Source organism: Anopheles cruzii, chromosome 2, assembly GCF_943734635.1.
Source record: "Anopheles cruzii chromosome 2, idAnoCruzAS_RS32_06, whole genome shotgun sequence".
Lineage (NCBI taxonomy): Eukaryota > Metazoa > Arthropoda > Insecta > Diptera > Culicidae > Anopheles > Anopheles cruzii.
In genome coordinates this window covers 59,389,507-59,529,340 of record NC_069144.1, presented here as the reverse complement: position 1 = coordinate 59,529,340, position 139,834 = coordinate 59,389,507, and the positions used below count along the sequence as shown (strand labels likewise).

At 52.6% G+C, this 139,834-nt stretch overlaps 10 protein-coding genes and 5 non-coding genes across 17 annotated transcripts in view; 5 read left to right on the top strand and 10 right to left on the bottom strand.

Moving 5' to 3' along the window:
* Window positions 1-827, top strand: part of LOC128277687 (CCAAT/enhancer-binding protein zeta) — a 3,189-nt gene extending 2,362 nt beyond the window's left edge. The window contains exon 3 of the mRNA XM_053016184.1: window positions 1-827. This exon is cut by the window's left edge and continues 124 nt beyond it. Coding sequence (XP_052872144.1) covers window positions 1-771 — 771 coding nt within the window. The 3' untranslated portion in view covers window positions 772-827.
* Window positions 828-1,200: 373 nt separating this feature from the next.
* Trnag-gcc (transfer RNA glycine (anticodon GCC)) lies at window positions 1,201-1,271 on the bottom strand. Its single transcript has one exon. It is a non-coding gene; the product is annotated as a tRNA-Gly (tRNA).
* Window positions 1,272-1,647: 376 nt separating this feature from the next.
* Trnag-gcc (transfer RNA glycine (anticodon GCC)) lies at window positions 1,648-1,718 on the bottom strand. Its single transcript has one exon. It is a non-coding gene; the product is annotated as a tRNA-Gly (tRNA).
* A 2,639-nt stretch (window positions 1,719-4,357) lies between these two features.
* LOC128267857 (hormone receptor 4) lies at window positions 4,358-7,870 on the bottom strand. The gene is given in 4 exon segments (XM_053004803.1): window positions 4,358-6,137; window positions 6,178-6,787; window positions 7,247-7,742; window positions 7,817-7,870. Coding segments are annotated over 4 exon segments (2,916 nt in total). The 3' UTR covers window positions 4,358-4,381.
* Window positions 6,845-6,915, bottom strand: Trnag-gcc (transfer RNA glycine (anticodon GCC)). Its single transcript has one exon. It is a non-coding gene; the product is annotated as a tRNA-Gly (tRNA).
* On the top strand, window positions 7,118-7,190 carry Trnav-aac (transfer RNA valine (anticodon AAC)). Its single transcript has one exon. It is a non-coding gene; the product is annotated as a tRNA-Val (tRNA).
* A 323-nt stretch (window positions 7,871-8,193) lies between the features above and the next one.
* On the bottom strand, window positions 8,194-8,264 carry Trnag-ccc (transfer RNA glycine (anticodon CCC)). The gene has a single exon. It is a non-coding gene; the product is annotated as a tRNA-Gly (tRNA).
* Window positions 8,265-38,760: 30,496 nt separating this feature from the next.
* Window positions 38,761-47,404, bottom strand: LOC128268787 (ras-related protein Rac1-like). 2 transcript variants are annotated; one of them, XM_053006006.1, is made up of 3 exons: window positions 47,294-47,404; window positions 43,304-44,072; window positions 38,761-38,831 (listed from the first exon to the last, which is right to left on the bottom strand). In XM_053006006.1, the coding sequence occupies exons 2-3, from the start codon at window positions 43,866-43,868 to the stop codon at window positions 38,800-38,802; spliced, it is 597 nt and encodes a 198-aa protein (XP_052861966.1). In that variant the 5' UTR covers window positions 43,869-44,072; window positions 47,294-47,404; the 3' UTR covers window positions 38,761-38,799. The 2 variants fall into 2 exon arrangements, 1 of the variants encoding a protein (XP_052861966.1); XR_008269171.1 differs by lacking the exon at window positions 38,761-38,831 and adding an exon at window positions 39,375-42,180 and having other exon boundaries at window positions 42,390-44,072.
* A 553-nt stretch (window positions 47,405-47,957) lies between these two features.
* LOC128278329 (uncharacterized) lies at window positions 47,958-50,502 on the top strand. Its single transcript, XM_053017039.1, has 4 exons — window positions 47,958-48,339; window positions 48,376-49,005; window positions 49,255-49,479; window positions 49,550-50,502. Exons 1-4 carry the CDS (start codon window positions 47,958-47,960, stop codon window positions 50,473-50,475), a joined length of 2,163 nt encoding a protein of 720 aa, XP_052872999.1. The 3' UTR covers window positions 50,476-50,502.
* Window positions 50,503-50,628: 126 nt separating this feature from the next.
* LOC128267132 (tectonic) lies at window positions 50,629-52,818 on the bottom strand (the record flags this gene model as incomplete). Its single annotated transcript, XM_053003919.1, has 4 exons — window positions 50,629-51,941; window positions 52,003-52,165; window positions 52,225-52,413; window positions 52,471-52,818. Coding segments are annotated over 4 exons (2,013 nt in total), but the record flags the coding sequence as incomplete, so codon positions are not given.
* A 64-nt stretch (window positions 52,819-52,882) lies between these two features.
* LOC128268431 (B9 domain-containing protein 2) lies at window positions 52,883-53,416 on the bottom strand. Its single transcript, XM_053005521.1, has one exon. The coding sequence runs from the start codon at window positions 53,414-53,416 to the stop codon at window positions 52,883-52,885; it is 534 nt and encodes a 177-aa protein (XP_052861481.1).
* Window positions 53,417-53,679: 263 nt separating this feature from the next.
* LOC128277713 (E3 ubiquitin-protein ligase CBL) lies at window positions 53,680-94,481 on the bottom strand. 2 transcript variants are annotated; one of them, XM_053016216.1, is made up of 9 exons: window positions 93,937-94,481; window positions 63,505-63,651; window positions 63,292-63,435; window positions 63,084-63,200; window positions 62,885-63,009; window positions 62,688-62,809; window positions 62,367-62,507; window positions 56,089-58,292; window positions 53,680-56,040 (listed from the first exon to the last, which is right to left on the bottom strand). In XM_053016216.1, the coding sequence occupies exons 1-9, from the start codon at window positions 94,479-94,481 to the stop codon at window positions 55,827-55,829; spliced, it is 3,759 nt and encodes a 1,252-aa protein (XP_052872176.1). In that variant the 3' UTR covers window positions 53,680-55,826. The 2 variants fall into 2 exon arrangements, with proteins under 2 accessions (XP_052872176.1, XP_052872175.1); XM_053016215.1 differs by having other exon boundaries at window positions 53,680-58,292.
* Window positions 94,482-97,810: 3,329 nt separating this feature from the next.
* LOC128267359 (negative elongation factor B) lies at window positions 97,811-99,730 on the top strand. Its single transcript, XM_053004177.1, has 2 exons — window positions 97,811-97,943; window positions 98,008-99,730. Exons 1-2 carry the CDS (start codon window positions 97,867-97,869, stop codon window positions 99,695-99,697), a joined length of 1,767 nt encoding a protein of 588 aa, XP_052860137.1. The 5' UTR covers window positions 97,811-97,866; the 3' UTR covers window positions 99,698-99,730.
* A 964-nt stretch (window positions 99,731-100,694) lies between these two features.
* Window positions 100,695-109,558, bottom strand: LOC128267130 (agrin). Its single transcript, XM_053003918.1, has 5 exons — window positions 109,534-109,558; window positions 102,036-102,550; window positions 101,642-101,964; window positions 101,359-101,550; window positions 100,695-101,281 (listed from the first exon to the last, which is right to left on the bottom strand). Exons 1-5 carry the CDS (start codon window positions 109,556-109,558, stop codon window positions 100,735-100,737), a joined length of 1,602 nt encoding a protein of 533 aa, XP_052859878.1. The 3' UTR covers window positions 100,695-100,734.
* Window positions 109,559-110,873: 1,315 nt separating this feature from the next.
* On the top strand, window positions 110,874-113,126 carry LOC128267129 (platelet glycoprotein Ib alpha chain-like). Its single transcript, XM_053003917.1, has 2 exons — window positions 110,874-111,432; window positions 112,741-113,126. Exons 1-2 carry the CDS (start codon window positions 110,874-110,876, stop codon window positions 113,124-113,126), a joined length of 945 nt encoding a protein of 314 aa, XP_052859877.1.
* Window positions 113,127-139,834: the final 26,708 nt, after the last annotated feature.

Sequence of the window (139,834 nt, the reverse complement as noted above, 5' to 3'; positions counted from 1 at the left end):
GACGACTTCGATGCCTATCTCGATCGGTTGGGTGTTCCGGGCGGTCGCGACGATAGTGCAAACGTCGACAAGTCCGAGCTGGACTTTATGACCGAGCTCGAGCAGGACCGGGAACAGAAGGCTAACCGGCGCAAACGGGGTAAGAAGGACGATCCGGAGGACGACGACGACGACGGCGATGACGTGGCCCTGGACGATTGGGTGGATGTGGAGGGCGATGAGGATGATGAGGGTGGAGAGGAGAGCGGAGAGGAATATTCCGGCGGCGAGGATGGCGCGGATGATGGTGAATTTAGTGACGGTGGCAGCATTTCACTGGACGAAGACGAGGACTTCGCTGACGGCGATGACGACGAGGAGAGCGAGGAGGAGGGTGAGCAGGAAATGTCCGAGGACGAAGAAGAACCGGTGGCGAAGAAGAAAAAGAGAGCCCCCAAAGCACTTAGCGATCGTGACTTTGCGCGCAAACTCAAGTCGACCGACATGAACTCACTGTTTGCGGCGGCGGACGACTTTTCGGAGCTTCTCGAGGGCAACGTTGGGCTGGCGGAGGGCAAAGGATCCGGCAAGAAGGGTGGCGGCGGCAAGCAACGCAAGCAGGATCAGTTCGTTCACGGAACGGACATGGAAGTGTTCAATCAGGACGGCTCGTCGGTCAAACAGTTGGCATGGGAACAGTCGCGGCTTAGCGATCAGAGGGCTCACGGGCCGGACAAGTTCCGGAAGCGAATGGGACCGGGCAAGAGTTTCGGTGGCAAAAAACGAAAGTAGAATTGTTGTGGAAAGTATATTTTGTTGTTGCGTAAAACAAAAATGCGAAAAACCTAAATAAAATAATCAGAAGCAATTAATTTGTGGTGCCTTTTGTCAAGGGTTGCTGTGAAGGGTTTAAATGCATGTATGTTTGCAGCAGCTGCCGACAGATGTCGCACGAGCGTTCGCGGCCTCTGGTGGCCGGGGCGTGTACCACAGCCGTTCGATCGAGCTACCTTCTCTGATTTCTCCGATCATGCTCGCCTATTACTATTTGCCGACTTGTGCGACACAGGTTGTGACGGCTCTTTTTCGGTCAATTTGTTTCGTTTCTTTGACGGAAATAGTTATTTGTTTTTGATGGCCACAATAATGAAAAAACAACCCTTTAGTGATGATGGCATCTTCCGAGCAGTGTCGTAGTGGTTAGCAAAAAGAAGTTGCCATTGCATCGGCCGGGAATCGAACCCGGGCCGCCCGCGTGGCAGGCGAGCATTCTACCACTGAACCACCGATGCGTGTTCTGTGTGGCACATCCTATAACACTTTTGTTGTTTGAGACCAAAACATAGGATCTCTTTCGTGTAGAATTGCTCTCTGTTTGATAATTTCTGCAGGTTTCTTTCTTTTCGGTAAATCAAATCTAAACCACAGCGACAGCTGACCGATCGAGCTACCTTCGCCGATCATGCTCGCCTATTACTATTTGCCGTTTGTCTGACTCAGTTTGTGACGAATTGTTTCGCTCCCGCACACATTTTTTCAGTCAAGTACTTTCGTTTCTATGACGGGGATAGTTATTTGTATTTGAAGGTCACAATAATGAAAAAACATCCCTTTAGAGATGATTTTCCAGGCAGTGTTGTAGTTGTTAAGCAAAAAAAGAAATTCGATTGCATCGGCCGGGAATCGAACCCGGGCCGCCCGCGTGGCAGGCGAGCATTCTACCACTGAACCACCGATGCGTGTTGTGCATAGTACATCCTATTACACTTTTGATCCTTGAGACCCAAACTAAGGATCGCTCTCATGCAAAATTGCTCTCCGTTCATCAGTTTTCAGTTTCAGTTTTCTTTCTTTTCGGCGAATAAAATCTAAACCACACAGCCGCCATTCATTAATATGTGTCTTCATGCTTTCATTTATTGATTGATGCCTATAAGAAATGGTTAAGTAATCGATCGATCGATCATGCCGGATCATCCGTGCGCGAATACACTTTTTCCGCCAGTCAGTTTTGCGCCGCTTTTGCACACACACGTTAGGCATACACACACTCCTCTTGTCGCCTGTTGCCGTCGGTTTTTTTCTGTTTGTTTCCTACGCGAATCAAATCCCGATTGTTTCGTTTCGGTGTCCGTTTATATCTGGATACTTGTTTTAAATTTTACTCCCTTTTGGTTGTTAGTCTGTTGTTTTCCGCGTTTTGTTTGTTCCCCGTTTCCGTTTCCGGCGCACACCGACCGCAGCTACAAACCCTGTTTGGTCTCGCACCTTGCGCCTGCGGCTTCCCTCCCGAAAATGCTGAGAGCGCGTCGTTCGTGTGGATTCTAAATCGAAATCGAACAGCGGCTAAACCACCAGCGCTGGCTGGCCGGCCACTGTCGTGTGTTTTGTTGCTGTATATTTACGTTAATGTCTAGTTTTGATTGAAATATTATTGTTTGAATGAGATTTACCGTGTTGTTCGTTCGCGTGCGCCGTTTCATTCACCTTTAAGTTTAAGGAGCTAAAGTGTGGGGACTATTTCAAAGAATGTTACGGGGTTGCGTTGCTATCGTTGTACCACTACACTCGGTGCCCGATCTTGGCCCGGCCGCCGGCCGGCCGTGTTTGTAATATTTTGATTCCAAGTGGCGCGCAGAGGTTGTAATTGAAGTTTTGCTCATTTTGAATAGTTTGCCCGTTTGCTCGACAGCTAGTGAGTGTTTTCCTGCTCTAAATATATTTTAGTCGTTAGTTGTGTGTAAGTATAGTAGTTGCTGTGTGTGTTTGTTGCGTTAGAGAGAGGTTGATTCACTTATCGGTATCGGCATATATAGCGTGAGGGTGACGCATGGGGAAAAAGGCCAAATTGTAAGGAAGAGTTTCGTAGGATCCGAGATTTTTACGACTTCGCGCGCTTATGTCCTTCGCAACCCTCTTCGGCGTATCCTGTGTTTTAAGCTGCGGCTAAACTTGAAGCTTTTCAACTCGAGAAAAGTGCGGATTGTTCTATTGCTTCTACGCATACGATGGCGCATATTGAGGGTTACCGTTTTCGTGATTCGTGTGCTCCCTCTGTCTCTGCCGTTGGGTGTCAGTAATCGTTAAGATCAAAATGAATAGTATAGCTGTATAGTAAATCGCCTTTTACGCCTTTCGGTTGTGTGTCTGCCCGTGGATTACGTGAATATTTAGTGAACAGCGGCGCGCTCGCGTGCGTGAGAAAAGTTCGATTATTCTCGGACCCTATATTCGTTTTCCGCCCCCTTCCTGCTCTATTCTACATTAGACTAGAAAATAGTGTTTCGTTTAGGCCACCTGCTAGAGCTAGAGCCTGCCACTGCCACCGTCAGCGATCGCGGCGCAGCGATCATCAGTACTGAGGGAACCTACGTTAGTTTCGAGTTAAAGAAAGAGACGATCGGCTAAAAGGGCGACTTGACTTGAGAACCGATTTCTTATCGGACACACGCGCAAGTAGTTAAAGATCAAGTTTTAGTTGAATTATTCTACACGCCACGGAACGTGATCGCCCCTCGCCCCACCAGTGGATTGATTGTTTTGTGAATCAGCCAAAGAAAAACGTTGTAAACACGTCAGCTTGAGTGAACGTTACTCGGAGCGCAAGAAGTCGGACCGATCGTGTCTCAGTTCCCAATGCGTCCCTACCCTGCTGCTTCAATATCATTATTCCAATCGCTACCATAGAGTATACATTTCACTACGTCCTTATTCGCCCCGGAACGATGAAGACTAAAATTTATGTTTCAGGCATTCAACCTGAGGCTGAGAATTCTAAACTTAAAAGTCCAGAAAAGGTGCCACTGTGTCTCCCGCTTCTTAAGTCACTTCCTTACACGTTCCTTACGAGCCGAACGCCGCTGCTCTGTCCCTGTTATCTAATCCTTGTCCACAGCAAACACTAGCGTCCACCCTGCGTGAACCGCGCCCGTCCGCTGCTTATCTTAATCGTTGCATTATCGTAAAATACGTCTACGAATTGGGTTGATTATAATAATGATTCCGAATAACAAATTCACTCCGAATTGATTCACACACACACACGCTGTACCGAAAAAAGGGTGTGTTTTGCTACATTTAACTACCGACCGATTATTGATTATTTGGGACCCTCTGCGGTCGCACTTCAATCACCTGTTCCCGAGTGCGCCTTTCGCCTTCCTGGGGGGTGATCGTTTTACTACCTTTGCCTGCTCTAAGTACGTGCCCGTTTGGGGAGAGAGTAGTGCCTTTGCCCGTTTCGTCCGATCGTGTCTTTGGCTTTGGATGGTGGGCGCCGCTCGTAATCCTCGGTGGCGCCCGGGATGTTCGTCACAGCACGGGCTCAATTCCGTCGCCGGTACCGCCGTCGGCTACTGGTGCCGTACGGATTGGTAGCTTCCGGTGACCAGCGGGCCCGACCCTAGGCGAGCTGCATTTTCTTGCAGTTGCACAGCCACTTGATGATGCGGGCATTGCGCTCGATGATCGACGGCGGTTCGCTGGTGCGGTACAGGGCACCCCCGGGCCCCGTTCCCGCACCCGGTGCCACTGCTCCGTTCGCTCCGGGCGCTCCGACCAGCATTCCGCCGACGTCGATGGGCTGTCCGGGAGGAGCACCGACCGCCGGTCCGCCTGCTCCGGTCACGCCCACCACCGTTGTTTGGTCCGTAGTGCTGTCGGGCAGTTTGGTCGAATCGATCGTCGACACGTCCGAAAAGAAGACCGCACTCGATTCGTCCGAATCGGCTCCCTGGCCGCCGCTGGTACAGTCATCCGACAGTCGGTGGCTATCGGACGAAGCGGAAGTGCTATGATGGTAGCTACCCGACGAACGGCGGTGATGCTGCTGCTGCCCCTGGCCCTTGGGGACCAAGCCCGGCGCAATGTAGCGATCGTACGTTTCCTCGTCCAGACCCAACCGATCGAAGAAACGCTCGAGCTGCGTTAGGCTGTCAGAGCGCGATCGTTGCTTTTCCAACTGCTTGCTGTGCTGCTCCCGATCACGATCACGCTCACGGTCGCGTCTTTCGGTGCGGTGACCGTCTCCGATCAAGGTGCCGCCGCCGCCGCCGCTTCCGTCGCGTTCCTGCGGTGGCTGACTGCGGTTCCAGTAGCGATCGCTAATGTCACTCTTCGAGCGCAGAATCGGCCGACGGTCGTCGTCTTCCACTTGGCCTCCGCCCGCGCTGGCACTGCCACCACCACCAGGCCCACATCGGCGATCACCGGAAGCGGATGGGTTGCTGACGGCCGACTGTCGCCCGCTGCGGTTCTTGAAGCGCAAACATTTTTGCCGCTTAAACGTTCCCAGCGGAGGGCTCAGATCGAGCTGCGGCTGGTCGGGCGGAGAAAGTGGGGCCACCGGCGACAGGGGCGACATCGGCGGACCGGGACTTTTGTAGTACTTTCGGCTACCACCGCCGCCGTTGCCGGAACGATCGTCGTACGAGTACTTTTGATGGTGCTTTTGCTGCTGCAGCTGCTGCTGTTTCTCGCTGTAGCCATCCTGGAACGCTTCCGGCACCTCGGGCGTCGGGAAGTTCAGCAAACAGTCCGCTTCCTCGCGTATCTTGGCACGGCACTCGATGCAGTCGTACCGCAGCGGAGGAATACCGTACGCGTAGTACGAGTTGCCACTGTGCTGCGTCGAGGAGCCACTGTCCCGCCGATAGTCGCCCAGCATCATCATGCACGACGGATCGTTTGGCTGTTGCGAGCCCGGTTGCGAGTGGTGTTGTTGCTGTTGCTGTTGCTGCTGCTGCTGCGGGTGATAGTGCTGCTGATGTTGCAGCAAGTGTTGCTGGTGCTGCATCATCATCATCTGTTGCTGTTGGTGTTGCTGCTGTTGCTGCTGGTGTTGTTGCTGTTGCTGCTGCTGCGCCAGCTGCTGCTTGCAGCACGGTTCACTGTGGTGCGTGTAATGGCCAGAGGAACCCCCGGAGTCACGGTTGAACGAGCTGCCGGAGCGGTTCGAGCGATTGCCGCGGCTGCAGCAGCTGAGGGCTTCGGAGTGCGGCGAGTGGCGACTGCTCTGCGAGTGCAGATCCGGCAGCGATTTGTGGCTGTTGATATTGTACGATTGCGTCGGCGAGTAGTCGGACTCGTCGGTCGGATGGTGGCCGGACGAGGTGACCACCGCCTGCGAGTGCGAGTACGATCGTTGATAATTGTAGCGGCTGCAAAGGAAAAATGTCACATTAAAAGGCTTCTGCTGACGACGATCGGTCACAGGACACTTACCCATGGCCACCGCCGCCGCCGCCACCGGAGTGTTTGTTTTCGGGTGAACCACCGTGGCCACCGTGCTCGGCGTACTCCGCCGGTGGACTGATGGCACGGTAATCGTCGGTCAGCACCAGACTGTCGTGCAACCCGCCGTACAGATAGAGATCGTCATCTCCGCCAGGATGCGGCGGGAGCGACTGGGGCGACAGAAACGCACTCGGGAAGAACACGGATACGTCGCTCGGCTGCTCCGGATGAACGGTCAGCTGCTGCTGGTAGTTCTTCGGCGGCTGAATGTACCCGATGTCATCGAGGCCGCCGCCGCCGACCATCCCCGTTCCGATGTAGCTCGTTTCGAGCGGTTGGCCGTATTTAGAATTGATTATTCCCACGTCCGTGGGCGACATTATTGTCTCTTTGCTGTCGGAGGCGTTGAGCAGCTTGCGGAGCTTGGTTTGCAGCAGATCGGACCCGGACGAGGCGCTACGGCGGCTCGCGGGTCGTTGCTGTTGCTGCTGTTGTTGCTGCTGTACATGTTGCTGCAGTTGCAGCGATTGACTGACCGTGGACGATGGCAGCGTTCTTGAGGGTGATACCATATCTGTAGGGAAATAAAAATGTATTTACATTAAAAAGTTAATGAAAAGAAAAGTTGGGTTGCATCGGCCGGGAATCGAACCCGGGCCGCCCGCGTGGCAGGCGAGCATTCTACCACTGAACCACCGATGCTTCGTGCGGGGAGTGCTCCAAGAGGCCATCGGACGACTGGGCTGCTGCTAGGAGTGCAACGAACCGTATCGATCTTCAAATGCCTCATCCACAATCTAATTCAAGCTCATTTGAATCAGTTCTTTGATGAAACGCACAGAGTCACGGTTATCCAATTCTCCCCCATGTTCTTATACGTTAATAGAGCACCTCCCTGCCGACTGTTTCCGTGGTGTAGTGGTTATCACATCCGCCTAACACGCGGAAGGCCCCCGGTTCGATCCCGGGCGGAAACAGATGAATTTTTTTGCGCGTTTTTACGCAATATTTGGCGCGCTGCTCCTGTACTTACACGATCCACTTAACGTAGCAGATCCTCCACCATCTCCACCGCCACTAACCGTTCCCGCGGTACCACCGCCGGCGCCGCGCTTGTTCATTAGCTGCTGCTGTCGATCGAGAACCGTTTCCGATTTCACGTAGAATGGTTTACTTTCGGCCAGCAGCTCGACGGCCGACTTCCGCTTCGAGCTGCGCAGCTGATGGTAGCTGCTGAGCGTTTGCGAGTGCTGCGGCGGAAGCGACGCGGACTGTGCGTGGTGGTAGTACAGTGAGACGGGAGATGCTTGTTGCTGCTGCTGTTGTTGTTGCTGCTGTTGCTGTTGCTGCTGTTGCGATGAAATGGCGGTGGTGGCCGACGAGAGGTACGAGGTCGGCGGAGTGATGATTTGGGACGGTGGAGACGAATGATGATGGACTGGAGGTGGTGGCAGTGAGTGATGCTGCGACACTGTCTGCTGCACCGAAGACTGCGAATGGTACGGCGAGTGCTGCGACAGGAGGTGACCCTAGGACAACGGGAAAGGATATCGGTGTGAGCCGAATGGGTCCGAAGCCCGAGTGGCCGCTTGTCGCTCCCTACCTGATGGTGCCGGCTGCTGTGCCGAGGACTGTTCCCATATACTACGGCCGCCATGATGCGATCAGTTGACGAACGAGGACACTTTGCAATTTGAAGTTTTACTGTTTATCACACACGCACCCACGGGTGCAATCTAGACTATCTACGATTTTTTCTTTCTCTTTCTAGCAATTGTTTCGCGAAACGATCACGTCCGCCATACTAAATTCCTTTGGATCAGTGCACCGTTTATGACGATGTTACCAGAGGCGCATCCAACCAATGGGCTACTCGCTTAGTTATGGTTCTGCAAATAAAAAGGAAAAGTAAACGATTATTAGGAACAGTTACGGGTAAAAAATATAATAGAAAAGAATAAAAAGTTAAAAAAACTTCTTTGCATCGGCCGGGAATCGAACCCGGGCCGCCCGCGTGGGAGGCGAGCATTCTACCACTAAACCACCGATGCTTAACAAGAGAAGCGCTGCCAAAGCGTACCGATCGAATGATCACCGCACGAGTTTCACTGACCGGCGATTGGTTGCCAACAGAACCGGAGGAAATCCTGCCCAAATATGGGGCATTCTGACGCACTTTAACGTAGTAAAACGAACGGTCAACAACACCGCTGGGGTTTACAGTGGAGGGTGTGCGAATTAGTAGTCCTTCGGCTTCACCTTGGCGCCATGATGCTACTGCAGGAACCGTGCGTACGTCGTCGTGGGTCGCCCTCCGAAGAAGGTTTGACAGCGAACGCGACAAGAAACATTTCGGTAACATTATCACACTTAAGGCTATCGTTCTGTGTGCGTTGAAAACAATAAAACAAAACCGCTGTTTTTTGCCGCACGGCGTCTTGTGTTCCATCGTACGATTCCGGCTGGCGTGCGCCTATTGGTCACATTACAATGTGGGGGTTTTGTGTTTTTCAATAAGCGTTGTCGTCAGCACAAAGCACGTTTTTTTTGGCTGGGCGAAGTATGCCCCACCAACCCACTTCTTCCGCGCGGGCTGGTCAACGGACTGGCGGCTAGAGAGGATCGGAAGGACGCTGGCCAACGGGGCTACGGGGGCTTGGCTTGTGGGGGGCCAAAAAGCGGTGACAAATATGTTTTTTTCTTTCTATTTGGATAAGAACCCGTTGGCAACTGGCCCCCCCCAGGGCTAGAGCAAAAATGGTGGTCAAGCATTTTTGGCAAGAAAAAAGAAACTTCACCAAATATGATGTCACGGCGGCACGACCGGCCAACCGTATTTGGTCGACTGTCACAGTTCGAGAGCCTGTGTTTTTTCGCTTGCCTAAATAATCGTACGATCGGTACGGTTGACGAATTAAAAAGCAGGATTGCCACATCGATTAATTGACCCCGCGGTGTTGACAGAAATTATTTTACTCCAAGCGACCAAAATGCCCTCACCCCCCGGAGAGTCGGACAAATGGTCACCCGCAAGATGCAATCACAGAGCAGCGCAAGATGAAGAAAGAGGCGCGCACCAGGGTGTAACCGACGGACAGGGCAGTTGCAAGAAACAAAGTGAAGGTTGTAAGACGATAACGATTAGCGACCCATTGCGCCACGATTTGTCATCGTTTAAATTATCGCCTTTTGCTATCTAAAAGAGATATTTTTAAATGTTTTATGAACTAATTATGGATTCGTTTCGACCAACCCGACCAAGCGTCAAATCGATTGAGCTAATAGTGAAAATAAGAGCAGCCAACCAACACAATGTAGCGTGTGTGCTCGCTGGTTATGCAATTGGCGGCGGCCCCCGATGCAGTCAGCTGTGAAAATGGTCCCCGGTGGCGCCGATGCTATTATGTTCGGATTCCGTATCCACCGCTCGCAACGGTTGCGGCGCAGCGAAGATCGATCAAGAAATTGGGGACATCAAGCGGCATCGAATCGGTTCGGTTCCAGTTGGGCTACGACGACGACGCACGACGCTCTCATACACGGATGTTTACACGGGCATTCGGGCTCATTGTTGGGCCACCGACCAGTAACGCCAGAAGTTCCGGAAGTGCGTCAGGTGTGGCGCCATTTTCAATTGGAACGTCTCGTCGGCATGACGCGAAGTATGTCACCGCGAAAATTGCGTGTGACAACTGTGTACCGATACGATCAACAGTGATCGCACCGCCGATAATGTGCCATGGCGTCGTGATTTGCACAATTCGTTCGCGTCGATGAGCAACAACAAAAGTGAAAAGGCACCCGCCGACGGGGAGGAAAACAACGGAAAAAAACTCACCCAATTGTTTCCAGTTGGGGAGCCGCCTTCACATAATTCGACAAATCTATGACCTCTATTGGTGTCATGACACTCACTGTCTGTCTGTGTCCAATGGTAAAATCGGCAGTTGTTTGGCGAGGGGCTGGAGATGATGAAGCCACTTCCGGTTGGGCAGCAAACGGCGTTAAGGGGGGTGAACTTGACCACAACCCGAGGTCTGACACGCAAAAAATGCAGAACCCCCCTCTTTTTACACAGATTTTCATGCAAAATACGCCACAACTGAAATGGAAAACCAAAATTTGACACCAACACATCACCACTAACTCGGTGTGGCCGACGCTAAAAGCGAAAACAATCCGAACATTACACGGACCGTGGCGGGCCCTTTAATTTTTTGAGGTTAGAATGCACTCTCTTACATGCGAATTCGGCGTTGAAGGCATCACTTCCGCTTTCTGCTTAGTGGCACAATAACGCGAGACACGATTGTTTTTCTATCAGGTATGCCACTAACTTTCAAAATGGACAAAGGAACTTCCTCTGACTGCTTTGGGTTAGAACGAGGAACCGCGCTTCAATGGCATCAATGAGTACTTGATCCGTTATCTCGCTCGTCTCATGTGTTTCACCGCCATCTACGATTTTCACTTACAGTCCTTTCCAAGTAGAAACTGTCAAAATTTAGTTCCTATCCGAAGATGGTTCCCGAGTTCTAGGAGACTTTAAAGAGACTTTAAACAACGCGCTTAGAAGAGACACCCGTACTCGGAGTCACAACATGCAACCGTTGGGTGGCATTCTTCGTGTGTCATTCTACACCGATCGCTGCACCGGTTCTCGGCGGGACAGAAGACAGGAAGACACACGGCGTAGTTTGCAGCAGCACCCCGTTCTGGGTACCGTTGCACGCGCCGAGTATCTCACCCGATGGTGGAAGGGCCCCCGTAGCCCTTCAGCTATGTCCCTCCAACCCGAACACTATACTTCCGAGAGCGCACGGGAGACCTAAAGGGTCCGTTTTTGCACCGGTACCGGATCGACAGGCGGCGGTTCTGAGGCCAGACGGCCTCTGGTGTGGTGGTGTGAGGCTCATTAAAGTTTAAGTTATGAAAAAACGAGTCATCGAACGGAGGCGCACCAACACACACACATGGCCGCAAATGTGTGTCTACGCGTCATGAATTATTAATCGGTTCACTTGTGGTTTTTATTGCGTCACCCACATTTGGCGACACTGCCCATAATATCATCTTACCGCCCCATGAGTCGTAACCAACCGTGGGCATCTTTGGCTAAATTTGGAACTTGGCCGATGGAGAACTTTCCACTTGGCCATTCGAGGCCGATCCGAGAGGGCCAGTAACAATGGCGTCGTATTGGCACGTATTTTGGGTGGTCGTTCTGAAGTGGCCCTACGGTGAGGGCTCCTTTCGCTTATGGAAAGACAGGAACCGCAAGACAACCCGGCCGAAAGGCCGCCGCGCTACTTGGGGAGTGATAGATGTTCCGGTTGTCCGGTTCCGCGAGGGGAACAACCGGTGCTGCACAGCGTTTAATTCAATTTAACCAAGGGACCCCCGCCTGGGGACGATCAGAGGGTCGATTGCTGTAGGTCACGGGGCAGCCGGTTGGTGTTAATTTTGCCATGTTCCCTCAGCATTGGGACGATATGGTTGAAAGCGAAATAGGAACAGAGAAGAGCGGCCATGCAAATGCCGGAAGTTTGGCAGGCCGCGCCCCCGGAAAAAGGGTCTCTTTCCCCAAAACACAGACACATGTCAAGAACTAGGTCACAGTCAATGTTACTAGACTATCGTTTGGGCTGACCCCGTTCCTAGGGTGTTCCATTTCTTTTGGGGTTGTTTGAAAACTAGATTTGCCATTTCGCGCACCTGAATTTCGGCACGTTCGGCACGCACGCTCAAAGAGTGTGTCCACAAAAAGCCACGCAGAATGTGTGTGTAAAAAACAAAAATACCGAACACAGGCCACCGGGCATGGCTACGTGTCAAGTCGAGAACCATTCGAAGCGACCACAACTTCAACCAAGCTGTTCCGTACGTGGCGAACGAAGATGTCCGCCGCTCCCCGTAGGGAAATATTGTGGTTTTCTATTCCCATAACCGGATCATGTTACAAAGAATTAATCGAAGACTGTGGTCTCCCTCTCCGCGGATCCGATCGATTCGATGCAGCTAACTTTGTAAGGGATGCGGCACCCTTTTTGGCCAACGAGAGACTCCAGAACCAATCTCAAGTCACACCGCACCGCCATTTGTGGTTTACGCCTCGAGTTCTAGTTCTTCTTGCGTGCACGGTAGTAAATAAAATCACCCCGCAGAGCGCGAAACAGACAACAAATCAGTAATAAGCGATAATTCGTGCGATTACTTTCCTTTGCCGCCGAACCGCCCGATACGATCCGGTAGTCGGTAGTCGGCGGCCGTGTCGGGGCCACCGCATCGTGTGCCATTGGTTATTTATTTAAACACTCGTACTGGAGCCGGCAGATCTGCGACCCTGGGGGGGAGGGCCACCGCTGCAACGCGACACGCGATGCTGTTTACGCAGGCTGTGGGCCGATGCCGGGACGCTGATAAGCCCAGCCCAGACCTTACGACGGAATCAGGCCTCCAGGAGGTAACAATTGCATCCCGGAGATTCTCTTAAGAGCATCCGTTAACTCACGGTCACGAATGGTGCTTCCGGTTCTGCGCCGGTTCGGAGATCGGAACGTGAGATGTCACCCGGTGTAACTGTATAATCCTTTTCGTTCGTTGCCCTCGTCCCTTTCGCTCTGTGTTGACACACGCGCCAAAAGTGATATCCGCCGTGCCGGCGGCCGTGAAGATATGATGTTCTCCGGTCAATAATTACCAGCCCTAGCCGAGGGCAACCGCGTCCTTCAAGCGTTCCGATGACCCGCGCGTGTGTGGTGAACGGATCCAGCCAAGGGACTTTCAACTTCAACGCCACAAGATACTTGGCCGCTTCTCGATATATTGATTGTGCTGCGACTGGACATTATGTTCATAAAAGGACCCACCCAAGGTGGAGGTCACCGGTGGGTTAACGCCTTCATAAGGGCCTTCTGATGTGAGTCTATGCTCAGTATGGCGCTCTCGATGATAGATTAATAGGAATGTCAAATAATCACCATAGCGCATAGTGAACTCATAATGGCCACCGAATGCTGGTCGCCCCACGTAACACCGGGTGGAGGAAACAAAACAACCGAACGACCGAGCGATTGGGCACGATCTTGCCTAATGAACCGCCAGCAGCATAATGCTTCGCGTGTTGAGTGTGGTGATGACCGTTGACCCAAACTCCGAACGTCCCCCTAAATTAAGTGGTTCTCTGCGGCCGATGAGTTCTTATGTTTATCAATAAACTGTTAAAACACTTCAAAAACATGCCTCTAAGAGAGCAATAATTCTGATTTTTTTGAGTTAAGACGGATGCGTTGGTGTTCCTGCTTTCATTCCCGGAGACCGAAGCTTGGACAGCCGAAGCAGCCGAAGGCATGACGTCAAATCAACGTTCTGAAGTCGCGCTTTTTCCTGATTTCATTCTCCTTACTGCCTCTCCGCTTTTGGGGCCAACCTGTGGGTGGTTTTGCTGGACGACTTCCACTTCTAACCGGGACACACCCCCGGATTGATAACCCACCGATAGATCCCGTCGGATAGAAGAACCCTGCCGTAAGTGTTTGTTTTTACGAACGATCTTCGGCCGATCCTCAGAAGAGAAATTGGAAAGTTGTGTTCAAACCGGCGGCGCACCGGGCAACCTATAAACTGTCGCATGATGCGCTCCGGACCTCCGGATCTCATTCACGCGAGCCGCGAGATGGCAAGTTGTTGGGGAAGAATTCACAGAACTCGGCTTCACGGCGAATTCACGGCGGACGAATCTCGGCGATAAACAAGCTGCCAGCCAGCGAAACAAGCTGCCAAACGGCACTCTACACCACACCGTGGTGGTGCATGTTCACATGTCAGCCCCATTCACCAGCAGCAGCCGAAGGAAGGTGTCTCCGAGCGAGCTGGCCCAAACAGGTTTCGTGGCGCAGGTTCCCTCCTACGGCCAGCCAGGAGGTCAGACCTGGAGATTGTGCGTCACGGAGCTCTGCAGCGTCCCGTTAGTCCCCATCGTGCTCTCTCTATCTCTCTGTCTCTATAGCTGGGGCACAACTTCAACAAACATTAGGGGGGGCACTTAGGATCGGGGAGGACTTAGGACGCTCTCTCGCTCTGTCTGTCTCGGGCGGGGATCTACGGGATCTCGGGGGGGCGCTCCTTTTCATTCATTAAACGAGAAAAAAGAGTCAGAGTGAAGTCAAGCTAAAACTTCACCACCACAACACAGAACGAACGCCGTCTCGCCGATCGCGCAGCGTTGGCAGCGCGCGGATCGAAGCGTAACCACTTTCAAGCCCCGTGTCCGAAACGGTCGACCGACGCGGGGATCGGTTCTTTTGAAGATCTTCTCAGCGTCTCAGCGTACGAGGCACCCCACACTCCGCCGGTGGTCAGTGCAAACAGTGCGCCATTCGGCTGGTGGCGGTGGTCCAGCCTGGTCCCGGGGCGGCTCTCCCGGATACGGGCTCCAATAAGGGCTGGTTGATCAATGGTTCCTCCCCTCTGGGCTCGTTCCGAATGACGGATCGGCTGTGTCGGAGGCGATTTACCGATGGCGGTTAGATTATGACGATGATGCACGGCTTTCATTAGTGTACTCCTGTGCTGCCTGGGTCCTCCGACACCTGAACCGATTGAAATCGGTTTGATCTCTGCTTGTGAAACGAAATAAGAGGCACTCTCGGAGCTAAGAGGGCACACCAAAAACCGCGGTGATCGCTAGAGTTGAGAGTGTAAGATCGGTGCGATCAGTTTTATGACGCACTCTGTGTGAGAGCGTGAGATCGCCGACCGAAGTTTGCAAAAACGGCCTCCCAAACCGCAAACTGCTCTGGGTAAGTCGGAAAAACGGTCCCGAATGTGCGCTTTCCCAGCACCGGCTGTAAGAAATAAAATTAAAACTTTCACTGCTCCGTTGGGCTAAATGTCTTCCCGAGCCACCTGTTCCGAACGGGGGTCCAAGCAAGACATTACTCTCGTCTCTTGATCGGGTGCCCTTTACCAAGTAAGAAGAGGTACAATATTTGTCCAACAATGTATTACACCACCGCCCCGAGGGGGCGCTCTCGGGACGATAAAACACACCGATACTGATCGATGAGTGGGTTTTCTCGAGCTGCTGCATCGCGTAAGCCGTTCACATGGCCCCACGGTCCACCGAAAGGAGTTCTGCAGTTCTTCGGGGCTGCTTTGTGCTGTGTGTATCACAGTGATTTAACTATTGTGCGCCGCGCGCCGGTTGCGAATATGAGCGCGAATAGGGGAACTATAATCACCCGCCAGTCAGGCAGCCAGCGTGGCCTGTTAGGCCGAACAAGCGCGCGTAATGTGAGGAGGTCATCTTCCGTAACAAGATAATGAGGCACGTGGGGCACACCGTCCGCCGGCGCATAGATTATATGCGTTTGGTGGACCCTTGGACCCGTGCGTGCTGGACTATAATGATTGGAGCAAAATTGAGCTTCGTTCTTCTTGTTGTGTACTCTCTCTCCCGCAGCATTATCGTCATTTGCAGACACCGAGGGGCATGCGATGCAAATTTCTGCTGCTGCTGCAGGTCGACATAATCATAAAGCAAGTGTCGGCGCCCCAATCGTTGACTGCCCTCCTGACACGGCGATCGATTGAATAACACAATGCGTTGAATTACAACTACCTTACGCGGGTTAAGTGATGAGTCTCAGGACGGTCAACAGGACTCGCCGCTATCGTTGAAGCAATCGAAATCATCGAAAAGCTCATCCTTGTTGAGCAGACTTTCTGCAAAACTTTGTGTGCACAAAAATTACCACCAAACTGGAAGCCGGATCGCGCTAGGATTGCTGATAATGAAAGTGAAACTTGACTTCGTGCAGTTTCTGCGCCCCAAGAAACGGCACCTTGGCGTGGCGTGTGCGTAGATTGGCAGAGTTGGCAAAAATGTGCGTGCTTGCGCGCGTGGTGGCCACACGAAGGCCGTTCAATCAACCGCAGCAGCACCAGTCGACGAACCGCGGGCACACCCGCGGGAAGGATACTCGACGCGGCGACGCCGTCGGTGAAATGAAATTTACCAAAAAGAAAGTGAACATGGTCGCCCGCACGCGGCCAGACGCGCGCGAAACGGCCGCCGCCGCAGAGCAAAATCTGTGTTATGTAAAACATTAAATTGAAGCCAAATGGCCGAACCGCAATCGGGATTGATCGATTTTGATCGATTTCGATGGCGCGATGGCGATCGGGCGCCAAATCGATTGAAGACCGAGGCGAGGTCGGCGCGATAAAAAATGAGCCTGTGGTGGCGCGTGCGAGACTCTCGGCCGGAAAATGAGTGAAAAATTGTCCATAATTTTTTTTCTCACTCGTCTGGCCGTAACAGGGAGGGTGAACTTTCAATTATCGCTGATTTACTAGCGCCAGCGTCGCGGACCGCACGAACGATTCGGGCATGTAACGCACCGGACGATGCGGTGCGATGATTTTCTTTTTTATGTTTGTTTGCGGCTCCGCATAACGAGAGTGCGGCCACGGAGCGAGTTTTCCGACACGTACCATTTATTGACTTCATTCTCCGATTAGCGGCTTCCCGTGGGTCATAAGCGGCCACCATTCTCATCAATCCGAACGAAGGTGTCGGCTGCCTGTCTATTCCGGATCCCGGACTGCTTTTTACATAACACGGACGCGATCGCACCTGGCGAGAGGCCCATGAGATGCAGACGACCTTTTGCTAACCGATCGACCGAGAACACCCAGACAGAACGACGGTTCGGTCACGATTTGAACCTTCACCACCCAAATTGATCCGCCAGCCAGCCGGTCCCTAATCGTGGATATCGAACCGAAAGGGGGCGTAATGTTGCACAAATCGATCTACAGACCCTCCTTCGCATAATGGCGGCAATTTATTGCAAACGAAGCGCTTTTCGGGAACGGCTTACGACACGAAAACGACTGTGGAACAAACAGTAGCAGTAAATGCGGATGATGCGTACTGATCGCGACCGATCGGTTAACTCTAGTTCGGGCTGAAGTCGTTCTGATTGAGCGATGTCTGGCGCACCGTGCAACGGACCAGCGTTCTCTTGATGGACAGAAGCGGACGAAAACGAGTAGGATGTGTGCGGCCAGATCTTGTGGTGGGGTCCGTCGACAGTAACAGAAACACTTCTGCAACGCCCACCACCAGCCAGGTGGAAGGCTTCAACCGACGCGAAGGCGATCGCCGCCGACGAGCGACTTCCTTTCATTTCTCGTTCTCGTCGATCAACCTGCGCGCCCTGGCGGTGCGGGGGGGCAGAGAGGGAGCGCAGAACCAGCTCCAAAAACCGGACCGTGAGAAAAGAAGTTGTGAGTCGCAATTTCATAATATGGGACCCGTCGTCGCCCGCCCGGGTGGGACCGGCCACACCGCAGCATCTTTCTCTCTGTGTCTCAGAGACGAGGATCTCCAGGAGGATGGTCTCGTCCGCGCTTTGCGTGTTGTTTTTACCAATGTCCCACCATACCCCGGCCCGGGCGTTGTAGTTTTCTTGGAACCACGTCCAACAGCCAGAGCCAGGGCCAAGCATTGGAGTTCTCGAAGATTCGCGACTCGGTGAGAAGCTCACAAGAAGAGCGTGGAACGCTTCTTGGGCTTCTCGAGGCTCCGGGGGTATTGTTTCGAGGGCCGGCACTCCTTATAAAGTCAGACACAGAGTCAAACTGGCACCGCGCCAGGTAGAGGAGTTGTGGGGATTCGCCTGACCTCAATTCTGTGCGGCGCGATCCTAATGAGTTTGGTGTGCCTTTCGGAACACACCAAATGAAATTAATGTTTCCACTAATAAAGTTAGCTGGATCGTTACCTTGCGGGAAGCTGCGATCACGTAACACACACACACACGGAGCGTAGGGACAGGTCACCTGCCTGTCCGACGACGGGGGTAAAGAAGCTTAAAATTCAATTAGGAGCCTGCAGCCTTTTATCACTTCGGCAAACAGGTCACGATCGTCACCAGCGCACTAGACACGACCTGCGCCAGGTAACACACGCGGCACCTGGTACGATCCTTCGAGAAGATCGGCATCACTTCTGGCCACGCCGAGATACCTTCGGTAGGGTGCTGCACCCCGACACACCAGGTGTCACGATCGGCCACACCGAAACCGAAGTTTCCCTTTCGTTGCCCGGGACACAAACACACGCACGGCACGGCACGGCACTTGGCATTTGGCACACTTTGGCACCGGGCTGCAGATTTAAGATAGCGGAGCCCCCACCGCGGCACGGAGCCCTCAGAAGCGCGGCTGGGACAGAGCCCCCGAGCGCGGGGTGTCCTGTCACTTTCCCGAAAACCCCATCCAAGCAACCAGCCACAGCATCAGATCCAATGATCCTACAGATCCACAGAGGGAAATCTCGACGACGACAATCCGCGCGATCCTGTTCGATCGACAACCGCTGAACAACTAAAAGCCAAGAGAGAGAGAGAACGAGCCACAACAAACCACCCTTCACCGAGTGCTGTAGTGGTGTTGGTGCTTGTGGCCTCAACACCTCTCTGTCTGTCTCGTGTGCGCCGTCCCACTCTCTCCCGCAACAACATTTATTCTGTGTGTGTGCTGTCTCCTGCATGCACACCCACACACACCGAGATCCGTGGTTATGCTAATTCCCTCACTCTATGCTGTTTTTATGCTGCCTCTATGCTGTTATCTTCCTTCGCACGCTTCGGCCGCTAAGCGCCACACACATCGACGGGCGGGCGCCGGTGATCCATAACACACGCCAATTCCTCTTCATTTCTGCAAACGGAAAACACATTTTTAATAATTTATCGATCAAAAACACCAGAGTGTGTGTGTGTGCGGCCGCCAGTTATTGCAGATTTTTTATGCGCAGGAAACTTATGAGAAGCTGGCTGGCTCCCCCGACTGGGGCAGGTTGTTGGGCAGTGGTCAGTGTCCGCGCCTGCCTCTGGTGTTTACCACCCCGTGACCGGGCCCTGTGTGTGTGTGTGCTGCTGCTGAACGCTTCGCTAGGCACCGCGGAGGGGCACCGCTTACCGTGTTATTATTGTTATTGTGCCCCGCGTGGCCGCCGCGGATTACCTCCGAACGAACGCAGGGCGGATGCTGCCTCCTTTTGCGACCGTTCGCTTCTATTCTTGATCGCAGCACCCCGCGCATCTATTTCATATGCGCTCATTTTAACCCATCTTCTGCTTGCCGTTCCGGTAAAGCACACCTCTCTTTATGGGTTGCCCGCCGTGTTGCCCCTTTATGGTGCGGTGTTTCTCCCTCTGCCGGTTTCTTCGGGACTAGAGAACCGCCGTCTTCGGTTCCAGTAACTCGCTGCCACATCCAGGATCTTACGTATTTGCCTTTCTCCTTACGATGATGGCTTCTTTCTGCTCACCGTACCTGCGTGATTGCTCTCTTTGTCGACGGGGGGCCTCCATATGCCGTGTCTCGTCCGTGGTCCGTGAGGTCAGAGCAAACAAGAACATTTGAGACACACACGACACCACCACACCGGACAGCAATGGAACTTGCCAATGCTGCAAATGGGAGCAAAAAAACAGACGGATCTACGCATCTGTCCACTTCCAGCCGGGCGATGGGTGCTGAGGATGGTGCTTTGTTGTGGCAGCATATTCTCGTTACAAATATGGCAGAAAGAATGACGAGCAGCTGGCTGGCTTTGCCTTCGGTTTCCTTGGTTACCCCTTGATGAAAGTGTTGGGTTCGCTTATGAACCCCGACATGGCGGCTCTAAATTTGAACAACAAATACCACTCCAAGATCTATTTCGTGTCGCTGATTTATGTTATTTTTTTCCGAGGGGAATTTGTTGTGAAAATCGTAAGCATGGATGATCGAATCAATGGAAGTTTTAATTAATGGTGCACCTTTGCTGGAGACAGCCCGCACGGACTCATATTCCACGCGGTTCCTTAACGACTCCCGAGATTGCTTCCGTGGCGCAAGTGTCGCAACAAGACGGCGGGTGTGATCTACTTCGGTTCGGGGTGACGCGTTTCCTAACCGATGACAAACTAGAAGCGGACTAGAAAATGAAATTATTCTTTACCGCCGCGTTAAAGTCACGCGGCATCGACACGTGTGTAAGGCAGGCAGAGGCGAACTGCAACATGTCACCCGCTTGGCGCATGTGATTGATTTACGCATCCCGACGACGCCGACCGGACAGGCAATAGATCTGCCTTATTCGACACGCTCTCGTCGCCCGGTCGAAGTTCGAATCAGGTCACACAAACACACATTCGGTCTAGGAGTTTCTTCGATTGAGTGGCCACGACAAGCGGAACGCAGGCGGAAACAGTTACAAAACACAGTTGTGTTTGCGCGTTCTGCTCCACGGCGGCGGGTGAGTGTGGTGATGGGTTTTTAAGTCGCCAAATTTGGGGATGTTCGTCCGTTACGCCCAGCTGCAGCTTGGTAAGTGATTTGTGTCGGGTGCATTTGGAAGTCGAGTTCCGAGCGCGCATTTTAACCCGGGAGAGACGCTTCAGAGCACACACACGCGCTTAGTGGTTGTACGGAATCGGGTCAACCGAATCATAATTTCTAAGATGGGCGACTAACTGGACGGACGGAACCGGTGCGAATGAATTAGTTAATTACTAGTTATCTTTTCGCACACCCAAATCTTAAGCACCCCATGTGGAAGGAGACCATTCAATCCAGGAGTTATCCAATAACTGTGGAACCCGGCACGACCTTTGGACAAACCCACCACCCAAACATAATGGCTAATGTTTTGCCAGCTTGAACATAAGGTTAATTGTGCGGCGATCGGTGAGAAAATTTGCTGCAACAAGAAGGGGTTTGGCCGCCGGTTTATGGCGTATCGACACGAATATAGGTGTGCTAAAGACGATTATGAGGAGGGAACCCCCAAGAACGGCTAACGGCCAAGAAATTATAGCGCACGGCAGGAGACCCGTCCGCCAGGCGACGGTACCTTCGACAAATAGGTCAGCAAAATCAGCGAGAATGGTCTTAAGGAAACCGCTCAGCCACGCTGAAGTACACATAGTTTGGCGGAGTCGTTACAACGGACACCACCACATGACTTCGGTTGGTGTAAATTGGTGTCCTCAATCGGATGGGAACCATTTTTCACTTGACAGCAGGGCGTGGAACGGGCCGGGCCACGCATTAGGATGGAAGGAAGCCACAGTGACACAGTTCTTTTTGCCAACGAATCGATGCCCTACATTGCGGCGCGTAAATATGATAAACTGGCAAAACAAATACGGCAAGAGCAGATAGTTCGGAAGCTACGACGACGATCGTTGCAGCAGCGGAATAAACACCCTCCCGAAAGAGGTCGCGGTGAACCAGATTGCGATGCAGCGAGCAGTTTATTTAGACAGAACTCAGCTACGGCCGTCCGGCCACCGGAGTCGCGGGCTGCATATGCAATATTTGCATACCCCGTGACCGTGTGGTGCTCCCACTCTGACCGTACAGTTGAACAAATAAAGATCGAACGGCCGGGAGCGAGCTTCTTCGGGCGGCGGCCGTTCTTCTGGAGCTCGAGAGACAGTTTCACCATCGAAATCATACGATACTTTGTTTATTTTATCCCCAGGCCGGCCCAGCTCATATTACGTCCCAAATTTCGGAGGGCCAGCTCTGCCTTTGGCCTTGTGTTTGGCCTTTGGCCGAGCAGCCAGAGTGTCCCTACGTGTGTCGTTTTGCAGCGTCGTCGTGCTGTGATCCTTGAACGCAGGGCCCATTTTTGTATACATTCGGTGTGTATGTGTTCTCGATCGATTCTGACGAGTTAAACACAGACCGATCCGGACTGTCTGCACAGCCGGCAGACATATGCGGAGCAGCAGTTGCCCTCCCGGGGCGACATCGGTGACACTCCGCCGGGGGGCATGCTAATCTTGCAGCATAAAGGACAATCGCAGACGATCGCAGACGATCGTTACGCAAAGAGGACGGACGGATGACATAATTTACGATCACGCCGAAGAGCCCTCAGCTAGAGCCGATTGCCAGTGCGCAGTGAGAAAACAGAAAACCAGACAAAAAAGAGCAGCATTTGGTTGCTTTCGGTGGTCCGTTATCAAATTCTAAGCCCAGGATTGCCCCTGATTGGTTTGCTACATGCAATTTATAGTGCAATTCCCGTCAATCGATCGCCTAGTTTCATCACCGATAATCCAACAGCGATCGAATTATCTAAGAACCGATTGACCCACCGATCGCGCCGGATGGCAAGTAAAATTGCTCGAAGGAGGTCGAAGGGTCCGCTCTGCAGCTCTCCTTTCGTACCGACCGATTTAAGAAGCGCATCGACGGACGGGGCCACTATCAAACTCGAAAGCGTGGTGTGGTGTAATAGCCGGTGATCGACGACGACGACGACAGCGAGACGTCTTAAGCTTAAACGTGGGGCGCCGCCGATGATACGGCCCAGGCTCAAGAGAAGGCAGCGTCAGACCCTAAACCGGGCAAAAGCGGGTGAAAGTGTTTGGAGCTGCCTTTAAACCCTTCCTGGTGGGGTTTGCCCATTTCCGAGGCTGGTGCGCCAACACCTTGGCCGTGATGCCGGTGGCCAGCCAACCGACCCGCCAAACCGGCCAAGCATGGCCTACCGGGTGGGCTGGAAGAGCGTCCACCGGCGTTCCGTGCCACTGAAGGTCTCCACGACGGCGGCGAGAAACACTCAAACCGAGCGAGTGAGCCACCGGACTATTAACCTGTTCCGTCGATGACTTTCTTTCGTGCGCCCCTCACACGCTAATCGCAATTCCGTACCCGACCGAAGGGGCGCAGCCCTCAATCTAGAGGGGGCCAACCCTTGCGGTCTGATAGCGAAAGCGACCGAAAGCGTATTGCGTAAGACCTTCCACCGTCATTGGCGTGTCATTGGCAGGACACGCGGACTAGTTAAAAACCGCGGTAAGGAAGTCCGGTGGTAATGGAAGGAAATGCAAAGGAATCACTTCCACTGGACTTCCGCTTCATTTCCTTCCAATGGCGCAGACACAGACAACCAGGCGCATGTCCCGTTAGTGTATGGGGATTAAAATGGACACACTCTGCCCGAAAGGTCACAGTTCACTGGAAATGGCTGACCATATTGGTCGTGATAAAAGCAACGACAGACGACAGGCATCGACGTCGATAACGCCGACACAAAGGACCCGAGTCCGAGACGAGCGAGTTCTTCCGACAAGGCCACCGGAGCGAAACCTCCCCCCCTATGAAGGTCACCACCACCGGCAGCAGCGGCAAAGGAGCACACTGATGAAAATTCCGATCCGTGCCGACGACGTCGGCGGGTGCTGCAGGACGCGTTGCATACCTTTCAGGCGGCAACACAGAACAGCTGCTGGCCTTTGGACGGTAACCTGTGACCTTTCGCGAGCGCGTACGACCGTGCCGAAGGCGCGCACCAGATGAAGTTTCACTGTTAAATGATAATTTGTGGCACACTTTTAATGACAATCGCCGTCGCCTGTGTCGTTTTTTTGCGCGCCTTTTATTAATGCAATGCTCCTGTTTTTAGGCTCCAGGACGTTACACACCACACCCGGGGGGCAAAGTTTTCCCGGGGCTAGCGAGGCGGCGGCGGCCGTAGTACTTTCCGGGTTGGCCCATTTCGGGGTGGCTTTTATGATTTATTGCAACCGGAAAGTTTGTGGGGTTTGCTCTCTCGTGGTCCGACGCCACGCTGCGTGGACGACGGTGCCATTTGGGTCCTGGTGTCTCGAATTGGAGAAAAGCTGGCAAAGGTGTACCGGTCCGGTAGCGAGGCGCGATTAGTGTTTTACGATTTCCATAACAAAACAGACCGCATGGTTCGCATGCCACACGAGTTCAAGGACACACACCGCATATTACGGGGCCAGGACGTGCACGCCAGCTAACGAAGATTTGTGAAGGCTCAGACCTCTGCCAGTAGGCTGCGAGTGGAAACTGTCAAAAAAGGAAAAGCCTCAAAAACAAACCACAAACACCACACACTCTGGGCGGCGGCCATCTTCGATTCGCTTCCTGCGAGCGGTTGACAACTGTATACGACGCCGCCTGCTATGGATGGGAAAACACATTCGCTTCTTTTGATTAAACTCCACCATATTGGGCCGGCGGCGGTCGCAGTTGGAAGTAAATTGATTATTCTATTTTTGGCCCCCGCCAATCGAACAGCTCTCGCACCCCCCATTGCCCTGCGTTTGCCCTCTGCTATCTGGTTTCCGGTACGCGTTGGTGGCCATTTTATTTCGCGCTACACGCCACAATTCGGGCCCCGATACGCGGTTTGTTTGCACAGGCTTTGATCGATGGCGTGCGACGATGACGTACCATCGCAACGAATCCTTCGTGTGGTGTTTAATGGACGGGATTCTCTTTTCTTTTACGTTCGTCCGTGGCCTTTGACCGAAACAGTCGTCCTGGTATCGATCGGGTTCATTAAGACACACATCCGGAGAGCGGCGTGCGTCCGAATTTTATGCAAATTATGGCACAATAAATCAAATTTATGTCGCGCGTCGGCGACACCGCAATTAGAGTTACCCGAACTCCCCGAAGGCTTCTCGTAGCACCCGCCGCGCTCGTATTGACACACAAATTAATGGCCACCATGGGTCCCCCGGCAACTTAATTGAAGCTGTGGGGTACGAGATGTGGTCGGGTTATTGAACGCCCGCGGGCACGCGATGTGACCCTTCCGCCGCCGTAGCGGCGGAACGGATTCGATTTTCAGTTCGAAAGCACAGGTGCACTTACATGCAATTTTCTACACGCCAACCGGGGCCGCTTCCGGGGAGTTCCACTGTTGCCTGTTGAAGCACCGGCCGCCCGCGAGCGTTGTTCTATGCGCGAGAGTTCCCTGTGTGCTTTATGCTGTGGCTTCGGGGCTTTCGCCGGTTGATTGCATGACTGACGGGTTGCACCGGAAGGAACCTGCAACGAGCCGGGGAGTAGATGTGTGGACAAAACTAAATTACCGTAACACGCGAACGGAAATTGATTCGAGGGGCGTTCTCTGCCGGTGGAGGTGGACCCCAAAAGACCAGGTTCGAAGTCTTGCAAGTTCTCGGAAGCATACAGCACCGCCAAGAAGGTAGCTCGGATAGTAATCCCTCAATGCGCCATCCTTGGCACGTAAGGGACGGACCACCAGCGCCAGCTGAAACAATCAACAGGACCGGGCAATGGGGCAAAGAAAAGGCTTAAAAAGCCGAAGGCCGCCCCATTCGAGGGCAATATGTTTGCGATTTACGAAACGGCATCACGCAACAACAGGAAGCGGAGGTCAGGGCGTTCCGGGACCGAGTGCGCGCGTGGTTGGGCATTACGTTGTGGAACGGAACGTGTTATCCACTCTCAAGGATTGTGTGAGGTGGTCCGGTTCTCGTTCCTGCGCGAGTTGCAAAAAGGGATCCACGGACATAGTGGCGCAAAGTATTAGAAATGCAGGGGGGTTTGCATAATGTGGAACACGTTGTGAGAAGAGTTGGTTATTTTTAAACACGTTTTTAATGCACTTTGGAAAGGCGCCAACAAGTCAAGCCCGGCGTTGGCTGAAGGGAGGTGTCTGCTGATGCGTTGTGACGTGTCGCTTTCTGTTGCTGCTGCTATGGCTCGGTTCAGCCCGTCAGCGACCCCAAAATCAATCTTCACCACGACGGCGCAAAGGTTGAGTGTATCATGTTTAACGTTTCGACACACGAGCGCACCGGGGTGTGACGACGGAAGGTATGCACAACCCATCGCAAGATCTTCCACTGTGATCCACCGTGCGCAGAACCTCGTGTAAACAATTCTGCAACGATCGCCCCTTGGCGAGGGAACCGATCGGAGAGGCTGCGATCTAATGATGTTTACTTTCACTGCGCCGAGGGACCACCAGAGCACCACCTTTCTGGATAACATCGAACCACTCTAATGCATATTTCAACGCGTGGTGTGGTCGGGATAGGGAACTAGGGGTAAAACACAACCTCCACCACGACAGGGCCGAGGCCCAGAGGGAGATTAGGGCAATCTCGGAAATTCGATACTCTCGCCCTGCTGGTGGCTTCGAGAGCCCGATTCGAGACCCGGGGAAAGGTTACTCGGTGATGGGAGTTTTCGTTTCGTTTTTTGGGAAGATTAGTCCCGACGACAAGGGCGGATCCACCGAACCGAGGGGGGGCGACCCGAGAGAAAGGAGAGATAGTCGGCTTCATTGCACGGGGAGGACAGTTGGTTCTAATCTTAAGAGCGTGCGCGTTCGAAAGTGTGGCCCTCGCGTTTCTCGGTGATTTATTTTGGGAGACGCTGCTCCATTCATTCCCCCGCGTTCCCACAGACCATCACGGAGGGAGGGACGCTAGATGCCCGTGCCTGTTTTTATTTCATTCAAGCGGTCACATGATGATCTTTCTTCGCGGAGCGCGATCCGTGTGCGATCGCGCCCCGGGCCGAAGACCGATGTTTAATGAGCGCATTTATGTTGCGCTTGATTGCACGGGCAACATAACCGACCGATGGATGGCTCTCTTGGGAGGGAAGTTTCGTTTTTTTCGGCCCGTCCCCGACGATCGTTAAGCCCGTGACCACCGATTGCGGGGATCACTTCCTAACGCGGGCGGATGTTGAGCCGGAATGTGTCAACTAATTTCGTATCGCACTCGGCTAGATCGGTTCTCTAGAGACCGTATGGCGCCGCCGGGCCGGCCGTTTGGTGCGGTGGTGATTGAAAAAAAAGGTAAACCACTTACCGACAAACGGTGCAACGGTGGCAAAATAATGATAGTAATTACAGCAAACGGTAGAAACGATCGTGGACGACCGGACCGACCGACCGACGGACACATCGGTGATCGATCGGTGAAGAGTCGTGACTAGCCGGGCCCCGGGCTGCCAGTTTCAGCATCGCAGCCTGCCGTCGGAGGGTTTTCTTATCCTTTCGACGGTGCCTCCGATCCGAAACCGAAGAGCGGCACCGAGTGTGGTGCAACACATGTTCCGAAAAACACACTTCAATGTCACTGGCAATAAGTGAGCGGCGGCGCGACGCTGGTGGCAATGATATTTAAAACGTCGCCAATGATGGTGATGATGATGCGAAGGCAAGCGCATTCGAAAGAAGCGGTAATTACGGGCCCTGTGTGACGGCGACGGTCCGACGGCGCGGGTAATGGGCACGTTTCGGAACCGTTTTTCAAGTTTTATCTCGCAGGAAGTGCACGATTGTGGATCGGCACATGTGTGTGCCGCCGCGATGCGAGTCTGGCCACGGCCGACCCGCTTCACTTCTGGGTCGTCACCTACGGGCCCGTGAGCCATGGGTAATTGTGTTTTCTGTGCTGCTGGCCTCCGGTGCTCCAGTTCTCGTGCTCCGGGGGCCTCCGAGATTTTCGGGGGCCTCCGCGTCAGCATGTGTGTGTGGCAGAAGAAGATCGCTCCGAGACGCGTTGCGCCGACACAATTATCTTTGCTCGGGTCGGTGGGAAAGCGACCGCGGTGCGTTTAGCAACGGTTTTCCGACGACACCACCACGGCGTGTGAAAGAGAGAGTGTGCCGTGCGTGCGTGTTTTTGCGCATTTGCCATATGCCTCCCTCAACTCAATTACACACACACACACACGCTGCATAAAACCGACAGCCCCTAAGGAGCGGCAAGTAAATAAAAGTTACTAAACGAAACGGCAGGAAACAATAGTGAACTTTCTAATGCGTTTTGGGCGGCCCGGTTCGTCTTCTTTTCGGTGATCAAATGTGATCAATTGCAAGCGAATTATGCTGGTGTCGGCGAGTCTCGTACATTCACCTGGCGCAGTAAACCGCTCGACTTGACGTGCGACCCCGATTTAGGGGTCGGAAGACGTGCGTGATTCGTGCGACGGGCCTATCGTGGTTGGATGAGGGTCATGCAACCCGTAGTAGAGAAAGCAAAACTGCATGCAAAGCGACCTTTCACCCGCCGTTTCGCTGATATTCTTTCAAAAATCCAGCCACTGAATTCACTAAACGCTGTCCCATTCGGTGGCAACATTCACTTCGGAGAAGCATAAGTTTCCACGCGATGCACTTCCACGCGGAAGCTAGGGCGCTCTCGCTCTCTCTCTCTCTCTCAGCGATGGGATTGCGTTTATGTTTTATGCAAATTTATTGGCACCGCTCTCAGCATCTCCCGGCCAGCAGAAGCACCGGTCGGCGGGAGGGGAATGCACCCGCCGCTGATGATGACGTTAGCGCCTTGCACCGCCGCCCGCGACACGGTGCTCGTTAGAGAGTATACCGGAAGTGCACCTGCTGCAGTTGGCACGTAAAGAGATGCGATTCGAAAGCGAAAAAGCGATTCGCGAGCCACGCGAAGAAAGTGAACGAGCCGCGTGAGAAAGGAGCGAGAGCAAACGTCAGAGTCAGTGAGAGCTGCAGCGCATGAGATGTTGTGAGTCGTGAGAGTATCGAGAGATGATCAGCTGTGTGTAACGAGGAAAGCTTCTCACCGCACATGGAGAGGAAAAACTCACCACCTCCTTTCGAGCTGGGCGAGCCCGTCGCCACCGCCTGCTGCGACGACGAGATGACACTCCAGCCGTCTCAGTGTGTGTGTGTGTGTGTGTGTGTGTGTGTGGGGAGAAAACTTCCCGTGACGGAGCAAGCGCTGCGCATTCCAGCGAAGTCGCCCTTCGCCGTTTCGAGGGGCGAACGACGAAAAACGCGTCCCTTCCAGACAGGAGCGGAAAGCGGGGTGCTCCACCAGCTAGACGGAAAAGTGAGTGACGGACGGGACGGACCGAGGACCGATAACACCCACCCATCATCTCCCGTGACCTGATTTCGACCGCCGCCCGAAGAGGTTCTTGGGCGCTATGACGTCATTGGCGACTGGGACGCTGCTAGTCAGACTGGCGACTATGGCGGAAGCCCCTCCACCGTCGCCGCGCACTGCACCGCAGATGCAGCGTGCAGCGTTATGCAACTCACACCGAACGCCAATCCTTCCAATCGTTTGGCGCGGATGCCGTGCCGATTGGCGTCATCGTTATGTTGGTGGCGCAAAAAAACAAACAAAACGAGGCCACCGTCATCATCGACCGCCGCCATTATAGAGGTGGCCGCCGGGGCGTGTTGCGTTGTAAAAATACCTTCAGTTTAATCCAATTATCGGCCGGCCGATTGGGGTGAGGTAACTTTCTCCGACACTTCCACACGCGGCCGGTCGGTCAGCTATTGGAGGTGCTTCTATATTTAGATTGCGCCAAAATGCATTCCGCCCTGGTGGGCGGAATTCTGATGGGTCTTGCGGGTCGGTCTTAGTGCGCGAAACCTGGGGATTGCCAGACAGACGGGGAGGCCATCGAATGGGTTGTGCGAAATGTGAGATCCAGAGGACCCCTTCAATCGCTGTGTTCGATCCCCGGGGCCTCCCGATTCAGATACGGTAGCAAAAAGCGAAAAAAGGCGCTCAGTCGCGCAGGAAATTGGATCCCGAATGATCCGGTGTGTGACACACGATGCAAGTGGTGCACTTTTTCCCGCCCCTCTACGGCAATTGCAGCCGGCGTGCAAAAATCGTATTGACGTGCCCGCCGAACACTAAAACACCAACCCAACACCCCCTTGGGGTTGTGGCGAAAAAATGCATCGACCACGTGAACTCGAGATCCGTTATGGAAATGTGCACCGAAAGCGGTGTGTGACGTGATCCGTGGGAGTGAAGCTTCATTTACCGCCGCCGCCGACCTGCCGGGGGTGTGTAATGGCTACACCGCGCGGTAACCACAAGGGAACGTGATCGTCAGGACGGTCGAACACCTTCTCGGCACCTCCGGGCGGCGGTTCGACACGTGATGGACAGTGTGCGCTAGGCTGGGCGAAATTGAGAAGTTGACGCGAATGCCGTTAGATGGGAAAACTATGGCCACAGACCTGTGTGCAGCAACTCTGCAGTCCTCTGCAGGCCACAAAAACACACCAACGCTGACGTCAGATCGTCTGGCGTTTCGGTGTGTCCGAAACTCCGGAGAGTCCGGAACCGTAAAAAATCCCGATGTGACACGATGGTGTTAATTAGAGCGACGTCCGACCCGTCTGTGGCCTGGCGCAATGAAGGCAAATTAGTTGAGTCGTATGTGCAAAAACAAGACCCAGATTGGCCGGAGCCGGAGAACCGGAAAGGCTCACTCAACGTCGGACGTCGGCCTAGTGAAGCCGATTGGTCTCATAAACCGGATGGCGTTGGCGGATGAGATAATAAATTGAAACACTTCGGGGGACCAGCAGCGCCGGTCAGGACGAAAGAAGAAGGCCCTCCGCTATTGCCGATGATGGCGACGGTGGCCTCTCAAAATGCCAAACCGCACACATTAACACCCCTCGGGGCTCGGAAGATCATGTCCAAAGAGGCGCTCTATGGATGAGCCGACGTCACACGTCTTGCGCTTGGAGTTTGTCTTTATTTTGCAGACCACCAGACGTTTGCCAGATTATCCTGGATCCTCATTGGAAGCGACGTAATAGAAAAAGCCACACATTTCTAGAGGGAAGCCAGATTGTTAAAACGGGCCAGTCTTTATTGAGCGCTCCCGTCTGTTTATACGACAACAGAGTGCTGAAAAGAAAGCTAGCTCCTGAATGGGGCCGAGCCGATTTGTAGAGCAGCTACTCCACGACAACTTGGCACCGGCGCCACCAGACCCTTAGGCAAAGCGGCGGCGAACTCCGCCATCATTAGCACACTTTGGCCGCGAACCGAGAAAGGAGCAACCGGGGACAGACCGTTTGAGTTCGTCCCCGGTCGTCGTCGTCGTCGCTCTCTCTCGAGACTGAAGAGTAGTAGTAATTGAGGTTCCCCTTTTTTCGCTTCGTCCTTTCGTGCGGACCACAAACTCAGGGCGCGGCATTCGAAGCCGCGGCCTCGGATGATTGGGACACGGCAACCAACCAACACCCAGCCCATGGTGTCACTGCCCTGAAACTGGAACGCATTTGCGCCGTGATGAAGAAGGCGCTCGTTTGTCATTCGACGACGAGGACGACGACGAACGGCGATGTCCTGGGTGCGACATCACATGTGACACCCTCTGCGCGGAGTGGGAGGCTAAGAAAGGGTTGCCGGCTCACATAATGATCGCCCGGCCGTCTGACCTAACGCACAAATTCTTGGCTTTTAAAAGGGACATACTGCAGCGCGCTTATCGCATTAGAGCGAAAGATGGCCGGTTGCTGGTGTCGTTGATCTTTGAAGTGAGTAATTTATGGACCAATGGGAGGGTCGCTTGACGGGTGCCCGGTTCCAAATTCTCTTTTCGTCTTGTGCAGCCGTTGCTCCAGCATCCCATCACTCGCATGAGTCACGACCTCTCGGGAAGGAAAGCGGAAAGCGAGCAGGTCAACAATTACATCCTGATCCTTCTTCCTATGCTCGATTCGGGTCATTCATCGGATGATTAAGCGCTCCGTCGGTTGGGTTATGTAACATAGACCACTAGAGAGCACGGACATAGCGTAGTTTTACTGATTATAGGCAATAACAAACCCAGGCTGGCGTTAGAAATGGCGGCCTGATGAATCGATTTAGTAACAGCCATTCAAAGCACACAAAACGAAGGAACGAAGTGGAAGAGCATACAATGCATGGCGCTCTATGATTGCCCGCGATCCACAACACTCATCACGTTTCGAATCGGGACCAATTGTGCGCGGTCAATGCATTAGTTGACCGGACGACCGTTGGCCTCCGTCCCGATGCGACGATGACGATGGTTGCAAGTTGCATTTGAAAAATAAAAAAAAGGTTGGCCCGTTGTCTCAATCAAGCACAAAGTGTATGAGGAGTGTTCCCATAAAAAAAACCCAGTATTTCAGGCGCTATTGGCGTCTGTCAGTTGCCATTCACAACATTGTCGAGTGCGCGGCCTGCTGGGCCTATACACACAAACGGTATGTTTTATTCATGGCGCATCCGCCACCAAAGCGAAAACTGCTTTTCACATTTTCACCCGGCACAGGATTTGAAACAGCAATTAAAAAGGACGCAAACGGATGCACACGGATTTCGAAACACAAATTTTCCCTCCTTTATCGTGCAAAAACATTAATGGCGCACCCGCGGCGGCTTTGTTTTAATTTGTTGGCTCTCTCTGGCCGCTAGAGACCGCTCGATCGTTGATTTAGGATCCTGGTCCGGGCCCCCAGACGATGATTTTTCAGCTCGGCCGCTGATTAATCGCGCCCAGTTCGCCCTCACTGCAAGTGCACTCGAGGCGGATGCACACCGATGCACGGACGATGCAAATGCAACGTTCATTCACTTTTGGTTCAGAGGGCCTACGGGGCCACGTTAGGGTGGCATCCCTCCGCTAAACGGTGCATAGCTCTTCGCTAGAGAGCACACACAGAGAGATTACACACGGTCTGGTGCATCTTTTCGGTCACCCCTTTCGATGGTCGATGACGAAAGGGTCCCCCCGGGGCACGGGGGTTTGTCTGGAGTCCCGTGGCCCGTCTGACGGGATCGACCATCGAACGGATGTTGGCAGCGCCTGGCAGACGCGAAAGAAGTGCAAAATAAATTTGCCTTTGCCGTCAGCGTAACTCCCGGTGCCAGCGGAGCAAAACTAACACAAGAAGAAATTATGCAAACCCGTCCCGGCTACACGGACACGGTGTCGTCAAACTGACGAAAAGTATCGATTCGGTGCCCGGCCGGTGGTGTGTTCATTTTATGCCCACACTTTTATGCATTTCAACGCGGCCCATCACGGCGTGGCCCATGATGCGGCAGCATCATTCGTTTCATACCGGTTTAACTTCATTCTGTCGGATTGCCACCAGCACACGCAGCCGCTCGCCCGGCGATTCCCTTTTTAAATTAAAAGCCAAAGCACCGTCGAGATCTGGTTGCCTGCCGCGCCACTTCAAGCCAGACACACACAGACGCGCTGTGTCGCGCTCCTTTCGGCCTTTGTGGTATCCTTTTTCCCGGGCGTAATTCAAACTTCCGCCCGACTGCTCCGGCCGACGGGGTGACTCACACAAAGGCGCTCTCAACCAGACAGAAAGGGGGGTAGTACCGGGCCCGAAAACCCGAAGCCCTGGCAACATCATGTGATGGATGAAGCATGCAAAACGCTTCACCGGCCGGCCGGAGAGCTGAAGAGCGATCGATAGAACGCTTTGCTGCGTGTGTGTGTCGACGCGCACCGTCGGAGAATCGGATTTCTACGGCCCGAGACGAGACGCTGAGAAGATGCTGCAACGCAAATTGGACCTCAGAATTGGGCTTCTTATTTCCTGCGACCGCACCCCGGGCGAAATTGGAATTAAAAAGGCACAAGAGAAAGACCAGAGATGGGCGAGAATAATCGACTCAGCGCGGGCGCATTAGAGTTCGTGAATAGTGTGTAAACAATTTGCGTGTGGAACCGAATCCCACCCGATCCAGAGTTCTCCCCCCGATAGGGCAGGAAGCGACTTAAAGATAATGTGGTGGTGGCTGGCAGCACAGATAATAAAACCATCCCCTGGATTTGGAAGGAACTGGATTAATGGCTGATTTGGGCTACGGACCCTGGGCTATCGAATCTATTACGCCGACCGACCGGAACGGAAGCAGCGTTCGATTCTGGTAATGGACTCCCCGCTCGGTGCGATCGGCTACTTCAGACGGCCAGGCCGGCCAGGCAGCAACCCCGCGGGTGGGATTTCCTTTCTCCCAAAAACCTATTATTTTGCGTGTTTTCACTTTTATCGTTTCCACGGCCGCGGATCGCTCCCGCGGGTGGCCGTTCACCGGCAGCATAGAATATGCGCTCGGCGGCGGACGAACCATTCGGAGGATATCAATTTGCCTAATATCACTTCCCATTGGATAGTGAAAGAATCCAATTCTTCGTTTTTAATGTTTCCACCAAAAGGCGCAAAATGTCGTCGAAAGTTAATTGAGAACCCCAAAGAGCCGAGCGGATCGGTAGGTCACCAACAACTATTCATCACCATTTTGTGCTGCGGTGCTTTTCCCCACAAGAGGACGGTGCATTCATCGAAAAGGCCGCCCCGAGACCCATAAAAATGCAATTTAAAACAAAACTTACCGAGCAGCGCAGATAGAGCAGCGCCGCCCGCAATCAGGTCCTCGGTCGCCCTCCATTAAGCGATCGACCACCGGGACCGCAAAAGACCATTTCCTTAAGTCGGTCGCAGCACTATCAGCCGCCGGGGAAGCAACATAACCGCCGACGCCGCCGTGCCGGAGTGTCCATAAACGCCAGCACAACTAGGGTGTGACGCGGCGGACTGATGGCCACGGCAAGAAGGTTGGAGCAAGTGACGAAAGTGAGAGCTACGCGGAAGATAGTTCCCAGTTTTGAAAGGGAGAACGGTTTACGATCATTCTTATTGATCTCTCCATTGACCGGAAACCGGATGAGAGCAGAGCAACAGACCCGGTCCAGTGAAAACAAACTAAATCCACAACATCCGGAGCGAGCGATTGGAATACCCTTTCGTCATAACGCATCAATAAATATTTAGAACCGCACACATCAACAATGGCCAGCATTATTGCGTTCGTACGAATCGAAAGTAAATGCTCTTCTCTCTTGAACGGGCGAGAATTGAATGGAAAAGAAACCAAATTACTTGCGCCCCTCGAAGTGGTGATTGTTCCGCGGCACCAGCGTCTAGACTAGGGCGCAATTATGTCGCCCCCCGAGGAAAAACTTTGGTGGGGCATGAAAATTGTGCTCCATATTCGATCAGTCGGAGCATACGAGAGCTATGCACGCCGCGCACGTTGTTGTTGGCCAATTTATGGCTCCGAAAGCATAATTTTCCAACGTACCTGCCGCCACGATAGCTGGACGATAAATTGGTCCGATAGAAAAAGGTAAAACTGGGAATGTAAATGGAATGGATTGAATAAAAAAGGGAACAACAAATTGCATTAGTTCGACACCTTCTGAGTCTGAGAGTGATGTAATTGTATCCCATCATCGAACGACTTTGCCAGCGGAGGGCCCCACCGTCGGGAGAATACTTCTTACGACCCCATTTTTGCTGCGCAGAAACAAGAGAAATGTCTAACATTCTTCCTGCCTTTGTAAGTCGCAACACACGCACCGTCAGTTGAACCAGAACCGTTGTTTGTTGCCGTTTCGAAATGTGGATGGCATTACGAGGCCGGCGTCACAAATAATTAAACTAATTCCGAACCGAAGAAAATCAGCAGCCTGCCACCGTCGTGTTCTCATGATCATTATCGCGAGCGCGATCCTCACGGGCGATCTTCTCACTCATCGTAATCACTTCTCACCACTCGTCGGCGCGCCCTGGGTTCTCTTCATCGACACACGTGTGTGGCCCCGTTCGCGCGGGTCATAATGCCAATTATATAAAACAATCCATTAAAGTGCACTCGCTCCATTGGCCTGTGTTATGGGGGGGCGGCGGTATTGCTATTTCTGACGCACTACCCCCCTTTGGACCGGGTCAGTCTTTTCCCAACAACAGATCAGATGGCGGCAGCGGCGGTGGTTCATGTATCATCTGTTACGCCGCATGTGATCTTCTGCGGCTGCCGCCGTTTGGTTACGCTCGTGTGTCGTGGGCGCGGTCTATGAGATCACCGGATTTCGGCCACCGGCAGCGAGGTCAGACAGATTTTCTGGCCAAACTAATGGAACACAAGCGGCGAGTGTGTTTGCCAAAAAACGTACGAAGAATATTGAAATAATTAAAATAATGGCACACACAGTGAGAAAGAGACCCCGGGGGGGTGCGGCCTCATAATATGCTCCACTCTACGTCTTTTTTATGCAATTGCCCGCCGCTAGGCGTGCCAAATTGCCCCGTGAGCTCCAGAACGGGGTTCGGGGTTTGTTGTAGCGGAAAACGAAGTAGATTTAATTTGCTGCGAGGTCACTGGCCACCTATCCTGGCACATCCTGGTCATGGCGGAGGGGGGCGGACAAACGTGTGTGTGTGTGACCTCCGGCACGTGGAATATCATACCCGAGATGCAACGGACCCGACCCACGGTGCAGCAACTTCTGGATTCAAGAAAAAGGCGATAAATCCTTAAGCCCCTAAAAGTGCCCTCCCCGGTAACCCAAATCGTGCCAACCGATCCATCAGGCTCTGTGCCGTGCCGTGTGGATTTCATTTCCGGCGACACAAAATGGATTCAGAGTCATCATTTTCTCGTCCTTCCGATCGTTCGATTTACGTCGAATAGTAGAACCCCCGGCCGTTAACAGAACCGGAGGATAACATATTGTAAATCCGAATCCGAGGGAGAAGAAAAACGCCACCAACCAAAAGCTGCATTGAAAGAGTTGAAATAAATGTCTGCGTCACAAACTGGTTGGTCCGAACCCTCGCCGGGAAGGGTCTTGGTGCCCGGTGCCAAAGTGCCAAAGGAAACGATGAATGATTGGAGGGATTGGAGCAGGACATTGATTTATGGGTCTTCGCCGGTCGCCACCGCCGTCGTCGCTTTGGGTCACGCGGCACAAAGTTGCTGAATGAAGATATTAATCTAATTACCGGAATGACTCGATGATTCGCCAGCGCTCGCCGTCAGCGTCAGCAGTCGTCAAGTTAGTTTAAGTTTCCCCACTTGTTTCGTTGTTCTTGCTGTTGCCGCTGGCGGGCCAGAAGGATAACGATCCGGGAAATTCAGTTTCAGCCGGAGGCGAGAGAAGCGGACAACCGCCACCGCTTTCGGTGCGTATCCTTGAACTACTTTCAACCGAGCCACACGCGGCTCGGTGAGGTGTTGCTTTTCCTGTTTTCGTGTTTTTTTTATCAACTTCTCTTGGGGAAATTTTTACCCCGAAAAAGTGGCCGGCCAGAGTCGCGAGAGAGCCCAGGCGAGAGAGCCCCGCAGAACGTGTCACCAGTTTTAAAGTTCTATAAAACACAAGCGAAATGGAGTTGCCAAACTCTTACCTGTTTTGTGGGACAGCCCACAGCTGGTCAATTTGCTGGCCGAGTATCCGGTTGTTGCGCGGTCTCCTGGTCTTGTTGTTTACTTAGAATTTAATTTAGAATTTCAAAACGTTCGCAAGCAAAGTTGCACCGCGTCGAGCGGATTTTGGCAGTATTTGTAGGGAGGAAATAATGAATTTCTTTCGCAGCTCCTCGCTGCTGGCGCGTCGTGGAATTCTTTTTCGGACAACACACACGCACGCACACGCACACACGCAGACACCAACTTCACGCACCACACCAGCGCACCGCACCAGAGCACGCCAGAGCCCCGTGTGTCTCGAACTAAACACACCCACTATGGGGCGACCAATTTTCCGCGGCGGTCGTGATGACGCTCTCACCACGCGCTACGTAGTCTCAGGACTTTCCGCCAGCCGGGTGGGAAAATCGGAAAAGCTCGCATACACTCTCCGAGCATTCTCTCCGAGCTATAGTGACACTCTCACTCACGCTCACTCACTGAGTCGAACTTTTCTCACTCGCAGGAGCACGCCGCGAGGAAGCTCATCTCGCGCGCTTGCGGACGCCTCTCTCAGAGGATGGGGCTGCTGCGTGTGGGGACCGTCGAGAAAAGGGATCAAGTTGAAAACGGTGGTGGAACGGACACGAGGGCGAAGAACGTCTTCAAGCCGTCCCTAGCAACTAACAAAGGCCTATGGACCGCGATGCGAAGACAGCTGTCACATTGGTCAAGGGCTGCAAAAAACGCTCCCGACTTTAATGTGTGTGGGCTTTGGGCTTCTTTTGCTAGTGGCCAGCGCTATCAGCGCTCGCTGTGGTAACGGATTTTTTACCTTTTCAACGCTCCAACACGGCCATAGGTTTGCCACACCGAAGCGAAAAAGACGTTACCATCAACGGTAAGCGCACAAAAGAGGTGCCAGCACGCACGCAAATATTCTATTGTCCAACTCGGACACCCGGGAGGGCTAGCTTCCTGTCGGCACCTGTCGTAGAGGGCGAATGGGAAAGATTTTCAACCTATCGACTGGAGCACCAACCGCGCCTGTAACGTTCAGCACACACGCAAGCTCACGTCCCCACGTTGCTGTTACTGTGCGCCACCACCGAAAGCGGAGCAATTTGCAGGAGGTCCCACCAGCCACTACACACTCTACTACCACAAGCAACCGACACGGGGACCCGTACGGGTTAAGACCGCATCCTACCGACACGACGATCACGACGAAACTGAATTCACGCTCACGGAATCGAGCATCAAAGCTTGAGACTTTGTGGCGTGCGATAATGTGAAATGTGCTCACTCTCTTACCGGGCAGCAGCAGCAAGTTTGCTCACTTCGTGTGCGGTTTTGTCAAAAGCGTTCGCCACAGAGCTTTCGCGTCGCTAGAGTCCGACTGGCCAGCAGGGTCACCATTGCGGGAGGGCTTGAATTGAATATTAAATTGAATAATTCGCTACGAGGTTTTTGTTGAACAATATATATTATTAGAAGAATGTTTCGCATCGTGCCACCATAGCTTACTGAGATGCCTTCAACAGAAACAATTAAAGACTAACTGTACGGCGTAACGTTAACGTTATATATTTGAATTTGGCTCTAAACACGAATACATTGAACGGGCCTATTGGTTCTAGGTTGTGTCGCGAAACGGCTGTGCCATCGTAATCCGGTCCGGTGATCGCCTCCATTGTCCATCCGGCCGACGGGGGGCTTAGTAGGAACACAGACGCCACAACGGATGGGCTGCGGAATCGAGCGGAACGGCCAGGTTGAAACGAAAGGAAAGAAGTTACACATTTTAGTTTTGAGAACATATGCGAATGAAAGGGTCGCTTTAATACGGATTCGGAAGGTTCATAGGTTCGAGGAGTGAGGGACAAAGTTGAAGCGCGTTATTACACTCACAAAACGGTGGGGGCCGAGCGGTGATCAAGGACGACCGACATAAGAGGGACCCGTCAGGATCGTTGCGCAATCAACGCGTACCGAAACCGAATTCCGTAATGGAATTGTGTGATGATGATGAAAATGAACTGGTGGTGGTCGCTCGAAAGAAAGTGCAAATCATCAAATAATGATTACGTGAGGGGTTTGCGATTTCCCTTTCCTTGGTCTGCCCCTTGGTGGGCATTCCGAACTGACTGAAGTACTGAAAACCGAAAATAAATAAAAACTATTTTAACATAACTAACCAAACAGAACTGAATGCGGAAGATGTCCTTCAATCCCGGATCAATCCCGACGAATACAGAAAGCGCCAAGAAGCTGTGTTTACCGTTTGTTTTAGTATTTTACCTCTGTTTTATTAATTACTCAATAATAATAATAATAATCGTAATCATAATAATCCATTACTTATTAAAAAGTGTTATATCAATCATCATCATATCATATTCTTTCATCTCTAGTTGCATTCTCGCGCCCTGTCTCTCTCGCACTTCATCGTCTAACGGATCCCTTTTCTGATCAAAAGCTTCCGGGTTTTTTTGTTTCACGATTAAAGAAGGTCCAACGACGCACTTTCTTAGTGTCCTTCCTTTTCCCCGATAGAATGTCTGCCCATATATATATGTTTTTGGAGGGAAACAGGAACAGATGAACAGATGGGCTATATAATGATTCAACATTGCCAATTTTCGTTCTGCTTCTCTCTGTCATCACCGTCATCGTGTTTGTCGTTTTGCTATAGTCTCTACTCCCTACCAGCATTTGGGGTCACTATTTAAAATACAATTTCGAAAGCACACCGCGCATTCACCAGGACGCACTCCGACGTGACTCTTGTTTGATTGTGTGTGGCAGCCAGTGTCGCGTGTGTGACGTTTGGAATACCTCCTTGCGCCACCTTTGCTTGTGGGTGTGTGGGCGCTTTTGGGGTCACTACTAGGGCCGTTGCCACCGATGTGCGTTTGATGTGTATCTCTTTTTGAGGGGAGTCGCCGCTGGTCGTCTCTGATATTCTCGTGTATCCTTCTTGTTCTTCTGGAGAAAGGTTTAGGGCGCGCGCATCGGAATCAAGTTATTGTTTCTCGGGTTTCTCTCTTTCTCTTTCCCATCGGTTAGTTTTTTGAAAACAAAAACGCAGGAAAAGCGCACGCATGTCTCGCAGGCCTACCTAATATTAATATGCATTACACTTTGTTATAAAGTTTCTATTTTTTTTAAAGTTCCACCACATACCTTTCCTCGATAAGGATGATGTGTGTTAGCTATAATGCACATTGCAAACATCCCTACCGAAAAGATACGATCATTTATTTAGGTTTTCGATTCCTATATTTCTTTCTCTCTCACTGTTACATCTATTTGGTTACGGATTTTTTCGCCTTTTTTACGAGTTAGAGCGATTCTCTGTGTTTTCCGTTGCGTTCCGCTCGTGCACAAACGGTCATCGCAACGCTTCCACGCGTAGCCGCGCAAAGCTAACGGAAAGGGCCTCCCCGCCAGAGGCCGTGCTTTCTTAGCCGGAACGTAACGAAATGCACACATTTACAGAAAAAGCGCATTTTCTCAGAGACAACAAAACATCTATACACTTTTACACAGCGACAAAAAAAACAGATGAATAATAGTTATTACGAACGGGGGACGATCTGTTTGTAACACTCTCCCCTACGCGTTCTCTCTTATTGCTCAAACGGAAGCCAACTGAATGTAGTTTATCGATTCTAAACCAGCGTTTGTTTATGCTCAGGTGAGGGGTGATGCCGGAAAACGTAAACGTATGGAACAACGGAACGGAACCGCGTGCGTAAGTTTGTCGCGGGACGAGGCACAACAAATCAGTGTGATTGCAGCATGATAACTAACGCAGGGATAGGTGCCGAGCGCGCGCACAGCGAAGCAATAGCTATCGTTTCGTGTGTGTAAATTAGAAAAAAAACGACCACAAATTGGTGGCACTTTTACCGCAAAAAAAGCAAAGCGCGAGTGGTTCATATTCGCAATAAATGGCACACAGCCCTGCTACCTCCTTTCCCAGCCACACACACACACAGGCAGCACGATTGGCCAAGCACTTCTGCACCCTGCACCGTGGTCCCGTTGTTCCACGTGTCCGCGTTTCTCCCATTATCGACGTATCGAGTTCGAGCGGTTCGAGTTCGAGTTGACTGACGATATTTCGTGTACTTCTGCCTCGCTACACACCTATCTTACATAGTTTGTTTGATTTTGGGTTTGTTTTGTATATTCTCCTCATTTCGCGCTTGCTTTCATTCCGTTTGTTGCAAAGAGCCGGGCCTTGACACTAAGAACTATTACCTTTTTTTCTCTACTCCCGCCAATCGGTCTCCTGGTTTTTTGTTTTTATGTGATCCCCCTCGATCCCGCTCCCGTTTCTTCTCCCTGTTAATCGCAGCCTTATATAGCGGAAGAAACCTACCCTCCCTCTGTGTCGTCCTCCCCGTGTGCGACCTTTTATCTTCTTTGAGAAGAATTCTGCAAGGCTCTCCTCGACTCCCAACTTCTCCCAACGACTCCGTATGTTTTGGAATTTTTGTGCAACCAATTGCCGGCATAGATTTGACAATATTAGAAATATAAAGAAAGAAAAGCATAGAAGAATAGTAATGAATAAAAAAGCGCTCGGCGCCGGATGATAGTTCCTTCAAATCTCCAATAACTTAAGATGTATTAACGAGTAAGAAAAAAAAAACAGTTCCCTCATGACTTCCTTTGTCGGGGGGCTCATTACTGACATTGTGATTCCAAATTGCATTTCATACCCTTGAGAAACGACAGGGACATTTCATGACAAAAATGATATGCCTAACTTTCACCTAGTTTGAACGGAGATGTAAAAGAATATTGAATGAAACTTTGGGACATTGCGCAACGAAACATGGTTACCGGTTCGCTAATGTGTATGTGCGTGCATGATGTGTAGATGTGGTGGGACAATTCTTCGCTTAAGTCTACGCCAATTCTTTGAGGAGCTGAAATGCAGTGTGATCGATACAAATGTTTCCGATCGCCGTGACGTAGCCATCATCCTTTCCCGGTGGTCATCATCATCTTCAACATGGCAACATTTTGGGCCAATTTTGGTGGAGGTTTGCCAATCTTTAGGTTGATTTTGATGAACGCAAATCTGAAAAGGAGAAACAGAGAAACAAAACATAAGTTCCGATTCAATTGATTCAAAGCAATGAGAGACAGTGTACAGATTAACGTTCCGCCTGCAGCGAAACATTCAACAAATTGTTAGTTAATAAAGACGAACTTGAATTTATCAAATTTAGTTAAGAAAGAGCAAATTCAGTGAACCGGTTGAAGGTTGGTTGTTGAGATCGTAGTTACCTTTGTGAATGAATCAATCGCGTGTTGCTGGGTCCGACTGTGCGTGAGAGATGATAAACGCACACTCGTCGATAGTGTCGGGTTAAAACTAGAGCGCCTTTCTCTCTGTAGCTGTTTGTCTGTTCACGTTGAAGATGATGATGTTCCAAAGGAATTCGGAAGATATTTCAATTCTAATATCTACACAAACACAAACACAAGCACACACCCACACACACACACTCATTGCGCAATCCGTACCATCAAAACAAGAAACGACGGTGGTAAGGCACCGGACAATTCCGATCCGTTAAATCCGGTGACCGTGCGGATTGGTCGCTCGTTCATTAACGAGACTTATGTTTGAAAAAACAACCCATAGGAGCATGCGCCTGTGGGTCTGGAAAAAAAAGGACAGCAAGCCCAACCATTCCCCGATCGGTTCACATCCATCCGGCGCCGATTGTGGATCCCAAAAGGGTGAAAACAAAACGTCATGGAAATGTGATGGTCACGGCGTTGATGATTGATAACGATGCGTGGAGAATTTTGCCAAATTTTTTAATATGCGTTTTGCGTCGTCATTTCCTGGAGTGTCGTTTCGTGTCCCTTTCGACCGATCGTTTCTCGCGCCCTTGTCCTTCTGCTCCACTCTGGTTGGTTGCGCGCGAGCAGAAGGAGCAATCCGCGCGCTTTTTGGGCGCGTTATGTCGTCGTCGTTTGTGCACACCGGTAGGAAAGGGTCACTCCAAATCGGTCACTTTCGTGGGGAGAAGTTTTCAAGGGAGGGAGAGTTGCAGACAGGCAGGCGGCAGTAAGGTTCAGAGAGAGAGAGAGTCAGAGAGTGAGCGAGAGAGAGAGGTTGTGGTGTAGGTTTGGTGGCTACACGCGCGGCTTAAACGAAAGGAAGAAGGACGATCTTTAGAGGATGTTACACTTGGGTTTTTTCTTGGGTGGTATCATCGGACACAGCACCGCCCGGATCGCCTCATCGAACACCGTCTTGAGGCCCTTCTGCGTGAGGGCTGAGCACTCGAGGTACTTGACCGCTCCGATCTCCTTCGCCATGGCCAACCCCTGCGGGTAGGTGATTGGCGACAGCTTCTTGTCGCGCAGCTTGTCCACCGTGCCCTTGTCGTCCCGTAGATCGAGCTTGGTGCCGACCAATATGATTGGTATGTTGGGGCAGTGGTGGCGCACCTCCGGATACCACTTCGCCCGCACGTTCTCGAACGAGGCCGGATTGACGAGCGAGAAGCAGATGAGAAAGACGTCCGTCTGCGGGTAGGACAGGGGCCGTAGCCGATCGTAATCCTCCTGGCCGGCCGTGTCCCACAGCCCGAGATTGATCGGTTTGCTGTCGACCATCACGTTTGCCGAGTAGTTGTCGAACACGGTCGGTATGTATTCGCCCGGGAACGCGTTCGTGGTGTAGCTGATCAGCAGACACGTCTTACCGACCGCACCGTCACCGACGACGACACATTTGATGGCTTGCATGGTATTGCGTTCGGGCTGGCGAAACGGCGATCACGGCGTGGCAAGCTCACTTCTCACGCACCGGAAACCGGAGCACCACCTGTTATCAAGGTTCCGTGTCGCACTGAGCGCGCGTTTGTCTTGCGATTACTGTTGCTGTCGCTGCCTCGCTTGGCCAACAGGGGCAGGGGTGCCGTTTTTGGAAAAAAGTGGCAGTAGAATAATCTGGAAAGAGTGAAAAGATATTACATTAGCAATGGGCTAATAATTTTCATTTCGACAGCGCAACAAAGTATGCAATGAACACTTGGATGAGTTACGGGAAGGAAGGACCAACGAAAGCGGCGTTTTGTATCATTGTATTCGCTCTATCAGCGAATGCGTGCGTGACTTTCGAGAACCACCGTCGAAGTTGGCGACGCACACAAAGATTTGCACTATCTGCGCCGCGTTCCTTTGATTTAGCTGCATGTCACACATTCATTTTTATCCACAACAAAACATACGAAACTGGCCACGGAACCATGTTTTGGGTCGTCATTTATCCGTCCGCACTGCACCTCGAGAACCTTATCGGTAGCGATACCCACAGCGAAACGGGGGCTAGAAAATAAAACGGATCGCTTACCAAAAAAGGTCAGCCCGCGGCGCACACATACACCACAGTCTGAGTCTTTCCGTAAATTTTGCAACCAGATAACAAGCATCTTGTTTTTTCTCCGATTTCACCGTATTCTGGCCCGGTTATCAGATAGCCCATATCGACAGATAAGCATATACGGGGTGGGGGGGAGGAGAGGGAGAACTTGATATTAACGGGAACACGGACCGAACCGAAGCCAAGGGAAGCAAATGACTTGCACTCCCATGTGACGCGCGCGGTCCTGGGATAGTTTTCCGATTTTCTACTGTGAGACCGACCAAAATTCTCTCCACCGAGCGTCCTCCAAAAATAGGCCAGCCCGAGCTAAAGTAAACACAAATCGCACGCACGGTGCACGTTTAGTGCGCGCAGGTGGTGGCCGAAGCAAACCATACTCCGAAACTGGATCTGGCATCATTGTTAAGATGGTCCTATTCCGGACGGATACGACGCGATTGCGTGTGTTCGTTGATCAATTGACGAAAATTAGCTTCCCCTTTAGTGTCGGCTTCGTTCCGCCGTATTCGTCTTTGACCTCCGGAAGGTACTTTGAACCTTCTGTTGAACGGGCGATCATGTTTAATCAACGTTTTTTTTATGTTATGTTATAATCAATCCGTCCCCGAAGCACGTTCCTGAGTGCATCTGAATGTGGACGGATCAACAATATGATTCAACGGCACACACAACCGATTTTGATGATGAATCATTACTTCCAACCCGTCGATGATGGTGGTGGTGGTGCTGGCGGCGGCCACCGTTATTGTCGCGCCAGCCAGCTAGCTCTCGCGAGGGTCCTGGGAGCGTGCACAACCCACATCGTAATCCTCGCACACGCGGACCGGGGCCACGCACAAAATGGGGTTCGGCCGTGGCGCTCTTCGCTGCATCTAATCAGAGCGGATAGAAATCATCCGCCGGTGGGGCGGAAGTGAAAGTGCGGCGGGGATTTCAAGCATCGTCCCGCATCGTCTCCCCGCGTTTGCCGTTTGAATGTCGCTTTCACACCATCAGGCAGTCGATTTTGTGTCTGCTCGCTGGCAAAGGGTGCGTTGAGTTGGCGCGCGGATATGCGTGTGCTACCCACCACCGAGAGAGGTGCCCACCATCGTGCAAATTATGGACGTTGTTTCCCTTTTCCCTCTTATCCCCATCAAAGCAACCTTCGCTTCGTGACGGTCGTCGTCCCACTTGAAACCATGCCACGGATGCTTCAAATCCCGTGTGTTGTTGCTCCGTCCTAGTCCAACCTCGGAGGTTCGATGGATTTGCTGCTGACTCAACTGACCCATTAGCATCATAAAACACATCCAAACACACACGCACACACAGGCAGTCGCGGTGCACACGCATATGCTGCTCACTGGGCATGCAAACTGGATGAGTTGCATTTCGCGTTGGCGATCGTCTTCTTAATGCGAGCGCTCATGGTGAACTAGATTCGTGGTGGTGCAAAATCCCAACACGCTGGATCACGTCACACATCGACACTCAAGGATTGACGGCGATCATCGCACGCGGAGCAAAAAATAAATCTTTGATTTTTTTTTATCAAGAACAAAACACCCACACAAACGCTCTCTGGTCTCTGGTCGCCCGTCTGATTGAATGTGAACGACGCCCGCGTTTTTCCGACCAACCAACAACAACAGCAGCATCCACAGCATCAGCACAAACACACACAAATACACGCACGCACGGTTCTGGCGCTCTGTCCGCGTGGTTTTGGTATTCCGTCATCGGCCATATACGGGGGCGCCCTCGCCAATGCCTCGCCTCCGGACCGACGTAAACTGATCGCCAGCTGCCAGAACGAGACCTTGAAAGACCGGAACTGCGGCGGAATGTGTTGGATGGCGGTGGCGGGCGCTCGGGTGTTGTAGAATGGAACAGGTCAGGATCGTGCGCGATCGGAACCGCGGGCAGCCGCCACCCTCCAACCCACCGTGCGTGACTCCACCGAGCGATTCACAGCCATCTCTGACAGCGGACGTGCACAAATACCAGCGCAGCGCAACCGTCATCATCATCATCATCAGAGTCACGAGTACGTAGAAGGCGAAATCTCAATTGCCAAATGGTCCGCGGCGCTGTTACTACACCCCCTCGGCGCGGCAGCACCCCCTGGTTCTGTTCCGGAACGCGAAAACCTTGGGGACCGCTCGCGCGCTCCGGCCGCCGCCGCCGCGTTCGTGCGTGCGTGTGCGTTTGCGAGTGTATGGGTTATTGGATGGCCAGCAACAGCGGCGGCGGCGGCGGCAAACCTTGCGTTGTGTTTCACTTCCACCGTGGCCGTTTGTCACCGCACCACCGCACCCCCCGCGCACTTGGCCGTGATGCTTTCATCAATCGGACGAAGAAAAGAGGCAAGAAAAAAAACACTCACTCACTTTGCTTCTTTCTTCGCTGCGGTGGTTGCTACGATTACACACTCGCTCTCTCGCTCTCGCGCTTTCGCGGTGGTTCTTCTTTTTTCCTATCGCGATACTGGTGCACCACAATAAAAGTGCCACACCGTGGTGCTGCACGGGACCCCCCGCGTCTTGGCCCACGACCGATTTTAACGCACCCCGCACCGACGGATTATGATGACGACGATGATGAATGTGTGTTGATTTGTGTTCCGTTCCGACGGATCCGACCGAAAATAGCAAAACGCGCACCGCCGGAGAGAGAGAGATCGGGCGTGCCTTATCTTGCGGGGGGAAGAGGGTGCGCTTTTGACGCACCGTTCTGGCGACGGACGAATGGGCGCACCGCGTTAATGGTGGCCCCGAAACTCACAACTCGTCGCGTTACTCACAATTTGTCGGATACAGGATATCGCAGCAGCCGCCCGTTTTCCCGTTTCCGTCCCAGCGTGCACAGACTGGCCACACTCTACACACACGGGTTCAGGGAGCTCCTCTTCTTCTTGGCTTCTTCTTCTTTTGAACACGGCAAAATGACTGACAATCGGCGAAACCCGTGAGGCGTAAGTCTTTCGCCGGGTGCGAAAGAGCCGGCGCGCTCCATTGCTGCGCTGTGCGCCCGAGCAGGATGGGAGACAGGAAAAAGACTATGGCTTTCAGTTGACACTTCGCCAGCTCGATTCCTCGACGACGCAACGAAGTGCGAATGCTCGATCAAGTATCGAGCAGCAACCCTTCGCTCCGAAAAACCATTCACAGCCCGAAGTGTTTTTTAAAGCTATACAACAACAACAACAAAATTCATGTTTGTGTTTAGGTAAATGAAAGAAGCCCAAAAGATGTACAATTTATCGGGAGAAACGATGGGATTTGAAATTTCGAAGGGCGACAGCACTGACAGCAATCGATTCAGATTTGAATGTTGCTCTGACAATCGAACAACTGACAGCACCTCTCGTTGACGAAGAGAATTCTCGCGCTAAGAGAATCAACAACAAACATTGTTAGGATACAAACATTGAATGAAATTTTTAATGTTTCATGTTTTAATTTAGAATGAAGAAAGCCAGGCCTTGCTGTGTTCCGTTGTGCAAAGGGGAGAAGTTCCCGCTGGTCCACAAGTTCCCGGCGGACAACGATCGCGCCGAGCAGTGGAAAAAGGTGTTGAACTTGTCCGAATTTATAGCCGTACCGCTCGATATCATCCGAAAACGATACTTTGTGTGTTCGCGACATTTTCGTGATTCGGATTACAAAAACAAGGCCTCCAGGAGCATCAACATGACTGCAATTCCATCGTTGAATCTACACGCCCTGACCGATGCTGAAGGTTTGACGCGAATCATACCGCCGGCGATGCAACCACCCGATGCGCCGCCGCCAGTCCGAGCCACCCTTGCGCCGCAGCCGCTCCTGGATGAGCCCCTGTCGAAGTCGGGTGACGAGATGATACCGATCGTTCAAATTCCGCTAGCCGTGGATCCGATGGCCGATAAGGCGGACTCTACCAAGTACCAGCTAATCGATTTTATCGAAGAAACGTTCGCCAGCAAATCTCCGCCGAGGATGGACACGACGCCCGCCACGGTTACGGTCGTTAGCAAGCCGAGAGGGAGCAGCAGCTTGCTGGTTCCATGTTCGCCCAACGTCCAACCGATCGAGCTGGCGGCGTCTGACATACGGAGAGTGTTAGTCCAGAAACGCCGTGAAACGGTTAACGCCTCGCAGGCCCCGGTTATGCCCGCGGAGAAAATTCGCAAACTCTCGACGACGGTGGCCAGGGAACCGATCGTGCTGCAAAGGGTTAAATCATTGCCGCCGCTGGCGATACGAAAGTGTTCCACCAGCACGGCGATGACGCAAACGGAGTCGGAGGACGATCGGCTACTAGCTGCTGATAAGCAAATCGACCAGGATGAAACGGGCGACGGCGACGAGCCGACGAGCGGCAGTGGGACGACCAAAGTGTTGGCGCTTCTCGAATGCACCTCGGAGAACCTGCAGCGATTGCAGCGCAAGCTTCAGGAGCAAGGAGGTGTCTTCTCGCTCGACGAGCGATTGCTGCGGCTGGACGACGAACCGGACAAGGCCGGCGATGATAATGGTCAGTTCTGCGAAAGCGACGATGAGTCGTGCGTTCCCCCCGTGACCCGACAGTATCTCGTGCTTTCCGCTTATCAATCATTAAATAATTTCCATGACATACTGCGAGGGGGGCTAATATTAGCTCCGCTTCAATTGGCAAGCTTTACGATCCGGTTAAAGTCCGTGCCCCTTTTCTGCCTTCGCTCAGATTCTTCTCGGTCGATCGGGGTGTCGACATAATCTGTTTTCCACTTGTGACCACTTACAGACATGGGCTTGACTAAGGCGGACGATTCGAGCAAATTTCTGACGATCCGGAACTCGGACACGCAGGAAACGGTGCGGGTTAGCTACGTATGGTTGCGCGATCATTGCCGCTGCCCGGAGTGCTACAATGGAACCACCTTTCAGCGATCGTACTCCATTCTCGATCTGCCGGTGGACATTGAACCCCTTAGCAGTGACATCAACGATAACCAGGTCGAAGTTACGTGTAAGTAACGCTGAAGAGGGGGGAAAAGGCCTGTCTTATCGCAAAACGGTTTCCATTTCCTCATCGCCAGGGTCCGATGGCCATCACTCGTCGTACGATTTGACGGAAGTGTTCGACAATCAACTCGAGGTCTACCGCAGGCAGCTTAACGAGCGACGGTCACAGCTGGTTCTGTGGGATCGAGCGCTGATCGAGAATCGATGCTCGCAGGGCAGCGACGGGTATGCTCGCGTTGCTCTGAACGATCTGCTCTGCGAAGACGGGGTCATGCACCAGATCGTGCGCAGCTTGGTGACGTACGGGTTTGCCTTCATCACCAGGGTGCCACCGAATCAGCAGAGCACGGAGATGGCCATTAAGCGGCTTTTCCCGGTGCAGAAAACACTGTTCGGTGAAATGTGGACGTTCAGCGAGAGCAAAATGGACCACAGTGATACGGCTTACACAAACGAGTTCCTGGGACCGCACACGGACAACACGTACTTTAACGATGCGGCCGGTCTGCAGGTACTGCACTGCATCCAGTTCAACGGCACCGGAGCGGAAACGATTCTGGTTGATGGTTTTCGGGCCACCGAAAAGCTACGCGAAGCGGACGAGCCTGCATTCGATCGGCTGTGCGAGTATCCGCTCGAGGCGGAGTACATCGAGGAGGATAAACACCATCGCTACTTGGCGCCCGTCATCAAGCGGCACTGCTTGACGCGTTCGGTCGAACAGATACGCTTCAATCCGTCCGATCGTGCTGCACTGAAAACGCTGCCGACGGACATGGTGCCCCAATTCTACGAAGATTACCAGCGGCTGGCTCAGGTGCTGTACAGCAAGGAGATGCAGTGGCAGTTCCAGCTTACGCCTGGGACCGTGCTGATCTTTGACAATTGGCGCGTTCTTCACGGCAGGATGGCGTACACCGGGAAGCGTGTGATGACCGGATGCTATGTGGCACGCACCGAATATCAGAGCGTCGCTCGCACGATGGGTCTTATCGCTTGATCGAGTCTACGGGCCCGGAAGGGAAGAAACACACGGCGGAGTACAAATGGGCTCACAATGAGGGACACAGTTTTGCATGGAAATAAAATTAATACAAAAAATAGCACTTTCTTTATTTCCCCACACAGACACACTCACGCTCGCACACGATGTTTAGAATAAACCTGCGCTCCAACAGAAGCCAGCAACCACCACCACCATTATGCCGGATTTTAACGCGGAAGATGAAGAGGTAAGATCGAAGAACTGTACCTGAACGAAGATCGGCACCCGTATATCCTCCTCCTGACGGAATCGTAAATTTACGCGTGGTCCAAACACGATCTCCGCCTCGTGTACGATCGCCTGGAAGCGTACTTTTCGCACCCGCTCTACGGCATAGTAGATCCGATAGTCCACGTTGATGTGCATGTTGCTGCAGCTGAAAAACTCATCCGATGATTGTGTTGTTTCCGCGACGGTCTGCGCTTCGCTTCTCACGTTCACCGTGCGGACACGAACCCACTCGGAGGTCCGATTAACCGGATTGCCGTACTTCGAGACGTACAGATTGAGGTTTTCGTAGAGGCGACCCTCACCATCCGATCGCACGCCGTGCAGAAGATGAGAGTAGATACTTTCCTGCAGTTTGCCACAGAACCGAGTGTAATTGCGGCCGCCCGTCGTCGTGTTGGTGAGCCCCTCGGACGGTATGAAGTTGCAGCGGTGCCAGGAATCGACACCAAAGTTGATCGTTTCGTCGCTGGACAGGTGGCATCGGTTGCGTCTGCTAGCGGGTAACCGGAGGCGGAAAGATTCATCGGGCCGACGGGTTCCGTTCGTGAAGTAAGTCAACATCGTTTTTGGGGGGCCTGTTTCGGGGGTTCCACCATTGTGTGTTGTGGTACTATTCGGGGGCACTTCCAGAGGCGTTACGAGCAAAGGTTTGCCCTGAAGGTAGCCAAGATTGCCGCTCGTGTGGTAGGTTACGTTATGCTTTGGGCTAACGGGTGCTACAAACTTCACGGTGATTCGTTGCCACGCGTACTCCGAATCGTCACCGGTGCCTGTGTCCATTCGCTGGCAGAGTAGTTTCGCTTCGATCTTGAGGAGATTCGTGAAGTTGTGATTGAACTTTAGCACGATCGTGGGGCAGGACGTGTCGTAATCCTCATCCGAAAGCTCCACCAATCCTGCCGCAGTCGAGGTTGAATTCTGCGTGCAATTCCAGTCGCCCTCCTCAATCGCCGTGTAGCACACGGTGTACGTGACATTGAGGCAATCATCCGCCATGCAAGGATGCTCGGTGGCGGCGGATTTTTTGGGGGAACGGAAGAACCGACCGGTGGTGGACAGTTGATGCAGAAACTGACTGTTGAGAGTGGTTAGGTCGTCCGCCCGTCGACGGCAGCGATTGGAACGATCGCGCAGAAACTGCACCGGCTGATCGATCTGACAAGCACCGTTGGTGAGTGAATACGGAAGCGCTGGGGAGAGGACGCATTTTAAACCGGAAAAGAATACCATATCGAAACATTGAACCCTTACCAAATGTTTCCACGGTCTCACTGGTCTCGTTGTAGAAGTGAATCAGGTCATCGACACGATAGTGATCCAATCTTGCCTCTTCCGGCGGCACGGTGAGGTCAAGCGGAAACACATCCTTCCACTGGTGCTTCGTAGCATCCGCTTTCTGGTTTGGGTCGTAGTGCTGGAAGTAAGGTCCATTGTGAAGCATGTCGTCGTTTGTGGCATCCTTAGGTCTCTCACCCGTTCATCGCCTTCCTCGTGGATAGGCTCGACAAGGCACAGCAGCCCACCCTGAACCCGGCAGGATTGCAGTCCTTCGTCGTGATGATACTCTTCTGTGTGCAGTTGTTCCTGGTCGCAGTTGAATACCTTGAGGATGGCCTCACTGCAATCGATGTCGCAGCAGCAATTTACATCGCAAACGTTGATCTGAAAAGGGACTTTTATTAGATTCTCTTCGCTGGAAGTCTACACGCTGCCATCAACCTTCAAATCACACCGACAGTAGTATCCGGAAGGGATCAACTTTGCTGCCCGGCCTTGCAGCGGAACTTGGGGATATAAATCGATCGGTTGCACCGTCTCCGTTGCTGCCGTCGTCGTGGTGGCGGCACTCGGTGTAGAAGGACTGCTCGTAGTACTTTCGGTAGCCTTAGTTCCTGAAGTCAGGGTACTGGAACTGATGGTAGCCGCTGCCGTTGTCTCTACGGTGGTGGTGGTTGCCTCCGGTGTCGAAACGGTCACGTTGGGTGTCTCGGTTGTATTTATTTGATTTATTTTCGATACATCAATTTTGACGAAGCTTTGCACATTTCGATCACCGTTTTCCGGTCGACTGGGGGTCACGTAAGTCGCGGGCCCCAGAAAAGCCAGACACCCGACCACGGCCACTAGTGCGCTAGCGTAGCTCGACCCCATACTCGGTGAAGTTTTTGAAGATCAGCATCAACTCCAGCTCGACGGTGCCGGCCGTTTTCGTGAGCAGTTTGTAGCGCTCGATACCGGAAAACGCGATATCGCTCTTGGCCAGCGAGAAACCGCCGGTGTGAAACTTTTCGCGCAACGTATCGGCCAAACGTGGCGATGAGACCTTCCACGTGGTAATGCAAAGCTGCTGGGGACCGGGATGGGGTGGAACGAAGGCAAACCCGTATCCCACGGGCCAATATTGCTGGAGAGCGTTTACGGCGTACACCTCGACCTGCAACTTTGGCCAACCCTGGAGGCCGCGGCACGCCAGGTGTAGGTCGATTGGGGTACAGAAATCCGACCGCTGGTCGATTCGTGCCGTACTACAGCACGTCTGCCCCTCGGCGTGACCCTCGATCAGTTTCCAGCTCGAACCGTACTGGACACTCCAGCGACAGAAGAGGTTTGGTTCGTCAAAGTCAGCTGCCGATCGTAGCTCGCCAATTATGTGTATCTCCGCCATCAAATGGCCATCGCCTCACTGCGCCGTGTTGTAATCCGGAACTGAGTATTCATCAGGATGGTTTAAAATACGTCCCATCGACCATTGGGTCGCTAGGCGCAGACCAAACATACCGTCACCATGGAAACCATCACCGCCCGCCAGGTGTGGCTGCCATTTTGACACCGTTGGAGCGGAACAGAACGTTTAAATAAAAATGACAAACTCGAGGTAGATTTTTTGTAATTTATTTTCAGTTTTGCTTAGCGCTTGTTCGAGATTGATTCACTTTTCTCTGTCTAAGATGGGTTTTGTCTGTAGCAATATTGTGGGGAACATGTTTTGTTGTGATCGGTCGCCGGCGCGTGTCCCGTCGCCGGCCGTTTGAATGAAATTTTGAACTACACAATTACGTTTGGGCGATAAAAAGTGCTGTCTCTTGCGTTTGGTATTTGCTTTGCTTTCGCTGTTTTTGCTTCGCTGTTGTCTTATCCGTGTAAAGTTGAGATTATGTTTAGATGATTCTGAAGAATGTATAAAAATATATGATTCTTTGTCGCGTTTCAGACACTCTGTCACTATCTCCGTTAAGCGCGTTCCGATGGCGTATTTCCGACGGCGAGACCGACTGCAGAGTGGCTGTTGGTTTCTTTTAGTGAGTTTGCGCCAAGTCACACCACCGCCCCTTTAGTACTTTCTCATCTCCCGACCGAATACAGTTTAGAACAATTCACTCTAATTTGTTGATTGTATATTAAATACGATTTTGCTTTGCTATACCACATGGATTCGTCAGATTGTAGGCCTCAGACCGGGCCACCGTGGTTTGGTTGTTTCACTTGCACTCGTCGCTTCACTAGCTCGTACTTCACTAGCATCACGTTATTTACAAAACACACCTAACTTATGCATACACCGTGTTCCATCATTGTGCTACAGATTTCGGGGGTAGTGATGTTCGTCAACGGTCCCTCCTTTTGGTTGCAAAGGGAGTGCGTGCGCGAGCGCGCGGCACCGATGAGTATTGCAGGGTATACACATTATACATGATAGGACAAATCTTTTATGAGACTCCAGTAGGTTCTAATGTTGAAGGTTTAACGTGTTAGCTACCATCACCTACCACTGTTACCCGAAGAAAATATCGTGCACTTTGTACAGGGCCCTCTTAAAAGTCTGCTATTGCTCGTTAGATTCGGTAGAATTTGAGTGAGAGTTTTTTTTTCACACAGCACACGCACACACAGTATTTGCTCCCACGATTACACTTTAAATTATATTTATACTTCAATTCGTCAGTTAGTCAGTTCTAAATGCCCGTTTGAGATTGCTACAAACAACCGGTCGGGATGATGGGTTTACTTTACGCAGTCAATCCGCAGTTAAATCCGACCATCACTAGAGCGAAAATTCCTCTTTTTCATTGCCCACAATTCACCGTGTTCCGCGCTGCTGCTCAATTACTTTGAATGGAATTGTGAAGCGCCTCTTCACTTCGACAGTTATGAGAAAAGAATCGATCAGTCAGTCCAGTGGCCACTACAAGGAAAAGGCATGGTAGTAGTAACGAAAGAAACTCGGATGCCCTCGGATTGGGTGCGCCTGGTGGTCCCGACTTGGCCCTAATACAGTTATCTCCTCAAAGACCGACCACAAATGACTAGGGGCTGGGGGTTACGTTATTTACATCCGCAAACGGAGTTTTCGGCTTGCGGCGGCCGTTTCGGGTTTGGCACTCTGCTGGGCCGCAGCTCTGCAGTTTCGCGTACCTCCATTCACAGTCGAATCTCAGTGGAATGACACGGCAAGCCAGAGAAACTTCCACAACCGGGCAACACCGATCGGACAACTGATCAGGATCAGGAATGTTATTGGCCACGATCCACGATCTGTGTGGATCGCAGAATAATAGATCAATACTCAACTAAAGTACGATTCTTTACCCCTCGCTCTCTCCCTCTCTCTTTCTCTCTCTTTCTCTCTTTGAGGCCTAGCTAGCTAATCAACTGAAACACTCTTTCGCTTCTCAGTAAGGAACTAAAGTAAAGCTTCATTTGATGAAAGGATAATAATGTTATCCGTACACGCACACCAAACACACCCGTATGGTCACGCTCAATGATCCTACACAATCTTTTAATGATCTTCTAACTATGGCCCATTCCAAGGCCGCAGCACACGATACAAGCAAGTGTGATTGCTGATCGCTTGAATTTAGAGACATTATTTACAGTTCGGTCACTTTCGGATAATCCACCCCGTTTTGTTCCTGCACCTCTCTATCCAATATCTGTACGTTGACACGTATTGCCATGCCCTACACTCGATAACCCGGTTCCGGACTCCGGTGCCTAGTAATGATTGTGTAGAGTCCGGCGGTTCCGCAGGTCTTTCGCGCGATATGAACGAAGGCTTTCAGCGGACGCTCCCCTCAACCGCCGCCACTTTTGCTCACAAACTCGTGCAGGATGTCGCACGCCATTTCGATGTTGTTGCGCGAGATCCCGAGTGCCGTGATGACGTTCTCCTTTGAGTAGCCCTCCTGCATGAGGCGCGCTATATACTCGAGGTTGATATTTTCGTACGGCACGTTCGAGTTGTTATTGTTGTTGATCGGATAGGACCGGGCCCCGGCGGCGGCGGTACTACCCTCCATCACCATTATGGCCCCGGCGCCAAGCCCTGGCGATGACGAGAGGCTGGAAAGATGATTGTTGTTACTTTTGCTCTTGCTATTTGCGGCCACCGTAGAGGGCAGCCCGTCCCCGCCGTCCGTCGCCGTCGTTGCTAGGCAAACGTTTTCGTACAGCAACGGTTTGCTTCCGCCAGCGGATGCGGACAGCTGCGAGGAGGTGATCGATTTACAGGGTGGCGGATGCGGTAGGATCTTTGCGGCTCCGATGCCGCCACCGCCGTTTGCCGGTAGCGACTGGTGCCGCTGGTGGTTGTTCACGGGCTGGGACACTGCGGCGGAGGACGCTTGCGACGAAGGTTGGTACTGGGTGCGTGGCTGGGGCTGCGGTTGCCGCTGGGGCGTCGGTTGTGGTTGTGCCGGGGCCGGTTTGAACACAACCGTCGTCGTTGTCGTCGTTGTTGCGCTGCCCCCGGGAGCGAGTTCCGTGCTGGTGCCGCTGGTTTGTACCGTTACGAGCCCATTCAGGTTGCTGCTGCTGACCGAGGCCGTCGGTTTGAACTGGTACACGTTGTTCGGCGTAAGGGCCGCCGTCAGGATGAGGCTTTGGTCGGACTTTTCGTCCACCTTCAGGATGATCGGATGGCGCGCTTCCGGTGGCCGCGTGTCGATGATACCGACGATCGTTTCCGCGGGACCCACGATCACCTTGTCGATGGCACTGTCACCCCCAAACGGGTCCAGCGGGTTCGTTCCACCGCCGGGAAGCGCATTGGCACTCGAACAAGGGCAACCGCCGCCACCGCCACCACCGCCTGTTGATCGATCGCTGCTGATGGCAATGTTTTGATGCTTCGGAACCGGCGGTGGAACGGGATGCTGAATGCTGGGTGCTTCCGGTGCGGGAACACCGTCCTTTGGCGCTAGGCGCGCCGCAAGCAACGAGAGGTTCTCCGAGCTGCGGCTCAGATTGAGTCCGCTGGTGATCTGGTTCGATAGGTTGCACAAGCTCGAGGCAGTTGCAATGATCTGGTTGTTGTTGCGGGACGTCGCTTGAAGCAGCGCTTGCGTCGTGGCCGTTGGTGGTGGGCATCCGCGGTTCACGGAGGATTTCTGCAACCGATTGTCACAGGCATTGGCGCACTGGGAACTACCGCTGGCCAAGATCCCCGGTGAGGACTTTCGCGGTGGCAGCGGCGGTGGCGTCGTGGTGCACTGTCTCTGGTGCGCCGCGTGCTGGTAGATCGACTCCAGCGAGCTGGATGAGGTCGTCTCGCTCGAGAGGGCTTTGTTGAAGGCCTTCAGGATCAGGTAGCTGCTCGGCGACGGGCTCCCGGAAGTGGGCCCACTGGCGCAGCTCACCGATGCGACCGGTGCGCTGAGACGGTTCAGCTGTTGCGCCGTCACCACCGACTGCTGCTGCTGCTGCTGCTGTTGGTGGTGGTGATGATGGCTTCCGCACGGCAGCGCCGCCACACCGCCACCGCCAGTCTGCGGTAGAAGGGAAGAGGATGAGGATTTGTTACACTTGACCAGATTGTTGTGGTGTCCGCCGCTGCTGCTGCTGCTACTGCTGTTGCTACTGTTGCTGTTGCTGTTGCTGCTGATGCCGGAGGAGCCAGTGCCGTTTGCGTTAAGCGAGATGTTAGTGTGCGTGGCCACCAGATTGCCGTTGACCGTGTGGGACACGGTGGCCGTCGGAGGCGGTGGCGCAGAGGCGGCCACAGCAGCCGCCTGTGCGGCCGGTGAGCTTAACACCGGAAGCACGGTTCCGGCGGCACCCGCGGCAGATGAAGAAGTCGTCGACGTGGCGGACGATGATGACGAGGTGGTGGAGGAGGAAGAGGAAGAAGATGACGATGACGATGAGGATGATGAGGAAGAGGACGATGACGAGGAGGACGAGTTTGCGGGTGAAGCGGAGGCCGGATTGAGCACGGAACCGGCCACCGCTGGGATCGCGGGCGCAACGCCACTCGCTCCGCCGGCACACGATTGCTGAGGCGGAGCCGACGGTTGGTGGTGACCCATGCCCCCCATGGCCGAGGGACCGCCCGCGTAAATATCGCTATTGCTTAACACCGGTGCCGAGGGCTGCTGTGGGCCAACCGTCGCCGCCGTCGTCGTCGGCGTCGAGTTTGTCGTTTGCTGGCGGCGTGGCAAGCGAGGCGATGAGTGCGGGCTTTGCTTTTCGTTGTTGTTGCGTGCCAGGGTCATACTATTGCTTAGCGCGTGCAGGGATGAGGTGGCAATGTTGAAGTCATCCTGTACATCCCGTGTGTATGTGTGTGTTGTTGGTTTTGTTTGTTCCCCGCCGGATCCGATTCCGAGGTGATTCCGGTGGAACAAGCACGCATCGGCCCCCCAAAAACCACACAAACGCCATGGCCATCAGCGATGACCCGGTGGGGGGGGACACAACCGATCGACACATCGAAAGAGAAAGGAGATAGAAAGAGAGAGAGAGAGTGGAGAGAGAGAACGACAAGAAAATGAGACTCACGGCATCCGAAAACCACAATTTTGGAGGAAACAAATTGACAATTTTGAAGGATTTGCGTGCATAGGCGTGCTAACAAATGGCGTGCTGAGGGAAGTGTGTTGATAACGTTACACGCCACACGTGAACAAAGTGATAAAAACACGTAGACACAAACACAAACAGAATTGCAAAACATGCAAAGGATGGAAAAATGTGCGAAAATTAAAAAGGGTGGTTTAAAACCAATAATTGACTGGCACGAGCATTTGAATGTCCCACTTCGCGCGTGCTAATATTCAACGGGAGAACATCATCAACATCTGATTGGACGCCACACGCCCCTCGCCGGGTGTTCATTAATGAGAAGATTGAAAGGATGCCATTTTTCAATCATTGCCCCAACGCCATAATCAATTCGGAAATGATAAACTCCCGGGCGGTGGGCAGACTTGAAAGTCCTGCCATGCCATGAAAAGGGGATTATTTAACATATTTTGCGTTTCAATTTCCGAACTCCCGCCCCGGAGCACGAAAGCTCCGACATGTGGCGTGTCATGATGGGTAGAGCGCGCGATGGGTTGGCCCTAGGCCCCAGAGGAGCACATGAGATTAATGGTGTCCCGTTTTTCATCGCTTGATCATTCTGCATTTTCTCCCGTCGTTTGGCTGTCGGCCGCATTTTCTGGAAAACGAATGCGCCTAAGTGGGGCAACCGGCGAAGGATTGTAGTAAGGCCTGTCCGGCATGTAAGGCCCTTAAAAAACACCGTTTCAGTGCAAAATACTTTACAACCAGTCCAGCTGATGGCGATTTTTTTTTTGGGTCTACCCAACCACAGCCTACTCAGCAACTCAGCAGTTTGATCGATCCCTTTTTAAAGACCCCGTTGTACTAAATAGCCTGCGTACTTAGAAGCGAACCATTAAATACGATCGCATTTTTCCGTTTTTTCCCTCACGTGTGGCGATAAAAATGGTGACGGGCGTTATCCTTGATAATCCTTTTTTCCTTGCCACCATCCTTTACGGTGCGGCGCAGATACCAATGAACCGCGGAGCGTTGCCGGTCGTGTATATAACACAGACACATGATGTATTATGTGCCCTGCCCTGTACGCCTCTCGCCAGAAGGTTTTGCATGATTTATTACACTTTCTGCTGTTTGGTGCTCTCAACCGTTGTTGATAGAGGTTTTTTTTTCGTTTCGTCTCCCCAATCGGCACTCTCTCTGTCCTGGAGCAAATGTGTTTCGTTCTACTGTTTCTGCTGACTGGGCACAAAAAATGAGCTTTTTGTTTTTTGCCCCCCCGTTCGGCTCGGTTATTGGCAAAGGGTTTTTTTTTGTGCCGGAAAAAGGAATTGCAATCAAGCGGGATGCCGGTTGACCTCTTAAAACACACAAATAATGGTGGCATTTGCAACACGTTAATGTTTTCGAGCACATTTCGAGTTGCAGCTGACATTTCGCCAGGAAAAAGGGTTACTATGATCAGATTTGGATGTTCCCTTTGGAAGTTGAACTGGTGAGTCCCGATCTTACTGCTCGAAAAACTTAATATTTAATCCTATTAATGGTCACGCAAAAATACACTTAACAACGGCAACTGCATGCAAGTGAAATACATTCCTTTCGCAGGTGACAAGCAAGGACCTCAGAACGTGAACGTGAAAAAGTGACTAACTACAGGGAAGAAAGATCCGGAATCGAATCTTGGACGAAATAATGAGGCGCGATTGGGTGAATTTTTGAGGGATGATGATATCGAAATCATCGGAATTGATTTATTTCGTTCTATTTCAACGCTTTCTTTTTTATTGCTTCAACTTACTTGCTCTTAATATTCGAAAAATTGTATCTACCTAATTTCGTTTGCCTCCAAACGTTTGCAGTTCAAACGTTTAACCTATACGCACTAGAGGCTTATTGCGTTATAATAAAACAAAAAACACAGGATTTCGTTGATTGGTCGGGGCGGTGTGCGTTTTGCGAGTTAAGATTAAGAGGACGGCGGCAAATAACCGGGCTCTTCCGGGAGAGTAGCAAATAAATACCTTATAGCGCTAACAAAAAACTGGGAAAAATGGTTGGCATTGGTGGAGCAGTGTTAATACACACCTGTACATAGTTTAACTCAAATGGCAGTCGGCAAAAGTTGTGATCGAAGGGGTAATTTTGCTAACGTTTGAAAGCCGATATTGCTGATGATCAGGGAAGAGTGAAGAGGGAGTGTAAAACAAAATTACCTAACTTACGAGAACGCATTCACAAGCAGCAAATGGCCAATTTCTTCCAAAGAACAATAGCTTTTTTTTGTTTTTGAACTTAACTACGCTACTGCTACGAACTACACGGGAGACTCTTACTTAACCGGACTATGGTCCTATCTTTCTCCCAACGCGGTGCTATCGTACTAATCGTATCCTTCTAATCATCACAAGAATTTTAAGCACTTGTTTTCTTATCCAGTTCCCTCGTGTCGGCTTCCGAACATTTTCTTTTCGATTGTTTTAACTAACTTATTTACCAGCTCTCCCTCGCCATTCGCCATCCAGGTTCGTATGTACACTATTGTTTGAACAGTTTTTCCCTACTCTTGCGCGCCACGATCGGTAGCCTCTGTCCAGCAGCTGTGTTAGCAGGGGAAAGTGTATACTATTCAACGGAGTATTTTATTCGATTATGCTGAGTACTTTGCTTAGATTGAAGTATGTAGATTGAAATACTTATTTGGTACTACACAAGTGAACGGGGAGAAGCAGATGAGATACTATAAAAATAACTGCTCTTTTGTCGTATTCTGCTCCGGCCGAGACGTGGCTCGGGTTCGATTGATATCGGATTTTCCGATTGCTTCGAATTACAATGTTACTATCAAATTATTGATAATGATTACCTCCATTATACGTTATTCTATGTCACTGTGTCGAGCCGAAATCGACTCACGTGTGGCTTGGGAGTATCGTTACTAATAGTCGCTCCTGTTAACGGCGCATAATGGGTTCTCTGCCAACGGATGGACGCTACACCTCAAAATAATAAACAATTTGGCTAAACAGAGCGACACACACTGCACGTAGAGAGTGTGTCGTAAAATGGAAAACTGGCGTGTAACTGAATACCTATTGAGTGTGTTTGCTGCTATGAGTTCTTTCGGGCGCAAATAGTGAAACGATGATAAAAAGCTTTGTCAGCAGAACATGGAGCTTTACGTTCGGGACGTTCACGAAATGGCTCACAAAGATTGTCGTATGATGAGAGTGTGAAAGAAAAAGGGAAACTGGATCAGGAAAAAGCGGACTCGTGTGTTGGCATCTCTTAATTGTTGTTACCGAGCACATTACTGCATTCTACGCTACGGGAGCTTGAACTAAAAGGGAACGATGGGAAAAACACTGATGCTTCAGACAAGTGGACCAACATTACAAAAACCCATTAACTAGCATTGCATGAAGAAAAGAAAAACAAACGATTGATGCAAAGATGATGCTGGTGAAGGGATGACCGCTAAGAAAAACGCGTCTCTCTGCTGGCTTGGGCACCCCGCAGGGGAGCTTAACGAAAACAATAACACACACAGAGAACACACAAAGGAGCGAGTGCGAATTGTTGTGCTATTTGTGGAAGGATCTTACAGACACATACAGGCACAACGGGGGCATGTTGGTTTCATGTTGTTTCATGTGGCGGAGGTTTGACTCGGGATTGGGGGAACCAAACTGGGCTAATGGTGATGGTGGTGATGAGAGTGTGTGTGTGTGTAGTGACATGGAGCGAGCGAGCGGGCAGGCGGACGGGCGGGCGGGCAGGCAGGCAGGGCGAGAACGAGCGTATAAGACTAACACTGTGTCTCACAGTACCTCCGTATCGTCGTCGTGATCGTCGTTCTGGAGCTGCTGGCGACCGTTGGCCGAGTTGCGATTGTGCTGCCGCTTCGGATCGAACGCGTCCACCACGATCTGTTCCGTTCCCTTGATTTCTGCCCTACAGAACGGACAGCCCTGCGGGAGAGAGTAAACGAAACAATGGTGCCCCGTTACAATGCTGCCAAGTGATCTTTTTCCAATTCGCTGAGGCTTTTTCCAATTCGCAATAAGTTTTTCCGACATTCCGAAGGTCACCCCACCACCAAAGGGACCCTTTTCATTGTCAAAAGCACAGGCACAGTGGCTTGGTCTTACCTGTCCTTCCGAATCCACCTGCCAGGCCGTTAGGCACGGCGTACACAGGAGATGGCCGCACGGTTCGATGCGAATGTCCTTATCGTTTTCGGCACAGATTTTGCACAACTGAAAGGTGCTCCCTGTGGTGAAGAGAGATGTGGTAATGATGGTAAGAAATCCACAACCCACCAGCAGCCGCGTGGCGTGTTACGTACCCATTTCACAGTACAGCTCGTACTGTTCCTGTGTCACAGTGATATGATCCTCGAGTGGACTTTGCACGGCAAACGATAGGTCCGGATTGTTTGGTTTGCCGTCGGGGAACAGATAGAACCCTTCCCTGTGAAAAGAACGCGAGACGCATCGTAAAGGTTGCTCGTAGAAGAGGTGGAAGCAGAAGGAGACCCCCCTTACCTATGGCCGTCTAGTAAAGCTTGACATAATGACTTATTCTGTGGGATCGTCTGCAGGATTTCGCCTTCTTGCGTCACGTAACCTATCGCCCACTGCCCTAACCGTGTGCAGGATAATCTGGATAATCGCGGAGGACGAAACAAACATTAATTGTGTGGCCCCGGGGGGGAGGGTTGGTTGTGATTGGGTGGGATCACGACGTGCTTACCTGAAAACATAACTACCAGCCTTATTGATATACTTTTGTAAGCGGGCTTTGACTTCGTCGTAGGTTAGGAAAGCTACGTAGCCTGGGTGAGTCACAGCAAGGATTTGCCAATTTCTCAGCAACGTATTCCAGGGTTGAAACAGCCTGCAAGCCAAAAAAAACGGTACGCTTAGCACACGATCTGGGGGCAACGACTCACCGATCCGGTCTCACCTTGTAAACACATCAAATTCAAAATTTGATATATAATCATTGCACGTTAAGTCTATGGTGGTTTTAAGCGCCATCGCTTCCAGCCCGGAGGAGATCGGATGCACCTGGGACAGCTCTTGCCGGAACAGTTTCCACGGTACGAGCGTGCTGCGAAAGTAGAGATAGAAGAAGAGGCATGATTAATGGGTGATTGTAGTTTTCCGTCACAGATTTGTTGGCGTTTAAAGGCGCCTGAAATCAAGTCAGTCGCTTCGTCAAACGTAGTGGGGTCTCGTGAATAAACGAAGGAGCCACCTTGAACTTGCACTTCCCCTTTCACTCGCTCTCTGTTAGACCTTAATTATTTAACCCAACCCAGTGTGGGCCCGATAAAGGGACCTTCCATAGTGTGCCTTCAGCTCGCGGTAGCTCCCCGGCTCAAAAGTAATTAGACAGTGCGTCGTGAATAATTACAGATTACACGAAGAAACGAATCAATTTCTCATTAAATTACCATCGCCGCGCGGAACCGCCGCGGCGCTACGGTGCTTCGTAGCGCGCTTCGACCCTCGTCGGCCCACAGCAACGCTCTTGGCCGCGGCGTCGTTATACTTGAATTTAATGATGGCAGCAGCCACCACAGAGACCCGGGCAGGAAGTTTTCATCATTAAAAACTCATCCCATATGCCGGGTCGCCGGTGAACGATAGGCGAAGGTCTCTGCTCACCGACTACGACGCCTTCTTCGGTGGATCAGCGGATGACTTTTCATTCACCGGCCCCGGCCGTCGTCGTGACTATCGTGTGGAACTGGTTCGATCTTTATTTCATGAGAAGAAGGCGAAAAACAAAACTGGAATCCTTTTCATTCGGGTCGACGGCGTTTTTGCTGATGATAGAAAATTTAATGGAGAGCCCAAAGTCTCGTCGGGGCTCGGATCGGGATTACCGGGAAGGATCCCGCACCGGCCGGTGAAGTGTGTGTACCTGTGCACACAGCAGGATAATGGCGGTATAATGGCCGTGGTGTCTGCAAGTCCCGTGTAGCAGATCCAAGCGGCCATCTTCAGAACCTTCTCTCGGTGGGCATCGCCTTCTGCGATGTTTAAAGAGCCTGTGTGACGTTATGAAAACGTTCTTCGAACTGCATGAAAGGTGTCGTCATTCATTTATCGATGTGTGAAACTGTACCCGTAGGCACGTTGTTGCACATTTGAAAACACTTTGCGCTCTCGGGAAGGGCTTTTAATTTGTCAGACCCATTCGTTGGGTGAGTGGGCGCACAAACCGACGGCATCGCAGGATAGCACGGGAAGACACCGTGCACCGCTGGTGACGAGGCAACAAAGTTCTACGTGTTTTGTCAGGAAAAGGAAGTGGATGGGAGTCCCACGGCAAATGCTTTTTGCACTGATTGTAGCCTTCCCGGAAAGCGGCGAACGGCAGCTGGGGAAAGATGAAAATGGCATGAAACCATGCTATTTCTTGCCCGAGGTAAAAATAGAATCGCTTCCTTCCTTCAAGGCGTTTGGTGGCCGCTAACGCACCGCACCGAGAAACAGGTGCTACCAGGGTCCTTGTGCGCCGCGCCCTTGGCACAGGCTGTGTGCTATGCAGAAGTAATCTCGTTTAATTCACTCTGCAGGCGGCGGCGTTAATGGATGTGCTTTTCCCGTTTGAAGCGCCTACTACGCGCGCCTGTCAGTCAGTCACAGTTGGCGGCTGGAAGTTGCTCACTTCGTTCCGAGCCTGCTTTGCCCGGTGTGGGTTTTGTGCACTTTTATCGCACACTCCGCGCGAACGAAGGACCGTACGCGGTGGTGGCCCTTTAAAAATCAAGGGAAAACAATCGCCTCAACCCTTGACGGCCGCCGTGGCCGTGGCGAAGACGTCCGGGCGGCCGCGGGCCGCCTTTCTTTTAATTAAACGGATGTGTGTGTGTTGGGGATAGCGAGTGGAAGTGTATAAATCAATTAATGTGGATTGTTTTTCCCTAGCCGTTCGTCCGCCATCGGTAACCGGTTCTCGCGAGCAGAACCGGGAGAGCGTGTTTGTGCTGTGGTTAGTGTGGACGGATAAGATGAATCGGTTGTGTGTGCTGCACAGGATGATGAGAAAGCGATGCTCAACACTAAAAGGACTCTGCGCGTTCTATTCATTTCCTGCCCGGGCCACCTTATTGCCGGCGCTGCCGACGATGCAACGAAATTAATGGAACCAGCGCCGTGGAAAGATAGACGATAATGATCTAGTTTTCTTCCTGGGTTTCATCCGCCGGCCGAGCATGCATGCCGGCCAAGGGTCGGAAAAATCAATCCGAAAGCGAGTCCGTTAATTTGCCTTCGTGCAGTCTTGGTGCATACCTTCGGTATGGTTTGGGACGACAGCGCGATGCTATCGGGATCGAATAATGTCTTCAGACCCGAAATTCTCACCCGTCCACCGGCTTTCGGTTACTGGGCTAATCACATAGTTTTGACCACCCGGAGGGACACGTTTTCGTATCTAGGGGATGTGTGAGAGCACCCAAAACGAATGGCCGCAGTTTAAAGAGAAACATTTCAATCATGCAACGCGCTTTAGTGTCGATAATTTGATTAATGAAACGAAGATCTGATTTGTTCTCATAAAAATAAACGCTTAGAAATTCTTTCAAAAGCATAACTTAATGCAGGTCTATTACTGGTTGGATTTTGATCGAAAACGAAGCGTACATTTATCATAACTTAAACGTTTGTTAACGGATTAACAGAACCGCAAATTATTATATATTTAAGTCCTTTAAATCCTGGCTGGTAAATCGTAACGTATGGTGGCATAACAAGATGCAGAACTAGTCTTTTCCGAGCTTATTTATAGCACCGTAAAACTTGCTGTAAGTGACATAAACCACTCGCTTCGGCGAGATTGATTTAAAACGGTTATCACCGCGTGCCCACCCGTGTAAGTGCATGTTGCAATCGAATAAACAAGGGCATCATCGAATGCAACATCCTCTCCAGTAGTCGTTGCCGCGGTGTGCAGTGTTTGGGAGGTCCTCCTTCTCGTCGTTGTCGTCTAACCACCGAACACACACACATTAAATTCGTTTCACTTCCGTCGCAAGGACTTCATTTTTGCCACCGAGAGCACAAACCGAGGAAAGGTAACGCTGGGCGCAGCCACTGAAAGTTCGCTCGTCTTTGCTGTTGATTTTTAGAAACAATTCTCAACTCCTCCCGCGACTGGGAAGCTTTATATTTACTGTGTGTGTGTGGTGGCCCTGGAAGGCGGATTGATTTACGACATACAGGCAGCAGCAGCAGCAAACGTTCCGGTTAAAAGTGAGCACTCTGCACACCACCCGGAAGCAGACACTCCACGACGAAGAAAGTTGCTTATAGGTTGGCAATGAGGACTTCTCCTGGCGGCACTGTTGGGAAGCATTCGCCGAAGAATGTCATTCAGGGAAGTGTTTGTGGGAGGTAAAAACTTGGTTCCACCGTGTACTTCAGGCTCCAAGGACGTGAATAAAATGCAGTCAACCTTCTCAAGATGCCGGGGCGCGCCACGGGACGCATGGGAAGCCGGGAGGGGGAACGCCATAAAAGTAATTTTTCAGTAACTTCAACCATACTTGATCTTGACTGATGTCGGCTGCAGGTCCCCGCCCGCCCGCAGGACGCCACGGCCATGGTGGGGCCAGCTTCTCACTTTGTGTCCACAAGTTGCGAAATGGGGCAGACCATTTTCAGGCAGATAAATCCTCGACGGAGGACCGGGAAGCGCTACAAAGGTTACACGTGCTAACGGGCGTAACACAATCATAGTGCTGCGCTGCGCTCCTGGTTTCTCCCGTCGCTGGCGGAATTGAAAGCGGACTTTACGAGCAAGTTTAGCACAAATTCAATAGCCGAGCTCACGGCACGGTAAAGTTTGCGCCTCAGCCCCCGCGTACGAGGCACGTGGAGTCGGACGGAAATTTCCGCAAAGGACATCTTGTTCCTCCGCTCGGCAAATGGAAGCCACCGTGGCAGAGGCGGCACAAGCCTGCTGGGGCCACGTGTGAGAAATCTGAGAAGGATAAGCTTTTATGGGCACATTTTAATCACACTTCGATGGCGGTCTCAATTAAGGGTGCATCATTATCACAGAGTGATAACAGAATTAACGGGGGCCCTAATTTTTATTTGCCCCAGGGATTTGCCTAGACAGCCGTCGGACTCGGACTCCGCTTTCCTCGCTTTCGAGCTGGCCCCTGTTGATTTACACGGCACCGGAAGTGCAATAAAAATCCATAAAAAATTGTATCATCAAGATGGGGTCGTCAATTTGGTCTCTCGAGGCCTATCGCTCTTTTCTCCTCACTCTAGGCCACCCCCCACTTGACACTTAGCCCGGGCCGGCAAGAGGAACGGATAAACATTTTATGGCCGCCCCCCCGCCGTCATCGTAATAATCGTCAGATTGCTTCTTTATCTTCCGGAACCGGATGGGAAAGGGGCCCGACCGGTGATAGCACGAAACGATGGACACGACGTCAACGCGACGTCGTGCATTGTCGCCGCCGGTCGTAAAGTTGTGAAAAAGTAATCTCGAGCTTCGTTGCCGAGACTCAACCAACAGCTCCCCGGTCACCGGCCGCAGAGCTCGGATGGATGGATTGAGAGATCTCGATCAATCCATCTCGGACAGAGCTGGCGTTCAATCACTTTCGAGGACCTCCACAATGGTGGCAGGTCCTCCGCCTAGGGCGGGCTAAATGAAAAGCCCAACAATCGGTTTCATGAATATTTTCCTAACCCGCAAAACTTGGGCGCTCCCGAACCGAGCATCCTTTGCCCTGGCCCTTGACTGGCTGCCGAAAGGGTGGCAAGTGAAATCCATCAAATATTACACCATCCTCGGGATCACGGTCACCGAACCTTCCCAAGTGTGTGACGAGAACTAGGTGTCAACGGGTGTGTTTGAGGTGCGAAGACACCGCACACTGGACCGGCGATATGATTAATGGCGATATATTGCAAAATCGCTGTTTACTTTTTGCCCGTTTTAATCCATCATGAATGTGATGCTCTCGCTCCCGAGTGTGCCATCTCCTCGTGATACCCCTTTTTTCGGTGTGTGAGCTACAGCATGGATCGTGTGTCCCGCGACGGCCTCCCCGGATGTTCAGCATCCGCAATCGCAGACTCGCTGCTCTGTGCACGAAGCCGGAAACGATGGCGTAGCAGCAGCACTCGACTCGGCTCGGTTGCGCTGAATTGGATGGGACACACACTTCAAAGGCAGGGCCCTGTGCCTCTGTGGATGGCCACCCCATCACGTTGTAAGACATCGGACAGTGAGTGAGATCAGCAAAAAGCTGGACCAAAAAATCAGATATCATATTTCAGCTCGGGTCCACCCGCTCGGGGCGTCCGCTAATAATTTGAAGATCCACAGGGCGCGACGCGTGCAAACAAACCGAAACCGTCGCCGGCTAGAAACTGTCGAGGTCGGCGAGATTTGTGTCCTCCCGCCGCACCGATCAGTTATGTGTCTGCTTTTTGTTTTATCTTAGGGCGATTTTTTGCGGGTCAGCTCTGCAGAATCTCTATCGTTCTTCTAAGAATCGGTCCTTCTGGGACCATGAAAAAAGGAGGTCCCAGCGAAAATCTGAAGATGGGCTGAGAAGGTTTTGGGAGGGGCGAAAGGGCGCCCTGAATGAAATCAAACCGCTGTGTGTCAACGTGCCCGGGTCCCGGAGCAGATAGCCCCGGCGTGAGGCTCCACTCATCCGTGTGTGTGTGTGTGTGTGCGTGTGTGTATATATTACCAGTGTGTCCACAGATCAGTGGAGCATCAGCGGAAGAGGTCACGCGAGAGGTCTGACCCGCCGCGCGCGCTTCCAAACTCATTTGTCGTTTCCGCTGATTGTGTCACTCGCGGGGCGACCGGCACAACATTCGCAGCAGCACGCCCCATCATCACAGCACAGACGATTTATTCCGCTTTTTTTTTTTTTTTGAACGATGTTTTGCCGATCATCCCAATCTGTGTTGGGCTCGCTCCGGTGGTGATGCTACGTAATCAGACAGGGGGGCAGCGGGAAAAAGAAAACATTATGCGTCTCTGTCGAAACCAGACGATTGGCAGCACCTTCGCCGAAAGGCTACACAATCTTGATTGATGGTACTCAAACACCCCTATCAGGGGCCGCACACGGATTGTGGATTGTGTTGTGGTCAAGGGCTGCAAGCCACATTTAACTCCTTCGCCCGACCCCGGCCCCGGCAGTCACTATCGGAAAGGTCCGAGGGAACATCGTTATCGATTTGGGGAGCCCCTAATGGATTCAATAAGCACCAACAAGCGCAATGTTGATCGATGGTATGCTTCTGGGGAGCTCGAAATAAATAATTGATATGATTTCGATTGTAGCGCAATAGGTACAGTTCAATTATAGAATGCAATTTTAATCGGTTGTTTGATTAACGAGTTAACGGTAGAAGTTGAAGGCAGTTTGAATTTTGACGTTGGGTCTGTCACAGCACATCAACAAAGGGATCATAGTAGACATCGAGATGCGCATTCCAAAGTCGTTACGAGTGAAACCGAGCGAACCGAGCGAGGTACATACTTTGACAATCAATATTGAATACGGTTTGCGTTGCGATTTTGATGGCACAAATCGGGTGAGTAGTCGCTTAGTGGCGTATAACCTCGAAAAGGAGTGCAACTATCATGACCATTGAAACAAACCCATTCACAGTGCTCATCGCCACCGCATCCGTGGTGCAGTAGCTGGAGCAATGCGGACTCTCCCTTTCGTTCTGATGACCAATAAGTGGGACCATACTCGACAAGCGAACCATCGGAGGCACCGCCGCACAGCTTCCGACCATCCAACCCAGCCCAGTCCAGCCGGTCGCCGACACGGGACACGCAATACTTGCGCCGCCGCGCGCTTCAGTGTCAGTGTCAGAGTGTGCACCAATCGACGACCGGAAGACGACTTCCGATTGCGTCGAGCGCGCCGGCGGGTCGGTTGCTATGTCGCTGCTGTTCACATGAAATCAGTTGGGAACAACGATTGCAATGGTCGGAGTCGAATGGGCACTAAAACACTGATGGCGACCGGTGACTGGTCCGTTCCCGAGCGAGCTTCAGAGATAGCTGCGTAACGGCCAGTCTTTTCGTTGTGCACTTCCGACTTCTATTGGATATGGGAATAGTTTGGTCGTAATGTGTGCTCGTCGCTGGTGTGTCTGCGCCGGACATCGGAAACAGAGACTACTTGGACCATACAAAAACATGCCCGGAGTAATAGAGCCGTAGTCCATCGGAGGAGCTGCTTTCGGAATTCAATCCAAGTAAACATGAATGTAGAATGTGAAATGCTCAACAGAGCTGTCGCCACCGAAGAATGTTATAACCCAATTTGATTTACGATCTGGCAATGTTCCTCTCCCGTCCGGGGTTGGACACCCGGGGAAAAGGTATTTGCATGATTTATCATGTTTTAAATATGTTTTCACCCGGCAGCCCCGGGACGATTTTATTGCCTTGTCAGATCAGCCACCGCTGCGCTTTCTTCAACTTAACTCCAAGCGTCGTGCAGGCAGCAAATGGAGCAATTTCCAATTTTCAAATATTGTCCCCATCTTCATCTGGCTCCGCTTTTGTCCGACCGCTGACAAGGTGCTTCCGAGCCGGAGAACCTTTGGCGGTCGATGGGAAACATTAAACAAGACGCTTAGACCGTTGCCGGTCTGCCATTCTCGTTCTCGGAAGCCCGCGCCTGGGCCCCAGACGACACGCTAATGCAATGATGGCCAGTTTATGTGCTGCGTGTGGTCCTGGTGTACTGTTTTGTACTGTAAGAACCTGGTTCGAAGAAGATGACCCCCAACGGAAGCATAAAATCACGCGCGCGATGCGCGCACGCTGCGAAAGGAGAGAGCTTGTGCTTTCTTTGTTGCCGTTGTGTCCCTTTCACGGAACGCGACGTTCGAGAGACACAACACTTTCACTTACGGCCCAGCCCGGGAGACCCGGGTCCACTTCACACCACCGCGGAGACTAGAAAAAACGGCAACGACTTTCTAGAAACGACGCTTGGTCGCTTCCCATGGACACACCAACATTATATGGCCATCGCAAGTTTCGTCGACGACTGTCGCACGGACGCCGCTTGTTTCACTACCTTTTCCGTTCCGTCCCGGTCCCGGACATTTCCGGGGCCTCGCCGGTTGCTAAATCCGTCGTGCCTGTCATCTTGGGATTATAGAGACCCCCCGCTTCTCTCTCCCTCTTGGTGTGTGTGTGTTTGCAACAAATTGGGAAACTGAGGTCTTTTAGTGGCGCGTTTTTTTGGCTTCTTCTGTTTGGCGGACTCATCTTGATTAAATCGTTTAATCGATTTTTCAGCTTTCAAGGCAACGTTTGGAGAAGAAACCCTGAGCGGCCATATTTACAACAACCCCGCCGCAAACACGGGTTGCCGCCGGGAATACATAAATGCCGTTCGTTCTGAGGGTCTCGTTGGTCGCAGAGAGCTTCTTGGGGTTAATACTGTTGGCACGATTTATGGATTTATATTTTACCCCGTAATCTCCTGCGAAATCCCCATACTTCGAACGATGTCCTACTTTTACAGTTAATCCGACGAAATAAAGAGTTATTGCGATTCATTTTGGGGTCTCTTACAATTCGAAGGGTGACGAGCGGAGATGATTTGCAAGGTCGATAGCACCCTTTTCGATTTGGAACAAGACTAATTTCGACTCACGATTTTTGTTTGACCTCTGCATGAATCCCATCTTTGGCATTCGATTAGGGCAGGCCGTCACCAAGGAAACCCCACGCCTGCTCAAACCTCTCATCATTCGACGGTTTCATAGAAGAACCGGCTGTGCGTAGTTTAAAAGCCTTCCGGTCGCGGTGCGTGATCACCTTGCGGCGGGGACACGATGTACTTCCCAATCGAGGTTGCACAAGGCCATAGGCCACCATCGGCGGCCGTCGATCACCGTCCGTAGCGAATCGAATCAAAATTTAATAACATTCACAATATCCGGCCACAGGGCCACGCAGCCGCAGGAGCCGCTCGGTTGAAAGCCTTCGCCCGGCCGGTGACAGCTCAAGATGATGCACGATGCTCCGTAACTTCATCGAGCGATCTCTGAAGGCTCCGGCCCGGGCCCGGACCGAGAAAAAACAGAAACCTAACAACGGACGAAAAACAGCGCCGCGAAACTTTAGCGCGAAAAAACCAAAAGTCAATTATGCCAAAGACCGAAAGTTTGACAGAAGACCGAATAATGAATCTTTGTGTGGGCTCCTCGACGAAGTGTTTTGAAAATGTTCCGAAACAATAGGAGGAGTTTAATCTTACGTACGCACCTCCCCCCTTAATTATGCACGTTGTCCTTTTGCGTGGGGTTTGAATTTTGCCACAGTGCAAGCGCCGGGAGAAGGCAGAAAACCCTTGTTGTGATCCGCGGCGACCGAGTTGCGTGTGCGCGAAAAAGGGTCAATTATTAATTATCAAAACAAAGTTTTGGGTCCTTCGGGTTCGCGAACCATGAGAGACCCCGCCGGACACACACACACACACTCGCACAGCTGGGATTAATTCTACACTTTGTCTCATTATCGCGGATTGTAACGGGTTAGTGAAGCTGGCGCTAATTAGTAGAAAGAAAAGAAACAAGTTAGTTAAAGTAAGTGAAAAACTTTAACCGGGTTGGCGAAAACATGGCGAGAAAGTGTAACACTCCTCGCAGCAACTACAAGAAAGTAAGCTGGAAACGACTTTCTTCCAGTTCTATCTTAATTTGTGACACTAAAGTTTAGCCACCGAAGCAGCGCTCATTTGCCGTCCACGACAAACCCCCAAGCCAGATGGGAGCGAAATAATTACTAAACTTTTTTATCTTTCGCTCTCTGCTACTTTTGCCACGGAAGGAAAATTATTCACATTTTCCAACCACCATTAAGAGTCGACAGAACGAAGGACCGTTGTGCGAACTTTTCTGTGTTACGCTTCGGCCATTTAAATTATGCTCTGCGCGCCGACAATTGTAAGCTCAACTTTCCAAGGTACGCCCGGCGCCGACGAGTTCTGCGCCCCACAATTGCGCCACGACACGCATTTTCCGGAACAAGCGAATTAAGGGTAAAAAGTCCGAAACACGGTTTCTTGGCGCACGCGAGTAACAATTGGCGAATTGCTAAAGAGTCTGGTGGTTCAGGGTCTGGGCGCTGCATGCAACAGCAGAGTTGCATTTTTCCACGGCCTGGGAGCATCCATTGGAGTTCTCCGCCATTTCGTGCGTGCGACGACGCGGCCAGGAGTTGGATAAAAACCCTCGCACGCTCCGGCGGTTCACCACCACCACTGCGGCCCTGGGGCCACCGTGCACGACACGACGTGACGCGGCTGGTGATGCAATTCTGGGTGTTGCTGGCTGGCGCAGTGTGCAGTGGCGGTGTTATTGCAGAGACCTAGATAACAACGCCCCAGCGCCGTTGCCAAAGCGCTGAAAACCTAGTTTTCTCACTTTAACATGGTGTCGGTGCGCAACAAACCTCGGAACAATCGCCGTTCATTGTGCCACCACCAGCACAACCACCAATGTGCGGCATTATCAGGGGGTGTTCTGAGTTCTGATTATACGCGCGCGGTTGTGGTCCATGTTGGTCCCGTTGACATTCTGATACGAGGCCGAAAGAGGTTGAACCGAATCCAGAGCAGCGAAATGTGAGACGTCCCCTTTAAGAAGGGAGCAGCAGCGTGCGGTTTCGGGAAGCAATTTAAAGGCAAACTTTAACGAATTAAAGTGCGTCCCCCCAATTGAAACCCCATGGCCATGCGAAGTGCATTAGGAAGGGTTTTGTTTGGTTGGCCACCGGTAAACCGAAACCTTGCGTGGTTGAAATCTTTTTCTCCTTCCTTCCGAAAACAGGGGGCTGCCGATGTCGAAGTTTCTTTAAAGGATTAGAGAAGCGGTTTTGGAACCGGAGAACCGACCTTAGGGTTCGACGTTCGGTCCGTCGTGGGCGAAACTGGCGAAGCTTTTAATGATTTAATAGGTAAACCGAACAGATGAATATAATTGCAAAAGAAATAAAGTTAGAAGCAGGATCTTATGTTCCAACTGAAGTGGTAGACAGCATACAGATTTCTCGCCGCATTAAATCAAATACGGTTGAGCCCACGTGACGGCCGCTAAGATCCCGGCGAACGGCGAAAGAACGTGAAGCGCGGCGAGCGCTACTTCAGAAGGTACGAAAGGCAGCAGAAGGCAACCTCTTGGGCCACCGGCACAAAAAAAAAACGGGGCCGGGCTAATCAAGATCATTTGCGTAAGGAGCGTGGACATGTTGGCGGGCGCAAGCGAAAGCGGAACGGAAACGGCAAAAAGGTGAAGTTGCAGCTGAAGATCGTACTTCCGGGCGGGCGTACGGATTTGGCGACGTTTGTTTTCGTTTTTATTTTGCACTCAGCTCTCTCGGAGGCCGCGACGATGATTAATGAGCATAATTAGCGACAATCGGACATTTTTTCTTTTATTTTATTCTCTTTTTTTTCGAAAACCCCGTCGGCCACGGAATAATCTCGTTCGTTCGTCGTCCTCCACTGATAAGGAGTTGTTTTTTCGCTTCCTTGCCCCAGTGGCAAATCCTAACCGTAACCGGCCGCAACCGCCCGACCGACCGGAAGTCCGGACTAGTGCCGTCGTCGTCGTCGTCGTCGTCGTGTCGTGGGCAAACCTCCCCGTTTATCAGGCGCTGACCGATTACGGCCTCCGGCGTACGCGCGGTACGAAGAAATTACGAAATGCGCTCTCGCGTGTTTGCCTTCCGGCGGACAAAGTTCCGTGTGCCAGTTGAAGTTGTTTCTTATCACGCCCCGGACCGCCACCGCCGGATGGCGGGATTGATTAGAGGCAGCAACAGGGCGGCGAGCGCGCGCGCGATTGTTGGGTTCGTCCCGATCGCATTTGAGCATTGAGAAATGACTGTGCCCGGGCCCCCCGGGGGACAGTCGTTGTTAGCGGAAGGTAAACAAATTAACAACGCCCTCCGCTAAACATTTAGCCCAATTTGGTAGCAAACAATAGTTCAGTTGCTAAGCTTTCAACTCAGCGACTCGGTTCGAGCACTCGGCTTGGTGAAAGCACTCTCGATCGCTGGCGATCTGTCAAAAGCGTACCGGAACGTGCCGGAGAATATGTTTGCAGAATCGGAAGAGCGGCTCGACTCTTTAAAGGGCCAGGCGTGCCACAACGAGCGTCTTCTTGTTATGCTCCTCTCATCCTGATATGCAAAGAGACGACTGCCGGGGCCGCTGCTCCGTCCGAACGACCGTTTGTTTGTACTGGGGAAAGGGTTGTTCAGATTCATTTACCCGAAGGTCATGTCATTTAATGCCCCGGAGAGTAGCTACAGTGGCGAAGGTCGGCGCGGCGCATCCTCCATCGAATTGCGGAGCAAGGAAAGTTCCTCGTAATAATATTTTCTGAAGATGGCCAACATAAATTGTGCTCTTTTTAGTGCCTCACTTTTCACTCCATTCTGGGGGATGACGACGAACGATCGGACAATAAAGTCCCGATCCGGCACACGTCAATCACTTTAAGGACAACTCTGGTGCCGTAAAGAACGTGCAGCACGTTGCAACGACGATGCTCACGGTACGATTTGATTTATGAACCGAACCGACAGCCATCACGAAACACTCTTTGTCAACGGCGGAACGATTGATTTGCGATTTATGAATCGGCCGGTTCCCCTCTCTTACGCCGCGAACTCCGCTTTGGGCGATTAGACTTATCGTGTATTGATTTTGTGTTCCCTATCGTTCGTTGCCTTTTTGCCTCCTTTTAGAATGGCCGGAAAAGTCGGAAACCCCAGAGGTGTGGTGAACCATATTTTTACGATGTGTTTGCGGAAGACGGTCAATGTCCGGGGCTGGGCGGGCAAACACCACTTTTAGCACCAGCATTTTCTCGGAAGCGGAAGAAAGTCGCAAGCAAACGTAAGTTGTTGGAAAATGGCCGTTTTTATTCTTCCCGGAAAACCCCTAATGGACGTCTTTTCTTCGTGCGGTGGGTGTTTTTTTTTGCCCCGTTCATTCTGCGCCGTTCACATGCCACATCCTAGTTGAGTGACCTGCCACAGACAGGAGAGAGAGAGACCCCGGAATGGACGGAATGGAGCACAGCCCACAACGGCGCGGGTGGCCTGGGGGTAATTGCGTGGAAATGCAGTTTTTCCCACCTCGATAACCGGCAAACAATAAGTGGATGGTGGTGGTGTTGCCAATGCTGGAGGTGGCCTTGTCTGGAGCACGTTACACATTACAAAGTTCCCAAGTTCTCGCCCAACCCGGGGGGGTGCGCCCAGAGTTCCAGTTAAAGAAAGTACCAGCATCGCGTCGTGAATGCGAACGGGACCCACGAGACACGGTGGGGAGCTAATGGGGCCCCCGTGTTATAGCTTGTATCATGCGTGGCACGGTTTTATGTTGGCAATTTTCCTTAACAGCGCGCGGCCACCATTGCTACAACCGATTAAGATTCCGACAACGAAGCTGGCGGGACGAAGGACTCGCTACGCGCGTTTACGATCGCTTAACACAGCAGATAAGTTTGTCCGTTTCTGGGCCAAGTATAGTTCGACCTTCAGTTTCAGCCTCGAACCCGAAAAGCGTTTGCGTTGGTCCGTATATAATGAAATATATCTTTCGACGGAGCAAGTTTGCAAAACAAAATAAATCGTTCGCCGAAGAAAGACACCGGAAGGCGCACGGCGTAAACTTTTATCGCGGGGCCCTGAAAATTCTGACCGGAAAATTATGCAAACGAGGCAGCGAGAGAAATGGAGAGATCGGCTACAGGACGCCACGCCATAAACGCGGTCAACACCGACCCAAGCAGCTATTTCTGGAGGCTGCCGCTGCCTCCCGCTGGAACCGAGACTGGTCGTCGCCGGTCCGCCTCCCGTCAGTTTGTTGAATTTTCCCAAACGTGTGTGCGCCGTTAATGGGAAGAAGCCAAATTTTCGGACAAAAAAGGACACGGCCCAGGCGAAAGCATGCGAATGATGATTCCTTTCGGTCGCCGGAACCGTTGTTTGTCCGACAAGAAAGAGGCGCGTGGGTGATTGACGATGTAAGGCGAGACTCGCGGCGTCTTGCAGTGAAAGGGCCACATAGAACATCGAACTGCCGGCGGCGACCTGTGCGCGCTGTGGTGCTAATTGTTTCGACCGAGGCGGAGAGCGGCGGAATGACGGGCCACGCGCCATTCATTTGGGCTCATTAATTTGCAGCCGTGTGCTAAATGCGTCAAAGAAGGTGAAGAAAATTTCCCAGACGAGGTCCTGGGACACGCCGCCCGAAGCTAGGCGGCGGATTGGATCGCGTTGAATACAAATTACGGTAAGTAAATTAGTGTGTACCCTCGCTTTCGCCCTCCGGGTCTGGCAGGTGTCTGGCCATCAAGGATCCGCTTTCCACCTAGCCATGGAGCGGAGACGATGGTGCAAATTTTTATACGCATCGAAGTAATTCAATTAACATCCCAGCCGGCGAGAGCGAAGCAAAGTTTAACTGCGCGCCACGGACCCGATGAAGATGCTTCCCGAGAGATATTCATTTTCCACTGGCCGCGGCACACAGAGGAGCCCGGGGACGGGGACCATCATCGCGTAGGGCGCAAGTGAGAACCGACGACTAAAAAGCACGAATCGCGCAAATGCAATCAAAATTATTTGATGTTTATATTCATGCTGGCGCGCGCCGTGGGTTGGGCTCGACGATGCCTGCCTGGCTTGGCACGGGCTCGACCGGGCCGGGCCGGGCTAGTGATAAGATATTGATGATGATGAGCGCTGTGATTATGCACCGTAACAAGGTCAGCACATAATATAGTATGGGCCAATAAATCAACCATCACGACCGCTGGGCCACCCGTTTGTGGGGGGGTCGAGAGTCAATGCTGAGTCAACAGAAAAATATGGCCACCGCTTTACTAGACCGTTTTTATGATCTTTTGGTCAGAGAGTATGTTGGGCATCCACATAAATTTGCATTTTGTGCTGTTTTTTTTTAAACATTTTACACAATTTGCATGCTTTTGTTGCCTTTTTATGGTAGTTTGGTAAGCCCAAAGCCTCCGTGGATCGCCCAGGGCTGCGAACTCGAACCGGTAAAACGAACGGTTTGAACCGGTTTAACTCGAAACCGGTTAAGGACTAAAGTGTATCTCTTTGATGTAGTATTTAGCTCGTTTTTGTTCTTTCACAAAATGTAGGAAAGAAAATCTTTTGAAACAATTACCAGCAATGATTCTGCGGAGACAAATTGCTTGCAGCTCAGAGTGTTGACCGGTTAGAATGTAACGAAACGACGATGCGGGTGAGGAACGAGCACCGAGACCGTTGTACAAGGTTGTAAAGATGGCCCCAATGTTGACAATTCTGCCCCCAGAAAGGGACTATCACAAGCCAACGTTCCCCACGCCGGTATATTCGTGGAAACGGTACAGAACATCGCTACAAAAGATGGCAAACGACGCACGTGTAGATCCGATCCACGGTGGACAAATAGAGAAAGAGTGTGTGTCATTTTTACTTGCGCTTGGGAAATGTAATTACAAAAGGCTTACAAGGTAGCAAGCACGGGAGCACGATGATGATGATGATGTGTTGTCCGTCGCCGCAAGGACCTTTCGGTGGGTCACAAGAGACACGCAAGATTGGACGCGGTGTTCAGTGTTCAGGTTTGTTCAGTAAACAGAGCAAACTCCCGGGAGGAGGAAAGGAAAAGCCAACGTCGCCGCGCCGCACTGGGCGGATGGAAAATAAAATTGCGAAAAGAGCAGTACTTTCCAGGTTTCACAAGCTGACGCCACACAACGGAGGAGTATGGCTTTCGAACCGACCAACGCCGTCAATAGTTCCCACTCGACGCCCTAAGTAGGTCATAAAATTATACAAAACTCGTCAACCAACTCGTTGTGGGAGTCAGTCGTCGATTCACTGGAGCGCCGCCACACAAGGACATCGCATCGTGCCGAGCTCCTTTTTCTTCCTTACCGCAAACACGTGGTTGAGCGCCATCTTTCCACTCGCGAGCAACGTGTTGCGGTGGGTCGTGTGAGGTTAAAATAATAGCACCACGGAAAACACGGCTCACAGAGACGGAGCCGGTTGAGCGAATGGTGGAAAAATCGCACCTCACCGACCTGCCGCTGTCCCCTGGCCGGTGACGAGAGCGAAGACGTAATAAAATTGCAAAACTCCCACTAACCCATCACGCCAGCCATTGCGCCATTACGGCGACGAATGGGCGGATCAGTCTCAGTCCGGATCTTTCTCACTTTTAGATTTATCACCCGGCATTAAAGTGACGAGCGCAATCGACCAGCACGGGGAAGGAAGAGGAACAAACGTGTACACCAACGAGGTCACAGGACATGTACTGATGTCACTCCAGGGCAGGCACCGGCCGTGGGTCGGTGGATTGTAAGAAAAATTGCAACCCAAAGTGAATACTAATGAACGGCGTGAAGACTGCCGAAGAGTCTTCCCGGTTCTGCGTCGTCCGGGGCTTATGTAATCTCTCGAGAGGCGAACTGGGAGAGGTCCTTGCCAACCAGCGCCGGTGGTGATGAATAGTTTGTAAATTAATTTACACCACCTTTCTGCCGCGAGTGCTTCGTAAGAAGTTCGTAATCAACGCGCGCTGTACACGTGTCGCGGCCACGACCATCTCTGGCCGGTGGCGGTGTCACGTAATGACGGCTCCACCGAAAGGACACAGGGATTGCTGCGCAATAAACGCGAGCGCGCGCCTCAAGAAGGACACTCTATCGTTCCGGGGCACCCACTAATGGTATATACTTATGCTTGTGCGATCGTCACATCAAACCGTAATGGGGTGACAAACAAATAGGATGAAAAATGGCATGGCTCGGGCCAGCCATGCGCAGGACACGGCACCTCCGACGCCATCGATCGCCATGTTATTCCGCGCGTCTGATAATCCCTGGAAGAAAGTTGTCCTCCAGCGCGAGAAGAAACCATCAATAAATTTCCCATTATCGAAGGTCGTTACCAGTACGACGACGACGACGTCGACGGCCGAAATATTGACGTGTGGGAGGGTTTTTCGTGCCGCCCCGAACCGAGCGCCACCCTTGTTGATGGAGCGACTAAACGACCCCGAATCCCGTCCACCCACCGACCGACCCGAGGGGGAAGCATAATTTATTGCATACATTTCCCCTGGGGACGCTCCTTTTTTAAGCTCACCGCCCCGTAAGCCCGGAGACACAATCTGGTGTGTGTGTGCTTAATCTCATTACAAGAATGACACACTTACAACAACTACCGGAACAATAACAAATGGTGCTCTGCCGGAGGATGTCCGCTCGCCAGTGGAAGCGCCACCAGGAAAGCAGGACGCTTTGAATGAAAAATCATGGCCCGGTGCGAAGATTTTATGTTTGTGAAGGAGATAAGTGAGCCTCACAAATCGGATTATAAACGGATCGTGTTTTATTTCGACGAAAAATGGATTTTCTCCCCTGTTGGCTAATAGAAAAGTCATAACTCGAGGGGCAGGGCTTAGAACATTGGGGCACAGCCCACCACGATGTGTCTGCTGGTAACCTTAGATGGCGCTGATGGTTTCGATTCAGTTGACTTACGTTTCGATTATTTACCGAAACAGATCTCAGTAGACTTGGGGTGAACATTGTGACAATAAGTTATTCAACCATTTTAAAAGTGAAATTTTGGTGTATTTTTACGTTCAATCGAAAAACCTAAAGAGTAAGCTAATCCCAACGCAAAACCGAGTGGCAGAAACCGGTTATATCCGACTCCGGCACTTCCGGTAGCTACAAATTGAAATCGTGAGTAGAGAGTTGGCGAGAACTTGGACTAAGCCGGAACAGCCAGCCCGCGGGAAACCATCTGCCAATTCTTGCCGAAAGACCAATTCGAGCTCCTCCGGAGTGATGATGATGTCAGCGATTGCTCTCGCTCCCCGGCAGACAAAAGTAATGCGCTTTGGTGCGGGCACGGAAAAACACGGAAAGCAAATGTAACATCCGGCCCGGGTAATTGAAAGCTGAGCTGCTTCCTCCGGCTGCTGTAAGTAGCGCCTTTTGGCAGCGACGCTGGTAAGCGGATGATCGAATGCAAATTTATCATTCGTTAAAAACAGATTTATGGCCCTTTTCGGGTGCCAGCAGAAGTTTGTGGAGAAAAACAATTTTACAGTAAATGAAAATATTCGTTTTTACTATAAAAACAATCTTCATGTATAGCTCCACGATTCCGCGATTTATCTCTGGCCAGGCTCTGGGCCTACACAGAAAATCGATCCCATCCTACACACACACAACAACAGCAGCAGCAGCAGCAGTACCGGCGATGCGGCCCACTCCGGCAAAGTTCGAGAGGAATGCTGCGTCCTACTCAAGTTATGTTTGCGACTGAGAGACTCTTACTTCGAATTCCCGGCCCCACAGCACATTCTGGGTAACATAACATGGCCAGGAAAGCGCAACATTTTACGAGAAAATTTACCACAGCACGTTTAATAGAAATCCTTTTTCCAGGTCCCAGAACAAATCGCTGCCAGGCTGAAACTGAAAGGTTATTTATGGTTCTGTTCTGTGGTCGGTAACGTCGGTCCCATCAGAACGGTTCCTGCTGCTGCTGCATTCTTCGCTGGGGAATTATGAAAAATGGCCCCTTCACGACCCATTGATGCCGTTTCCGCGACCGCTGCAGAGGGCCACAGCAGAAACCCAACAAGAAGCGCAATTGATTCCGTTGTCGTGACCCGGGCCACAGCAAGGCGGAACATATGGTGGCGTCGTAGACACCGCGCGCACAGGCGAGCAGCAGCAACATAATCGAAACGTTGTAATTTATGGTCATTTATTGGATTACGATCGAATTGATGATGACTAGACGGTTGGCCATCAAGAGAAGCAGCGCAATAAGAGCCGAGTGGCTTCAAGGATCTTCACTCATGGCCACCGCGTAAGAAATGATGGCCGCTTGCAAAAGGCAAATACTCTGTCAACGAACGATTGGCGTGCTATCGATCTTTGCATCGAGGAGAATAATTGCCTTCGGAGCAACGCAGCGGCTGCAACGCGAGCGAGTCCGGAGCGGCGTTTAACAACGCCCTCCAATCGACCCCCACGTTATTTCGGGGCCAAAATCACGTGGGGGCCCACCAAACTCCGACGCTGTCGGAAAATCCCGAAAAGGTTGGCCAATTCCCAGGACTCGCACGCACGTGGGAGCATAGCGGTCTCGCTCTCTCTCTCTCTCTCGTGCCTCGTGCCTCGTGCGTTTGTTCTCCCGCCGATTCAGCAGATAACACAATTATACATCATCGTGGATCGTGGGACTTCCGAGAAGTTAGCTTCGCAATCGCGCCCGGGATGCTGTCCTTTTTATTTACTGCTCCAGCCACAGTTGTCGGTGCCCCTGTGTCACATGTTCGGTCCATTTCCGGTGTGCTTCGGGACACCGCTCGGGCTCTGCCGGGCGAGGAACCGGTCGTCCGGATGTCATCAGGAGCAGGCAGGAAAAAGAAAGGAGTACAGAACACCTCAAGTTAATTATCCTTTCGTAATTAAAAAGGCTGACCCTTACGAAGAGCTGGTGGCGGTGGCCGAGGTGGCCAGTTGGACAGGTCAGCGAACTTTTGCCGGATGCCCGTGAAGGAGAGTAAAATATTCAGCGCACTTCGTCTTCCGCTCTAATTGGGTTTTAGCCGGCCTCAAGGAGATCACCTCCGATTACATGGCACATTTCCGGACATTGACGATTCCAGACAGGTCCCGGCCAACGGGTCGCCCACGTTCACGGGACTGGGTTTTATTAAATTGTTTAAATACGGCTCGCTTTTCCAACGAAACCTCTCGCTCTTCGGCGAATTCTTAGGCGGCCTCCACGTAGGCCGTCATCCTTCAGCCGAACAAATCGGATACAAAATCGGCCTTCAGCACACCGCACACAGGGTGGTGCAAATTACTTTCCACTTCTGCCGACGTTCATCAAATTAGTGAAACAATTTCGTCAACCTGCGGTGCGGTTAAAAGGACCTCCGCGGCGCGTACTCTGTGACTCGAGAACACATTTCTCTTCGATTAAACAAATCGACTCTGCGTGGCCGCACAAGAAGAAGTCCTTCTTGTTGGTGGCGGGTGATTGAGATTGATGATCGCAATAACGGCAAACGGTAACGGCCAGCGGTGCCAGCGGTGCCAGCAAACAGGGCTAGGGCCTCCTCGAACAATTTACATGACAGATTGATACGTTTCGGCGACACAGCAACCGAGCGAGCCGAGCAAATAAACTCCTGCGAATGTTCACAGCTGCGTGGCAACCGGGAAGGATTCACCCGGCCAGCCGACAGGTAGGTAGGTGTTGTTGGTTTAATTGAGTTAGTAAACTTAAGCCGGCCTCCGCATCGCCCCAACCCACCCGAAGAACCGCCTGCGTGCTGAAACCCGGTCGCTGGAAGAGGTTGGGATTTTTGCAACAACCACAAGCAACGAAAAAGGGCCACGGCCACGGCCCGGTGGTGGGTAGACAATTAGGCGTTTTATGTACCCTTCCCGGTAGCCTTGCCGTTTTTTGTGCGGGGCCACCAAATGGATAAATAGAACCGTCCGTACGTCCGTCCGTGGTCCATCTCCGGTCCGGTTCTAGGATGATGAAACATAATCCATTAACATGCCAGGGCCCGTGAGTTAATCGATTTGTGTCACGCGTTCGGAGCTTCTTTCGGTATGATATCACGCACACAGTCCGTGGGCGCACGGCGAAAAAGTTGGTCCCATCCTGTTTCATCGACCCACCGCTTCGACCGCGACCCACGGCCATTAATATCGCGCGGAGTGAAAAACTAAATTATCGTTCGAAGAGCGGGTCCGTAGAAAAATACGATCGCAAAACGCCCGGAAGGCAATTTAACGGCCGGCAGGACCTTTTAAATTTTCGGTCGCCCGCTCCAAGTTTTTATGTGTTCCGTGCTCAGAAATTGAAAACGTTTCGATCGTTTCGCCCCGTTGGTCCTTGGTCTTTCCTTGAACCGGTGGAGCCCGATAAAGTATTAATGGTCCTCCGAGCGTTAATTAGTTAATAGAAAAGCCGAGCCGAGGTTGAACGGGAATATTGAATCAAGCTGCGTCGCCGGAAGCAAGCTACTCAAGGATCGCGGCGTGCAGCAACCGAATCCTGTCGCGTTCGCGTTGTGGCAAAAACATGATGTCTTTCAACGCGCCCGACACCGAGGACCGGATCTCGGTTTAAAAAATGTCCGAAACCGAAACTGAATGGGACAGGTTTATCAATGAAAGCAGGTTGTTGGGTGCGCGCGCGGCAGAAAAAAAGCGAAACTATTTTTGGCACCCGGCACCAGCCGGGCCACCCGTGTCAACTAAAGGGCGTCGGCGCATAAGGAACAACGACGACAGCGCGGGTTGTTTCTTGAAAGTTGGTGAAAAGTTAAATTGGTAGTCAACGTCAACGTCAGCACCAGAGCGGTAGAGGGCGCACCTTGAACTTGTTGGTGGGTGTTGGCCGGCGGAGGCGGTCGATTCTTCGCCGAAAGGGCCCCGCACACACACACACACACACACAGAGCCGTGTGGCTGCAGCTGATTGCCGCGCCGTGGGCTGTTCTACTTGTAAAGTTCCGTTTAAGTTGGGGCCGCGCGGCAAGTGGCACGCGGCGATGTTGTAACGAAACAACGTTGAGATACAGCACAAATGAGAAACCATTCGACGGAAGAAGAACTTTTATTGCGCGGAGCGCGAGAGTTTCGGAACAGCGGGATTAAGCCAAAGCAGTGCACAACACCATCGCCGGCTCGGTGCGCCATGTGGCCCCAGCAGGGTATAAAATGCAGCAAAAGGAGCGAGAAATCGAATAAAATGCCAACCGAAGTGTTTGGTGCTAATGATGGCCGGGCACTCGAATGGGGCTCGGAAAAGATCGGATTGTGATGATTATGCAACAGTGTCAGTCGCAAAGATCACGACGCCATTCACACACTTCACGCGCTGGCACTCCCGTAAGGTTGCCCGTAACTCCTTCGGCACCCCGTGACGGAGTCTCTCCACCTGAAGGTTGATTTATGTGGACTTTCAGGTTTTATTTTGCCATCGGCCTATATTTTGTCATCAATCGTGCCGAGAGTTGAAATGAGGCTTCAGATTGGTTGTTGGACAAAGAAATCAATATTTTAGGCAATCGAGAACATTATTTATTACTGTCACAAGAAGGTGATCGCTTTATAATTTACTACACAAAAAGGATAAAAAATAACAACAACGTTTAAAATAACGATAAAAGCATCAAAGGCATACTAACAGAAGCCCTGCGAAAGAAGCTAATTAAGATCTCCAAGATCTCGAGAAGATGAAACCGTCGTCGCCGTCGGACCGGGCCTATTTACTGCGGTGTAACGGATTCTTCAAGCCATCAACCCAGCCCCAGAGCGCACAGAGTGTTTTATGAATGAAACTGCAATAAACGCTTCCTGTCCGGCCGTGGCCACCGCACACACACACACGCACGCGCACTTGGACCCGAATCCGGGCCCGGCGTTCAGTTCAGTAGCACCACCAAGACACAAGGACGGCCATCGCCGGCGATGAAGAGGTGTTCCTCGCTTGCGGAGGATGCACTCCCCGCGTCAAACAGCTGTTCCTCTCGCTGACTAACTGACTGACTGGCACACACACTAACGGTCGGGACACACAGGAACGGCGGCGAACCACTTGCGCACACCGTGTGTTGTTGCGTTGTTGTTTCGGGACGGACGAGCGAAGGCCACCCGTCATCAACCGGCCCCAACACGGTCCCCCCACCCCGTTCCGGCGGCCACAGGTACAAAGATCGGCTTTATAGAGTGTGTCGGTGGCGATGAAAATAGAACACACCGATGATCCGGTGGTGGTGGTTGGCCGGCTGACGGCTGCGCTGCCTACGCCAGCGGCAAAATTACAACCTCCGGTTTGCGTCATCTGCGGGTTTTGTTTGCGCGTGAATACGCGCACCGCAGGAACCGAGGAGGTAGAGTGCGACGAGAGTGTGTCGTGATCACGAAAAAAGGGGTTCCACTTCCGGCCACCGGTGGCGCACGTACGAAACGGAGTGGCCGTCTCTCCCGAGGCCACAGCATCGGGAGTGGTGCCAAAAACGGCAATCCGGAATGCTCCACGCGAGAGGCCAATCGGCAGCAGCCTCGATTCCTGCGAGACAACCGATTGATGACCGTGGGGACTCTGGGACCCTCAGCCCAACAACCAACCGGGTGTGTGGGTCCGATTCAGACGCAAATAGACAACTGCTTTGAAGGCCATTTTATGTCGGAAGCGGTCTACCTGATGAAAGAGCCGCTGGGCTTCGTGTTTCCAGTTGACTACGCAATAACTTACGGCGGTCATTAACTGACACTAATCATGCACAAACGCGTGCCCGGCAACTCCCATGACGGCCCGCGCTTCCGACGAGACGACGAGACCCGTGGGGGATTAAACTTTAATTATCATTAACTTGCGCCACGTACTTGGGAAAAACGCACGCACCCAAAGAATCGCCGTGCCGGGGCACACAATGGCGCACGCACACCCCTTCGATGCCACGTGGAGCGAATGGAGCGCGGCGCTCCGTTTTGGGGGCCGTCTCCCGTCGCCATGTGTGGTTGTGTTTAATCAACTCACTTCCGCACAACAACCGCTCCCGAAACGGATGTGCAAACTACGGAGCAAGAAACTGGACGATGAATCCGATCTAATCCGATGATTCAACGACAAGGCGGATGTTTGCGACGGAAAACGGGAGCCCTTCTTTCGGATATTAACACATCTTGAGCCACTTCACGCCGCCCGTACACTTGTCGGACATGAAACTGTGCCCCAAACTGGAACTGGGAGCCACTGTACTAATAACCTACGACCCATTGCAACATCATGTCGTACAATCCCCTGGATTGCCGGAATGTGTGTTCCAGTTATTGCCACGAACAAATTGCGTGCCAGGTCGGGACGGCAGACCCGGACCCGGATCCGGACCGGGAAGCCGTCGGAAAGTTTTCGAGCACTGGATTACAAAAGGATTACCATCCGGCTTAATCGTAGCACCAAAGAGACCCTCGGAGATGCGAACACGGTGTGGGACGACGAGTCTAGTTCCTAGTTCTTGCTTCCGGCACGGATTGCCGGAATCCTTTCCTGCGGCATTAACACGACACGCGTTCAATTACTCCCCACGTTGCTTCTTAACAGACGATGACTTCATCACCTCATCCGAGGGCGCCATCTTGGGGCCTGAACAAAAGTATGTCGAGATCGAGATCGTGTAATTGATCACTGGCCGCGCCGCTTGGTTTATAAATACACGCTGCTGCCCCGGGGGGGGGCAACAGACAAACGATCATCAAGAGTAATGTGACCCAAATCCTGCCCATAAATACGGGGCGATTGTTCTGCGACGTTCCAGCCGGCGGGGTCCGGCCAAATGACGTGGCGCCAGTTCCGTCTTAAGACAAGCGCGCGTCATCGCTCCGGATTGCCGCGCACTCCGCATTCATTCATGCCACGCTCGCAGGATGCCCATTCATTCAATCGTGGCCAGTCCCCGGGTCCGAGAACTTTTGTCGGGTCCCGTTGTCGGGGGACCAATTAAGCGAGGCGTGGGTTAATCATTCCGCTACATTCCGTCGTCGCCGCCGCCGCCGCCGCCGCCGCCGCCGCCGCCGCCGCCGCCGCCGCCTGGTGGCGGCCAACTCATTGAGAATATCGTTCAAAATTTATGGTTTTCTTATTTTTTATGGCACCCACTTCCGGTCCCGTCGGCAGCGTTCCCTCCTCCCCGTGGCCAGCAGCGCTCGGCACGTTCGTGAGTTTATTTTGGTTATGCCCATGTGTCGGTGTGTCGGCGATCGTAAATGCGTCTCGGCGATCAGATTTTGCTACCACACACACACAGAAGAGGGGGCTGACGTGACGTGAGATCGTGAAGTGATCGTCGTTTCGATTCAATGTAGATTTTTCTCGTTGCCTTCGGAACTGCGACTCAGAAAGGCCATCGGAAGCACGCAGCTGGGTCTCCGTCGCGTCAAGGTCTCCTCCCTTTATCGTGTTGCTGTGGCCCATTATGGGCCGCTTGAAGAAAATATGGACCGGGACGAGCGGCGAACAATTTATGGCGATTATCACGCTACGCCGGCTACCTTTTTCGCCGGCCAGAGGAACTCACGGAACAACCATAAATTCCCGTGAATGGCGCTGATGAAAGGTTGCGGCGGCCAACGTCTGTTTAGCACGCCCGGCCCGTAGGAAAACTTTCTTCCGACCCGCCGCCGGGCCAATATGTGGTGAAACCTCTTCTTAACATCCAATTAAAGAACCGGGCGGGGGACAAACCTCGGGGGTGGAATTTTCGGCAACCCGATACCCGCCGCTTTGACGCAATTTTATCGCGCAAACGGGCGGCGGCGGCGGCGGATTACGTACGCGATGATCGTTGGCCGTGCGTGTTTTAATATTTGCGCAATAGACACAAACCACCATGACGTCGTCGGGGGGGGCCAATGTTGTTGTTTTACACATTGGCCGGCACCCCACGAAATAGCCGTGGCTTCAGGGCAGATTACGACGCCCCGTCTTACGCGCAACCGTCGGTTGATTAAATTATGGGCTTTCTTTTCGGGTTACGACAGACTTTATGCAATTTTATTGCCTTTTTTGGGTGGCGGCCGCCCGTGAAATATTCTACCGACATGCCGCGTGGCGCACAATCAGAATGCCGCGCAGTTCGCACGAAAGTAGAGTGGCATGTAATCCCTCGCAAGGCGAAAGAGTATCCCCGTAAATCCTTCGCCCCATCGCTCCTCGAGTAAAGTAGTATTTATTTGATCCACACGAAGGACGGTATCATTAGCGCACGGGTTCTCTTACGAGGGATACGAAAGAACGCTCAATCGCTCGAAACTCCTTCTTGGCACAAATCCCTGGGCCGCGGGAAAAAACGATAATCCGGTCGCTTCCGGTCCGAGAATCTGACACTGCAGGTTAGGGGGGCCACCAAAATTGGCAGCTTTCTCCCGTCGCGGCACTCGGTTTGCATAAAACATGTTCGAATAGCGCAAAAAAACGCTGTCATCTGACACCCTCTGTGGCTCTCCCCAGGGCCGATGGCCGATTTATTCATCCTTCTCGAGTCATGGTGGTGGTCTCCGGTATTGTTGCCACCATGTGTGGCGCGTTTGATTGTGCTCCGTTCGTTCGATTCGATTCTTCATCCGGCGCCGCGCGACGCGAAGGATAAGAATTCGAGACGACGCCGGGAGCCGGATTTTCCGGATCAATACGCGGCGTGTGAGTTTTGCTTCACTGCGACTCTGGGGGGAGGAACCAAAAACCGCGCCACAAATATTGACGTTTGTGCAAATAATCGTGGTTCGCTGGTGCTTCGGGTGGCCACCACATGAAAGGAGCACAAGCAGGAGGAGCAGGAAAAAAAACGATGGGAACGGATGGGCCATTCTCGTAGGTTATTTCCTACGTTCCGATTTGGCACGCATTGGAACTCACCATTTGGGCGAAGGAAAATCGAATGAAATGTCTCCGCCGGTTTTCCACAACACAATTATTAAGCCAATTCCCGGGAAAGAAAACAAGAGTCAGCCCACGAGCTACCCACCACTCGGAGTCGGGTCCGCTCCGTTGACCTCCGGTGGTCGTGTAAACAGAGTGCAAAGTTTTACTTCCTGCCCGACATTGGCCAACGCACGCACGCACGCACGCGGCAGTGCGTCAGAAGGCTCAGAGCGAATTTATCAGCATGATTTATGTACGAAACAAATACAGATCTTAGCCGCGCTTAGGTTCCCCGGCGTTTTATTTCTTCACCGAAAGTAATAAACCTAATACTAGACGACCGGACGGACCACGGGACGCAACGTGGGCGAGGAAAGCTTCGTTCCAAACTTTATTTCTTCCAAATCCGGGGCCGTGGTAATCAAATTTGTATTTAATTCGTTTACTTTCTATCGAGAATGCAGCTCCGGTCTCCGGGCGTTCCCGGATTCTACGGGTAAATCTGTCGAAAACTCTTCCATTTGGGACCCCTCCGAGCTCCGAGCAGAGAATGGAGGAAGCAGATTATGCTGCGCGCCGCATTTACCATAAACTCGCCGGAGGCGGCTGCGTCGGTTCCCGGGGTACCGGTTTTCCTGGACCGTGGGCTTCCTCCCGTTCGGCCGCTTCCTCTCTGCGTGTTGAGGGTGGAAAGCAGCGGATGAAAATTAAATTAATTCTAATTTTTCTGATCTCCCCGACAGAACCCGGACCGGACCGGACCCTCCGGGACCGATCGGAGCCTTATAATCGATGATGATGGTGAGACGCGATCACAGGAAGACTGTCGGAAAAGAAGCTTTAACGATAGGGCCGCCGACACACCGAGGCCCCTCCGAACAGAGCTATTACTTTAATCAACAGACGCCAATTAATCCTCAAAATCGGCGTTTCGATTGAAGCAAAATATGCCACACTGAGGGCCACATCGATCTGTGCACTTAAACTTCAAACAGGGCCAACTGAAAGGCTACGGTAACCGTCGTCAATTACAATGACCTCCCATGCAACCCGAACCGGGGCCTTTAGGCAAAAGGTAATTTATGTTCCACACGATGAGGGGTCACCCGTTTGGGGCGTAAATCATTGTGTTTTAAACTCATCTCGGTATTCGGTATTAAAAAGGGCTTAATACGAAGTTTTCAGATTGTGTTTAAAATGCAAATAAGAAGAGTTTTTCGGCCGAAAATAACACTCCGATGGGAGGGTTGATAAAAAACAACGCCGACGACGACGACGGCGGAACACAAAATGGTGTTCCAAATGGCGGAGCGACCGGAAAACGCCCCGTTCGTCGCAAAATAGCAACCTTCCCGTCCCCTACAACAGCTGGTCGCGAATTAAAATTCAACGCGAGCCAGCCAACCAACCAAACACAGAGTTGCCGCCGCGCGCGGTGGCCCCAAACTGGCATCGTGACGCGAGACAGCATCGTGTGTGCGGAAGCATGCATCGGAGGCAACGCCGTTTGGCGACAAACAAAAAAACGCATAATATTGCAACCGGCGAGGCGAAGCCAGGCCGGGGGGCCGGGTGAGCGCGGTGCACATCCGGGAGGCCCCGAGTGTGTGCGCCGAAGGAAATGTGTCACCGAAACAGTGAACGCAACCGCTGACGCTTTTTGGCAGTGGGCCTGCCTGCCCCCCGCCGTGCCGTGTTGCAGAATGGTAATTAGTTGGCCAGCAATTTTCGGAACCCGACCGCGGGTCCCCCCGGGCCCGCAGAAAGGGCGGTTTGACGCGATGACGAATGGTTTGCGAGCCGAACGAGGGCGCGAATGAAAGCTGCATCCCCGGTAAAACCGCAAAAAAGGGCACGTCGAGGGCACGTTTCGTATGGGGACGGGGGCGGGTGTGCAATAAAAATGGCCGGCACATTCCCTTCCTGAATTCTGGCCACAACAGAGAGCCCGACGCTGGCGCTGTAACGAGGGCGATGGCAACGATGTAACGTTCACTGGCCTGTGTCTTTCTGCGCCAAATTGAAATGCATCTGCAAAATGGTCTAACGAAAGGGGACAGGCCAGCCCAGGCCCCCGGTGCACTTTGCACACGATACGGGTCAAACGGCAAACGGCAACGGCCGATCGAGAGAGAGAGGGAGAGACCGCTCGCTGGCTCGTTTCGAAACTCGCGCACCAGCAACGACGTCACGTTCCGTTCGCGCACACCACGTGCTCGTGAAGCGCGCAAAACGCAAATATGACGCGCGAAGAGTAACGAAGCGCAACTATTTGGCCCGCGGCCCGCCGGCGGCCAGGTGTCGGGTATCTTTGTGCAAACATCTACCCGTTCGCGGGTAGCTAACGCGGCCTCGTTTTGTGAGGCCCCCCCCCCAAAGAGCAGCATTAAAAAGCGGAACCCATATTTCGCTCTCTTTCCGTGGCCGCGCCGAAACCGATCGCCGGATCCTTCGAAACATGCCGGCAAGATGATCTCTCGCATATCTGGTCCATCTTCTTCGGCAGTGAGATAATGCGAGCCGCGTCTTCGTTTGATGAAGTTTAAATTGATTGTTGCGTGGCCGTTTTGGACACTGAAAAGCGGCTTAGGGGGTGCACCCGGCACAATGGTGATGGATGTGCAATTAATTGAAATCGACGGCGGCGGGTAGAGTGGCATTTTCGTAAGCTTCGTTATGCCCGCGAGCAGCAGGTCAAAGTGGGCTTGGCATGCTTTCCGTAGCCTGCTCCGTCCGAAAGTGTATGCTTCTAACGTCATTTTGTCATTCGATGATTCAATTGACGGTATGGTTACCACGCCGGTCACCGGCCAGGCCACTGAACCGGTGACGAACGGCGATGGAAATCGATTTACCACACTCGTTAACCTTTTGGCCAGATGCTTGTGCCCTCGCCACCCATTAACACCACGAGCGGGCGCGCGCACCCCTTCGTCCCCGTACGCTTTTGGCGCTCCACCGGCGGCGGCGGCGGGCTATTTTCGTCTTGGAGCACCAATCTTTTCCATTCATGAAACGCGCTCCTCTCGCGGTCGGGTTCGGCGGTTTGCGATCCATCCGATTACGAAAATCCATTTCTGCGAACCGTGTGGCAAATAAACCGCAAGCTTTTCGGGGCCCGTTTTTCGGCGATATTCGTGCGCGTTCGATCGCGAAAGTTTGTAAACACGCAAGCAACGTAGCAGCTGCAAAAAGGGCAAACGAAACCTGTGCGCTGGTTTCGGAGAACTTCGACCATCAGAATCGGTGCCCAAACGTTGGTGCGGTTCATTTCACCTTCTTAGAGACCCTTTTTTCCTCCGATTCGAACCGTGCTATCTTCGATGCCAGCGCCTTCTTCGACCGTGCGAACACGTCATAAAAAGGGCAACCCCACAGACGGTATTGAATCTGGCGCGGCAGTCGGCTGAATTAGCCCTTTTTTCGGGCCAAATAGCACAAATCGAAGGCCTAAAAAGGTGGCCTTCGGTTCGAATGATACGGGCGCGGCGCCAGGAACTTCGATTGCGTCCCCCCGGGCACTGTTCTTTGATGGGGATGGGGACCGTTTCTCAGAACGACACATATCCCGCCGCCGCCGCCGTGCTGACGAAGAAAAGATAACACAGAAGTTGAGACGGGCGAAATGAAACCCCGCCAACGTTGATGATACGCGGTTGGCGGCCTACTCGATTGCCTACAGCGTTTTCCAGAAAACATGAATGAAATTGGCAAGCGAGCTTCAGCAGGCCGAACGGTAGCTATCCATTAGGCGCGCGGCACCATATCTGATGACATCGCGGACGGGTCACAGGTTTTCGCAGAAACCAAGGCAACGAATGGGTGGTAACGTACCTGCTACCGAAGCGGGTCTTCCAGAAGTCGGCCGCGTCCGCCTTGGTGATGCGAAATTGATCGCCGGCAAAGAGGCCGTTCGGAAAGATCGCCTTCAGCTCGCTCAGCATGTGCGAAAACACCAGACTCAGCTTGGTCAGGTTGCGGCGGTAGTGCGAGTTCTCGTCGAACATCTTCTCCTTGCCCTCCTTGAACAGCTTGATCGCTTGCTTGCACTTGCGCATCAGGTTGTTGATGAAGATGTTGTAGTGCTCGTTCGAGTGCAGCAAGTGCATCTGATCCTCGTACTTCGAGTAGATCAGGTGCAACCGCTGGTAGGTGTCGGGCAGAATATCCAGTATGAACGGGGGACTGTTCTTGAGGTTCATCTTCGACTGCTGGCACAGCTTCACCACCTTGTCCATCAGTTTCCACGTTTTCTCCAGCGTCTTCTTGTCGGTGAGGAACTTTTGCTGGGCGCAAGCGTCGCTGATCTTGCCCTGAATCTTCGAGAAGAACGAAATGTTGGCGCGGGGCGGCGGCCGTGCCCGATTGGTGGCCGCCATTTTCACCAACCCCCCACTCCCCGCGGCTTCACGGAAGGGCCGGCGAAGGAGCGGCACGGAATACCGGTTTGCGTACCGGAGCCAACCGTTTGTGTGCCCTCCCCAATAGTTAAGGTTAAAGGTGGCCCTTGGTTTGCCTTTCACTTCTATTACGTTTTTAACTTGGCGCGAGTTGGCGGCAACTATTTACTATAAACAAACGACCGCACTAGTCACCTAAACGGTGATGGCCACTACACACTCACACGCACACATCCACCGTCAGGGGACACACATGGTGGCAAAATTGAATTTCGCACTTTTCATCGGCCACCACAATTTTACACCTCAGTGGTGTACGCCAAGGGATCAGCAGGGATCGCTTTCCGTTCCGTTTCCCCCGTTGCTATGGTTGCCTCTTTATTCTTCACTTCCACATGTTTGCTTAAACGCCAACCACACGATTTGCCCTGCGGAGAACGGGGGGCTCAACAAAGCTCACTTAACGCGGAAACGCACACACACACACACATAACCGCGCGAGTACACCACACCAAACCTGTGCACAGCTTTCTTTGATCTTTCTTCCCGCAGCAGCACGGGGCCTTGTTTCTGTGGCTTTTTCTTCTTTGTTCACTTTGCCCTCCTTTCTTGCCTTTCTTTATTTTTCTGCCAGCAGCGCTGGTCGTCGCCTCCCGAGACGACGCTCTCTACTCGACCGTACTTTCTTCTCACATCCTTCTTCCAGCGGCCGCAGCATCGGAGCTTTCGGAGCTACGGTACGGGACACGGCGGCTCAGCGCACCATCCGGGGTCCGGTTTCTTCCGTTTCTGTGCTCGTTCCCTTGGCCCTTGGGTCTTCTTTTTCGTTTCGCCGACTATCCGCCGGGACGCCAGTGGTTCATCAAATCAATATTTGCCTATTAATGCTGCTCGATGTGAAAGGGCACGCCTCCGCGCTCGATTATGCATCACGATTTGTGTTACGACGACGTCGGCTTTGTGGGAAACGCCGTCTTCAGCGGATGCAACATTCTGAAAGATAGAGAACACGGGAAAACACCATAAGCCAACATGCACAGCCACGGGGCCAACATCGTTAAACTCGTCGAGTTGTTTCTGCTTTCAATCGAACAACACACACCGCGAACGTAAACCCCGCGAGCGAGCGAACGAATCCTGCAAGACGCAGCCTCCTGTGTCTGTTTTGGAAGGACGATGGACCGTGGGCCTGCTGCTGCTGGGTTCGGGAAAAGAAAAACAATAACTTTGTCCGGGCGGCCCAAACTTGAAACATAAACATGCTCGCTCTTGTGTGGTACCTTCCAGCACTTGTTTTATTTTTCTCGGGTTTTGGAAAATGATGTTTCCGTTTTTTTAACTCTGTCTTTCGTTCTCAGCAACCCAGCAGAGCAAACTATACACACACACACACACACACGCTTTCCGGGGCCAGAAATCTCACCTCGCGAGAACGGGGAGGAAGAGGATAAAAGTTTATAAACAAAAACGTTCCAGCACGAAAGCGGGGTGGGCAACGACGAAAGCACACGGTCCGCGGCGCGGTGCGGCAAAGAAAAACAATTCAATTTTACCACCCGAAATCCCACGACGGCGACGACGACGCCAACGAAGACGACGAAGAAGCACGAGCAGCTCACGTCTCACTCTGGCTCACTGCTCACAAGTCCCGGCTCACGCTAGAGAGGCTGAGAAATAAAAAAAACACTCGCATCCCTCGCAAAAGTGACACCAATACCGGCACACAACGTCTGTGCGTAGCATGAGCGTGTGCGTGAGAACGTGATGATGCGACCATTCGATGACGGACCGTGGAAACGAAGGAGAAAAAAACACACTCGCAGTGCACACAATCAAAGCAAAATTAAACTTCTTCGCTTCCTTCACCGCGTTTCCGCTCACTGCCGTGTCCAACAACGCGCTCCACACACACACTTCCTTTGCTCCACTTCTTGTGCTCACCCTTTTGATGCCTCACTTTCTCACCACCGTTTGCGATTAAAAACTGAACATTCATTTCGCTGAACCCCCAACGTTTGACCTTACGGTTGTGCTTTATCCTTCACCTATCCATGTTTGGTGTTGCACACGGATCAGTCGTTGGTGGGCGAATATGAGTACATCTCGGCGCAACTGCCTATTGCTTTAGCGATGTCCAGCTTCTGACACTCTTTTGGATGAAAAGATAACTGTTGTTCGACCGACGGCCACACATCTGCCATCCCGTTCCCGTGCCCGAGGCTTTTATCCCGTGAACTCATCTGCCGTCCCTGTCGGGTCACCACCACCACTCACCTGCTCGATGCGATGCGGCGTCTCGCTCACTTGATCCGGAGCTGGCTTTCCTCTTCAACCCTACCAGAGGTTTCGGACGTTTAGCCTGGAAATTAGTGACACCACCGCCGTCGGACGCAAAAATACACCGCCGATGGGTTTTCTCAATTTTTGGCACGATCCTCACGAACACACGAAACGCACGCACGGTCGCACACACGCACACTGGACACGAAACGCAATTGCTGTTCTCGGACTCCGGTGTCGCCCTTTTTCGGATTCACACGAATCGACGGACCACTAAAATCTCAACCCGGGATGGCTGCGCCAACGTAACAACCTAACAACACAACATAACATAAAACGTTACATTTTCCGCACATCGGACGTTGTTAATCGAACATTTTACGTTGGGACGTACGTTACAAAACACATCCAACTCGTGGCACTTCTTCTCACCTCACTTCTCACTCCATCGAAACAGCACGCAAATAAAGAGGCCGAACGAGAGAAACACAACCGCACGCTTGAATGTTTTTTTCGAAACAACTCTTTCTCTGTCTTTCTGAGCATCTGTCTGTTTCTGTTTTTTTTTTAACTAGAAGAATTCAAAAATGACGTTTGAACCTTACCTTTCTTAACCGAAACTGACCATAGCGAGATTTCTCTTTTCTCTCTCGTTTATCTGCGCTCTCTATGTTTTTTCGAACCTGACTTTCGAACATGACTCGAGACTGTGTTCCCGAATTTCGGGAAAATGCGGCTCACACATTCGAACTAACTTGTCAAAAAACATTATCATTTTAGCGTTAAAACAAGCCTAAACTTGAAACTGAAGATTTTTTAAGATAAATTGATTTAGTTTTTTCTCATTTTTCCTTTTTTTTCCTTTGTTTACTATTATTAGTTTAGTTTGATTTTAGTTTGATTTTAGTTTGATTTTAGTTTGTTCCCGAATTTAGTTCGGCGAAATCATCATCACCCTGTAAGCTGTCAAAATCTGCTACCCTGTCAAAAGTGGCGTCAAACAACATTTGTTTTTACTAACCATCCAACAATTCACAGCATAGAATTGCTGATTGTGTTTGTTTGCCTTGCTGATAGTGTGATAATGTCCGCACCGCCCAAATTTCCCGGGACCGGCTTGGAGGAAGTGAATGTGCCGGGCCAGAGTTTCCTGCGTGAAGCGTATGTTTCCGTGTTCGATTCGGCGGAACCCGATCTGCTGCTAATCCATATTCTCTTCTAACAGGTTGTCCTGCTGCGATGACCCTCTGAAGGCGATCGAAAACTTCCAGCTCGAAAACGGCATCCTGTTGCCATCGTTGCGCCCGATGCTGCCGTTGCTGGATTTGCACGGTGTGCGGAGGTTGGACTTTCACACGTCCGTGTTGGAGGAACTGCGCGATAAGCTGATTGCACACATCAACGAGGTGGGAGCGAAGGAGGGCCGCGAGAGGGACCGTAAACTGAAGGAGCTGCTGGTGAAGAGCTTCCCCGTGGTGCGCGTGAAAGCCCTGCGTCCGGTGGTGATGTGTATCCTGCGCAACACGCCCCACATCGACGACAAGTACCTGCGCATTCTGGTGCGCGATCGGGAGCTGTATCAGGACACGGACACGGAAGTGAAGCGGCAAATTTGGCGCGACAATCAGTCGCTGTTTGGCGACGAGGTGTCGCCCCTGCTGTCGCAATACATCCGCGAGAAAGAGCACATTCTGTTCGACCACCTGAACCTCACGAACCTGTTCTTCACGCCCACCCCGAAGGTGCGCCGGCAGGGTGAGGTGGTGCAAAAGCTGGCTCACATGATCGGCAACAGCGTGAAGCTGTACGACATGGTGCTGCAGTTTCTGCGGACGCTGTTTCTACGCACGCGAAACGTGCACTACTGTACGCTGCGGGCGGAGCTGCTGATGGCGCTGCACGATCTGGAAGTGCAGGACATCATCTCGGTGGACCCGTGCCACAAGTTTACGTGGTGCTTGGATGCGTGCATCCGCGAGAAGAACGTCGACATTAAGCGATCGCGCGAGCTGCAAGGGTTCCTGGACAACATCAAGCGCGGCCAGGAGCAGGTGCTGGGCGATCTGTCGATGACACTGTGCGATCCGTACGCGATCAACTTCCTGGCCACGTCGGCCATCAAGATTCTGCAGCACCTGATCAACAACGAGGGTCTGCCGCGCGAAAACACGATCCTCATCCTGTTGCTGCGCATGCTGGCGCTGGGCCTTTCGGCGTGGATTATGATCGATTCGCAGGACTTTAAGGAACCCAAGCTGGACAGTCAGGTGGTGACGAAATTCTTGCCCGCCCTCATGTCCCTGATGGTGGACGATCAGGTGCGAAACTTGCACTCGAAGTTTCCGCCGGACGAGCGCGAAAGTGCCATCACGATCATCGAACATTCCGGACCGGCGCCCGACGCTGTCGAGGCGTACATTCAGGAGAGCGCGGTGGCTTCGATTCTGGCCATGTACTACACGTTGCACACGGCCCGCCAGAAGGATCGTGTGGGAATACTGCGCGTCATGGCGATACTGTCGTCGTGCAAGGACGATCGGGCGTACGAGGATCCGTTCCTGCACTCGCTGATCGCGCTCATCATTCCGATGTCGGACGAGTTTGCGAACGAAGACTTTTGCACCGGACTGTTCGATGAGTTTCTGTTCGCTGGGCTTACGCGTGACAACGTGACGCGCCACATGCTGAAGCTGCTCTGGTACATCCACCAGAAGCTGCCGCAGGCCCGACTGATGACGCTGATGAAGGCGCTGCAACCGACGGCCCAGCATCACGAGAGCGTTCACAAGCTGTACGAGAATCTGCAGAAACGGGTCGGAGCACTGCACCAGGAGCCGGCGCCCGAACCGATGGAGACGGATTTCGATTCACCGTTGAAGAGTGTCCCCACACCGGGGCCACACTACGTTAGCTAACGGGAAGGGCGGGAATCAGAGAAATAAAAATGCACGGACGGAGTGAGGCAAAGCTTAAATTTGTTCCTTTCTTCTTTATTGGCAAACAAAACACATTTTCGAAATGTTCCATTCATTACACCGAGAACCGAACGATCGATCGGAGTGTGAAATGTTGACGAATGACGCGTTACGATCCTGTGTCTGTGTGTGGTAGGCACGCTCGCTGACTAACGCTCCGAGTTCTGATAACTTTCCCTATGCTGCTGCTGTACGTTTGATCGCCGTTTGATCGCCGCTGCTGATATGTGTAACTCTAGTTTTAGTAAGATATAAGTTAGCGCCCACATTTCGGTGTTCGGCCGCGCCCAATCACACCGGCACCGGGCCCGCTCCCCGGCCGTTCGGGCTCGCTCCACGCACGGCACACGGCAGACAATCCTCGGCAGACCACATAAATTACACAAACATCTTGTAATCGTTTTCCTTTTAATATTACTTTTGTTAATATTCTTTTAAAATCACGTGACCAGAGAGAGAAAGGAAGAGAGAGGAAAGTGGCTGAGACAGTCTGGTAGCGGAACCGGAAGGGACTCCAGGTTTGCGGTGTAAAAGTTGTCCAAAAAAGGCTCCCGACCGATCGGTGCCATCGGCGGCTGGCTATTGCATGGAAGGCGCAGTGTGGCAGTCTCGTGTTTCGTGTTCCGGATCGGACGGTGTCCACCGGTCACCGGTAGGAGAGTGTGTGAAGACGAGAATGGCCGAGAGAAAGTGGTTCCTTTTGGCCGGGCGCGGGATTTAAGTTAACTTATCTACGAACTACACACTACTGTTGGGGAGGGAGAGAGCGGGTTTGGGTCACTAACTTTACTTGGGTACTCTTAAGTCTACAACTTAGCTACAAGAAACGAGAGGACAGGACAGCGGGCGAGTTGGAGGGCGATGTAGATTCGGTAGATATCGGGGTGGCCCATAGCTGGCCGGAAACAAACGGACAGCGCAATGGCAGTGTGTGAAGGAGGTGTGCGGAATGTTCGGATGGGGTCGCCGCTGCTGCATTAGTAGAGATAGTTGTGCGAGGGTTCCTCGGGCCGGCCGCAGGGTCCGACGTGTTTCTTCTGCACCATCGACCGCGACCGGCAGTTTTCGATGCTGAGGAAGCACTCGTTCGAGTACGTCTTGCCGTCGGTACCACACACCGGCTCGAACTCCTGCGGACAGATCTTTGAGCAGCCCTTGAAGGTGAACGCGGCCAGGCAGCGCTTCAGGGGCACGAGGAACATGTGGCGGCCGCAGTTTTCCCGCCGCATGTGGCACTCGTTCGGGTACAGCTTGTTGTCCGAGCCGCACACGTAGCTGGTCGGCTGCTTCTCGCAGTTGGCCTGGCACAGCGCCGTCGTGGCGCAATTCTTCAGCGACACCGGCACCACGCGCAGCCCGCACGTCGTTTGCTTCATTTCGCAGCGCGATTTATACGTGTTGCCATCGGAGCCGCACACCGGGCCGGTCTGTTCCTCGTCGTACGTGCAACTGGTGCAATCGGTAACGTCCACCTTCGACTTGAGTTGCGTGCAGGGTCCGATGTGCGCCAGTTGCACTCCGCGGCTGAAATGAAACACGGACACGCGAAGATACGATCAACATCGGATATGGGCGCCGCGCGCAACTTTGTTGCCACCTACAGGCAAGTGGCCCGCGCTAGCTCGCAGTCGTTGCTGTACGTCTTCGAGTCCGTGCCGCAAAGCATGTCCTTCTGGTCGCCGAAGAAGCTGGCCCCGTTCTTCGAGTGTTGCTTGCAGGCGGGCAGCGACTTGCAGCGGTTCATTTTCTGCTTGCACCGGTCCAGTGTCAGGGCTTGGATTTTCTTCTTCTGCCTACAAAGAGAGACAGAGCAAGAGAGAGAGCGGGATCGTTCTGTGTTGTGCACTTCGGGGATCCGGGGCTCCCCGGGGTCGCCCGACTTACCCGCAGTTTAGCATCTTCAGTTCGCACGTCGAGGTGTAGATGTTGCCGTCACTGCCACAGATCATTTGCTGGGCATCCTTTGGGCACTCGGTGGGGCAGTCCTCGATCTTATTGCTGGCACTGTGCGAGCTGCCGCCGGCTCGTTCCTGCGACATGCAGTAGGAGATCGGAACCTCGAACACGTGTTTGCCACAGTTGGAGGCGCGCATCTTGCAGGCACTGGCGTAAAGCCGCCCATCGGAACCGCACGTTGGACGGGCCACACGCCAGCAGGACTCGCGGCAGTTGCGTGTACTTTGGCAGTGTTTCCGGCTCGTCCGTACCTAGGCAAATGGACCGCCCCGCCGTCGGCGTCAGTGATGGTTATCGGAGAGAGAGAGCGATGCACACTTACCACACCCTGGCCGCAGGTAATGAGCTTCATCTGACAGGTTGAGTTGTACACGTTGCCATCCGAGGCGCACACGGGACCATCCTGCGGCGCACTGTTGCAGTCCACGGGGCACGATTCGCGGATCACGCTCCCGTTGGCGCACGGGCCTACGTGAGCCAGCGAAACGGCGGCCGTTCCGACCCGGCAAGCCTGCACACGCAGCATACACCGGTTCAGATACGTCCGGCCGTCGGTGCCACACACTAGGTCCTTCTCGGTCGGACAGCGGTGGTTGCACTGCGAGCCCTTGGACCGCTCGCAACCGACCTTATCCTCCGAAACCGCGTTCGGTGACGCCTTGCTGCAGGTTTTCTTCTTCATCTCGCACAGATTAGCGTAGATCAGTCCGTCGGTGCCGCAGACCGCGTCCTGGGGCGTACTTTGGACCGGGCAGGACCGAGGGCAGTGCGTCGAGACGGCCTTACTTTGTCGGCTGCCAGCCGAGGGCTCTGTGTCGATCACCGATGGGACGGATTCTGGAAAGGTGGAGTAAATCGATTAGAGTGCATCGGGTCAGATATCCCGACCCGAGACGCGCGGTGCCAATCTGGATGAATATGCCGTTTTGCGGCCGATCGGTCACGGTCTGAATGGAGTCCATTAGCGCTAGAAATTGGGTTGCAGGCGACGCGTTAGGAGAGCCCGGAATCGGGTCGCGAGCAGACTTGCGAATAAAAAAGGACATTTTATGAGATGGTATCGGACAGACAGCATCCAAGGTAGGCCAAGATAAGCTAATGAAGGTGTGGTTCCTTTTTACAGCAAACGCCGAGTTCCAGACCCCGTTGCTTTTACCGATCTTATCGTCCCATCTAACTCTGTGAATGGGTTTCCGATCGCTTGTGGGCGACACTCTTCACAGACCACCTCTTCAGCTGACACCAGGTTGTGTAAGGCGATTGTGGTATCATGAGCTGCTTAAAATTCAAATCGTATTCAGATTTGCCAATGGAACACCTCTCCGATCAGCGATAAAAGATCTTTCGTTTTAGGGTTTCTGGAACTCCGGCTTCCATTCCAAACTTCAACTTCAAGTTGGGACTCTTATCGGCGATTATGCCCGTCGACCCGAGACCAACAGACTGTGTGAAGACTTCATCTTCTTCCGGCGAACGATAACGAGGGTGCCCTAACCCGGCGAACGGATGCCTTAGAGCTTGTGTTGGCACCTCGTTGGTCTGGGGGCGGTAATGATTTAATTGACGTTCCACATTCTCTCCAACATCGGGTGGCCGGCGGCATTGGCACACTGTTCCGTGCCGAGCCGAGCCACAGGGGGCGATCGCTAACTGGGTGCGGTCGCGTGCGAAACAATCGCGCGCCACGCCACGCCACGATCACAATTGAACAACTCGGGCCGGCTTCAACTTCTGGTTATGTAAATTTCCCTGAAGGAAATTAAAGGCATAGGGCTGCAGATAATGGGAGGGAATCGGCACCTCGGGAGGGTCGGGATGCGCGCCCGGCACGATGGGGAGGACCACCCTCAAGGGCAGGGCTGCACTCGTGCCCTCCTGACACGACTCATGAGCCGCGGGTCCGCCCACCGCCCGCAGTGGTGCACCCATTGCACCACTGATCCCATTCGCGGGGCGTCGATTGGGATCGCGTGCGAAACGCGATCATTATTGTTAGCCCTCCTGTTAGCCGTCGCCCGGCGTACCGTGTCGTTTTGTTTCGTCGATTCTCCCACTCCCATGCTCCGGTGCCGGACCCCCTCATCAGCGCCGGCCGGCCCTGACGGTTCGACGCTGGCCCGATTGATTGCCTCCGCGCCCACGGGAATCAGGGCCCAGCCCGCCGTGGGCCGTGGGCCACCCCGGGGGGGGAGGGAAGAGAAACAATTCAATCCCTTCCCAAGCGATAAGCATAAATCAGCGAGCCTTGTCGGGCGCGGGGGGGTGCGCGCAAAAGAAACCGCAAAATTGCACACCCTTGCCGCGGTGGTGGTGGGCTGGAAGGGACTCTTTTGTGCGGAGGGTCTATCACCGGCAGCGCCAGGGTCACGCTGGGGATGGTCCGCCAGGGCGTTGGCGGACGAGTGCGCGCGCTCGCGCGCCTCCAATCAGCGCCGTCTTGTGCGCCGGTTTGACCCATTTCTCGGCCCGATCCGATCCGGCGGGCTGCTGCCCTCCCGAGGAAGGCGGTTTGAAATATGGAGCACGCGGAGCATTCAATGGTCGCTGCCGCCGCAGCAGCAGCAGAAGGAGCGAAAACAAAAATGGCACACATCATTTATTGTAATTATTATGCACCCTTGAACCCCATTCCTTGCGGCGGGGACGCCCGCGCCCTGGGGTCCGGTGCATCGGCGCATTCTTTTGAGTCCCCAGGGGGGAGGCCCAGGCAGGTTGATAACGCGCCCGTAACACGATATTAGGTTGTTTAAGGGCTTCGCAACGCCCTCAAAGGGCTCAGGAATGCCACCGGCGACGATCGCTAGCGAGTGTACGATCGGCTTTGGGGTCCTTTCGTGGAAATTATTTCTTTTTACAACGATCAGTACAAGATTCTGTTGCGGTCTAGTTACCTTGTGCTACGTTACCGAAGGGCAACTGTCATTCGCCTTCTACATTTCCTAACCTATAAATAAATCTTCGCTTTTCTTTGTTTAGCTTCAACAGATTCATTCTCTTTGGTGATCTTCCTTCGCAATGCATGCCGAGATCTTCGCAAATGAGACTGATCACCACTCGACTCCTTTTCATTAGCATGTAGCTATGAAGCCGGCCTGGGACGTGATAAAAGACCGCAATGTTGTCCAGCCACGCCGCAGAATGGGGCCGACCACGACCAGAGAGCGCACTAAAAGGACCTGCGGCCGGCCGGCGCTCAAACAGGAAAGTCTTCCAATGGCGGGGCGCACCATTTGGGGCCATCGAAAGTGAACACACAGCTGCACTAAGAAGAAGGTCTAAGGCCAGCTGCGGTGATGCGGCTTTCTACCGTCGGCTACTTTGTACCGGGGGCCACCATTTCACGCCCTGCCAATTTGCATGCGACGCGTGCCGAGGTGGGTCATTCAGGCTCACGGCTGCCAAATGTCGCTCGAATTTTCGTTCGTCGTGGGGTTTCGTTTCCAGTTTACCTACCTTTTGATGTGGCGAATTGGCCCGTGTTTGGTGACAGCCGGCACAGAACCTGTCACGGGGGGGGGGGGCCCGCGGCGATCTCCCAAACACTCGGGCGACTCCAACATAAATCATCGTGCCGCCGGGAGGGAGTGCAGCCTGGCGCGATGCCGAAGAGAAAGTGAACCTTCGTGGCGTACGAATGTAAATAATTCCTCGAAGTTGCCTGGTCCGGGATCGGAGGGAAAACGAGGCTGGATTACGGAGTCGGATGGGGTCAACTGGCCACACGGTGCGGAAATGTGCGTATCTAACGGGCCCGTAATGAGTGCGCAAAATGCACCTCTCGCACACACGTGCGCGCGGTTTATGATGCGGCTGGCCACGGCGGACCACGGGTGGGTTAACGAGCACGCGGAGGACACAAAAAAGAGAAAATCCATTTCCCTCCGGCCCGGGGGAGAGGATGAGCCCGCGGATGCGCGGTGCGCTGAACGGTTGTCGTTTACTTTCTGTTTGGCGCGGAAGGGTCTCGGGCGCGCGCGCGCCTGCTACCCATTTCGGTGTCATGGCCACGGCCGGAAGGGCTCGATTTCACGTAAAATACATCATGAGGCTGCACATTCGTACCGGCGCGCACCGGTGCGAAGGTTTCTTCATCGACAGCGAGTGGAAGTGGATCGTGTAGTGGCCGCCACCGCCACAGCGCGAGCTCTCTTACGGTGTCCTCCTTTTGTTTTTCCGTGCGCCATAGCCTCGTTTGCCCGCCCGATGGCCACCATTACGCGATGGTATTTTTCCGTGGCCGTGAGTTTTCCTCCCGTTTTCCATCCCTCGTAATCAAAACGAGCACCGAGAATTCCAGCCCACCGGGCGTACGATCATCGCCCGCGCTGATGATCATCATCAGCTGGCACGCCTCGATAACGCCCAAAATACGAGCCACGAGGCTCGGGCTAAGAAAATCGGAAAGCACAACGCGGACGTCGGAATGTGGCGGGAAATCCCACCGAGCGGGGGGGGGCGGCCGGTAGTGTACCGGTTTTCTGCTTCGCCGGTGTTTGACAAATGAGCCCTCCCCACCGAAGTTTCCGGATGCCCGAAGGCCAGACAAGGTGTTTTATTGGCATTTTCATTTAACACCGTGCACCGTGAGAGGCGCCATTTCTCTTCGCGGCACGCCCTGGGCGCCACGTGGGCGCGCCCCCCTCCGCAGGTTGGGGAAAAGCTGTTAGAATTGGAGCTAATAAATCTTGGACGGTGAAATGTGAAAGTGTGCTTGTGTGGTGGCGCGGCGCGGCGCGAGGTGACAAACAATAGTGCAATAGTGGCGTTCGGTTTTTTTTTGTTGGTCGACGAAGGAATGGTTTGTTATTTTCGTTTAATGAATTGGAATTTTATGGAATAAATTTCCCACTGACCGGAACCCCGTGACCGTGTCAAAGACCGGGATTCGCGGGCTTGGGGTCATTATTTAAATAATGGCTATTGAGCTCCTTTGCGGTGAGCGGCGAGGTTTATTAGTGAGAAACTGCATCTCACTGTGCAATTACTACTGAGCCGCTATTAGTCGATGAACCAACCATCGTTTGCGAGTGATGAGCTGTTTGTAGCATTACTTCCAAGTAGCAGGAAGTAAGGCAAACAACTGCTTGTTCGAACCATTGTTTCGTTCTACAAAACGGTTTTAGGGTTTGTCACGCTGAGAGTCTCATCATTCACGCTTTTATTCCTTTTCGGTAGTGACGCTCATCGGTGAGAACGCTCATCTCACTGCATTGAATGAGATTCTTCTTATTCGGTTAAATCACGACAAGCGTTATCACGCAGCTGGCCATGCGATCGACGAACGTATTTTTGGTACAACATAAAATAATGGCGATTATTTTAACTCCAAAGATTATTAAAGCTGTGATTATTCGAACTCCAAATCCAACACACCGAACCGAACGATCAGGTTTAAATCATTCTGAGGGTGGCTTTTAACCGATCGGACTGCGCCGATGACCCAGCTTCCTGCGCGAAAGTCCCGAAAATATAGCTTCCTGTTGCCTGCGGACTAATGCATTCGACTGCAGGACCACTGATAAGCAAAGCTGTAATGAAGTGGGCAAAATAGCCTCCGACACTTACGCAACCCATTCACGGTCTAAATGGCGACCAAAAGGAAATATGTGAGACGGATGAGGTGGCGATTAAGGCGAAAGCCCCTGAGCCCCCCCTGAGGGCGCACCAAATAGATGTGCATTAATTTGTGCGATAATTTTCGGTTCCTCTCGTATCTTTGGACCCCCCTACACACACACACACACACACACACAAACTGAGAACTCGTTTCCCGTGTGGGTCATACAGCTGTGGCGGGAAATCGAATGTTGGCGCGATGGCGGATAGAACGAAGCGCAACGGCGTTCTGGCGTTGCCCAGCGAACTGGAGTAGAAACGAACAGGAACTGGAACACCACATGTGGGAAGGCGAGGGTCTGCCGTGGCGATAAAACCGGGCGAGGGACGGTCCGATAAACGAACCAACGAAAGGGACGTGCCGGGCTGGGCAGAGCTGGGTTTCATTTTCGTTGCCGGCCGGCTGGACCCAGCCCACGGCCGAGCTGCAACCGGGTGGCGGGTCGTTAACCTCAATTACATGGTGCAAATTGAAGGAAAATGAAAAATCGGGGAAACCGAAATAAAAATGATCCCGAGTGGGAAGCGAATCTTCGACCACAGGTGGTGGGTTCCGCCGGCGGGGGCGATCAGCGGGGTGTTCCGGCCGGCGTGACAACCGCGAAGACGCGACCCACCGCCGGAGACCGCGAAAAGGGTTATGTAATTTGTGCGATGTGCGATAATTTATCTTGTTGCCTCTTGGTCTTCGGTTTTCCCGATCCGCCCGCCCCGATCGGGTTCGCACGTTCGCGCGTCCGGCTACCGTCCACTCCAGCCCGCTTCGCCTCATTACCGGGCGTTGCAGTCTCTTGCAGCCCCCGGGATCCCTTCGAGGGCGGGAACGCTCGGGAGGACGTGATCAATTTACATAACTGTGGCACGCCTGCGGTCAGGCCGCGGCGGCCTAGCGGAATCCGAAATCTTCCCTCGGGCAGGGACGCGAGCAGGAAGATCCGGGCCACCGGGAGGCGGTTCCGGCCTTCGTCCGCCGTGCGCAAAAAATGCCACGCAAACCAAATTAGCTAATTGATTTAGCTGCTAATGAAGCGCCCTGGTGTCGGTTTCACATTCCCAGACCCCAGTCTGCCAGAGATCGAGAGGCAAAGATCGAGAGAGAGAGAGAGAGAGTGAACGGAAAGGCCACGAAGGTTAAGATGCGCAGGGCGCGCTTACTGTGCGACGTCTTGCGGTTCTTTAGGCAGACAGGCGTTCTTGGCTTCTTGGGGTTCCTGCTCGGCAAAGTAACTGTACCTTCTGCGCTGTGCGTTCTGTCCCCCGCTGTTTTGCTCTGCCTTGGCGCACCGTGCGTGCGTTTGGTCGTGCGTGAGATTTCGCAATGACAACCGTTTTAATAACCGTCGACCCGCGGGCTTGCGTAATCGGAAACCTGGGCCCGGGTTGTTCCGTAGCGTGACAGTCGCCCTAAACTGGCAATTAGCGGACCGCAACTGGTGCGACAGTGTTGCCGTGTTCCGTCGGGCGCATGGAATGCCCGGTTCAAGAGTGAGCTATTGGCAATCGTCTTCCGGAGAGCGCTACTCACCTTTCAACATACAATTTGTTCATGTCACTGGGACTGAACACGATGGGGTTTGGGTTCTAAAATATGACCCCAAGAGCAAGAAGTAGAACATTCCTTGCAAAGCTATTGGACCCTACCGATGGGCATAAATCAGAAACGGGAACGGCAACCGAGCCGGTCAGTGCCTCGTGTCGATTTGTTGAGGCCTTCCCATCGACCGCGGTCGATCCATGTTACGCAACTCGCCGGCGCTGCGAAGGAAGGAAGCACCGAAGACGGATTGTCGTGCAATAAATCATCATCTCTGGCGTCCGTAGCGGGATGCACCTTGCGCCTGGCCCGGGACGGTTGCATCTTTGATACGTGGCGGCGGCGTCCTCTTCGTCCCGGCTCGTCGTCGTGGTGCACATAAATCCAATAAAAATCAAAGTCAGTGCCCCGGAGTGGGCCGCCGGGGACAGTGAAAATCAATTTAAAATGTAAATAATGGCCTTCGCCCTGCGGACAGGATGGCGGGGCACTCCGTCCTGTTGCGCGTTGTGCCGTTTTTGGGGGTCAAAAAAACCACTACTTTGCGCGATTTATTGCCCCGTGTCTTGGCAATTCCCGAAGTGCATGAGCTGATGTGCTGAGAAATTGATTTTTTTCCGTCCCCCGGCCCCGTTCATTCACAAAATGTCCGTTAACTGCATTCCATTACTCAACCCGAGCGGCGCTGGAACCATGGCTCGTTGCCAAGAACTCACGACATGGGGCATTTGTTTTGAAAGTAAGAAACAAAAACAGGAACACCTTCTTCGTGATTGCGTACGCCACGCCAAGGGCAAGCCGTTCCGTCGTTGTGCTGTGTGTTTTATGGAAAGCTCACGTTCTGGGGGTCCAAAAACCACTGGCCAACCGGTGCAACTGCCTGGTGCCCCGTTATCGCTTGTCACGTTCGGATAAGGAAAGGCGCCGCGGTTCGGATCAAGCGGATTTCGGTGGAACTTTGCGTGGACGTTAAAACTTCATTGTTGGCCGTAATAAATCACGGCCCACCGGGAGCTATGGGCGATAACATGATTAATTATGATACAATCTGATCTAGCTCACCAATAAAGCTTAACTAATTCACACCACCGTCTTTCTTTTTGGCGGCCCGATCTCAATCTCCGTCGCGAGACGTGGGAAAAATGGCGACCATAAACTGACCGTTTTATGATACACCACGATTAGGGGAACGGCTTCTGGAGCAGGGTTCCTTCCCAGGAAGCGCAAACAAGCAACGGACGGGCATCATTACAAACCTGTAAAAAAACGAAAGAAGAGAAAAAACTCAATAAGTATCTCTCCGAGTGATGAAAAATTGGTAATAAAATTGAAAACTAAAACACTCTAATTGGCAACAGCAGCATTGGAGGGTTGTAAATCAGTCCGTTTCTTGCCAATCCCAATGGGAAGGAAAGCTGAATGGATATCGGCAACCGACGGGCAAAATAAAGATCATAAACATGCGAAAAAGATCACCGCGCCAGGCAGCATAATAAAACAGATTACCATTCCAAGCGAGACTGCAGTAAAAGTTTTGACAAATGTTCCGGGGCCCTATAGACCCCATAGCTTGGCGCCGGCTTCGTCGTTTTGCACGTGTCGAGTTTGTCAATGTTTCGACTTGGTCCGGGTTATGATAGGTCGCATGCCCGGTTGACTCACTGGACGATAAACATCGTTGGCGGCATCAGCATCGAACGGGTTTTTTTTACTTCTGGTCGGCTTGCGTCCCGGATGGGGAGTTCGGCTGCCAGCTGACCTTAGGCCGTGGGTTACAGTTTGATGCACCACAACCGTCGTCCGTCGTGTCCGCCGCCGCGGGTTTGTTGATGGTGCGCAAATGTGCGCACCGGAACGGCACGTGTGTGCAACTAAAACAAAAATACGTTACGTTGGGGAAGCTCGACGCGGAAGCTTTTAAATTGGGTGGCCGCCGTCCTTCGCGCAGCATTTCGTTTAATTAGTTCGTCCGGTTGGTGTTGGTCCGCTGCGAATGCAGGCGTGTCGACGATGATGAAGGTACAACGACCGCTCTCGTTGCTAGTGTTCGAGGTGACCGTGATCGTGCTGCTGATGCTGGGCTTCGGAACGACCGACGCGGTGGCGCAGGTGAACCACTGGCATCATCCGAGCGCTGGCCACGCGGACATGTACCAGGCGTGCCTCAGTGACTACCCGTGTGAGCCGAGTTATTTGTGCGACTTTTACGAGTGCGACGAGGACGAAGATTCGGAGCAAGCCTGTAGTTCAGAAGAAAACGAGTCAACCACAACCAGCAGCGAAGAGTGCGGTGAAACGACGGAAACCACGACGGAAACCACGACTTCCCCTGCAACAACTTCTACAACGACTGACCCTACAACAACTTCTACAACAACTGACCCTACAACAACGACCTTAACCAAAACTAGTTCAACAACGGAAAGACCAACATCTACGTCCACTGAACCTACAACCAAAACGACACCAACGACACCTGAATCAACGACACGCAGATCGAGGAAAAAACACAAACATCAGTTTTCTAAGCACACCACTAAGCCTACTTCACCGGCGGTAACTGAGCCTAGTACGACCAGCTCTGTGACGACTGAACCGGCTGGATCTGACTCTTCGGACTCACCGGAATCCAATGAGCATACCACACCTCGGAGAAAACACAAACATCGGTCTTCTAAGCACACCACAAACGACGGAACTAAGTCTACTTCGCCGGGGGTGACTGAGTCTACTACGTCCAGTTCTGTGACGACTGAACCTGCTGGATCCGACTCTTCGGACTCACCGGAATCCAATGAGCATACCACACCTCGGAGAAAACACAAACATCGGTTTTCTAAGCACACCACAAACGACGGAACTAAGTCTACTTCGCCGGGGGTGACTAAGTCTACTACGTCCAGTTCTTTGACGACTAAACCGGCTGGAACCGACTCGTCGGAGTCACCAGAATCCAATGAGCATACCACACCTCGAAGAAAACACAAACCGTGGAGATCCACTAAACATGCTGATGCCTCTGATGAATCGGTCGAGTCCAGAAGGTCAGCCAAACATTCTAAAGCAAACTCTATGAAATCGTCAACAACCACAAGGAAAGAGGGACTTTCTACCAAAGACTCCGATAAATCTAAGACTGATAGGCCTTTTAAAACGACTAAACCGGGTGGACCCGACTCGCCGGAGTCATCGGAGTCCAATGAGCATACCACACGTCGGAGAAAACACAAACCGTGGAGATCCACTAAGCCTGCTGATGCTTCTGATGAGTCTAAATTCGATTCAGCCGAGTCCAGAAACTCAGCCGAACGTGCTAGAGCAGACTCTACGAAATCGCCAGCAACCAGATGGAAAAAGGGGCTTTCTGCCAAAGAGTCCGATAAACCTAAGACGGACACTTCCGCAGAGGGTTCTGGGCCCTCTAAGCCTGCTACGTCCAGCTCTTTTACAACGGATAAAACGGACTCATCGGAGTCCGATAAGTCTACAAAACCTCCAAAACGCAAGCCGTCGAAGCCCGGCAAACCTACTGTAGCGTCTGATGAGTCCAAACTCGCTTCGGTTGAGTCCAAACGGTCTGCCAAAGAGGCTGAAGCAGAGTCTAAGAAATCTGCAGCAAAGGATTTCAAAGACTCCGACAAAGCGGACACTTCCGCCGATAGTTCTGGCCTCACCGTCCTCATCAAGCTACCCGACTCGCACAAAAGTGTATGTGATTGGTGTTCGGAAAAATGTTGTCAGAAGAAGGACGTATTCTCGGTATCTAACACCACAAAGCAACCGGTACGAAGACGACCGTTACCGAGAAACGACAGGCAGGACGTTTACGGGCGCATCCAGAGGAAGTTGAAGAAGTTTTCAATCCTTTCTCCGAAAGACGCTCAAACGTCTGTCAGTGAGACTACATCGGTGCCATCAGCGAGTACTACTGATGCTCCCACTACTAGTACTGCACCGAGTTCCGTGCCGGACTGTAAGATCGGTGGGTTCCGAAAGCTCTGGAAACCGAAACCTAGGCACTTGAATCGAATTCTTCAGAACAGACGCACCCCCGAGGAGGTGAATTGTTTGCTGGAGGATTACATGGCGCCCCTGGAACGGGTGCGCAGCATGGCCAAGACGGCCTCCAAGCAGGAGCGAGTCTCGGCAAAGGATTCCCCCTCGCTGGTCCACTACCAGCAGGAGCTCGAGTGCCTGCTGAGGCCCTGGTCACGCAAGTGTAAACATTGGAAGTCTCTCCAGGGACGAGACAATCGTGTGTAGTTTTAGACGTAGTGTCTCCTATGGATGCCATTACACGCGTTCGTTACGCGTGCCCCTATTGCGCTAGTGTATGTTAAGCCCGTTTTTGTTACGTTCAAAATTGTCAATAAACCTACCACCCTGGGCTATGGTTTCTGCATGGGGCGGCCAGTAGCCAACGGTAAACAGGAAGACGGGTTCATTGATGAGCCAATTTGTGCCTCTACTAACACGCACTCCGGTGCCGGCGCACACGAGCCTCGCTGTGCCCGCGGCACCGGGCACCGCTATTAGCATAAATGACGCCGAGAGTCGCCGGCAACAACAGTTACTGCGCCACCCGATCGCCAAAGGGCAAGATTGGGTTCCACCACCCGGGTCGTCCCGGTGGCTACCACACCCGCCGCTAGCCGCCTAATGAAGGTGTGCCCGCACGCCGATAACGATATCGCGAGAACTTTCTTCGCGAAACCGTTCAGGAAGCGGACTTCGGCGGTGGCCACACCGAGAGCGGGCCTCGTTGTGGATGAAGATTTATGGGCCGCCGACGAGATTGAATTCTGATCTTTTTTTGCGCCCGTGTTCTAGGAAAACCCAGCACCCTGGCGATGCCGCTACTCGGAAACGGCAGCGAGATATTCCAACGGGACCTACCACGGCCCCTACGGGCCGCTCAGAGCGAATCAATATTTTTAGACAAATTATCGAGTGGGGTACAGTTATTTGTTCTCGCGCGGGGCCCACCGGGTTGTGCCCTCCGAACCGTCCGGGCGGCGCCCGGGGTCGTGAGAAGCTGGGCCCGTGTTTGCTTTTTATTACTAGTGCCCCTTTGACTCCGAGTGGTCGTGGCTGGAGTTCATCAATTAATATTGATGTTCGTCCGCTTTTATGCCACCAACATGCAGCACGAAACACACCTCGTAAGATCGTAGCGTAGGTGCAAACCACGTACCTTCGTACCGCGAGCCGTAGGTTTAATTTGGAGGAACCGCACCACCAACGCCAACGATGATGTTGGCGGTTCCTGTGTTATAAATGTTTCGCCCGACCCGGCCAGGGAAGATTTATCTCTCGCTGAGGTTTAATTGCAAGCTGTGTCATAAATTAGAGCAACGCGCCCGATGCACCGCACCCGGACGTCCTTTTCTGACAGCCCTCTGGCGCTGAGGTGCCCCGAACGGGTTCACGGGCTCATTCGCTTCGACGGGACTACAATTTGTTCCGCCGCCTCCAGCGGGCATCTTGAAGCTGCTGCTGTTGCTGCTGCTCGAGAATGCCGATAACATAAACGATTAGTCGTGGGCCGCTGCACTGCAGCTACTTCCGGTGCGTGGGCCTTCCGGCACGCAAAGTCATCGCTTTGTCATCGGCTGTCAAGCCTCCGATTTGGGCTCAGCTACGCGGAAAGACGATAATTAATTCCGAAGCGAAGGCATCGGGGCCTTCGCTTCGGTGCAACGGCAATGGCGTTGTCCCCGACCCCGACTTTCTGATTGATTTTCCTCCATCCTTGTGTGTGTGTGTGTGCCAGGGTGTTTAATTTATTTCAATTTCGAACGGCCAGCTTCAAAGGCCAGCCAGAGACGCGCCAGATATTAGCATGTTTAATGTCCCGGTTTGCTCCGGTTTATCGAGCCCAAAAGGGAGCACCGAATAATGGAACACTCCCAAATATGGAATGCAGGGGTCCAGAAAAGAACGCCAAAGATGCACTTTCTCCCCCCGCCCCGGCCGAGCCGAGTCGAGCAAAGTCCCGTTGAAGGGTGCGCGCTCCACTTCACTTCGATGGACCGGTCCAGACGTCCGGGGTGTCCGGGCTATCAATTTCGGCCGGGTGCGAAGCGACCCGGGAATGCGCGCCCACCCGCTCCCATGGGGTGGGTGTGCTCCGATTTTGCCCAGCGTCATGCTAATTAATGAAGGGAAGACGCCTCCGCAGCTCCGATGGCTTTCAGGTCCGACACTGGACGTATCGGTTATCGATACGCTCCGCTAGGGAACCGCCTAACATGGGGACGGACTATGATTAGCGCCCATTTTTGTCTTTACGGCCTGCTACGGCCCGGATCGTTGAGTGCGTTTCGCCGACAGCAATCCTCTGTCCTGGCATCGGCCTCATATTGCCACCGGAGTCGCTACGGGTCTATTAATAATACCGCGCGCGCTCGGCGAATGGAACGTGTCGACAGCGGACTGCGTTCGGGAATTTAAAGCATATGCATATTCGGTGGCTTTTTATAACCACCCCCCACCCCGGATCGGGTTGCCGGCCCGCCGCCCGGTGATCGACCTGAAGCCAGGGATGTTCTCGGAGTGTCGTAAGATATCGTAATGGACCCCTTCGAACGGTGAAGATGAAGATGTGTCAAGCGATATCTGCTTAATTGGTTTTTCGGTGGCTCCTTACGCCCGGAAGACGGACTCGGAGCAGAAGAAGAAGCACCAATTCTTGGTCGACACTTAAGAGTACGCCGTCTGGGGCCTCGCAACTCGCAAATCGACTCAGTCCGAACAACGTTACCCGAAAGTGCGAGTCGAGAGCTTTTGGCGACCCTCTGTCGCATTGTGCAATTGTGCGCAGCGGAACTTGCCTCGCGGAACCTATCTCCGCGGGGCCCGTTGCGCCACTTGTACCGAATTCTGGTTTTACAGTTATAATTTTCCGTGGCTTCACTTCCCGCAGGCCGCCACCGCCGCCACCGCCAGTCCCGGAACAGCAGTTTTGTGGGTTAAAAGGTTTCTGGCCGCGGGTTCTGACGGCCTCGAGAGTCGTGCTCTCGCTCTCCGCCGCTCATGTTTTTGTTCTACGGAACCGATTGCTCTCTGTTCCGCTTCACTTCTCGGTGCGTTGTTTCTAACGTATTTTCTTCTGGCAGACAAGGCGAGGGAGGCTCGGTAAATTGGGCACTTTGAGGGGGGCTGAAGATTTCTGCAGCGTCCCGAGAATTCGGGCCACAACGTTCGGGCCAACCGTGCGGAGCGTAGCTATTATTGCAGCATTATGAGGATCGTTTACCGATCGGTCGATCGTTCAGCGGGGGCCTCATCTCCGGCGTGGCCTGCATCCGGCGTGTGTTCTCGGCGGCGTAACAGTACAGTGGGGTCCCATCCAGGTCCCGTTCGGAGCGACCTTGGCGACGACGGTAATCAACGACCGCCACGAATGATGCCGTCAACATCTTCCGGTAATTATTAATTATTACCAACCTCCCAAAACACGCCACAGTCGGGACACTGGGGCGCGATCCGTTAGGTTGTCAAGTGAGAAGCGAGAAAAGTTTCATTCTTGGCGCCTCGCGATGTTTTTCTTTAGCTAATGGAGTCATTTTCGGAAGCCGTCAGTCGGCTTGCGCCTTTCGAGGGTGTTCTCGTGTTTGGAGTGTCAATTAATTGTCTGGCGCCTTCGTGCCGTAACCCTTAGCTACCATAACGTATATAACTCAGCTTTAAACGCATCCGAATCCGGCACGTCGGAGTTTAATGATTTTCAATTCGCACGCCAAGAAGTTACTCAGCCCAGTTATTTTAGCGCTTGAAGGATGGGCCATATTTACGGCCAAAGTTCGCTCGTGACCTACACTCGTGTCCAACTGCAGCACATCCGGAGCAGCACCGATACAGAACGACCGGCACCGAGCCACGCCGAGCCCCGCCGGGCTCCAGTTAATCGTTTCGATTTCAGTGAACTATATAATTTCGAAGAAGTTTAATTAATTTTCCTCGCACCGACCACACCGTGTCTGGGCCTGTCGGGGCCATTTGCTGCACCGTGCACCCTTCGAGGGAAGAATGCGTTTAATGTTTGCGAACTGGCGCAGTGGAGCCGTGTTGTGAAGTGGAAAATTGCGCCACCAAATGCAGGAAGAACGCAACCCATTACGGGACAGTTATTCAATGAGATTTCAGCAAACAGACGACGACGACGACGGGTTGGATTCGTAAAAAAGGATGTGCACGCCCGAGGGTGGGGCACGATGCACTCCCAGCACTTTGCCAATCTAAAGTTAGTCGGAAACAATTAAAAGTTTGGTAACGCGAACGCGCACAAAGTGTTTGCACAAGCCCGCTGGCACCGTGTGAATTCTTACGAATTCAGACTTCCCGAGTGTCGTACGGGACTCCGTACTCGAAACGGCGCTATTAACAGTCCAAACGAAGTCGCTCCGGTGCCGGGTGCCGGTGGCGCCTACGTTTGGGCTAATAGCCACTAATTATTTCGAGTAGAGCAACTGCAACCCGTTATTATGCGTCTTCTTTACGGTTGCACATAAATCGCCAGAATGGCCCGACTCGGGGCCCTGTGTCGATCAAAATAAAGCATACAGCCATCTCCCAGTCGCTCACAATTCACTTTCCGTTCGTCTCGTTCTCACACGCCAGATTTCGGAACGATCGGTTATGCTGCAGTCTGGCTGTGGCTCACATACATTTTAATGCCGTACTGAAGAGTTCACTGAACGGTGCCGCGGGCGCGTGGTGGCGGCGTTGACCTCCGGGCGGGTCGGTCCGGTGTTGGATTTGTGTTTAGATCTTTAATTAAATTCATTCCTTCGTCGCGGTCGGAGGCTTATCCGAGCCTGAACGGAGCTCCATTCTGACCGGTAACAGCTGCGTTGACGCCTCCTGCAGCTCAGCTGCAGAGCTTACTGAGCTCCGGCGATGATGCCCGCGGTCGGATGATTTGACAAAAACCGACGTCGAAGCAACCGACGCCTTTTCTTTTCGCTCGTTTTTTTACGCCTCACTTTCGATCCACCCGCCTGCGGACAATGGCCGAGGGGCTTACATCGGGCCGAAAAAGCGCTTACAGAATTGATCCACTACCACTGGAGATCATGTGCGACCATCACCATTGGCTTATGGTTCCGCTGCGCGCGCGAGACAACGGGCCCCCTGTCAGAAGACGAACCCGGGGACGGGCCGGGTTTGACGATGATGATCTTCGGCCTGATTGCATGGTGGCGTAATAATAGTAGTTTACAGACACGCGTATAGCGTAAAACAAGACATCAGATAATCTACTGCCACCGGCGGGATACCGGTTCCCGACCGGACCAGGGACGCGTTGGTGCAAATGTTTGCTCAAGATCATTTCAACATCGGTTTTAATTACCAACGAACGGCCACGGCAAGAAGTTCCCGGGCCGCAAGAAAGAAGGCACCGGTGGGTTCTACGGGGGCATCAGTTTTATGATTTGCGCCAGTACTGCGGGCAGAGCCATTCGGCTAATGTTCTCTCGTTAAGACGCTCACGTCCCTGCATATCCTGTGAACGGTGAACTTAATTAGCGTCGCGAGTCCGCGCCGTTCCCGTGCGACGGAACATACGCTCGGAGTTTGTTTTAGAGAACTGGTCCTTCTCCGGTCGTCATCAGCAGCATCAGCAGATTAACAAAGCATTAAAAACATTAACATTCACACACACACACACGGTGCGGTGTCGCGAAAAGCGGCATCATTCGTGGCCATTCCGGGAAATAATGATTTGCTCATTGGCACGTTTGCGCCGCGCGATAAAGGGTGTTAATGGCGTTTCTGCGTGGTGCGATCGTTGTTTTGCTCGGTGCTCGGTTTTAGTGCACCCGGCGAGATGCATAATAATTTGCACCTTCAATTCGCATCGGACGTAGAGTGGACTGATGTTTACGATAGGCGAACGAACGGGTTGTAGAACCTGCAGTAAACCGGAGAACACGAAATAATTCACGAATGCGTGCCCGGTGCGCACTTGCACTATCATTACCGAGGGCAGGAACCGAGCGCAGGAAAGTCACTTTCCTTCGCCGCATTTTACGCACCGACCATCGGAGGCCACGTTCGCGTAAAAGGGGAACCCGCCATTACGGGACCGGTGAAAGTTATAATGACAGAAGAGGCGCACCGCTCGGTCCGCGGTCGCTGCGGCATATCGATAAAAATTGATTTGATAATCGATCCGACCGCCTGAGAACACCTGCTGTTCCCGTTCGAAAGTCGCGCGTTTTTCGCACGACCGCACCGGACCCCTTGTAGGCTAATCGAAATTTAATCGAACGAATCAATCGATGCACGGCCGATCTCGTGCTGCGCGCGTAGAGACTAAATTATTTTTTCTTCGTTCCGGGTCCGCGGCCCTCTCACAACCCGGCACAACCCGGGCCGGCTTCGGCTTCGAATAATCGATTAGGCCGGCGAGTGGTGTAAGCGCGCGTCGGCGAATGGGAGCACTGAAAATCGGGACCCAAAATCGGGTCGAATCCGGGTCGCCGTTCACCGCTGCTGGTTCTCATGGAGCAGGGGAGTAGGGGAGCATAAACATCGACCGATCGCGCACCGCATTTTGTCTCGTCGATCTCGCGCCCCAACGGTTTGATATGCTTAAATAAATAACAATTAATGAGAAAACGGGTTCGTGGCTTGCGAACGCCACAAGTCTTTCGTATCGCATCGCCCGTGCGTCGGACTGATCGAACGGATAGCGAAGAAGGGGCGTACGGCACGATAAAAAACGACCAATGCACCGGCATTCGGGAATTACCGATAATGATCATAGACGTGTGCCGCCTCCTGGGCCGCCCGGCTTCTGGTATGCAGCGCCCCCCGCAACGGACAAACCGTTTAGCACAGAATGGAACGGGCGAACGGCCGACCGTTCCCGGAGGTAATGAAAAATAAAACAAAATCGGTAAATGCTCTGTGTAAATGTAATGCATACCGGAAGGCGTTGCTTCTTCACCGTCGAGCACCGCGTGGCTTATATATTTTTATCCCAAAATAGCTCCCGCGAACACGTGTTTCTAATTATCTCGTTATTAGATACACGCAATAGGCCCGGTCGGCGTTTCTTTCTTCTATGCACCGCACCGGGAGCCGTTTAGCTTACCCGCTATGGTCCGGATTTTTTTGCGGAAGCCCACCATTTAATGGCGAAAGAAAAACGAATGCGCAAAGATATCGATCTCACGCGGATCGTTACTCAATGGCAGAGCTGATCGGTTCTGGTAGGTAGGTGAGAATCATGGGCATGATGCACGATGATGATCGTCGGTGACTTGACGGACGGAAACGCTATGTAACGGACTCGTGCTCCAATCATCAGAAACGATCCGAGTGGCCACGAAGACAATGGTGGTGAGCCGATCCATCTTCTAATGCTTGCCCATGATTCAGGAATGACAAATTTCCTCTCATCAGAATCATAATAAATTTGCGTCAGCTTCTCAGCAGCAGCAGCGGTCCGCTAATAAGAATCTTCCATCTGGATCTTCGGAAAGTCCGGCAGTGCGCCCAGTTGATCGATGGTCAGGTGTCGTATTTGCGGCGCTTCACCCATTCACGGTTTCGCATCATTAGCGTGGCCAGATGTGCTTAGCGTATGGGTTCCCCGGAGTTTGCGCGGAACACGGCCAGACAGTATCGGCCGGATCTCGGGCCGACTGGGGCGGGCAAATTGGCAAAGCAACCACCGCATTAGTGTAATGATTAATTGGTGCGCGAACCGCCACGATCACAATTTCGGACCGCGTGGTTACGGTGGTAACAAGCTGATGATAGGGAGCGCGGGAGAGGGGTCGGCTTCCGAATGGCGAACTATTTTTAAATTTGACACGGAACGGAACTTTGATCCAGCTGCCTGGCGGAGTCGTGACAGGAGTAGCAAGCCGATGGAAGATAATTTAGGCCCCGACCGGCCTGTCATTGGTGGTGGATTCTCCCCGCCGTAACGAGCTCCCGATGTGCACACCGGAGCCCGAGGAAGCCCGATCCGGATCCGGCGAAGAACGGGACACCGGCTACACCGTTTCGCTGCCCTTTTGTTTCAACTCGCGCGGCGTGGAAGAAGAAGTCGTCTCCGTTCGCGGTTCAGCCCTTTCCCGGTTTGCGGAAGCCGTCGAGAGAATTGAAAAAAGGCGATCGACCAACAGACGAGACAGGTCGGCAAATAATTGACGTAGTTAACATGGGCGTCTAGCGGCATCGGTGCGTGGCGAATTGTCGTTAAGGCGCAGCTTTTAACGGTTGTCGTCACGGGCGCACGGAGAACGCTTTCTCCCGTGTGTGTGTGGACCCCCCGAGTTGACGCCAACCCGCCATTAGTAGGTTCTGGACACTCGAAGGTGGCGGTAAGAACCAAACGGCTAACGGTCCGCGGGCGCTACTTGCGATAATCCGTGGAAACTAATTTTACTTTCACGGCCTCCTTTTCCGGCGGCCGTTGGTGGTCGCGAATTGCATTAGCGAATGCACGGCGGTTCCACCGAGGGAATAAAAACCTCATCGGCGAGGAAAAAGAAAACTTTCGCTTCATAACGGGCGCTTTGCGGTCGAAGATGATGTCGGGCACCGTGAACCGTTTCTCTCGCGTCACACTAATGGTCCGGTTGGCCGGGGGTTTCGATCTGATCCATTCCAAGAATTGCGCCGCGCCGCGAACGTGACGTAACCGGGTCGGCTCTAACTGTTTCGCGGGAAAACAATTAGCTACAGAACTGTAAAAGTGCTATAAAATCGCCGCATGCCGGGAATTGGCCCGATGGCCGTCTTCTTGGACACTAAGACGGATCCGGTGGTGACACCTGGATTTGATCCGGGGCCGGATTAGGGATCGGTACGAATTCGAATCGGTATTAATATTTGTCACTTGCCCGCAGCTGGCTTCGTTGCCCAGGGCAACGGGAAGATGTTCGGCTCAGTGGTGGCGTGCGCAGAAACCGGCTTACGACTGGCCTCCTACGACGCGCCGCCAGAGTACCGTTACATGTCGGCCGAGAATGGTCGCTGCATCGTCCCCGGTCGGGTCTGTTGACGGCTTTATTATGGCCGGTGGCCCGCACGCAATTAAAAGGGCATTTCCATGCGTCTTGGCCGGTACGGTGGCGTGTGTGTGACGCACAGGGATTAGAAGCCGCTGACGGCGACGACCGACGACGTACCAAGAAACCGACTTTACGGCTCATCAAACGTCCGACGGACCGGTCCGCATTCGCTATTGTTCGCTCCGAAAACGCCGTGACAACACTTACGGCGCTCTGGCGGACAATAAAGTCTGGTGACAACGGCAACTGGATCGGGGCGGATTGTTGGATTGAGAAATAAAAACAGCCCGCGGCAGAGTCTGTGTCGTCTGACGCCACCAACCGCAAACAAGCGGCGGCCGCCGCCGAAAGAGCGACATCCTTCGGGTACGCGAAGATTACGAAGAAATATTGCCCACACGCCGACGACGACGACGGAGACCACGTCCGAGAGGAGCGTTCAACCTTTTGCAAAATGCCGCCACGCAATGGTCGTTTTTTCTCTCCTCTCTCTGTATCGTTTTAGTGATACACGTTTTAATCCCTTTGTGTCCAGGGTCGCTGGCTCCGGCATTCCTGCGTGTCCCCAACTGTCACCGACAGCTGGCGCACCGAAGCCGGGCCACTGGCAGCGGGCCAATGATGGATGCGGCCAGCGAGCGAGAGAGAGAGAGAGCGAAGAATGAAATTACCGACATTCATTTGTCACTTTACTGACTCGGCGAAGTGAAATAACTTCATGTTCTGGTTGTGCGCCGGGGATGCACCACCGCCGCCCCGGAGTCGAGAATTCCCGGGACCCGTGTTCCGTGTGGTGTTTCACAACTGGTTCACCGCACGGCAGACGACCCCGAGTGTCCGGACTCGGGACCGCGCATTGTTATTCCCAGGAACCGCGTGGAACCGCGATTGTGACATCCACGATCCACGGGGACATAACCTTACTGAGGCAGACGTGTTTTAACTTGCTTTAAGTTACGTGTGCGGACCGGCACATAGCTGTCGACAAGCGTGGCACATTATCAGTCTGCAGCCGTATGTGGTCTTCCTCTCTGGCGCTGGAAGAATAATGAGCCCGCCGGACGGGACGATGATGATGTTTGGTCTAGATAAAATCTGCCATTTTCACCTCATGGCCGCGAAAGATGCCGTGTGTCGTTATTGTACCATGCGGATTGTGTGTCTGGAGGAGTTGTTACTTTTTGTGCGGACCAGAGATTGCCCGTGTGAGTCTGAGATCTCAACTTGTTGGTCGGGCCATTATTTTGGATCAGTATGGCGTCGAGGACTATCAGTTGGCTGATAAGCTAATATCGATCTAATCATCCGGACGATCTACTTACTCGCTACGTTATGTAGGTCAAGGTCATTCAACAAACGCCTTTCGGTCGTGAGAACAATTCTCGGTGCACTACGCTACCAAGGTCTGTCACTGTCATGAGTCTCACCTGTAGAGGAAGAGCAGAAGGAATTCAATCATTAGATCTTGTGGTACTGGGAAAACGGGCCCGTAATTGGACCCACTGACAGATAGCAGATATGGTTTCAACTATGCTTTGTCCGAAGATCGCCTGATCTTCCTGATCGAGGCCACGAGGAAAGAATTCACATCCTATCCGCCAAGACCGCCCACGGGCTGTACGGGTACTTTCTATCGCCCACCCGGGGGCGACTAATGGCGACGATTAGGCTCCGCTTAAGGGCCCATAACGCCCAGTGGAACCCCGGTGAAAGATGCGAAAGGAAAGGCCACTGCCACCGGGGTCTATCTGTTCTTCGTGGCTCCGCGCATTCCGGACCCGCGGACCTGACTCGCGGGCTGACACATCGACTTTCCGACTGTTTGCTGACACCACCTCCCGGAACTAAACGCGGGTGGCGCAAGATTTTCCGCAAATCAACGCCATCGCGTTCGAAAGCTGCCCACCAGCAACGGCAGTCACGTTTAGTGGTGCCAGTTTTTGCCCAGCCCCCCTCCGGTGGTCGGCCAGGCTTTCCCCGACCAGCAATAATGGACCCCGGGATGCCGGAAATGGGAGCGATGATGATGATGATGATTGCCTTAGACCAGGCGCAGTAAGTGGCGGATAAGAGTAGAAAAACAAAGTAGATTATCGACGGCGCCGCCAGGTCCGGGCCGGGATGTTGGAAATCAATTGCCTGGAAAAAACGCACATCCGTGCTGATTGCTGTAAAATGTCTGCAATTGCATAACAATGGCGGGCGGCCGTGCTGAATGTATGATTGCGCACCGGGTGTCGGCACCGGGAGGCAGCCGGAGAGTCCGTCGCCGCGGCGATGACACAACGCCCGGAACAATTGCTCCACTTTCGCGCTCCGGTCCGCGGTGTTCCGCTCCGGTTTGATTGCGCTTCGCAGGGCTTCTTTTCGGTGCGATCTGGGTTAGTCGCAGATCGCAGACGAAGGAGATCCTTTTCGCTATCCCCCTGCGAGCGCTCCGGAATGAAGATCATGAATATGTTAAATTAATTGCACATCACGAGTGTGTCATTTTAACGACACGGAACGGCGCGGATTAATGAGTGAGCATGTGTGTGGTGGTTGGTTTCGCATAATGTTGGTCGCACGCCAACGAGGGTGGTGGCACTGGCACCACCACCCCCTTAATCAACATTAATGTTGAACGGCGGCGCTCATCATTAACCGCGGCCACTGCGCGCTGATAACACACATTACCAGTGTTTGGTTTAGTTTTTCCTACGCGCCATCGTTTTCTCTTCCCGTTTTCCACGGCTTGGTTTCCGAGGGGTGGTCCTGGGATTGTTGGTTTTTGTGTTGAGCACCGTTCGCCGCAAAGTGTCGAATCATGTCGGATTCCGGCGGAAAGAGTTCCCAGCGGGCGCCCGGTTCGATATGGCGCCGAGCTCCCCCGGCCACGAGAGTTGTTTTCTATTGGTTCCGGTACCGAGTTACAACTTCCGGGGCCGGAGTTTCGCCACGTTCTCGCCTCGGCGCGGTACGCTGGCTATGCGCTCATTACGATGTCTCATTCGTTGCTCCATTTTTTATGCTCTGCGGGTGGCGCGACGGTGGCGCTAATTGAGCAACAAGCGCGTCCCAAAGCGTCACTAATCGGCCTGCCCAAATACGTGTGTGTGTGTGTCCACGGTCCAAAAGCACCGTGAATGCCGTTGGTCGTCCGTTTTCTTCCGCCCAAGAATGGAAGCTGGAAAGAATTATGCTGGTAGAGGTGGCGCGCGTTCGGGTGGAAAAAGCAATCGGCAAACAAATCGAACTCGGGCCCGGAACCCGGATGAAGAGCTGGATGAGAAGAGCCCAATTCGATCACGGGCCACTCGGATTGTTTCTTCACTTCGTTGCCTATTTGTTTGCCTCCCAGCGCGCAATGTTTGCATGGTTTTCATTAGCCGATCTCAGACCCCACGGGAGTCGGTTCGTTTTTCGAATCCGATACCCGGCCTACATCGGGTGGGTGGGCGTCCTGATGGGGCTCCGTTTTCTTCCGTTCGGCAACATAATTCGGCACAACACTGTTGCAACTTTGCTGCATGCGGGGCATTTTATGGGTTTCTTTTATCTGTTTTTTTATGCTCGCTGATCGATCGATCATCGACGGTTTTAATCGGATTGTTGGATTCCGGGCGCCGCGGTTGTGTTGCGCAACCTGCATCCGTTGATTGGCGGAAAACTGTCGGTCAGAAAACGGGCAGGCCAGTGCTTCGAAGCGCATCAGTTAATCTGGCACCAGCAAGTTCTTGCCTCTGGCGAACAGAATACAAGTTCCTGTGGGCTTATGGTCAAACCTCCAGTTTTAGGTCTACTTTGGGGTGTGCCTATTAGGGGCTTAAGCAGGGGTATTAGCATTTTCACGCCGTCACCTTTACTGGAGCACGTAACGGGACGGCATTAGCAGCGGATGAGGGTCGCAAGATGCTTTTTTTCTTATGCTGCCCCGAAAAGGTTGTGCGTCGTAAGCAGTGAAAAAAACAAAATCAATTCGCGTAGTGTTTGAGCCTTTTTCGCGAAAACTAGACTGGAACCGGCGCAAAACTGGAAGCTGCGGCATTGAATGGATAATGTAACATAATTTTGTATTAGGAGCACATTTCAGAAGCACTATTGTGGGCAAAAATATCGGTAATTTGCTTACAGACTATCATTTACGTTTATTGTTGATTCTCGTAGATCTACATTGGTTCCAATTTGCGAAACAATCCGTAGCATTCTTCATTAAAAACAATCTTCGTTACAGCTTCCATCTCAACTGTTGACTGTAAACGGTGTCAATGAAGCGTTTGCGGTGCAATATGAAGCGTTCCAAACCAAGCGTGACTAAGTGGCCAAAAGTCACTTGGCGCTAATGTTTACCGAAGGATATGGATCGAGTTTCCACAAATCTGCTCTTATTTGATGCACATAATTACGCAAAAGACGCAAGACACCCAAATAGTATTCTTTGTTGACAGTTTGGTCGATTTTCAAGGAATTTACGATGCACCACCACCACCAGCAATCAAAGCAACCGGTTCCCCTCGCTCGTTTTTGGTCACAGTAGTAGAAGCCATTTTGAGCCATTCTGAAGCTAAAAACCATATTTAATTATGCGCGAGCATTTAATATGCCCATAATAGGTTAAGAACACAAGCCCGGCCCATGTTTGTCCCGTCACACCTCGAACCCGGAATCCGGTTTTTAGGTTGTCCCCAATTCACGAGCTCTACTTACTCTACGGACCACGACCCGGCGCAGTTCACATGAGCCTCCCCGGTGCCTCGTCACCTGCTGTTTGTGTTGAACCGTTTTTTTTTGTTTCATGCTTTGCGTTTTTTTCGCGAGTCAGAGCCGTGCAATTTCCTCATGACTTACGAGAAATGGCTGAAGTGGTTGGCCCCATCGACCTAGAAGAACGCTCTGTATGCTCCGGCGGTTTGCGTGTGGCCCGCGGATGCTCCCGTCGACATCTGGAGCCACCGTAACTGGCACACACACACACACACACACACTGGGAGTTCCGGTGGTCGTCGAGGCGAGTTTTTTGTTTTTTGGCCCCGGCGTCGCTTCCGAAGCGCGCACTGTTGAATATTCAAATCACTTCGACACTTCGTCAGTACCGCGGCCCCTCGGTCCGCGATGGGCTGTTTTAACTGTTTTACACGTCCACACGTTCCAAAATCGGGTTAAGAGGAAACTTTCCGTTCCGTCTGAGCGGCCCCCGACGGGCCGGTGGCTACGCTCCCGAGCTCATAAACTGTCAACCGGCGGATGAGCCGGCCGTTTTCTGTCCGCAGTGAGCTTTCGAGTGCGCGCCCATTCTTCGCCCGTTTCGGGACCGGAATGGTGATGATTACAATTTTGATCTCCGGCCGGCGCGGGTCACGACGCACCTTCCGTTGCGCGGAATCGTGAGAAGTGGTGCGGTGGCCCACCCACCGACCTCTCATTCTCATTTTACTTTTCGTTTTTCGAAGCCCTTCGCGGAACCGGGGGTTGCGCAGCGTCACTGTGAAGGATCTGAGGCTGCGTCGACGACGACGACGACGACGGGGACGTCTCGTCACCAGGGGTAGCCCCCGGGGTAATTATATCGCTCCGAGGCGATCGGTCGGCCGGCCGGCCGGGAGCGCCACGGGATGTGGAAGCATAAAAAGCAACACATCGCTAAATAGAACATCGCCGAGACAAGCATCGTCGTCGCTTATCGCTTGCCATCGCTCCGTGCGCCGTCGCCGACGGAGCGGGGGGATAATTTATACGTGCCATCGTGCGGTGGGGAACCCGCTCCGGACAAGCGGTTCTACCGGATTCTGTCGGCGTTTGTCACCGGAGTCATTGTACCGGGGCGCTCGAATCCGGGCTTTCGGATGCGGACGAGGAATCCAGCAAACGATCAGCCAAGCACCTGGACACTCGGTTGGCGGGAAGGGAGAAGAAATTAGCGATACCGATGAGCAGATATGCCAGGTAGGCAATAGAACTTCTGCCGGGTGACACTTTTCCGGTTGTCGCGCGCATTCACACGATATTGGTTTCACTCGCGCGGTCCGACGTTCCGATCCGATCCAGGTCCGAAACGGATCGGGAACAACCCTGCGGTTTGCGGACCAATTTAATGGAATGCTAGTTTGGCCATCAGACGTGGTAAGCGCGAAAGTAAAAGCAATCAAGAGACGCCAACGCACAGCGGCGCAGCGGCTAATCGGCCACCGGCTCCGAAGGAAGTGGCCAACACACGGAACACCACATGTCCTAACCGTTGGCCATAAAAGTTAACGAGCGCGTAAATTTATGAATTTACCACCGCGCTTTGGCCGGACCGGGCGTCGCGAAGAAGTCCGCGAATGAAGAACGGGCGTGGTTCGGAAAAAACGGTCCGGTTCCCAGCGAACGAATTTCCCGCGGCCGCCCCGATAGGCGATAGATGTTGGGCCCCCAGAACTTTGAAAGATGTCCGCCAGTTTCTAGCCGTAAATCATCGGCCGGGCCGGGACTGGCGAATTTGGCGAGGGTTCACAGCGGGTCCGGGCAGGAAGTTCCCGTGGTCACCGTGCGCGCACCAGGGAATGGACATGCGCAAATCATGCTGCGCCGGCGATGATATCTTATCCCGGGTGTTTCCGTGCCGCACCACGAACCGGTCCAGCGTCCGGTTCGGTGGAACGCCCATTCGGCCGCACGGCATTAGAGAAGAGATTTGATTTAATTGAATTATTACAATCAGCGGCCGCTGGGGTTGGGAGCACCTTCATAAGCACCTCGTAATCGCCAACGCACCGTGACGGGTGCGAAAATTATGGCCACCGCATCGACAATCAAGATACTCGCGAGGTGAAGAAGTGGATCAACAACCTGCGATACTGCCAATCGGTTGAAGTAGCCCTCGCCGCGGGTCCTAGATCCGAATTTTATCACAAAACGAACGCGCGGATGACTCGAAAAGGGTGCAAACCGCCGGTCCACGCCCGGTTCCACCACTAGACACCGGCCTAGCCAAGTTGGGCTCCGACCGCGCGGGTTCAGAGACCCCCAGAGAGACCGGCCACCGTTGTCGTTTTCATCGTTTATCGCCCTCGATCTGGCGGCTCGATCGGGCGGAGATCTCAATCTTGGGCGCAGGAGTGCTCCTCTTTCGGAAGAATGGAGTATCGGGCCGTAAGAATCGAATCTAAGCGCGGGCGCGGGCGTCGACCAGCAAGGAGTGGTTAATTGATATCTACCGCCACCGGCGGCGGCACATTCAAAGGATCTTAAAGGCCTGTGGCCTGCGCACGCTAATCGAGCTTGATTAAAGTCGGAAATCTTCGGCCTACAAATGCCGTTGTTTGCCGTTCTTGTTGATGCTTGCGCTGCTTGTGTTTTATTTGGCCGATTGTTTGCCTTCCGATTAGCTTGCGGTGCTCGTGGGTTTTCGCGAAAAGTACGTTGAACGAAACGGTATCACGCGGTCAAAGACCGGTCGGACCCGATGCAGTGATCGTGCTCGTCGGCAGGTCGTTGGTTGAATTCCTGGCCGTCGGTGACGGAATTTAATGAATCAATTTCAATTCGGAATCCTAGCCACCGTGTGGCACACGATACTTTCCTTTTTTGCTCGGACGTCGTGAACCTTTATGGGACTCTATTTTGTGCATCCGACGGCCCCACGCCTTATGGATCGCTTCGCACATTCGCGAGACATGAAGCCCATTTCGCCCGGAGCGACCGTAACGATTAAGTTTTATTTGATTTCCAGGACGGGTCGGCTGGCAGGCCAGCGGTGGTCCAGCCAGCGTAAGGTCAACAAGTTGTGCAAAGATCCTGCTTGATCTCGGTGCTCGGTGCCGGTGCGTTACCGACCGACTGGTAGACGGCCCCCCGGCCGTGATGGGAAGCCGAGTGTGCTGAGCAAATATGTTTATGCTGCCGCACATTAAAGCAGCGCCGAGCCGGCCGGCCGGAGCCACCCTGCAAAGGGTTGCCGGGAAAATGAACTCGGCTGATGACTCGTCGCCGCAGAACGCCACCACGAGACACGAGGATTGCCCCCCGGCCCGCCTCGAGTGGGCCAAGGGAACCGTGAAATGGAAAGTGAAATTCACCGAAACGTGCAACCGGCCGGCGGTGCTTTCTCCTGTCAGTTGGGTTGCGCCGGAGTTTTGGCACATCCGCCCGCTTATCCGGCCCGGACTGTTGGCTCCTCCATTTGTTTTGCGAGGATTTCTTTTTTTTCTGCTATCGCTCGCTCTCACATTTGCCAGGCAGTCGGCAGTTCTTGTTCACGGGGGCCAAATCACGGTTGCGGTTGCGAAAGGCAAAAATAATCATCCAAAATATCCGTTTGCCGCCCAGGTGAAAACGCCGGAGCGACACCGGTTGATGAGCGGAAAAGCGGAGACTGCTGACTGCCGAGGGAGCGCTGAGCACCGTCCGTGGCCCGGCCAAGCGCGAAAACCCGGCCCGCAACGCAATGCTCCAGCACGCAAAAAAAATTCCACGTCTGGGATGTGGGAAACGGGAAACGGTTCCTCCGGACTCCCAGCCAGCCAGCCGGATCCGTTCCCAGGATCCGTCCGTCTGTTCGAATCATCGTCAGTGTCGAAGGACGAATGAAAACGAAAAAAAACCCGACGAAAGAGAACCTCACCGGGGGCCGGAAGCAGGTCGTCGGTCGTCGGTCTCTCGAGGAAGTCGTGCCCGACAAATGGGGGATACCCGGCCGGGGTGCATCGGGGATGAATGTTTGCTGGAATGCGAAATGATTTCGAATTTGGATTGGGGTTTTTGTGCGCCCGGTGCGCCGGCAAATAACTCCAGCAGGCCCGGCCCAAGTAAGCGGGCACTTTCAAGTGGAGTTTTGTGGATTCAAATTCGGGATTCGGGGCGAAGTTTTAATTACTGACAATCCGACAACCGACGATGACCTCAATTAAACTGATGTGCGGCTGTTCGGGGCAGAATTCGGGACTCGTAACGCTATGCTAATCGGTGGCCGGGACATTGTTTGAAATTAATTTAAATCGACCACCCTTAGGCGCTGGTGCTCACCTTTTGCGAAGCTGGCCTCCAGCGCGAACAGCACCGCTAGCAGCACCGTCATTAGTTTCCACATGGTTGCAGGCTGACTGTGGCACGGGGAAAAGTCCTGGCACGGGGAACTGGTACTAACAGCACTTCTGAGTCACTTCACACAATTTAACGTATTTTTCAAACTTCACCAACTGGTTTCTCCTGCAGACCACAAACAGAATGTGAAACGATCAATGATGAGTTACCAAACTTAATGAAGAGCTTAAAATACTGGGAAAAGGGAATTGCTAAAGAAAAATGAGCGACATAAAATCCACTTTCGGAATCAATTTGTATTACAGAGCCTCAACTTTAAAAACGTGATTTAAAAATTAATGAAGACAGCGGCGATCGTGAGTACAAATTTCTCTGCCAATTAGCTAACACGCAGCATTTCTGATCGACCAATGAATTAATCCATTCCGCCCGTGGGGTTCTCGAAACGACCCGATCTTCACCCCGCGTGGTGCACCAGCACTACGACGGAACGCCGGCACAATTTGCACACACAACCGGAACCCGCAACACGGGGCGGCCCCCTTCGTGGGTTGCCGTTTTGCGGTTTGTAACATAATTTGTTCATCCAGCCGTGTCATGCTGCCCACGTAGAGCGCGCGCGCCTTCGCGGCGACACGCAAATGCACCAACCCCGATCGTCCGAGACAGTCCATGCACCGGGGCGGCCGCCGGATCGCGCACTGGGCCGCCCAGATTCACCCGGCCCGAAGTGGGAGTATTAATTGCATCAATCCGATCTTTCGCGCAGTGCACCGTTTGCTCCTTTTTTGGTGCGTAGGAATACTAATTACTGCTTAAGCAAACGAACGAACGATCAAACTCGGTGTTCGGGTGCATCACACTGCACTCAGAATCCGCACAACGCACGTGTCACGAAACGCACTCACGACGGGAAAATATGCACCTTCACACTCGGGCACCGGCCGTCGGGAACTGCGTCGCGTGAGGTGGTCGAAAGCACTCGCCAGCAGCGAACGGCAGCAACAGCATCAGCAGGAGGGATCGCTCCGTAACGCCGCCGGGTTCAAGAAACTGGTCCAAGTCCAAGGAGAAATAAATCGAGAATGAATTTTCAATGCCAAGGCTTACGGAATTTATAGAGAAAGCCGCGATAGGACGCTACGCGTCGACCGGACAGTGCCTCTCCGGTGCTCCGTAGTTCCCTTCTGTGTGTGTGTGTATGTGTGGGGTTGCGAGAGGTTTGTTTGCTTTTCCTCTTTCTTGCGCCCCATTGGGGAAAGGGAGCCATCCGTCGCGCGGCGTGTGGCGCCCCGCGAGATGCTGAGATTGCGGCCCGAAGTTCGTCGCTCTCGCGCGCAACTGTTGCTACCCGTTTCACTCACTCTCGCTTCCGGATGCTGCGGAGCGACTGAAAGAGAAAAAGGGAAAAATAGAGACAGAGAGAGAGAGAGAGAGAGTGAGCGTGAGAGAGCGTTGATCGCCGTCGAGAGAAGGTGGAGAAATAAGACCGAGCGAGTGAGCGAGAGACCGAGAGAGGGAGTGAGTGCGAGTGAGAGCGAGATGGCAGAGAGAAAGTGCATTGTACAGACAGATGCTGGCGTTGCACTCTCGGGGCGCGAGAACTGCACCACCTCGCGAGTGCAGCAACGGTCATTGTAGTTGGGCACACTGTCTGCCGGGCGTGGATGGCGTTGGTCAAAAGTGGGATCAGTTTTGAACACTTTTGGAAATGTCCGTTTCTTGGACATGGAACATAGGACATATGAAGTAACTTGGACTTTTAATGAAAGAATTAAATTTTATTTACAAATTTCGAATGCAATAAAATTAAACTTAATTGAATTATATTAAAACTACAAACAGTAATTCCTGAATTATCTCACAAATAGAGCAAAGAAATTATCCTGGCAAGGAACTGGACTATGGACTGACCGTCTGGAGCTACCCCTGTTTACAGGAGCAGAGGTTACTGTGATCGGAAGTTGCAATCATTTTCTAGAAACCAACGCGTTCTTTTTAATGGTCAGCTAACTGAGGCAACTTCACCACTGCATTCAGCATCGGTGTCTCTACGAAACAAACTTTTTATTGTTGTTTCTGATGGAGTAGAGTCCTTATAACACATTTCAAGCCACGTCTGCAGTCGCTACGTTTCGCTGTCATCTATCGCAGCAGTCGCGAAAATTGAAGTAGAAAATCGAGTTGAAGAAATTACGCTAATCTGCGGCTGATTTTGAATAGCAAAGTAAGGGGCTCGTCCCTGAACCGGCACCGATCGAGCCCTCGTACGGGGGTAACCTTCAGCATCCGTTCGGTGACAGCGAACCGTTAGGCCGTTCGGCGAACAAGTCAACCGAATACACGGCCCTGGCTCAAGGAAGGTAAGTGCCAGTAGCTCCATGAAGCTCCATGCCCGCCGTGTAACGTTTCTGGAACCTTTGTGAGATGATTTATGATTCACTCTCTCTCTGTACTGCCCCCTCTGGTACACAGCCTCCTCGAGAGGGCCTCGCTGGGGCTGATTGCGAGCAGCCACGAATCCAGGCCATCGTGATCGAAACCGAGAGCGACTCCTCAAGCCGGGTAGTCCGGAGGCTCACCTTACCAGCTTAAATAGCTAAACAAACAAACAAACAAACAAACGGAAGAAAAACACCGACACGACAGATGACCCTTTCTGGTGGGCGCCGAGCCGGGTTGCGGCGGCAACTTTCCCTCCTGTCATATTATGTTGGTTTATATGCGCGCACCCAGTGCGCGTTATGTTTATGCATAACGAGGCGCGCGATCTACGATTGATATCGCGCAGAGAACGACTCCGGCCCGGGTTCGCCGACTCCGAGTTAATTGCGTTTCGAAACGATCTTCAACGGCTTCAAATCACACCGTGGCTACTGCACACGCGAACCGGTGGAGGGAGGGAGAACTACCAAATTGGCGATCCTCGATCCTCGGCTCGATCGTCACGACGAGGAGGCCCGTTGTGACCGGTTCGGTCTGTATCGTGTTACCAGGGGCAAAGGTATGAGCCATCGAGTGTTCTAGTACGCGTGTGTGTTCGAGCCAGGCCGGTCGGTCTCGGGGAGTCCATCGGGACTTCTGCAGTCCCGATGGCCCAGCCGATGCACATTTCTCGTTGCACTTTCCCGCAGCGGCGGCGGTTCATTGCACCCACCCGAGACACCGTTTGACAGCTGATCACGTTTGGTGGTTCGCCCTTTTCTGGACCTGAGAGCGGTTCCCGTTGGGTACGCCAAGTTTCACTTTCCATCGCACTCGGTTCCATATTGGAGTGTGGCCGTTCCCGGGCGAGTGTTTGCGGGTGCTACAGGGTGCATCCGAAGTGGCTTAATCCCTGATGGAATTTGAATAGTAAAATCCTCCATCATCGTCACCAACCGGTTGTTAGTCTTTCAATCCCACAGCTCCAACTAGTGGGGTCAGAATAGGATTTCATAAATGTTTAGGCATCATGCGGCGAAGGCCACCCTATGCTCGGTTCCCGATCTGGGAGCATCTGGCGGTGGACGAAATGAATAAAATGCAAGCGATCGGAATCACGTGGGCAGAATGCAATGCGTACGGACGCCAATGCTTGCGCCACGAGTAGGGAGAAAGTGCTGCAAGCAGTGGGCCGAAGGGCACAGCATCGCAACGAGGACTAACGGCAAGTACAGCGGCTCGGTCGTGTCGCGAGTCTGGTTGCGTTTTTTTCCATTGAATTGAACGTCCCGGGTCGTGCTGCATCCCGGGAAGCTGAATAATTAACCAGATGTGGCCAGCGTGTAGAACTTTCTTCAATCATCCGCTCCGCTCGGATGAGTTTGGACTGCCGGGACTGCTCATTGACGTTCAATCAGCGCGCTGCCATCGCGGTTCTGTCTCGGTAATTAGTTTCCCGTTCCGAAGGGGCGCACAGTGATTCCCGATTCCGGAGAAAGTTTCCAGAAAGCGCTGGAAATGCACTCGACACACCACAATGTTCATTAGACGACACACGCGCCGTGCGTTGTGTGTCCGCCGTTGTTTGTAATGGCCTCTCGGGGACCCCCGGGCCACAGAAGGGTCCGCCGGTCGACAGCATAATCGGTGGAGTCCAAAGGGTATTGCCCTCGCCAGGGCGTCGGGAGTGACGTTTCGCAGCACCAGCACCGGGGATTGGGATTGTGAACATTTTCGGACCGCCGTCATGACGGCGCAAAACGCGATCGCGATCGCGTCGCCGCGATATGGGCGCTTCGAAGAAGTCGAAAGTTAATCATAAAATTGCTGAGAAATTGGGCTACAATAGAAAAAACAAAAGCAATCCCGAAAAAGGCTGGGCTTAGCCATCGTCGGAGCAGCCTTGGGCAAGCACCGATGCCTTCGAATTGGTTGTTCGTTTCGTGTCTCTGGTTCATTAGATTTATTTAAAGACTCAATTTGCCACCTTTGGTTCGCGAGGAAACACTTTCAATTTCAACCTATTTGATGGCCAATCCACAATCGATCATCTGCCAGATGATTGTTCGCTCGATTTGTTGTCCGTTGTTTGTGCCGTAATTAGGTGAATGGACTCAACAAAAAAAACGCAAACTGCATACGCCTAAGGACGTAAAATTGTTGATTTTACTGAGCGCATTGATAAATCGTTAAATTTTTCCCTATTGTGACTGTGGAAGCTGCTTTTTATGGTGCGTTGTGTTTTGCTGCATCGGACCCATGGACGATCTATTAAAAAATCGATTTATTTTCCCGAATCGGTCGACGAAGAAGAATCCGATTTGTGGTCCGGGTGCGACTGTCCGGAGCACTGCGATGGCGGATGGCGGTTTGTTTTCTGATTATCTCTCCCCTATTTCACGGTTCGAAGATTAATCGAGCTATGCAAAGGTGTTGAAACGTCAATTAAGATTAACCGACGATAAGTGAATTAATCGTTTCGTGGCTGCAAGCCGTGGTTTCGGGAAGCTTTCGTTTCGAGGCCGAAACACTGTGTCTCTCGCATCCTGTGTGTGTGTCGCGAGCGCATCGTAATTTCCCCGAAAGTAGCCATTTGGCAGCCGGAAGCCCCGAAGCCGTTAGGATAAGAGAAAATGTTTAATGCCTCCCAGCTTTTTTGTCTATATTATGAAGAGCCCGACGACCGGCTAAGCAAAAGGGTGAAACCAATTTTGCGAGCTCGAAAATTAATTGATCCTCACAAGCAGGCCATGTCGGCGCGTGTGAGGTATGCAAATGTGGCAGCTGATGGCTAAATCGCTCCCTCGTTGGGATGTTGTTTTGGGAATCGGTGCCTTAATTTTATGATTATGGTTGACCCCCACGTCGGGCACATCTTTCACTTCTGATTAACGGAAGAAGGCACGGAACCAGAGTACGTGTGTCCGCTCCAAGCTTTCGAGCGCGAAGACGATGCAACACCTTAAATCAGCGCTCCAAAAGGGAAAAGTTTTCTTTATTTTCTCGGCCACCGGCCACTTCCTGCCAGTATTGCATGCGAAGGATGAATTTTTGCATAGCAATTCCTGATTTTTATAAATTGCGTTTTCTAGCGAAGTATTTTTCCGGGTTTCTAATGGCCTCGGGATCGCTTCGGGATTTCCGGTGCAGCTCCGGCGACGACGCTGCGGGTGCCAATTGGCGATAAATATCCGCCCGAGGGGGGCGGCGGTTGTCTTGTTCCTCTTCCTTCAACCCACCATTAGAGTGGCTGGTGGAGAAACAAAAGCCACCCGGGGACCTTCGGTTTCACCGGGGCCACAATTAGATTTGTGCCCAGCAGAGATTCCGAGTCCCAACCGGGGAAGGGGGGAAAATCGTAAGAAAAAGGTTAGCTCGGTATATAATAGGTATTATCAGCGATCCGCAGGGACCGGACCGAGCGGAGCATCATTAAAGGTTACAATAGGGACGGTTTAGGTTTTTCGGAACGCACACGCTGCAAGTAACGAGGTCCGCGGTCCGCTCATTTCCTGCTCGTCACATGCTCGCAGGGGCTTGGGTGGCTCATTAGGTGGCCTCCCTGAACCCCAATCGCCAATGGCAACCAGATTCACTTTCTGGCGTTAAACTTTGTTGCCCCGTAAAAGGCAGCTCCTTCGCACGCCATTTGGCCCGCCGCCAACGATGCCAGTGGGCCATTTCACTTTCACCCGAACACGCATGGAGCGCGCACGAGGCGCACCGAGCCGGAGAACATCTTGTCGGCGACGACGGCGACTTCGACAAAGCCAAAGTTCGCCATTTCCCTTTTCCCTGTTGATTCCAGGCGGTGATGCGCGTACTGCCCACCGGCCCTCCGTAGGTCAAATTGATTTCCAATTCCGAAGGGCTCAAGCGAGGCCTTTCCATCTGTTGCTGGAGACCGTCTTCAAGGTGTCAGATAATCCCTTGATGGCGACGCTTGTGATGCTCGTGAAGGGAATGGTTCCTTTAATAATTATGCTGCAGATTGCTTTTTTCTTACCGATCCGCTTACAGAAGGTTTGACGAGGCTTGTCGACCGGTTTGCACGGAAACTTGAGAAGCTTCGAAAGCCAAATTTTATTTCACAAAACAAAGCCCTTCTTAGGGGAGAAATTTGAGTTGCGTAAGCTTTAGCATACCGGCTGGCGACAGCAAGACGAATTACATTGTCGCATGTGTGTGTTCTGCCGGCGGTTTACGATCCTGCGGTAGTTTCTCCTGCTTTTATAGCCGGGACAGTGTCTCTCTAAAAGCAACCATTTGGATTTACGACCGCCCAGCTGCACTGACCGACTTCGCAAGGGATTTTGAATCTGTTGATAATGTAATATTGTGACGCATAAATATTCCTGTCCCGTTTCTTAATCCTGCACTAAAGTTTAATAAATATTCATCGCAATCGGTCCACAATATTTGGTCCATTTAGGTCAATAAATGCAAAAATATGCTTAAATAGGTAGATAAGCTGACAAAAATGTGTATCGTTCCAATCCGTGCGTGAAGCACGGATGACTTTTCTCGAAAGCGACCACACTTTCGGAAGGCGGATTAGGATTCCCGGTACAGGTCTTGGCGTGGCGCGACTCACCGCACCAAAGGAGCCCTTTGTTGATCTAATGCAATCTCTGTTGGCTTAGGTTGCCAAGCGACGGCCGCCGGGTAACTTAATTGCTTGTTTGGTCACGCGCTGACCTGAGAAGATGTTGCGCTGCGTCGGTCGGGCGGGTCGGGTGCCCTTTGGCGGCGCCAGCGGTGTTTGGGTAGGAAGTGTCCAACGCCACGGAAAGGGAAATCTGGCAAAAAGTGAAACCCCATGTCCCGGGCGTGCGCCCGTGTGTGTGTTAACCTTTCGCGTGTACATATCGATTGCCGGGTTGTGTCCTCGCCGGAGCACGGGCCCCGCGTAGGCCATTGGTGCCGAAGGTGCCAATGAATGGAATGGTACAAATTGAAATTTCTCTACACCGAAATGGCCATCCTCACCGCGGACGACGGATGCGGTTTGGTGGCCCCTCGCTGTTGTTGGCGATGGCATTTATTTTCCACGAAACATGGCATAAGCTTTCCTCTCCCTTAATCCGTTCGGATCGTGGACGTCGCTCGGATGCGGTTCGTGCGAACGTTTCCCTTTCGGTACCTCGGCATCCCGGCACGGTTGCGGTTAATGAAAAGTTGCAGCAGCCCCACCACACTGGCCCCGGCCAGTGAGGAGGTTGGCTCGTTAGAGCCAAGAAGCGTCTCTCGAGACGCTCAGCCGCAGCAGTGTTCGGTGCATCGGTTCGTCGCACATCGAACCCGTTGACCCATTTTCAGGCCGCCCGCCGCGGATCCGGATCCGGCGTTGTCTGTCGGTGCATCTCGTCCGTCTCGGTTCGTTGCTCTCCGCTGACGGGGGAGGGAGGTGGTCCGGTAAAGCACACAGGTTTTCCGTCGTCATCCGGACCTAAATATAAGTTGTTTTGCTCGCCTTTTTTCGGTGGCACAGCGTCTGACATTGAAATAATAATAGATTAGCAAACAATCGATTGCGGTTAGTGGGAAATGCCCCCACCCCCAATTGTGGCCGCATTCCGGACACTGTTCAGCGCTTTAACCATCACCACTGGAAACTGGGCCGTTTTGAGGTTAAATTCAAATTCACTGGCACCTGAAGCACCTGAGTTCGGGACGGACAGCCTTCGAACCAGCGGCTGTTGGTCGGAAAAACGGAATTAAATGAATTGTTTATTTTATCGTTTTCCGCAACGGTCCAGTGCTAGGATGCAACTCAATAACTCACCTGTTTTACCTGTTTTAATGCACTGCACGCCTGAAGGTCTTACCTTCGCCAATCATCTGTGCGCAGTGCAGCGTTAATTCGCTAATACATAATTCCAAGCCATTCCGGGAGCATTAAAAACTTGTCGTCTGAGAGACAGCCTGTCTCCATGGCAACGTTGGCGCTCTATAAATCTCCTCCAGTAGGCAATTTGCTGCACTTGACAAGAGAGGATCGAACCGTTCGAGGGTTACTAATTAGTCGAGGCAACTGTTTGTAAACACTTCGAAGGGTAACTGACAGATAAATAACCTCGTAATGACGTTTCCCGGCGACGGGCCCAGTGGAAAAAGTGAAATTAAATATTGCCGTTTTACGATCGACAGTCAACGTTTTATGCCTCAGCGTGCTGGCCAATGCTTTTATGGAATGGAAATATATTGCTTACTAATTGTCGGGGATAGTGAGAGTAAAAACACAAACTGAACTCCATTACGGATACTTCGGTGGCAATAACGGTTCTCGTTTGGGGGCTTCACTAAAATCGCTAATGAATTCATTCCCGCGCTGAACTTCTAACAGACGGCTCGTTTCAAGGTGGACCCCACGGAGCATTCATTAGCCTTTCGACCGACACGACCTTGATGGCTGTAGGTTTCGCTTCAACACGAGCCACACGGGCAAACAAAACACGCAGGTTAGGTGGTACAGTATAACGGTTGAGTTTTATTGGAGCCACAGCACCG

Excerpts from the sequence above, each read along its gene's own strand:
- LOC128268787 (XM_053006006.1), bottom strand. The coding sequence starts at position 43,868 with ATGCAAGCCATCAAATGTGTCGTCGTCGGTGACGGTGCGGTCGGTAAG. Across the intron at positions 38,832-43,303 it reads ACCCAAGAAAAAACCCAAGT|CCCATCCGTTGTGGCGTCTG; the intron begins GTAACATCCTCT and ends TCGATTCCGCAG.
- LOC128267130 (XM_053003918.1), bottom strand. The coding sequence starts at position 109,558 with ATGGTTCCAGCGCCGCTCGGGTTGA. Across the intron at positions 101,551-101,641 it reads CTGAAGATGCTAAACTGCGG|GCAGAAGAAGAAAATCCAAG; the intron begins GTAAGTCGGGCG and ends CTCTCTTTGTAG. Across the intron at positions 101,282-101,358 it reads CTAGCGCGGGCCACTTGCCT|CCGCGGAGTGCAACTGGCGC; the intron begins GTAGGTGGCAAC and ends GTTTCATTTCAG.
- LOC128267359 (XM_053004177.1), top strand. The coding sequence starts at position 97,867 with ATGTCCGCACCGCCCAAATTTCCCGGGACCGGCTTGGAGGAAGTGAAT. Across the intron at positions 97,944-98,007 it reads CAGAGTTTCCTGCGTGAAGC|GTTGTCCTGCTGCGATGACC; the intron begins GTATGTTTCCGT and ends CTCTTCTAACAG.
- LOC128278329 (XM_053017039.1), top strand. The coding sequence starts at position 47,958 with ATGAAGAAAGCCAGGCCTTGCTGTGTTCCGTTGTGCAAAGGGGAGAAG. Across the intron at positions 48,340-48,375 it reads TGAGCCCCTGTCGAAGTCGG|CCGTGGATCCGATGGCCGAT; the intron begins GTGACGAGATGA and ends AAATTCCGCTAG. Across the intron at positions 49,480-49,549 it reads TAACCAGGTCGAAGTTACGT|GGTCCGATGGCCATCACTCG; the intron begins GTAAGTAACGCT and ends CCTCATCGCCAG.
- LOC128268431 (XM_053005521.1), bottom strand. The coding sequence starts at position 53,416 with ATGGCGGAGATACACATAATTGGCGAGCTACGATCGGCAGCTGACTTT.
- LOC128267129 (XM_053003917.1), top strand. The coding sequence starts at position 110,874 with ATGATGAAGGTACAACGACCGCTCTCGTTGCTAGTGTTCGAGGTGACC. Across the intron at positions 111,433-112,740 it reads ACCGGCGGTAACTGAGCCTA|ACGCTCAAACGTCTGTCAGT; the intron begins GTACGACCAGCT and ends TTTCTCCGAAAG.
- LOC128277713 (XM_053016215.1), bottom strand. The coding sequence starts at position 94,481 with ATGGCGGCCACCAATCGGGCACGGCCGCCGCCCCGCGCCAACATTTCG. Across the intron at positions 63,652-93,936 it reads AAGACCCGCTTCGGTAGCAG|CACGCTCGTACCGTGGAAAC; the intron begins GTACGTTACCAC and ends CTACTTTCGCAG. Across the intron at positions 63,010-63,083 it reads GCTTTACTAGACGGCCATAG|GGAAGGGTTCTATCTGTTCC; the intron begins GTAAGGGGGGTC and ends TTCTTTTCACAG.